We start from the raw sequence: 116,191 nt of genomic DNA, 5'->3' as shown, positions 1-116,191 counted from the left end.
TGGATAGGAAAGGGAATCTTTCATGTTGACTCCTGAGACCTTGATTTTTCCTTGTTTTTTTTTTTTTTTTTTTTTTTTAATCATGTTAGATTGGGCAGCCCAGGTGGCTCAGCGGTTTAGCTGCCTTCGGCCCAGGGCCTGATCCTGGAGTCCCAGGATCGAGTCCCACGTTGAGCTCCCTGCATGGAGCCTGCTTCTCCCTCTGCCTGTGTCTCTGCCTATCTCTCTCTCTCTTTCTCTCCGTGTCTCTTATGAATAAATAATTTTTTTAAAAAAATCATGTTAGATGTACGGGATAGTTACCAGACTTGTGCAAACAGCTCTCACAGACCGTTCCTCCAGGTTTCCCAATTGCTAGCACATGATCACATTTACCCAATCGTTTCCTCTTTCAAAATGTTTTAACCATGTGAGAGTGAATTGCCACACGATGCTCCTCTTCCCCCAAACACCAGAGTGTCTGTTCCCTAAGAACAAGGATGTATCCTTGCATGGCCATGAACAATGATCAATATCAGAAAATCAGCAGATACAGGTCTATTGTTTATGACTTATTCATACTTTGCCAGTTGTCCCAACAAAGTGTTTTATTAAAAAAAAAAAAAAAATCCTATTCCAGGATCCAACCCAGGATTAAGCATTGCATTTGGTTCTCTTGCCTCCCCTGAGCTGGAATGGCTCCCCAGTGTCTTTGTTGGTGGTAGCACTTGACATTCTGAAGAGTACAGGCCAGTTCTTTAGGAGATTCTGTGATTCATCTTTGATAGCTTCCTTGCTTTTTGCCATAACAAGATGTTCCAAATCCATCTATACATTTCCTGGTCTGGAGCCTCATTGGTTTCTTTCAATGGAAAATGGGATTTAGAGATAAGGACTGAACCCCAGTGACAGCTGGTGGTGGAGGTCAGATCGCAGCTGGGGCTGTGGGCGGGCAGGCAGGTGGGCAGCACCCTGGGCCCAAGGCTGGCTGTCCAGCCGTCCCCCCACCCCCGACCGGGGACCCCAAATCTGGGGGGATAGTGGTTTCAGGCTGGCTTTCATGAACCAGTTTTTCTGACTCAGAGAATCAGGAGGACATGTGGCCCTCGTCCATTGGAGTGGCTTTGGGTGTAATTCCTGAATTGTTTACCTACTCATTTTTTATGACATCCTTTCTTATCTTCTGGTTTGGAAGACTCACTTGATTTTTATTATCTAACATTATTGACTTACTGTAGTCATTAGAAATGCAAACACAGAAGCCTGGGCACCAGGAGGCCGTCAAGGAAGTGTCCGACTACTGGATGAACAAAAGGGAGCTGAGCAAAACTGAACTCTGGTTATAATCAAACAATAAACACACAATGTCACTGAGGACCTGCTTTGTCCTGGTCATGCAGCCTGCAGCCTGTCTGCTTATCCCCGGAAGCAGTTGTCCTTGGCACGGTCCTTCCCTCTATGGTCAGGAGGCTCATGACTCACAGAGAATAACTACTTTACTATCCGCAATCCTCCCTCTTGTTCCTGTGAATTCCCTAAGAGAGCAAACTCCTTAAGTGCTATGCAAACCCTTGTCTTGGATTCCTCAGAAGCTGCTGTCCCCAGGGTCACGGAGATCAGGACGTCTGGAGTAAAAGGCCTCCCCTCCGGGTTCTAGGGAACCTGCACATTTGGTTTCTCAGTTTTCCAAATGAAAGGGTAGCAGGAAGCGTTCTAGGCTGAGAAAAGGGCCTCAAGACAGAATTGCTAGTATCAGAGGGAAGATCACCAGAGGATGGGGAGACTCTGGTCCTGACAACCATCTAAGTGCGGTTTCATGGAGTCTCAGCTGGCCGGGGAAGCAATGGGAAGCAATTCTCTCATCTGCACCTGCAGCTCAGGCTTCCGGAGGCAGCTCCCTCTCTGTGCCTCAGCAGGCCCGGAGAAGGCCCAGGCACCGAGGCTGGAACTCAGGCCGGCTCTGCTGCAAGCTCCACTCGCTTATCTGGCTCAGAGCTTGGTCGCCTCTCCCCAGTCCATACTGGGTCCACACTGGGCTGCTGGGAGGATGAGAAGACCCACAGTGGGGGCGGCTCCTCTTTTTGTTTTGGCAATGCTTGGCCTCCAAGCTCCTCCCCTGGTGTGGAGAACAAGAAGCAGAAGTGGAAATAGTTGGGGTGGGAGGGAGGGGGAGAGATATTTTCATTGAGCTGGCTGTGTGCACCGCGCCCCCCAGGCTTGGCTTAGTTCTATCTACTACTACTGGTGGTGGCATAGAGCGGTCTCCGCATAGATGGCAGGGTTCCCCGTCCCCTCCATCACTGAGGCGCCCTCAGAAGGGACAGCTTAGTCTTCTCTGACCCCACAGCAGCCCACGTCCTCATTGCTAGAGCCCACTATTTGGCCTGGAGGCCACCTGGACAGCCCATGGGTTCCACCCTTTCTCTGACCTCTGGCCGTCTTCTTATAGAAACTCAGGAGGGGCACCTGGGTGTCTCAGGGCTTGAGCCTCTGCCTTTGGCTCTGACAGGTCATGATCCTGGGGTCCTGGGATCGAGATCTGCATGGGGCTCCCTGCAGGGAGCCTGCTTCTCCCTCTGCCTGTGTCTCTGCCTCTCTCTCTCTCTCTCTCTTTCTGTGTCTCATGAATAAATAAATAAAATCTTTTTAAAGATTTTTATTTATTTATTCATGAGAGAGAGAGAGAGAGAGAGAAAGAGAGAGAGAGAAACAGGTTCCATGCAGGGAGCCTGATGTGGGACTCGATCCCTGGACTCCAGGGTCACACCCTGGGCTGAAGACGGCTAAACTGCTGAGCCACCCGGGCTGCCCTAAAAAATTAATCTTTTTTTTTAATTGTATTTATTTATGATAGTCACAGAGAGAGAGAGAGAGAGAGGCAGAGACACAGGCAGAGGGAGAAGCAGGCTCCATGCACCGGGAGCCCCACGTGGGATTCGATCCCGGGTCTCCAGGATTGCACCCTGGGCCAAAGGCAGGCGCCAAACCGCTGCGCCACCCAGGGATCCCAAAAAATTAGTCTTTATGCCAAAGTGGTCCACCTTGGGGCAGCTTGCCCTAGGCCCCTACATAACTAATGTGAAATTCCCATTTTGCAGGAAGTTTTGGACGTGCAACATCAGAACAGTCCCAGAGATCTTTAGTTCAATCTCTTCCCAAGCACTTTTCCTGGACAAGGCTGAGGACTTCTTTGATCACACCTACTCCTGACATCTGAGCGGGAAAACAAGTGTCTTATATTGTTTTGTGCCAGTCCCAGGCCAGGTGAGCTTCCCTCAGACATCTCCCCCTTCCAAACCAGTGTTACAAGTAGACGGGCCCTGGTGGTTCTTACTATGATTACAAGGTGCCCTTTAGGAACAACCTTCAGGAAATTTTGAAAAATAGAGGTTGAGGACTTAACAGTACCTGGAAATTATACCACACACCTGGTGGCACACAGCGAGGTCGCAGGGAGAGAGAGCATGGGTGCGAGCCGTCCTGGGGTTCTTCTTTGATTAGAGTGGAGAGTGGGGACCTGGGGCTTGGGGGGCTTAGGCCTTATTAGTATTTAAAACATAACAGCAGGAATTTAAAGTGTGGGAAGAGAACAGGCAAGCAGCCCAAATGGTCAGTTATTGGAATCGATCGCCATCCTCAGCGCAGGGGAGACAGCTGGCTCTTTATCAAGGGGTGTCGCTGGCAATGTGTTATTTGAGATAGCTTCCTTAGAAGTGGATGCCTCTTTGAAGTGGATGCCTTGGCAAATAGAGCTTAAATAAAGCACTTGGATTACAAAAAAGAGAGAGGGAAAAAAAGCCTGCCGGGGCTTACACTACATATGTTATCTTCTATTTGTTTTGTTTTGTTTTGATTCAGCTCATTTGCCACACATTTACTAAATGCCAACTACGCAATAGCAATTGCACCAGGAGAAGCACATGCAAACGCGTTGGTCCTGGGATCGAGTCCTGAATGGGGCTCCCCGCATGGAGCCTGCTTCTCCCTCTGCCTGTGTCTCTGCCTCTCTCTGCGTGTCTCTCATGAGTGGAATAAAATAAAATCCTAAAAAAAAACAAAAAACAAAACAAAAAACAAGAAAACAACCCAAGAACCAATTGTTTCTGGACGCTTTGGAGGCTCTATCTGACGCAAGAGTTTCATCTAGTATGTGGATGATGACATAGGGCGAGACACTGACCGTCAGACACAGCAGAGCTCCATGAACAACGCGTCCATGAGGATGAGCCCTATTTGGTTTCTCCTGCCTGCAGTGGTTTCTGAACTTGTCTGCTGGGGTACGTTCTGGGGAATGAACAGAGCTGATATGGAACATTCCCCTTCTGCGCTTAAACTGGTGAGCCACTGAATGTCACCGGCACTTGCAGGGCTCGTTGGGAGCTTCGAGAACATCTAGCCAACTAGCTCATGGAACAGATGATGACCCCAAGGCTTAACAAGGCCCTGGGCCACACTGCATAGTGGGGCAGGTGCCTTGATCCTGGCTGCTTCCGAGCTGAGGGACCTCGGGCAAGTTACTGAGTGCTTCACTTTATCTGTAAAATGGGGATTGTAACTGCCAACTTTATTGGATTGTTATGAGGAATAAGATAATATTCTCAATTGCTTAGAACTGTTTGTGCCTTTGTGAACTGTTATTATAACTATTAATGTGTGATTGCTCAAGGTTTTACAGCTAAATAGAGGCTGGGCATATCAAGAGAGACAGGGAAGGCATGAAACACATTCCACGTTGCTGCCAGGAGGATCCTGCTTGCGTGGAACCCACCAACGCCCAGTTATGGGCGTTGAAAAACAGCTGTCCAGCCCCGAGAAGGGAGAGGAATGCCCCAGGATTAAAGTCCTTGCATTCCCAAAGTTACCCAACATCCTTCTCATTCTCTGATTCAGCAAACTGTTGCCTTTATTGGTGGCAGCTGTGCAATTAGGTGACAAAGGTCTCCATGGTAAAGCATCCGGGTACCACATGAAATTAAACACACATTTTCTGTGCCAGCCAAGACCTTGCAAAAATATAAAAACAAAACAAATTTTCCAGCAGATGTAGAGAACAGATCCAATTAGCTTCTTGTTTCTGAACAGCCAGCTGTCCAGAAATAGGGTGAGTGTTCCAAAGCAGACAAACCAACCACCACCCCCAACAACAAATAGCCAAGAAGCAGTAAGAGCAACGAGAAACCCAGGTGGCGCAAGAAGTCAGATGAGGACGTGGATCTCGACAGGTAAAAATCAGCTCCCAGCCTGCAAGGCAGACAGGCAACTTGCACAGTGAGTCAATGTGCGATTCTATTCATGATTCTATGCCACAGGCATAATAGAAACGATGTAATCACTTTGCTTCTTTTCAGAGACCTGTGTGCTTAGATGTAAAACTCTACTGACAGGCAGTTACATAAGGGATGATGGGAAAGGATCCAGGTGGAAGACCTGAAAAAAACTCTTGTTTTGGTCTGATTTGGGTAATGCCCTCTCTCTTGGCTTGCTTTCTCAGGAGCTGGGCACCTTCACAGCCTTGCCCTACGTCGCAGACTGTTACTTGCACCTTAGGTGACTTCGCTATGCCATTGCCTTCCTTAGCATTTCTTTACTCTCCTCCTAAACAGCTCCCCGGAATTTGTTTCCCAAAGCTCTACTTTACTTCCACCTTGTAGGGAGAAATTTGAAACATCCAAGAGACACTGTCCTAGAGAAAAGACCAGAGAAGTGGAAGGACAACGGGTATATTCCATAATGACGCCCGTTATACAGGAATTCAGGCCTCCTTCAGAACAACACAAAGAACACCTTGCTAAATGCCTCGAGTGCTGTGGTCAGCAGACCTGCTTGGCTACTTGGCACAAGCCATCAGAGGAAATCAGTGCCACTCTCAACCTTCTGGGGCTTCCAAAGTCCCCTCCGTGCTTAGAGACAACAGGCCAACCCTGGGGCCCAGGTCTCTCTATTCAGCATCCAGACTGAGCCTTCGGAACGCTGTCCAGCTCCTCCCCGGCCTCCTCCTCGGCCTTCCCATCAAGCTCAGAATAGACGGAAACTCCTCTCCGAGGCTTGCAAGGCCCACATGCTCTGCTTTTCCCGGGGAAGGGCAGATACAAGCAGAAAGATAAGATGCTTAATTCCCCTGGTGAGAATAAGGGTAGTGATTTCTCTCCTCCTCCCCTTTTCTTAGAGCAGTTGCTTTAGAAAACTTGTAAGTTCTTCCTCTGTCCATTTGAAGTGTGTGTGTCTCTTGTGTGTGTGTGTGTGTGTGTGTGTGTGTGTGTGTGTCTCTTTAAAGCTAAAGAACCCTCTTGCCAGACCCAGGAATGTCTTTCTCAAAGACTCCCTGGAAGCATCTCTTTGAGACATGTGGCACCCCCGTCGTCGCCCAGTTTCTGCAGGAGGCCAGGAGCCTCATTTATTTTGCTTTGTTTAAAGCCACTTAGCAAACTCACAAGGTTCCCCCCAACCACCAAGGGAAGTCAGGAGGAACTCCGTGTGACAAATGTGCTGTCTGGCCCTCTTACTAGAGGACTAGCCATAATTTATCTTGTGAACCTGTTTGTAAGGACCTGTACCCGCTTGGCTGGATCAAAAGGCAAGGTTTCTTTCTGTCTTTGTGATCTCTTAGTAGATGGCCTACGAGGCCCACTGAATTCTGACTTAAGGTTATTCCACAGCTTAAGTGTTTTCTTTCTCATCCACCTTTGTGGAGAGGGCTTGAGGTCGGGAGATTTGTGGGGTTTTGTTTTTAATTCATGAGAGAGGCAGAGACACAGGCAGAGGGAGAAGCAGGCTCCCTGCAGGGAGCCCGATGCAGGACTCCATCCTAGGACCCCAGGATCATGACCTGAGCCAAAGGCAGACACTCAACCACTGAACTACCCAGGTGCCCCTGGAGATTTGATTTTCATTTTGTTTTTCCAACATCGCTGCCCCTCCACCCTATGCCCTCCGTTGGCTCAGCTCCAGCCACACAGGCTTTTGTCTTTGTCTGAAAAAGTGCCAAACATCTCCTGCCCCTGGCCCTGTGCTCCTGTTCCTGTGGGTCAGCCTGGTGTCTGCCCACACCTGTCCAGTGGCTTGCCTCCTTCCTTCACCGGCTCACTCCCCAGACATCCTGGCCCTGACCATGGCTCTCAAGCCCCTCATTTCCCTTCCCAGAACCAATCACTGTCTGTTTAATTGATTCTCATCCGTCTCTGCCCTGGCAGGTAGCCTCCGTGAGGCCAGGACTCCATCTGTGTGTCTGCAGCACCGATAGGGCCTGGTGTTGGGGAAGTATCATCAAAACTCAATCTCCTGCTGACCCAGAAAACCTCTCCACCAAGTTGCCTTCTACACAGCAATGATTACCGCTGCAGGTGGCTTCCAGGACGATTTGGCCATTCATTCTCAGCTCTTCCTGTCTAGGTGCTGATGGCCCTCAGGGCTGGATCTGGGCAGGGTAGAGTTTTCCTCTTAAACCGTGTCCTCAGCCTTCTTGCTGCTGCCTTTTATGCGTCCACAGCCAGCATTATTCTGTGCGCCTCACTGGCCGTGTTGGGTGCACTGCCCGGGGAACCTTTCTGTACTCCTGCTGGTCAGCAACCCCCCTCCGCCCCGAGCCTGCAGTGACCCTGTATGTCTTCCATCATGCAGTCACCCAGGAGCCCAGAATACAGTCATCTATCAATAAGTGTGAAATGAACAAATTCACCAGGAAAAACTTTTATCTCGTGTCATGTTTCTTTTCGATAGCACTTGTCACCATGACACTGGTCTACGGTGATACAACCACCTTTCCACTGGCTGAATTTCTCCACAAGGAGAGGACATGGGAAGGGTAGATGCTTTCCCATGTGCTGAGAAGGGTAGGCTACGATCTTAGAAAATGAGGTAGGATTCTTCTCTGATATTAGAGTCTTAAGAGAACAGGAAATACTGTTGTTGCATCCAGAGATTGAAGCGATGTCGTCAAGGAAATCCATCAGGGTCCGCCTGGCCTTTCTAGCCGCCTCCACAAACACCGACGCAGCCCAGAGGGCTCTTCACAGGCTGCCCGATCCGGATTCAGTGTTCCAAGACAAGCACACCTCTGACCATGACCACCCGAGAGATAGGACATTCTGTATGGAAGAGAGGCTATCTAGCATAATATTCGCTTGCCTAGGGCACCCTTAATCATCGACTCCCTCATCAGACAACAAAGACTCATGAATTAAAAATCTATTTTTTTTAACCAAATGACATTATTTTTGCCTTTCTGTCTCTGTGAGAAACTTCTAAGAAATGAATATGGCAGTTGAGCCTGTTATAAAGGCAAATACTATAGCTTTGTGAACCAGGGCATTCTAGCTGAGAAAGAAAGAAAAGAAAAGGAAAGAAAGAAAGAGAGAAAGATAGGAAGAGAGGAAGAAAGGAAGGAAGGAAGGAAGGAAGGAAGGAAGGAAGGAAGGAAGGAAGGAAGGAAGGAAGGAAGAAAGGAAGAAAGGAAGAAGAAAGAAAAGGGAAGGGAAGGGAAGGATGCAAAGGAGTGTAGAATAATGTCATGTTAAGACACAGACAAGAGGAGCCCCTGGCCTGGACCCCACATTTTAGAAGCCCTCATGTCATATACATACAAGCACAGACTTGTCAAAGAGCAGGGTACCCTTATGTCACTTGAAGCTGGTGCTCAATGTTGGGACATCATGACCCCAAACTGTCAACATATGCTTTTACGACTTAACATTCATTGCTCAGGCCCCAGACAAAGGCTTTTTCACATCCTTTGCCCTAAATTTTCAAAGTCAAAGGCAACAGTGTCCTGGTGCCATGAAGGGTTCCTGGGTTCTTCAGAGATAAGCACATTTTGGGTAAACAATTAAAAGGGATGGTAGTTCCATGATCCTAGTAGAGACAAGCAAAATAGCAGATGAGCCAGAAGAGAAAACTGGGGAAAGAGACAGCTAAGAAGAGTCACGGGATCCCACTCATTCCTGGGGGTCCAGAAAGCATGCATGCCCACGCAGGAGCAGTCAGAGCAGGAGAGAATTTTCCACACCACAAAGATCCTTCAGCGAAGGGCAGGAGCCTGACTGGCTCAAGGGACTGAAACACATCTGACTAGACACTGGCTGAACAATAAGCCACTCGGACCCAAGAATTCAGACTTAAAAATAAAATCACACTGGCTGTGAGCATGATCTGGTTGCAAAGCAACAAGTGACAAGTCAGAGGCTGCAGGGGTGGCAAGTTTATTATTCTACCCTTCTAGGTTCTTTGGCTGGTTTAATAATTAAATTGACAAGAGACAGATTAACAGGAGGAGAGAGGTTAAATAACATGCCTCCCTCCTGTATACATAGGAAAGACCCAGGAAAACAGTAGCTCCCCTAAATGGCCAAAACCATCACTTTAAATACTGTCAAGTTCTTTCTAGCTGGCCTAAGAATCAAGATGACGTCAGACAGATTCACAGAAGAAAATCCGATTTAATAGCATCTGTGCAGGGAACCCACACAGACATAGAAATTCCAAAAACAGTCAGGTGCATCGAGGTCTCTATGTCATCCTGAACTAAGGATGGAGGCAGTAAGGGCCTGGGACTCCAAAAGGGAAGGAATACACTTCACAGGAAGATGAAAACCAGGAAAAGTTTGCTGGGCCGCTGGGAAACAATGGGACAGAGAGGACTTGGCTCCAGCAGGCCCTGCTAGCTTCCTTCGTGCCTCCCTATTCATATCCAAAAGAGGTTATCCACGGTGACAGCTCTGTTCCTGGAGCAGGTCCTCTGCCTAAGTTCTTTTTAGGCAGTTGGAAGGAGGAGAGTAAAAAGCTTTTCCTGAATCTGATTGCCTTTTGTTTGGTTTTTGTTTTGTTTTTTTGCCTTTTTTTTTTTTTTCAAGTAGGCTACATGTTGACCATGGAGCCCAAGGCAGGGCTTGAACTCACAACGCTGAGATCAAGACTTGAGCTGACATCAAGAGTTGGACATGCAACTGGTGGAGCCACATAGGTCTCCATTTTTTATTGTTTTTAATTCAGAATAGTCTTCATGCCCAAGTAGCCTGTCTTGGGATCCCTGGCCCTACGCTAGCTAAAGAGGAAGGGCATTGCTGTGCTCCGTTGTGGGAGGTGATCAGGAAAAGCACCAGAACAAGGATGAGATTGTCCTGCAGATTTAAGTCCATGCCATCTTCCTTGACAAGAGTATCTAGAGCATTCAGTATCCTCCTCTTCCTGGTACAGGGAGGGAGACACCCCTGCAAATGGAGATTTCCCTTATAACGGGAATGTGTCTTACAAAAGGGAAACTTATACTTGGTCTTCAGAGCTTCTTTCTCTAGCGCTTGCAGTTTCTTAAAAATAACCAGCTTAAAATAATCAATGGGGCCAGCCCGGGGGGCTCAGCGGTTTAGCGCCGCCTTCAACCCAAGGCATGATCCTGGAGACTCCGGATCGAGTCCCATGTCGGGCTCCCTGCATGGAGCCTGCTTCTCCCTCTGCCTGTGTCTCTGCCTCTCTCTCTTTCTCTCTTTCTCTCTGTGTCTCTCATGAACAAATGAAAATCTTAAAAAATAATAATAATCAATGTGCCAAAGAGGCATATTTTGGGGTGGTATATTTTGCTCCCCTTTAATGGAATAAGTTTTTTTGTTTGTTTGTTTTGACTGTAATGAAAATGTTTTAAAATCAGATCACTGGGACACCTGGGGGCTCAGTGGTTGAGCGTCTGCCTTTGGCCCAGGTTGTGATTCTGGGGTCCCAGGATCAAGTCCCACATCGGGCTCCCTGCAGGGAGCTTGCTTCTCCCTCTGCCTATGTCTCTTCCTCTCCCTGTCTCTCTCTGTGTCTCATGAATAAATAAATAAAATATTTTTTAAAATAGAATAAAATCAGATCACTAAGGGGGGCCTGACTGGCTCAATCAGTGGAGTGTGTGACTTGATCTTGGGGTTGTGAGTTCGAGCCCCACATTGGGTGTATTTTTAAAAATAAAAATAAAATAAAATATTTTTAAAAATTTTTAAAAAGGGGATGCCTGGGTGGCTCAGCAGTTAAGCATCTGCCTTCAGCTTCAGGGTGTGATCCTGGAGTCCCAGGATCGAGTCCCACATTAGGCTCCCTGCATGGAGCCTGCTTCTCCCTCTGTCTGTGTCTCTGCCTCTCTCTCTCTCTCTCTCTCTCTCTCTGTGTCTCTCATGAATAAATAAATACAATATTTTTTAAAAATTAAAAAATAAAACTAAAAAATAAAATTAGATGATTGTGATGGTTGCACCATTCTGTAAATAGGCTCAAATCCATTGAATTGTACACTTAAATGGATGAACTAAACAGTATAATATAAATTATATCTCAATCAGGCTGTTTTTAAAAAAGTTAGGGGTGGGCCTGGTACAGAAAGTAGAGAAGGCAGGACCTATAACAGGGTATTGAATGCTGCTACCCACCATCCCTAACAAGCTGACCTCTTTCCATTTAATCCAGTATTCCCCTAAATCACCCAGAGTCTCTTCCAGTGGAGGGGATCCAACGGCTGGCAGTTTTCAACAATTGCAATCCTGAAATGATTCCAAGGTACACTCACTCTATAATTTTTTTAAAAGATTTTATTTATGTGACACAGAAAGAGAGGGGTGGGGCACAAGCAAGGGGAGGGCAAAGGGAAAGGGAACCTGCTGCAGGGCTCGATCCCAGGACCTGGGGATCATGACCTAAGCCAAAGGCAGACACTTCACAGACTGAGCCACCCAGGTACCCCAAGATATACTCACTCTAGAAACACACTGTTGTGTGTCAGTGGAAAAGGGTGCATGTCTAGGAGACATGCCTCCAGCTTAGCTGATTCTAACCTTCCATGGTCTTTGAACTATTTTACAATTCTGTAAATTGTAACTGAGTTGATAGCCAGCAGAGCCTGTCCTGTCTGTCCTCACTGGAAAAACCAGTTTTGCCCCTGCGTGCAATTCATTGTTAGCCGATTTTACTCTATATTAATCTGTGCCTCTTCACTTTCTCTTTTGAATCAATGATTACATCTGCCCAGTTCTCTCATGAGTAGAATAAAACCTTTAACACATATTCAAGTTTCATATCCATATGACAGTCGCAACCTTACCTTTGACCAAAAAGTATCTTTTAACAACTTTATCTGCATAGAAGGTCTCATGCAGCCTGCTGGCTAAAGTATAAAGACAAAATCAAAAGCTTTAAAAAGAAGAGGAAAGGGACACCTGGGTGGCTCAATGGTTGAGCCTTCAGCTCAGGTCGTGATCCCAGGGTCCAGGATGGAGTCCCGCATCGGGCTCCCCTTATGGAGTGTGCCTCTCCTTCTGCTAATGTCTCTACCTCTCTCTGTGTCTCTCATGAATAAATAAATAAAATAAAAGTAAAAACAAAAAGGAGAGGAAAGTCGAGCTTACTGAACATGAAACAATGGTGATGGTTGGAAACGCATTTGGAAAGTCTGTTTCCAGTACACAGGCCAGTGCTGCAGCAGCATTGGCTGGAAGCTATAAACCAGGAAGCTAGAACTCTGGATTATCCACCCCCCACCCCCTCTGTGGGCTTTCCATACTCCAAGTTCAACCCACCCTGGAGGTGGTGAGTGGCACAGACTGTGTTCTGCAGCCCAGCTCACACCCAGGAGCCCACCTAGATCTCCATGCACTGTGGTAGTCAGAACACTGAGAACCTTTCCCCAAAGCGGGGGGCGAGATGAAAGAGACACTCCTTGCAGGTGAACCCGTGCTGAGGGTAAGAAAATGCACCTCCCCTCCCCACCGCCTACCGCCACCCCATGTGCGTCATTTGCCTAGCATTGCAAACAGGCACCGGGGTGTAGGGTAATTGTTCATGGCAGGCGCACAGGGGAACTCAGGTTGGTTATGGGTCAGTTAAGGCAGAGGGTTATGACCTGGGTCTACTCAGAAAATATTTATAGAGTCATTGTATGAGAGCTTATAGGTTAGGTGTGTTCAGAGAGAGAGAGATAAAGAGAGAGGAATTAAATCGGTACTGAGAGGGACTTTTCTCCTTGCTCCCAGCCCATCCCCTGAAATAGTGCCACCAGTTCAGTGTATGGTACGGGGCAAAGGAAGGCCGTGAGGCGTCTATAGTACTCTCAGCCACTCAGAAGTATGTCTTACCTTTTTCATCCTGCCTGGGGATGGTGGCTTAAGCATTTATTGGTGCGTGCCCTGGGTGAAGGCCAAGGAACGTTGGGTACAGAATGGGAGGCTGTGCATTCCTCTGAATATACCCTGCCATGGGCGAGCAACAAACCCAGGTCCCCTGAGCTTCAGAGCTTATTCCTCCAAGCCGCATCTCCCACCATTTCACCTGCTGGAAAACACCTGTGTATGTAGTTCAATATCCTGGAAGCAACACTTTAAATATTAATAACCCACCGTACTTTATGAAGAGCTGCTTCTCTGAATTTTCGAAGTTTTCTACAACTGCTACTATTCCTCGGAGTTATACATTTCCCCTAAGAATGATGCCTTGTGTACTTCCTATCAAAGCAGAGTTAATGATTTCTCAGAGGTGCTGCTGGGCAGCAGGTAGGAAGGCAACGTGTAGGTGGGCTGCTTGGGGTCTCCAAGTTGATGGTTCACTCTGTGATCTAGGGCAAGCTGCTTGCTGAAAAAGGCAATTTCCCCAGCCATAAAATAGGGTTGATAACAGCATCCAGCGCCTCGAGTAGCTGCGAGGGCCTGGGTGCAGGTGGACTGCTCACAGAGCTGGCTCAGAGTAGCTGCGCAGTACTGTCATGGTCCTGACTCCAGAAGAGAAGCAGGGAAGGTTGAGCCAAATGACTGTAAATCAGTGGTTCTCTGCTTGGCCGCATGTTGGAAATCACCTGGGGAACTCAAAAGATTCTCCTGCTGGAAAAATAGCCACTCCCAGAGATCCTGTCTTCATTGGCTTCAATGCAGTCTGGGCACCAGGATACAGGAAAGCTTCCTACATGATTCTAATGCGCACCCAGGACTGAGCGCCACCACTCTGAACGCTTTGGAAATGGGATGTTCTCGGAGCTCTAGTTTATGGTTGCATGGTGTTCTTTTAGGAAAGATTGCTAAAGGGGCACCCAGGTGGCTCAGTTAGTTCAGTGTCTGCCTTTGGCTCAGGTCACCATCCCAGTGTCCTCGGATTGAGCCCCATGTCAGGCTCCCTGCCCAGCGAGGAGAGTCTGCTTCTCTTCCCTCTGTCCCTGCCCCTTCTTGTGCTCTCTCTGTCTCTGTCTGTCAAATAAATAAATATAATCTTAAAAAAAAAAAAAAAAAGAGGAAACATTGCTAGAGGATCTCAAAGCTAAACAGATTCCTCGTAATTTTCTTATAAAGGTCAGGTTGCGCATGGAGATCAGCACGAGGCTCTTCCAGCCTGTGCACTTGCCCGGGGTCCCCAAGGGTTTGGAACCTGATAAAAGTGAGGTTCCATATAACGTGTGCATGTTTCTCATAAAGTTCTATATGCAGAAGTTGGCTTCAAAGACAAAGAAAAGGAAAGAAAACTTGTTTGAACAAAAGGAATTTCCTTCCTTCAAGCCACGCCAGCCTATAAGCCTTCAGAAAGCAGGGAAGGGAGCTCCTCCTTTCCCTGGCAGATCCTGATAGACTCAGTGTTTACCAGAGTGGCTCCTTGTTAAGACAAGTGGTGAGCACTCCCCGGCCAAGGTATCTCAGCACTTAAACTACCTGTGGCCCATATCCAAGCTCCAGGATATGCAGAACTCTCCTGCAGCGCCTGACCCACCACCATGAAGATCCGCCTGTGTAGACTCAGTCATCTGGACCAAACTACACAATGGTTCCTGCTTTCGGCTGTGTTGACCTTCTTTGTCTTCATCCTGCCCTCCTTTATTAAGGAGCCCAATACCAAACCTTTCAGGTAAGGTTCTGACCCTTTCCAAATTCCTCATAATTTATTAGAAGAACTTTAAAAAGACTCTAGCCCAGGGAAGCCTGGGGAACTCCAAGACACCGCTGTGTGTCCACCTGGGGTGCCAGGAGTCAGGCACATTGTCAACAACCACCGGCAAGGATGATCCAAGGGGACACCTAAGGGACAGCAGGTGGCAGGGGTGGGAAAACCAAGGTGTCCAAATGCCTGGCGGCTTGTCAAGGGGAAATGCAGGCAGGAGTTTGCAAACTGTGGGTCTGGGTCCCTGGAAGGCACAGAAAGAAGATGGACCCCCCCAGTCCCATCCCACCCCTGGGGGACTGTAAGTAATGGTAACAACTTTAGGGATAGTTCGCACGTGTGCCATTGGATGTGTCCAAAAGCAAAAGATTTACCCCGTGGATTCCATTCATTTCAGAATCACACTCTCCCTGAGGAGTTTGTCAGAAAATGGGAGGCCTCTCACTCAGCTTAATTCCCCCAAGCTCATCCCTCAAAAGGACCTCATAGACCAGTTTTCTTATAAAATCAACACATCTCTAGGAGTGGAGAGTCCCTTCCTTTCCAGACTCAGTTTTTGTTTTGTTTTTTTTTGTTTGTTTGTTTTTGAATGATTTTATATTCCACTGCTCTTAAAATTGGAAGGTAATACATGCTCTCAGAAAGTGTAGAAAAACACAAGAAGTGAGGGTCTTCTTCATCACACCCCCATGTCCACCCACTCTCGAAGGGTGACCACGCTTGATTCTTTGGTGTACAGAGAATTATCACCTAATTGTAGCCAACACTTCTCTTCTAAATGCCTTATGTGTTAACTAATCCTGATGCTTGTGAGTATACAGAGAGACACCGAGAGCTGAAGTGAATTGGCCAAAGTCATCCTGCTAGGAAGTCACGGGGACAGGATTTTTTTTTTTTTTTTAATTCATGAGACATACAAAGAGGCAGAGACTCAGGCACAGGGAGAAAAGCAGGCTCCATGCAGGGAGCCCGATGTGGGACTCGATCCCAGGACCCCGGGGTCACGCCCTGAGCCGAAGGTAGAAGCCCAACCGCTGAGCCACCCAGGTGTCCTGGGGCCAGATTCTGGTCCTAGTATTTTGCTTCCCTAGCCTGTGCTTTTTACCTTAGGCTACACAAGCCCTTACCACAGATGGATAAATGGAAGGGTAGGTCAATAGGTGGACACATAGGTGGATAGGCAGGTATCACACTCTACACCTTGTTCCACAGGCTGGCTTTTTAAATCAACAGTGTACCTTGGACACCCTTCCATGTTGATGTGTACAAACCTACTCCCATCTTACTCGTGGCGCTGGGTACGGATATGAGTTTACTCATCCAGTCTCTGTGGGTTGACCGTTGGGTTGCCACTGGTTCTTCACACACCTTTGTACATTTACATAGGTATGTCTGTAGGTAGGTTTCTAGAAGTGGAATTGCCAAGGCAATGGGTACACTCACATCAAATGTCAACAGATGCCACCAGATCATCCTCTGAGAAGGCTACCGCAACCCGTGTGCGTGTTCACTCCCTCACCCCCACCCCGGGGCCACACCAGAAATCATTAATGTTTTTAAAGTTTAAGCATCTGAGAGGTTCAAATGTGTCTCTCTTTTGAATCTGCATTTCTCAGGCCTCTGTGAATTCAAGGATCCTCTTAGGCTTATTGACCATATTGACTGTATTTTTTCTAACTGAACCAGCCAGGTGCTCCGATCATTCATATTTTTCTGGGAATGAATGACCTGTGTATATCACTTGCTCCCCTAAAAAATTAAATTATTTATCTTTTTCTCTCCTTTTTTTAAGATTTTATGTATTTATTTGAGAGAGAGAGAGAGAGAGAGAACAGGAGGAGGGGCAGAGGGAGAGGGAGAAGCAGGCTCTCCACTGAGCAGAGAGCCTGACCGGGGCTCCATCCCAAGACCTTGGGATCATGACCTGAGCCGAAGTCAGACCCTTCACCGACTGAGTCACCCAGGAGCTACTGTTTTTTTTTTTCTTAATTGCAGGAGTTTTTTGTACCTGAGGGATATTAACATTTTTCTTTTTTTTTTTAAGATTTTATTTATTTATTCATGAGAGACACAGAGAGAGGCAGAGACACAGGCAGAGGGAGAAGCAGGCTCCATGCAGGGAGCCCGATGCAGGACTCGATCTCAGGACTCCAGGATCATGCCCTGGGCTGAAGGTGGTGCTAAACTGCTGAGCCACCCGGGCTGCCCTATTAACGCTTTTCTATCACACATGTGACAATACTTCAAATGTTCTCTTTGGGCTGATATTTGTTTTTATTGCCTTGTTTATGCTGTCTTGTGTCACACAAGTAATTTTTATGTAGATGAAGTCTTCTTTTCCTTTATGGCCACTGGACTTTGTGCAACTTGGGGGAAAGCCTGTCCCACCTCAAAATTATATAAATTTCGGGGCACCTGGGTGGCTCAGTCGGTGAAGCGTTTGCCTTTGGCTCATGTTATGATCCTGGGGTCCTGGGATGGAGAGCTCCTAGTTGGGCTCCCTGCTCAGTGGGAACCTGCTCCTCCCTCTCCCTCTGCCGCTCCCCCTGCTTGTGCTCTCCCTCTGTCAAATAAATTAACAAAATCTTTTTTTTATAGTTTTTTTTAAGATTTATTTATTTATTCAGAGAGAGAGAGAAAGAAAGGCAGAGACACAGGCAGAGGGAGAAGCAGGCTCCATGCGAAGCCCCACGTGGGACTCGATCCCGGGTCTCCAGGATCACACCCCAGGCTGCAGGAGGCACCAAACTGCTGCGCCACCGGGGCTGCCCAACAAAATCTTTTTAAAAATTCTATAAATCACTTTCTATACTGTCTACTATTATTTTTGTGCTTTTGTTCTTCAAGCTTACATAGTTCTCCCACCTGCAGTTTATTTTTGTGTCCGGCATAAATCTGGGTTTGGGTACGCTGGAACTCTTTTGATCACAAGTGACAAAACCCAACTCAATCTAGCTTAAATAGGAGACCAGGGAGGGTGGGAAGGTCAGAGTATGACAGCATCCCTGGAGAGACACGGGCGGGGTGGGAGAGGGCTGCGGGAGAGTCACTCACAGTGACCTGGGTGCCTCGTCTCCTTCCCCAGCTGATGTCATATGTCCCGGGGTTAAGGAGAGAGGTAAGTAGACTGGTGCCTGTTTGTGATCTAGAGATTTCTGAAGGCGGAAGGTGGTTGGAATTGTCCATGGCGTTATGTATCCGGGAAAAAACCAGAGCCCACCTGCCCTGACCCCAGGGCCTTCAAAGTCAAGGAGGCTGTGGAGGGTAGCTCGGCATTCCTGTGGTGCCATGGAGGGACCAGAGCCACCCACTTACCTACTGGGGCCAAGTAATGGGACATCCACTCCAGAGAAGTGTTTGGGACACTGAATACTGTTGGCGCACTCATGCGGGGATCCCCAGTGCCAAGAAAATTGCTGCCCCAGGGAAACCACATTTACTGACCCTCCTGAGAGTACCTGTCAGGAGACAAACACACTGGCCTTCAGGGGGAGCAGGGGCGCTGCGTCCCCCTACTCCTCCCAGACAGGTGGTCACTTAAGTAATAATACCCAAGAGTGGGACACTTGGGGGGCTCAGTGGTTGAGCACCTGCCTTTGGCTCAGGGCCTGATTCCAGGGCCCTGGGATCGAGTCCCACATTGGGATCCCAGCAGGGAGCCTGCCTCTCCCTCTGCTTGTGTCTCTGCCTCTCTCTCTGTATCTCTCGTGAATAAATAAATAAAATCTTTAAAAAAATATCCGAGAGCTAGGTCTTCAAAGGGAAGGGAAAGTCTTCTCTGTGGCTGACCCAGATTCTTGCCGCCCCTGCCTCCGGCCTCCTCCACACCACCACCACCCCCTTCTTGCCCTATCTCCCAAGCCTTGGGGCTTGGCTCTGACCCAGCTGGGGGTGTAGGGGGGAAGAGCTCTGAACCAACAGGACAACTAGAGCTCTAAAAAATGGGTGAGACTGAATTTGGGGGTTGAGGGTTGTTTTGTTTTGTTAATCTTTCCTATAATTCTTTTTTTAGACTGAGTTTCAATCATGAAAGGTGATTATACTATAAAGTTATAGAACTGCCCAAGGCATTAGAGGTGAGAGAGAAGGTCACACGCTGAGACTTCTCAGTAAACTGTCTCGGTAACTAAGCTGCAAACCGAGTAACAGAGAGTAAGCACCCTAAAAGCAGAGGTCCCTGGAGGGAAGGACGTGGGTCCTTTGAAAGCTTCAATGGGAAGATGGGTCTCGAGGCAGGTAGGACTCCGATAAAGGTGTGGAAAGAATAGTACAAGCAAGGAGGCCACCCCGCCTAAGTGTCCCCTTGGCTGAGCCGTGGACAAACACGCCTTGTAGAGACGAGGGGCTCGCTCCAGGGAGCAGAGGAAGGGCATTTCAGGAGGGTGGGGCCGAGGGTGGATGCAAGAGGTTTTGAAGCAGGGAGGTGACTTCTCAAAAGTGGGATTGTGCAATGGTTCAGTCTGTCCAAAGGGAACAGGACAGATTGGATGGAGGGATGAGTTACCACTTTTGGCCTGACCTATGGTGGCAACCAAGGGATGCACCTGACAAGTGGATTATCCTGCTGCAGAGGGAGGGACTGTGGCCAACCCGGTGCCCTCACAGGTGGCTTTAGCCTTTGAAATGTAAGATGAAGAGGACCTGGGGCGGGAGGGAAGGGAGAAGTGGAAAATCAGGAGACATTTTGATGAAGGAGAGAGATGCGGAGGAGAGAGCAGGGTGCAGTGAGAGACTGTGGGGGGCGCGGCGGGGGCCCACCTCTCCCTGCAGGCTGGGTGGGCAAAGGGTGACAGGTCAGAGATCAAAGGGGTTTGTAAAACGCCAACTCCACGTAGTATCGGTGGTTTCTGAAGGTCATTGGTACCGAGGTGTTTGCATGTTTTATGACACAGGATTATCGTTTCAGAGCTGGAGATTTCCCAAAACGCTAACCTACGCTCAGGAGCTTTCTGTGCGCTACTTCTGATCTTCATAGCTGTTGCCCAACTTCAGTATTTTTATTCTTTTACAAAAATGAGGGATATGAGGTTCTGAATGTTAAGCTTAGGGGTGCCTGGCTGGCTCAGCAGGTGGAGCGTGCGACTCTTGATCCCGGGGTTCGAGCCCCACGTAGGGTGTGGACAGTACTTTAAAAAAAAAATACCATCTGGGCAGCCCGGGTGGCTCACCGCCTTCAGCCCAGGGTGTGATCCTCAAGACCCGGGATCGAGTCCCACATCGGGCTTCCTGTATGGAGCCTGCTTCTCCCTCTGCCTGTGTCTCTGCCTCTCTCTCTCTCTGTGTCTCTCATGAATAAATAAATAAAATCTTAAAAAAAAAAAATCTTAGGGACGCCTGGGTGGCTCAGCGGTTGAGTGTCTGCCTTTGGCTCAGGGCGTGATCCTACGGTCCAAGATCGAGTCCCATATCAGGCTCCTTGTGGGGCACCTGCTTCTCCCTCTGGCCTGTGTCTCTGCCTCTCTCTCTCTCTCTCTCTCTCTCTCTGTGACTCTCATGAATAAATATATAAAATCTTTTTTAAAAAATCTTTTAAAAAAATGCTAAGCCTAAATCCACCCAGCCAGGAAGTAACAAACCAAGATTTGAACACAGAGGATTTAGGCTCCGAAATCCATGATTCTCGACTTCCTGTTGACTCTCAAGTCTAATGGAGCAGAGAGATGTACACAAAACCAGAGAGGGTGTGTGACAACCACAGTTAAGTCAAATGTGACAGGCCCTATGGGAGCAAAGTTACAAGAGTCATTTCCACCCTGGGGTGGGGGTGGGAGGGATGAGGAGAAGGCTGTGGGGATGGTGGCATCTGCAGAGAGCCAGAAGGCCGTGTGACATTTCAGCATGCAGGATCAGGATCGTTGCACACTAAAGAAGCAGCGGGAGCGGTGCAAGCTTGGGAACCGGCGGGACGTGTACAGGCATGAGAGGCTGATTACTAGTGTAACACAAGCTGATAGGGGGGCTCCACATGCCAGGCACTGGTCTCCAAAACCCTTGAGCATCATATCACAAAAACCTTGACCACATATCAAGGCTTTGGGAGTAGATACTATTATTAACAACAGCCTCTTTTCCAGATAAGAGAGGTTAGGCAACTTATCCAAGGTCAGCCTTGTCATTTAAGTTCAAACCCAGGCCAAGCTAGCTCCAGAGTCCACCCTCCCAGCCATGACCTGCACTGGCATCACAGCACCCCTCCCTCCCTGGCACCCACACCCCCACCTTCCTCTATCACACCTATCATAACACGTTGTCACGAACACAGTTTATTTCCTGCCAGACTATGAATTTCGCATGGGAAAGGCCTGTCTTATTTGTCTCTCTTTCCTCAGTAATTTGAACAGGTCCTGGACATCAGGCAGGCATAACAGCGTTTTTTAAATGCTTGTTGAAAGAATAAATGCAAGACCCTCGGTAACGTACCAACAGTTTAAACTTTATTCTAGGGCTGTGGAAAAACCTCAGCGTAAGGGAGGAACGTGATGACATTCGTGCATTGAGCAGGCTCCTCTGCTACAGATTATAGGATAGGCGGTGGGGGGAAGGTGGTCTCAGCGGGGGCTGGGTTAGAGGCTGTTGCAATGGTTTGGGGTAGAGCCAGGAGCCCTGGGCGGGGAAGCTCTGGTGACAGGACGTTAGAAAGAAAGGACTGAAAATAAGTTGGATCGCCTGGATTTGGCAACAAATAGGATGGATTGTATGATTTCAAACCAAGGTTATTGGACTACTTCTCATATCTTCTTCATTTGGTGCCGGTCTCTGAGGTGCTCCCGGATATGGAAATACAATCTAAGACCGTGCCTCCACTGGCTTGGCTTTCGTGGTCTGGAATGAATTTGCCTTGGAAGATTCTATGCCTTGGGTCGGCTTCAGAGCTGACCAATAAGAGTCAGCTGTAAAATCAAGGCTATGGATTTTCTTTTTTTATCTTACTTGATTTTAGTCTAAGAATATAACTTTATTTTCTATCACCCCTTGATTTCTGATCCTGGATCCCCCCACCATTCACCGAGCTGCAGGGAAACTTAATCTCGGGGCAGCCCTGGTGGCGCAGCGGTTTAGTGCCTCCTGAAGCCCGGGGTGTGATCCTGGGGACCCCGGATCGAGTCCCACGTCAGGCTCCCTGCATGGAACCTGCTTCTCCCTCTGCCTGTGTCTCTGCCTCTCTCTCTCAATCTGTGTGTCTCTCATGAATAAATAAATAAAAATCTTAAAAAAAAAAAAAAAAGAAACTTAATCTCAGCCATTCTTGCTCCTCTGCACCCTTCCTAGGATGGTGTCAAGGGCTCCCCGATACGTGATGCGGTGTCAGGGCCTGGGTGGGGGCAGCTGATTCTTAGCCATCGTGGTGCCATCGAGACATCCTTCGTCGTCTCTGCCTCTTGGCTCTTTCATGTGCACCTGCTTAGGTGTGAGAACTTTCAGCCGCTGTCTTCCTGGGATCAGCATGCTGTCATTTCCCTTCGGGGTCATATTAGACTCTAGGAACACTACAAGGCAGTAGGGTGCAGGAGCCCTCCAACCTCAGGATCCACAGACCCCTCTCTTCTCTCCCTCCTCCTTTCCCTCCCCCTCATCCACAGGAATCTTTCTAGGGAGGGGGCGATGGTGGGAGGAAACAGAGAAGTCCTTCCCCGAGACATCTATTTCACCAAATCTCCTCCCCCCCCCCTTAGGGCTCAGGCATGGGGGGGAAAAGCAGAGGTCTTGCAGGACATCCTTTACTTCCAGCTCTTATTGGCCACATGTGTCCACGGAGGCAATGAACATGGGGCTCTTCACAGCTGCGGAGGGTGAGAAGTGGACGCCAATGGGAAAGGGGGGAAACAAATAACATTCCGAAACAGCACACACATTTGTAAGTGTAACAGGCGTAGGAAGGGGGTCTGGATGTGCGTGCCCTGAAGGCGCCACCGGCAGATTCTTTGGGAGGATATAATCCACGGACTGATATCTTTTTCTGCTTAAATCCGTTTTCTGCTTTTATAAAAGGACGAATACTTCAGAAAAATTTGTTTGTGAAGAAAGATTCGGGAACAAAAGACCCATTTAGGCACCACCTCCATAGTGAAGTGCCCCCCCTCCAGCAGAACCGTGTCCCTAGGGTGTATCCACACACTCTCTCCCACACGTATGACTAATAGCATCGGACCTAACACTTTATAGCATCTATTTATGTTCATGTCTGTTCCCCTGTTCGCTCTGGAGCTTCTTAAGATGAGTGACAATAGCTCTCTTATCCTTAACAGAGAGTTCTCAATGCCTGGCATCTAATCACCACTCAGTAATATCTGTGGACTAAATGTTGCATTAGATTTTCAAATTTTCTTTTCTTTTTTTTTTAAGATTTTATTTATTTATTCATGAGACACAGAGAGAGAGAGAGACAGAGGCAGAGAGACAGAGGCAGAGACACAGGCAGAGGGAGAAGCAGGCTCCATGCAGGGAACCTGATGCGGGACTCGATCCTGGGACTCCGGGATCACGACCTGAGCTGAAGGCAGACGCTCAACCACTGAGCCACCCGGACATCCCAGATTTTCAAACTTTCATAGAATTTTCGACAAGATGTCTCATTTAGTTTTCATGTTTTTCCCATTATTATTAGTTTTTTATTAAGCTGATATGCAAGTGTTTCAGGCAAATAGTATTGCAAAGTTTACATCAACATAGAGAGAGCCCCGTGACTTGTCCCTACTCCAGAATCTTGATTCCCAAGGCAACTGCGTCAACTCTTTCTGCTCTTTCTTTTGGTAATTACCTCCCTATTTCAGAGTTGCATGCCTACCTGCCTCTTCTTGACTTCTTGATTAAGTGGTTTAGTGCTACAAATGAAATAGGCCACTTACCCGTGGCCTTGACACCTGTTGCCCTTTTAGGCTTTCATCTCTGAACACGTGAACCCAAAGGGGAGCGGATGGGGACTCTGACGGTCACTCTGTGTCGTACACATTAGCACTTGACCCAGTTCGACTAGAATACATTTGTACAACATGGCATTTTTCAGGGTGCCTGGGTGGCTCAGTTGGTTAAACATCTGTCTTCAGCTCAGGCCATGATCCCATGATCCTGGGATCAAGCCCCACGTCAGGCTCCCCACTCAGCAGGGAGTCTACTTCTCCCTCCCCCCTGCTCATGCATCTCTCTCTCTCTCTATCTCTATCTCAAATAAATAAATAAAGTCTTAAATAAGTAAATCTTACAAAAACGGCATTTTTCCAAATACCTTTTATACTCTAGCTTGTGAAGTCCTCACAACAGTATTATGAGACTGATATTAAGATTCCCATTGAGGGACGCCTGGGTGGCTCAGCGGTTGAGCATCTGCCTTTGGCTCAGGGTGTGATCTCAGGGTCCTGAGATCCAGTCCCATATCGGGCTCCTTGTGGGGAGCCTGCTTCTCCCTCTGCCTGTGTCTCTGCCTCTCTTTATGTGTGAAAGAAAGAAAGAAAGAAAGAAAGAAAGAAAGAAAGAAGAAAGAAAGAAAAAGAAAGAAAGAAAGAAAGAAAGAAAGAAGAAAGAAAGAAAAAGAAGAAAGAAAGAAAGAAAGAAAGAAAGAAAGAAAGAAAGAAAGAAAGAAAGAAAGAAAGGAAGGAAGGAAGGAAGAAAGAAAAAGATTCACATTGAATGGGGCGGCCTGGGTGGATCTGTCGGTTAAGCACCTGCCTTCGGCTGGGGTCATGATCTTGGGGTCCCTGCATCGAGCCCCGCTCAGTGGGCTCCCTGCTCAGTGGGGAGCCTGCTTCTCCCTCTCCTCCTGGGTTCATGCTTTCTGTTATTAATCTCTATCTCTCTCTCAAATAAATAACTAAAATTTAAAAAGAGAGAGAGGGAGAGAGATTCCCATTTAATGGATGAGAACAGGGGCTTTCCGTGTTCTGTGACTTGCCCAAGGTCGCGCAGCTGGCTAGTTAGGGCTGAGCTGGAACTCAGGCAGTTACTTTACGCCCCCGTGTGCTCCGCCGCCCATTTGCCAAGTGCCAAGAAGTTAGGCTTTGGCCAGACTCAAGTTGAACCCTTGAGGACAGCCAGAGCCCAAGAGGTTAGGTCCTGGGTGGGTGACAGCTATGACGCTGTGGGCCACCTCGCTCCAAGAGCACTGCTCTGTGCCATCAGAAGCAGAAGCGGTAAAAGCCAGACCCTGAAGTTATTAAATGCCATCAGGGTTGTGGGGTTTGGCAGTTTCTCGGGGAGCCTTCCTGCACCAACGGAGGACAGGGTAGCTGCCCACTCGACTGCTTTGCTCTTCTCCTTTCTCTCTTGGGCAGAGAGATGGGGAGGGGGAAGAACCTTTCCCCCAAGGTCTCTATCTCAAAAGTGCCGGCCTAAAAGCGTCACCTGAACTTGGGCTAACCCCTGAAATAAACCTTACTTGCAGATCTGATTATCTCCAAAAGAGATAAGCCGGGTTCCAGTTACAGGTCATAAAAACTGACTTTGCTTTAAACAACCTTGATTCTTTCCCAGCCACCAGGCCACATGGTCTTATCTTGCATCTGGGATTCTTGACCTATATACACCTGCCATTGTTCAGTTTAGAACATTTTCTCACCTGGTTACCGAGGTCTTCCCTACTCTCCTTCACTCTCAAGACTTGTGCCCGTAGGTCTCAGGAGAGCTTTTGTGTCTGTACTTGTGTATTATAGGGAGGGAGAGCATCCAGCTTCCCTGGGGCCTGGGTGGCTCAGTCAGTTAAGCATCTGCCTTTGGCTTGGGTCCTGGGATGGAACCCCGCATCGGGCTCCTCGCTCAGTAGGAGCCTGCTTCTCCCTCTCCCCCTGCCTGCCGCTCCCCCTGCTTGTCAAATAAATTAAATAAATAAATAAATAAAATCTTAAAAAATAAAATAAACCAGTTTCCCATCTCCTGGGCCACAGTTAGGTGAAGGGGAATCTCAGCATGCTCTGGGTCTCTCTGTTGGGGGGACAGCTCTGGAAATAGGATCCAGCTACTCAAGCATTAGGAGCAGTGGCTTAGATGTGTTTCCTCTTCTGTTCCCATTTTATATTGTCCTTCATTAGGATTTAATTGGCCAGAAACTAAACAAGTAAGAGAATTGGCTTTAATTTGAAGAAAGAACACTTGGAACAACAACAGAATACAGATTTCTGTATTTTTTTTTTCCAGCCTACAAAGATAATTAAAGCAAAGCAAGGCAAAGGACAGCTTTTAGTGATTGAAGCAACTTTATGGACATGTCTAAAGTTTCAGGGCAAAGCTCTAAAATGTAAATTATGCAAAAAGTTTCAGGATTTCCTGGGGAAAATAAACTGCAAATTTTAGGGAGGGAGCACAACAGAATGACTGGTTTCCATTTCAGATGAGACCAGAGCCCCTAAAGAGCTATGCAGACCCCAAGGGAGTTTCAGCAGCTCCAGGCTGGTCTAACCACCATGTGGGGTGCTAGAGGTGAGACCCTCCCCGTCATGGAGGGTCTTCAGCAGGGGGTGATGACAGGCAGTGCTGGGGAGCCTAAGGTTTGTTTCCCTTTCAAGGAGAGGTACAATAGAAACTGAGGTGGGGGAACCAGATGTGGAACCCTGAAGAGGCAAGTGATCAGCAAAAATGGTGGGGACTGGGGGAAGGTGGTCCATGTCATGAAGACGTAAGTAGAGGCATGTGTGTGACCAGCCACTTGTCACAGGGCAGGCACACCTAGCCTGAAGCCTCCTCCACTGTCTGTTCCGTTGAACGGCAGAGCCCAGAATTATTTAGGAAATCAAAAGACTTTTTGTTTTTCTTCGGTTTTTACTGAAGAATAATTGATTAAAAAAAATATTGGATATCAGTTTCAGGTGTACAACATAATGATTCAATATGTACATACATTATGAGATGCTCACAATAAGGCCAGTTACCATTTGTCACCATACAAAGCTGTTACAGTATTATTATTTTTTAATATTTATTTGTTTGTTTGTTTATTTATTTATTTATTTATTTATTATTTTTACAATATTATTGACTATAGGAGCACCTGGATGGCTCAGTGGTTGAGCATCTGCCTTCAGCCCAGGGTGTGACCCTGGGGTCCTGGGATCGAGTCCCGCATTGGGCTCCCCACAGGGAGCCTGCTTCTCCCTCTGCCTGTGTCTCTGCCTCTCTATCTGTGTGTCTCATGAATAAATAAAATCTTAAAAAAACCCTACCCGAACAATATTGTTGACTGTATTCCCTAGGCTTGCACTTTACACCCTTGAGTCTTATTTGTTACTGGAAGACTGTGCTTCTTAATCCCTTTTGCCTATTTCATCCATCCCCACCACCACCTCCCCTCTGGCAACCGCCACTCTACTCTCTGTATCTAGGAGTCTCTTTCTGTTGCGTTTCGTTTGTTCATTTGTTTTGTTTTTGAGATTCCACATTTACGTGGCATTATATGATATTTGTCTTTGTCTGGCTTATACCCTCTGTGTCCATCTATGTTGCTGCAAATGGCAAGACCTCATTGTTTTTTATGGCTGAGCAATATTCCATATATACATATCCATATATATGTATCTCTCTCTCTCTCTCTCTCTCTCTCTCTCTCTCTCTCTCCAGTCATCTGTCGATGGACACTGGGCTGCTTCCATGTGTTGGCTATCGTAAATAATGCTGCAGTGAGCACAGGAGTGTACATGTCTTTTCAGATTAGTGTTTTCACTTTCTTTGGATAAATATCTAGAAGTGGAATTGCTAGATCATCACAGAGGTTTCTTGAGCTTTTTCCTTGATAAAATAATCTTCTATTCCTACTAGTTTTACTAGTGGCCTTTGATTTTGGGTGTTATCGCTAAATTTCAGTTTGGATGACCTCTCCCACGTGCAAGCCACCTTCAACCCCACCATGTTCTTTCTAGTAGATACAGTTGACCGTGAACAACATGAATTATACCGGGTATGTATGGATTTGTTTTACAGTACTGTACGTGTATCTTCCCTTCCTTAGGATTCTCTGAGTGACATTTTCCTTTCTCTAGATGACTTTATTGTAAGAATATGTGTGTAATACACGTAACATGCAAAATATGTGTTGATTGACTTGCTATTGGTAAGGATTCCGGTCAACAGCAGGCTATTCGTAGTTGAGTTCTGGGGGAGTCAAAAGTTACAGGCAGATTTTTGACTGTGTGTGGGTCAATGACCCTCACCCCCAAACTGTTTAGGCTCAGCTGTGCTATATTCATGGGAAAATACTGCTCTCTTACCAACAGTCATTTCATGGCTTCAAGTATAAATACACTTTGACCCCTCTGCCATGTCTTTGCTTCCAGGTCCCCCTTGGTGTTGTGTAGTTCAGAATTTAGAGGGGAGAAGATGACAGATAATTATTCTTTGGTATCCATTTCATTTATTGAATAGAGCCATGTGATCCCTGCTAAAAATAAATTTATTTTTTGAAGTGCAACATTTTATATTTTTACTTCCCAAATAGATCAGAATTTAATACTGAATTGTTTTTTGCTTGGATGTGATCCGTGAATGATTTGCCATCCCTCTGAACCCTTAATAGAGAACAGGTTTCTGTCTTCACCCCAGCCGTGGCCTTGCCCATGGTGTTCAATTTCAGGATCACCTAGGGTCTGGACAAGATGAATGCAGGGCACACAGCATGTGGATGGAAGGAATTTGAGCATTCAGTAAATACCATGCATGAGCATAAGGAAATGCCTACGTAAACACCCACATTCCTAGCAATCATAGTTGTGTTTAATTATAGGGAATTGAAATGCAACTTAATTACATAATTTTGTCAGTACCTGGGTCATTGCTGCAACTCCTTGTAGCACATAAAGGAGTCATCAGTAACCTGCAAGGTACCTTGTATCTCCTGCCTCTGGAAAGGACGGCAGAGAGGAGCTCCTGGTACTCCCTCCTCGGGGCTGGCATGGCCACGAGGCAGAGGGCCAGCTGTCCAGGCTGTACATTTGCTGTGTCTGGTGTAGAAGACCACCCTGCTGCACCCTCTAACCAGCCACAGCCACACAAAGGTGCTGCAGTTTGGAAGGAAAGCTTCTGGAGGCCTCTTGTAGTCTGGGGGTAGGAAATGCAGGTGGAAGTGAGTTCCAAGGTTCACAGCTGAGTGACAAGAGCCGTTTGTTATCAGAGTTGACACTTAGGCCTTTGCTGGGCCTCAAGCATGGAGCCTCAGCACATCGGTGACATTGAAAGGGAGAAGAGTAAGTCTCACAGTAACCAAACCTTTCTACTAGATAAACGCGGCCCAAATCCAGCAAGAACATGTTCTGGACTAACTCAGGTTTTTCACTCTACATGGATGATACTCTTTCAGAATGGATATTTTAGGGGTATCTACCCAGCTTGTGAGCCAACAACTCCCTCTTTCTCTTCAGATTGTCCTCCTACCGTGCACAGGGTGGACCCTAGGACCCATATCACCTACCATGTGGCCAGGGACAGAGAAGGGACACAAGTGGGCTAGAATCTCTCCCATAAAAATTAAAAATTGGCAACAAAGAGAGTCAGCAGTTGCTGGAGTAGGTGTTACAGGGTGGCCATCCTCACCGCCACGTGGGCTGAGGAACAGAAAGCAGAAAGCAGGCTAGAGGAACAGAGGTAGGCTGTGTCCTTTCCAAGCCTAAGAGAGAGACTCCAGGTTCCAGACCCTTCTAGAGGCTCAACTACATCTTGCTCTTGGGCTCTTCAAGACATTTTCTATCCTTTTGATAAATCTCCCCATCTTTTTTTTTTTTTTTTCTTTAGTTACAAATGGAAAACAGGAGCACCTGGGTGGCTTAGTGGTTGAGCATCTGCCTTTGGCTCAGGTCTTGATCCCCCACATCGGGGGTCCCCGAAGGGAGCCTGCTTCTCCTTCTGCCTGTGTCTCTGCCTCTCTCTCTGTATCTCTCATGAATAAATAAATAAAATCTTAAAAGAAAAAGAAAAAGAAAACAAAAAAAGAAATAAAGGTTTAAAGTCTTGATGGCAAAAAAATAAATAAATAAATAAATAAAGTCTTGATGGCTATTAGTTTTTCCAGGTTGTCCCTGGAAAAGGGACAGCCTTGTCTCAGGGCCTTTCTCTCCTTTCTGGTCTGGGATATCTCTCATTCAAATTACTTCCTTGAGCTGCATAACAAAGGCAGAGGCATTGGCTACATGAAGCCTGTTAAAAGTGTGAGTGTTCCAAGGTGGAAGGACCCCACTGCTGACCTTTCCCTACCAGCCTCTAGAGAAGTTAGGTCCTCTCTCTCTTTGTTTTTTAAAGATTTTATTTATTTATTCATGAGACACAGAGCAAGAGAGAGGCAGAGACACAGCAGAGGGAGAAGCAGGCTCCATGCAGGGAGCCCGATGTGGGACTCATCCTGGGACTCCAGGATCACACCCTGGGCCGAAGGCAGGCGCTAAACCGCTGAGCCACCCAGGGATCCCTCTCTCTCACTTTCAAGGTCATAACAGAGACTGTCCTTCTTGAAGGACCTGGATAAGTGTGCTCCCCTGGGGCCTTGGGAGCAGGAAATAGGGAATCCACCAAGAAGGGCTGGCCACAGTGCAGGACGGAGGCCCTGAAAGAGGAAGGATTAAGGGAGGTAGTCTGCCTAGGACATGTACTACCCTGGGCCAGCCCTGTATTTTTCTGGTAATGAAAGTCTCCTCTGTCTTACACTTTTATTTATTTATTTTTAAGGGTCATTTATAGAGTTGAGGACTTCTTTTTTTTTTTTTTTTTTTTAAGATTTTATTTATTTATTCATGAGAGACACAAAAAGAGAGAGGCAGAGACACAGGCAGAGGGAGAAGCAGGCTCCCTGAACCCCTGGATCACGCCCTGGACCGAAGGCAAACACTCAGCTGCCAAGCCCCCCAGGCGCCCCTGTCTTCCACTTTTCATAACAGTGACTACAGTGTACTCTGCAGGCTCAAGGTCTGTGCCTTATTCAAATCTGTATCCCTGGAACCTATAAACCTACATGGCACATAAACATCCAGCCAACATCTGTTGGATGAGATGTTCTTCCCCAAGGACATATTTCAGATTCTATTCCTCGTTTGTTTAAATCCATTTCTTGGCGGGCTCGGAAAGCCTTTCGAAAGCACCGACGTGGGATCCCTGGGTGGCGCAGCGGTTTGGCGCCTGCCTTTGGCCCAGGGCGCGATCCTGGAGACCCGGGATCGGATCCCATGTCGGGCTCCCGGTGCATGGAGCCTGCTTCTCCCTCTGCCTGTGTCTCTGCCTCTCTCTCTCTCACTGTGTGCCTATCATGAATAAATAAAAAAAAAAAAAAAAAAAAAGAAAGCACCGACGTGATGCAGCATTGTGGGAGGCTTCGTGGGAAGGGCTGCTTAGATGCATTTTTGCCCTCTCCAAGTCTACGATTCAGGGAGGAACTCGACATTACTGCTAAATGAATGTAATCCCCAAACACGCCCAATTCGATGACACGTAGGGTTTTAGTATTCACGTTGTCCCAGGAACCAGAGCTTGGGTCAGGATACCTCCCATGGCTTCTTTCTCCTCACCCATTTCCCGGCACGTCTCCGGGTGACAACCTGACATTTGTCTGTGATTGTTCCCCTTTGGATCCTGGGCTCCACGGGGGGAGGAATGTGTCTGGCTGCACTCCTCACCAGGCCCCAGTGCTCAGTAAATACTTGCTGCATAAAAGAACACATTAGTGGCTGCAGAGTTGAGAGGCAGGTAGAAGTCAAAGCCGCAACCGGAGAAGTAGGAGACAAGACTCAGGAGACCCCCCCACCCAACTTACACAGAACAGACCAAGAATGACTGGGAACAGAGCTCCACGGCAGGGGTGAGAAGTGGGGAACTCATCTGGTTGAGCACGAATTTTGTGCCAGATGCTAAACACATGTTGTCAGGCTCACAGCCGACTTCTCTCAGGAGCAAAAGGCAGCAGCCCATTTTACAGATAAGCAAACCCAGGGTCGGGACGCCTGGGTGACTCAGCAGTTGAACGTCTGCCTTGGGCCCAGGGCGTGATCCTGGAGTCCCAGGATCAAATCCCACATCAGGCTCCCTGCATGGAGCCTGCATCTCCCTCTGCCTGTGGCTCTGCCTCTCTCTCTCTCTCTCTCTTTCTCTCTCTCTCTCTCTCTCTGTGTCTCACGAATAAATAAATAAAATCTTTAAAATAAAAAAAAAAAAAAAGGAGGGAAGGAAGTAAGAAAAGCCAGGGTCACGTGGGTTGTGATTTCTCCCAGTCACATCAGCTAGTAACTGGAAGTGCCAGAGATTCTCACTCAGGTCTCTCTGGCTGCACATTTCATGTTCTCTCTCCTCTCTCTGTGGTCTCAGTAAGTCTGTGGTATGTGGCTTGGAAGAAGAGTGGTAGAAGCAGACAAAACAGAGCTGCTTGGGTCAAGAGTGATCAAGGTGAGCCAGGGAGGCCTAGTGCGCCAGGTAAAGAAGCAGGAGTTAAGCACACCTGGAAATCCATGAGGGTGAAGGCTAGGTCCCCAGAGAGGGTGACTCTTTTTCCCAAGGCGCCCAGGAATCCCCCCAAAACCTGTGTAGCACAGAGACCCATCCCCACCTCCCACAAAGTCCAGTTAGAGAAACCTGCAGAGCGGAGGACCCACACTTTCCTCAGCAGAACACCTGGTGCTAATTTGCATAAATTAAGGAGCTTTTGGCAGGCTCCCACAAGAGGAAGAAATAAAAGGAAAGTAAATCTAATCCTTGGAGCCAAAAACCCCGAGTGCCAGAAGCCAGACCAGGCACCCTACATTGATCTTCTCAGACCACTAGAAACAAAGCACGGCCAGGATGGAATTCAACTACACTCACCCACCCCCTTGCTTTGGCACCAGCCCCCCATCTCCCACCTGAAATTCCTCAGTAGCTCCTCCTGGACAAGAGGACAAATGATAAAGTCCAAACTCCTCAATCTGACCTACAAAGCAGATAATAATCGGGTTCTGCCTATCGGTTTGGGACCATCCCCTGCCCAGACAGAGCCCCTTCCCCCAGGCCCACTGAGCCCACACGCTCCCCAGGGCGAGACCTGGTCTGTATCGTCATCACACAACTGTGTGTGTGAACCAGAGTTCCTGTTGCCCATGCTGCGAGACCAATCTCGCATCCGGGATGTCTAGCATCTAATAGGAGATACGGGCTCTTGAATACTTGCTGAGGATGTATATTTTTCCTAACGATGCTAGCAAGCAAGTTTGCTTTTAGGTAAGGTTTGAAATATATATTTCAGGTAGATCTTTCCACCAAGGTAGGCAGGTAGTTATTTTTCGTAATTTTTTTAAAGATTTTATTTATTTATTTATTTATTTATTTATTTATTTATTTATTTGAGAGAGAAAGAGCACAGAGGGAGAGGGAGAAGCAGACTCCCCACCAAGCAGAGAGCCCAACTTCAGGCTTGATCCCGAGGACTCTGAGATCACAACCCGAACCAAAGGCAGATGCCTAACTGACTGAGCCACCCGGACACCTCAGGCATCTAAAGTCTTGACATGCATGAGATGCATGTATCTTTCCTCGCTCACGAGGTTACCTACCCTTCATTAAGGGAAGGAAGGAAGGAAGGAAGGAAGGAAGGAAGGTCGGTCAACAGTATCCTACAGATATTAGATGACAGGGCCAGAGTCAGAGAGTCATTGCTGGAGCAAGTGCAGAGACAGCCCTATGCAGGGAGAACGTGGTGGCTTTGCTCTTGACACCTGGTTGTGGAAGGAGGGTTGGGGTGAAAGCAGGGTACCACCTCCATGATACTACCACGGTCTCTCTATGGGTCAAAAGGAAGTGTCCAGACCCACTGCCAATGGGTGCAGCTTAATTTGGGGTATGGACAGTGACACTCCTTCCCTTCATGTCTTACGGAAACTGGTCTGAAGTCTACCCAAGGCACAAGAATAAATACTAATTATTCCAACCTGTTGATCCGATCCTCAGCCTTAACCCAAATTTATGTCTATCCCTAGGCATCAGCACATACGCAATGAGGAGAGGTCCCCAGAGTCACTCCATGAGGTGACAGGGCAGGCCCCCACAGCGGGAGACAGGACAATGGCCCCGGCGGTGGCATCAGCGCAAGAGAAGAGCGTGTGGGCCCCCCAGGCCCTGGCCACAGCCTACGCTGCCCAGGAGGACACCAGAGCAGAGGCCCTCGAGGCCACCTCAGCTCAGCCCACCCCCATGAGGGGTCAGGAGAGGAAGGACACCATGCCGGACACGCTGCCCCCGAGGGCTCAGGACAAGGGGGTGGCGTCTGACAGGACAGGGCTCCCATCAGTGATGAGTCAGGACACTAGGACAATCAAAGGAAGGCGGGACCAGAAGGAGGAGCCGACAGCCACCAGGAAGGTGACCCCAGGGCCTCAGAGCAAGGCGCGGACCACCCGGCGAACACCTGTGCCAGAAAGCCAGGCCAAGGCGCTGACCACGACAGGAGCAGGGCCGATGGGGAGGACGAGGAAAGGAGCCACCACAGCGGCTGCCCCGCACAGGGACACAGCCCGGGCCACGCCACCCTCCACCTCTTCCCAGGGCCACACCACCCGGAGAAGCCCGAGTCTGCGGGCTGCCAACTTCAAGTCTGAGCCCCGGTGGGATTTCGAGGAACAGTACAGCTTTGACACGGAGGCCCTGCAGCCGGTGAGTCTGGCCACCGCCTCCCCGCTCCGCAGCCCCTGAGGACAGCCCACCCCGCTGCCCCCACCTTCCAGGCTCCGCCCTACCCTACCCTGCTTGCACCCCAACCTTCTCTCCTTAAGTGGTCAAAGCAGGAGGAAGAGGCAGGTCCCAGATCCTGGCCTGGGCAGCGGGGGAAGGTGTGAGGGTGACGTGCGCTGCCCTGGAGCCCCCAGAAGGCCCGGAAGGTCATGGGGCAGGGGGAGAGACACCTGCGCTGGGGCTGGACGTCCAAACATCCATCCTCTGGCAGGGGGTGGGGGGCACGGCTTGAAAGATGGCAAGGAGGGACAGGGCCACCAGCCAGGACCCCCTGCCCTGATGCACAAGCCCGATTCCTGGGAATGCCTTATCTTCCCTGCACGCACCATGCCCCCACCTTCCCTCCCTGCCCCCCCTAAGAAAAGCAGCCTGGGCCCACGGCCGGGAGAACATGTTCGGTCACACATGGAACATGTACGGTCATACACAGAACCCCGCGCAGGCTCTCCCGCTGGCTTCCTCCCCCACGCACCTGCCAAGGGGCATCCCCAGGGCACCAGGAACCCTGTTCTCTGGGACCCTCGGGGCTCCGGTGGCCAGGACAAGGGCGAGGGAAGGTCAGCAGACCCTCGGGATAGGACGGAAGAGGCCCCCGAGGTGTTCCCCCCGCCTGATCCACCCTCCCGCACGCAGACCTGCCCGGACTCAGTGAAGGTCAAGGCCTCCAAGTCACCCTGGCTCCAGAATCTCTTCCTGGCCAACCTCACCCTCTTCCTGGACTCCAGCCGCTTCAGCCAGAGAGAGTGGGACCGTCTAGAACACTTCGCACCGCCCTTCGGCTTCATGGAGCTCAATCAGTCCCGTGAGTCCTCCCGGGAGCGTGGGCAGCTGGCCTCTGTCCCTGGCCCGCCTCTTCCCTGGGGGCCACCGGCGCGGCGCAGTGGGGGGGACATGAGGGCCACCCCCCCCCGCCCGGGCTCTAAGCGGAGCCCCCCTTGTTCCAGTGGTGCAGAAGGTGGTGACCCGCTTCCCTCCGGTGCCCCAGCAGCAGCTGCTCCGGGCCAGCCTCCCCGCCGGGAGCTCCCAGTGCGTCACCTGCGCCGTGGTGGGGAACGGGGGCATCCTGAACGACTCGCGCGTGGGCCAGGAGATAGACGGCCACGATCACGTGTTCCGGTGAGCCCCCGCCCAGCTCCCCTGGGACTGCCGCCCGCGGAGACCTCCTCTCCTGAGAGATCTCTCAGGGTCAGCTCTGCCCGTGTCTGGACCGTGGAGTTCCCGGGCGCTCCAGGGAGGCTCCCTTTACACCTGCTGCCTCCCCGCCCCCCCCCCCCCCCCCCCCCCGCCTCTCCCTCCTGCACTCATGGGTTCTGGACGGTTCTGTGCGGTTCTGTCTTCCCGAGCAGGTTGAGCGGAGCTGTCACTAAGGGCTACGAGCAGGATGTGGGCACCCGGACGTCCTTCTACGGCTTCACCGCCTTCTCCATAACGCAGTCACTGCTCGCCTTGGGCGGTCGGGGCTTCCCGCACGTCCCTCTGGGGAAGGTGAGTGCCCGGCCACCCGCGATTCTCAAGGAGGGACATCGGGCTGAGAGAGGGAGCCTGGTGGCCCGCGACTGCAGTCTGGTCCTGCGAGGGGCCGGAGCTGGGAGGACGGCCGGACGGGCCTGTGGAGAGCGAGTGAGCAGGCTGGGGTCAGAGCCAGAGCAGCACCCCCACCCCCCACCCCTCCACCCCAGAGCCCCTGGTCCCGAAGGCGGCACTGCCCAGCCACCTGCTGTCCTTGCTCCTCAGGATGTCCGCTACCTGCATTTCCTGGAAGGCACCCGAGACTACGAGTGGCTGGAAGCGCTGCTTCTGAATCAGACCCTGGTGAAAAGTAGCCTTTCCTGGTTCAGGTACCCACCGCCCCCTCCCTTACCCCAGGCCCAGCCGTGTGTTGAGCGGCTGCGAAGGGCTGGCCAGGTGGGCACAGCCGTAGGTATCGCCTGGGGATGGGGCTCCAGTCATGCCCACGGCCCCGACTTGGCCCACGGTGGAGGGCGTGAGAGACCTGAGCCTGAACGACCCAATGCCGCCCACAGGCGCAGGCCCCAGGAGGCTTTCCGGGATACCTTGCAGTTGGACAGGTACCTGTTGCTACACCCAGACTTTATGCGATACATGAAGAACAGGTGAGAGCAGGGCAGCAGAACACGTGTGGGAGGGACCGGGCCCCTCTCATCCCTGCAGCCTCCTGACGGCTGGGGGCTGGGGATTTCTCAGGTTTTTGAGGTCAAAGACCCTGAACAATATCCACTGGAGAATATACCGTCCCACCACTGGGGCCCTCCTGCTGCTCACGGCCCTTCATCTCTGTGACCAGGTAAGGCTCTGCTGCAGGAGGAGCACGAGCTCCTGGAGAGACAGCTGTGGGGTATCCCTGGACCTGTCCAGGACAGGACGACAGCCGGGGGGAGCAGGAGAGGAGTGTGAGTGTGGACATACACACGTATACAAGTGCACGTCAGGGAGCCTGCACCCAGACCCCTAGGGGTGGAGCCAGAATAAACCCCCCCACCTCCCAACACACACAGCCCATGAGAACAAGCCTCGGAGGGAGTAACCTCAGTTCTTGTTTCTCCTCCACCCTTTACGTAGGTGAGCGCCTATGGCTTCATCACCGAGGGCCACGAGCGCTTCTCTGATCACTACTATGATAAGTCCTGGAAACGAACGATCTTTTATACCAACCATGACTTCCCGTTAGAGAGAACACTCTGGAAGCGGCTGCACGATGAAGGTATAATCCGGCTGTACCAGCGTCCCATAATTTCCAAACCAAAGATGTGACTGGAGCCTGGGCCACAGTAGTCCCTTCGGCCATTCCATGGCAGGAGCCACCGTGGGAGTCTTGAGACTCTACCACCATTTTCCCAGGGTTCAGACCAGGCCCCAGGCCCCCCCAGACTCACCAGGGGACACTGGCACCAAGGAGGAGGTGCTTTCAAGATGGCAGATGTCTGATTGAGGCCTTGGAGAAGCTTGGAACGTTGCTGTGGGTTCCCTTCACAGGAAGGAGGACTCTAGTCTTGAGACCAGAGAATTTGAACCAAAGGGAGTGATGACCAGCCAATACCACAAATCTCAGCTGAATATCACCCTTCACTGTCCAAAAGCTACTTGACACTAGGGGGGAAAGCCTGAACCTTTGGAGACATGTAGATTTGGTTTTGAATTCCAAATCTTGTCCTTAGCAGCTGTGAAATCTTGAGAGCATTACTTAATTTCACTACAGATTGTCTAGAGGACCCATCCTTCCAGGGCCTATCTGATTCTAGAAGGATCTCCACCTTTCCGTGTCTTCCAGCTCTTTGACAACTCTCTGAGTTGTAGAAAACTGATGGTAATAAAAATAATTCTTGCCCATGGAGATGCAAATAAATCTTGTACAGTAAAGATGCAAGTAATGATTCCCTTGTGGGCAGTGACCCGTTTTGTACGAACAAGCAAATTCATTTTGACATTCCTGATGGCCTGTATACATGTCCGTACCTTGGGTTCTCCCTTGAACCAGTTTTTACATCTTACTGGTTCCTTCATTAATTAATAAGTTAAATAAAATCCTTGACATGGGTTCATTTTATATTTGTATGAAAGACACCATTTTATCCTTGAAAAAACCATCTGCTGTCATGTCCTGAGGCCATTGTTTAATAATCTGTAGTGTGACTTTTAGGGTACCCACTCTGCAAGGATTTCAAACATTACTGTATGTAAAAACCCTGATGCAACAAGGACCCAGTTTCTGCCCCTTTCATTCTCTATCCTCCCACCAGCCTGTGTTTCCTCAAACCCCACATTGAGAATCTGGGCCACGCGAAAGGCTTCGTAGCTCCTTTTACCACCAGGATTTGGACCCTGAAATCGGGAAGAACTCTAAAGCTCCTAAACTGAATAAAGACCCTGGATGAAGGAGGGTGTGGAAGACAAAAGCTAATTTCATACGAATAGGACAGGATTTGCTTTGCTCAGAAGGGCTGCAGTCCCAGCTCTCGGCAGCAGGTGGTGGCATATTGTCTCTCCCCCACCCACCCCTTTTCTGGACAGCTCAGCTTGTCTTTTTCAGGTTTTCCCAGCTGTTCTTATATATTTATTACTCCGTGTGAACTTTAGTATCCATTTAGGATCTAGAAAAAATGTTTGGGTATTTTAATTGGAATTGCATTCGATTTATAAATTTACTTGGGGAGAATGGACGGATATATTACATTGAGTCCTCTTCTCCAAGAACAAGAGACGGTTCTCATACAGATTTCAAACAAACCTTGTTGAATGCACTGCTCAGTATTTTATCTTCCTGTTGCTGTTGTAAGTGGCTTTTCTCTACATTATATCCTCTCCCTGATAATTGTGAAGGGTGTACTATTCTATCATATCATCTGCACATAGATTATTTACTAATTGTTTATGCCTCTGATTATCTCTTTTCTAAATCTTTTGACTGGTGAGTCTGGAGTGAACTAACACAATAGTTTACTCTACTTTGGATCCAGATAAATGAGGTTCAGCCTTTTTGTTTGGGTAGCCTGAATTTTAATTTGAGAAGGTAGATTTCGGAGGTCCTCTGCTGATAGTATATCATAGAATATGCTATATGGTGTTGATAGAGTAAGGTGGCAAAGATGTGGGAAACAAAGGCAAAAGAAAGATTAAGTTTCCTTTTTACTTACAGCCCATTGACAAGTCCTTAAACAGGTAGAGTGACCTTCCTCTAGGAACTCAGCTGCCTTGACATTAATACTTTGTGAAGAGCAAAAGGCAATCCTAGCCTGACCCCCAGGATCTTGCAAGCCTACTTTAACATATAAAAATGCCTTTGGGGGATCCCTGGGTGGCGCAGCGGTTTAGCGCCTGCCTTTGGCCCAGGGCGCGATCCTGGAGACCCGGGATCGAATCCCACGTCAGGCTCCCGGTGCATGGAGCCTGCTTCTCCCTCTGCCTGTGTCTCTGCCTCTCTCTCTCTCTCTCTCTCTCTCATGAATAAATAAATTAAAAATCTTTAAAAAAAAAAAAAATGCCTTTGGAAACTTCCTTTATCTCTACCCTCCAAGATCCATGTTGACGATCATGCCCCAAGCATATGACCCACTGATACCATCAGAAGAGTCTCATGACTGAGTTTTTACTAAACAGTAATAAATGACCCTTCCCTAAAAATAGCCCCCTCGGGATCCTGGAAACCCTGTTGTCAAAATACCTGGGAGGTTTATGCTGTCCCTACCCACCACCCCCCCAAACTTGGAAGTATATCATGGGCCCCTCCTCATGACCCCAGTGCAACTCTTTCTGCCCATAGATCCTGTCCCTGTGCTTTAATAAACCCCCCTTTTGCACCAAAGATGTCTCAAGAATTTTCTTGGCCTTGAACCCTCTTCCCTACATCAGCAGGATATAAAATTAACATAGAAATCAACAGCCTCTTGACCAAGAAAAAAAAAAATCCCCTTTCTAGGAATTTACCCTGAAGAAATATCTCCAACAATACAAAAATAAATATGCACAAGGTCGTTCCCAGCAGGTTGTTCAAAATTGCAAAATATTGGGAACTGCTGAGATATTTAAACATAAGAGATGGAAACATGAGGAATGGTACATCCACACAGTGGAGGACTGGGCAGCTGAAATAAAGTGAGGAAGATCTCTGCAAACTGACATGGTGTGGTTTCTAGGGTATATTGTTAAGTTTTTTCAAAAAGTAAAGACAAGGGGTGCCTGGGTGGCTCAGTCAAGCACCTGACTTTTGGTTTTGGCTCAGCTCATGATCTCAGGATCTCAGATCTGGGCTCTGTACTCAGAGTGGAGTCTGCTTGTCCCTCTCCCTCTGCTCCTCCCCTGTTTCTTGACTCTCTAAAATAAGTAAATAAGATCTTTTTAAAAAGCGGGGGTCGGGGGATGCCTGGGTGGCTCAGCGGTTGAGTGTCTGCCTTCGGCTCAGGGCATGATCCTGGAGTCCCAGGATTGAGTCCCAGGATCGAGTCCCACACTGGGCTCCCTGCATGGAGCCTGCTTCTCCCTCTGCCTGTGTCTCTGCCTCTCCCTCTCTCTCTCTCTGTGTCTCATGAATAAATAAATAAAATCCTAAAAACAAAGTAAAGACAAAAGAATATTTACAGCATTATACCTTTTACATAGGAAATAAGAAATAAAATAGGCACATACCTGCTTATTTTTGCAAAAAAGAAACCTGAGGAAAATATACCAGAAACCAGTGAGATTAGTTACCTAAGTGGGCTGTCGGGTAGGAACATTTTTCCTTTACCCTTCAACGGTTCTTCCATTGACATGACATTGACATGACACCAAAAATAGGAGAAAATCTAATTTAATTTCATAAGTATGGGAACCTCACATACATGAGAGGTTCAAAGACAAAAAGGTATATGCATATGATGTAAGAAAGACATTAGAGTTCAAAGCCAACAGCCAAGAAAGAATTCTTGAGATGTCTTAGGTACAAAAAGGTGGTTTTATTAAAGCATGGGGTCAGGACCCGTGGGCAGAAAGAGCTGCACTGGGGTCATGAGGAGTGGCTCATGATATCCTTTCAAATTGGGAGAGGGTTAGGGAGAGCTTAAGTCTCTAACGCGTTTTGGAAGCAAGGTTTCCAAGACCTTGAGGGGACTAGCTGCTGTTGGGGAAAGGTAATTTATTACTGTCTAATAAAACCTTAGACATATCAGTGGGGGGCACCTGGGTGGCTCAGTTGGTTAAGCCACCATCGTGATCCCAAGGTCCTGGAATTGAGCCCCATTGTGGGGCTCTCTGCTCAGCGGAGAGCCTGCTTCTCCTTATCCCTCTGCTGCTCCCCACTGCTTATGCTCTTGCCCATTTAAGAAAAAAAAAAAAAAAGATGTATATCAACAGGTCATATGCTTGGGGAATGATTACTAACATATAACTAGAGTTTAGAGATAAAGGAAGTTTCTCAAGGAACTTTTGTATGCTAAAGTAGAATCACAGGATCCTCAAGATCAGACTAGGATTGCCTTTGCCCTTAGCAAAGTATGAACATGGAGGCAGCTGAGTTCCTAGAGAAATGTCACTCTGCCTGTTTCAGGGACTTGTCAATGGGCTGTAGATAGAAAGGACATTTAATAATTTCTCTTCTGCTTTTGTTTCCCACATCAGTTTATATGCCCTTGATATCATTTTGGAGTGGTGTTTTTGAGGTCCGGAGTTGACGGCCAAGGAAGAATTCTTAGGATGTCTTTGGTGCAAAAAAAAAAAAAAAAAAAAAAAAGGTGATTTTATTAAAGCACAGGAACAGGGGCACCCAGGTGCCTCAGTAGGTTAAGCATCTGCCTTTGACTCAGGATGTGATCCCAGGGTCCTAGAATTGAGTCCTGCATTGGGGTCCCTGCTCAGCTTCTCCCTCTGCCCTTCCCCTTGCTCATGGTCTCTGTCTGTCTCTCAAATAAATGAATCATTTTTTAAAAATAAGAAATAAAAAATAAAGTACAAGGACAGGACTCTTGGGCAGAAAGAACTGCTGCCCCAGGGTGGTGAGGGGTGGCGGGTTATATACTTGGGAGCTGGGGGAGGTAAGGAAAAAGGGAGGCTTCCAAAGAGACTTTCGTATGTTCAAAAAGACACACAGGATCCTGGAGGCCTGGCTATTTTCAAGCTCAGGTTGTTTTTTTCCCTCTAGCAAAGCATCAACATTAAGACAATCGGGAGTTTCCTGGAGATGTTATCCTCTGCCTGCCTCAAGTATGTGTGGATGGCCTACAGGTTATAAGGACGCTTAATTTTTTTTCTTTTGCCTTTGATTCCCACATCACTGTCCTGAGCAAAGGAATGGAATGGAAGCTCCGGCTTCAAAGGGAAGGAAAGCAATTCGTAAGGCGATGAGAAAAGTAGATCTTTCATAACTAGATGTTTGCCCTGCCATAGAGATGGGTCCCTCCAAATTTATATCTGGCAGTAGCTCTTATTCTGGGAAAGAACTGCAATGTAGATTCACCGAGGTAGTTAAGGGAAGACTTTCGATTGAGCCCACAGGTCTTAATTGCCTTCAGTTAGTTCTAAGGAGTCCACAACCAAAGTGGCACATTTTGGAGAGGCTTGTTCTTTTTTTTTTTTTTTTTTTTTTTTTTATTGGAGTTCAATTTGCCAACATATAGCATAATACCCAGTGCTCATCCCATCAAGTGCCCCCCTCAGTGCCCATCACCCAGTCACCCCCACCCCCTGCCCACCTCCCTTTCCACCACCCCTTGTTCTCTCATGTTCTGTCTCCCTTTCTGATGTTTCCCACTCATTTTTTCTCCTTTCCCCTTTATTCCCTTTCACTATTTTTTATATTCCCCAAACGAATGAGACCATATGTTTGTCCTTCTCTGGTTGACTTACTTCACTCAGCATAATACCCTCCAGTTCCATCCACTTCGAAGCAAATGGTGGGTATTTGTCGTTTCTAATGGCTGAGGAATATTCCATTGTATACATAGACCACATCTTCTTTATCTATTCATCTGTCGATGGACACCGAGGCTCCTTCCACAGTTTGGCTATTGTGGACATTGCTGCTAGAAACATCGGGGTGCAGGTGTCCCGTTTCACTGCATCTGTATCTTTGGGGTAAATCCCCAACAGTGCAATTGCTGGGTGGTAAGGCAGGTCTATTTTTAACTCTTTGAGGAAGGAGAGGCTTGTTCTGAGCCCCTTGAGGGTAGAAAGGATGAGAGGGTGTGGGGAGGGAGTGACACTTTTCCAATTGTACCTTTGCATAGCTTTGCCTTTTGTACCATTTAAAAAAAAATCCAACTGGGTAAATTTGAAGATCTAATTGGCTTTATTTAACAACCATGAATTAATGAATTGAGAAGCATCTCATCTAACAAATAGAAAGGAGCTCCCAGGAGCTGTACAAAATAAAAGGCTTTCTTATATGGTCTCATTCATTTGGGGAATATAAATAATAGTGAAAGGGAATAGAAGGGAAAGGAGAAGAAATGGGTAGGAAATATCAGAAAGGGAGACAGAACATGAAGACTCCTAACTCTGGGAAACGAACTAGGGGTGGTGGAAAGGGAGGAGGGCGGGGGGTGGGGGTGAATGGGTGACGGGCACTGAGGGGGGCACTTGACAGGATGAGCACTGGGTGTTATTCTGTATGTTGGCAAATTGAACACCAATAAAAAATAAATTTATTATTAAAAAAAAATAAAAGGCTTTCATAGGCTGAAGATGGTTGGGCGAGGGGCGGTTTCTAACAAGAGTACATTGTTTCAGGAAAAGTCACCTTCCTTTGGGGGAAGGGTGGGGGGTCTAGCCTGCAGATCACCTCCCGAGGGCTGATCAGGTAATTCCAGATTGACTGGTCGAAGGTCATCTTCAAGCGAGAGGCTAAAATTGCAATTACTTTAGATATTAAGTCTTGGTTTGCTGACTTGTGGGTTTAGCACAACTGACTGTGTTTTGAGCCTGTTGTCTCTTTTTTCCTTTAACAGAAACTTAATCCTCACAAAATATTTAAATCAGCAAGGATGGGTGAAAAATCCCACCATGGAATACAAAGATAAACAATTAGAAAAAAAATGGATAATGGGGTAAACTCTTAAAAAAAGAAAATGGAACCTAATTGTATTAAAATGTTATTTATAGGGATCCCTGGGTGGCGCAGCGGTTTGGCGCCTGCCTTTGGCCCAGGGCGCGATCCTGGAGACCCGGGATCGAATCCCACGTCGGGCTCCCGGTGCATGGAGCCTGCTTCTCCCTCTGCCTGTGTCTCTGCCTCTCTCTCTCTCTCTGAGTGACTATCATAAATAAAAAAAAAAAAAAAAAAAAAATGTTATTTATAATCACACAGCTACAGAGGTGGCGGGGGTGGGAGGGGGGAGCGGCACAGACATAGGACTGTAGTTCAACCATATGTCCTCAGAAGAAAGCAAAAAAACTTGCAAATTAATGCTAAATTCTGGTTGGTGAGTTTGTTTTTCACGGCGCTGTGGTTTAGTAATTCTGAAACCCCTTTCAGTGTATTATGGGATTAAGGAAATAAGTAAACATATTAAGGATGATAGAAACCAATTTTCTCATTATCAGAAAAGAAAGTTCTATATCCAAGATGCAAGGCAACAGCACTTATGTCAGTGCTACGGGTCCGTTGATCTATGCCACCCCAGCAGACCTCTTCTATTCCAGAATAGAAGACTACCCAACAGTTTTGAAGGATTCTCATATCTTGGGGGCGCTTGGGTGGCTCAGTCAGTTAAGCACCCAGCTCTTGATTTTGGCTCAGGTCATGATCTCAGGGTCGTGAGATGGAGGCCCATGTTGGGCTCTGCGCTGAGCGTGGTGGAGCCTGCTTGGGATTCTCTCTCCCTCTTCCTCGGCCCCTCACCCCACCCCCCACACATGTGCTTGTGCTCTCTCTCTCAAAGAAAGAAAGAAGGAATTCTTGAGACATCTTCAATGCAAAAAAAAAAAAAAGGTGTTTTTATTAAAGCACGGGGACAGGACCCATGGGCAGAGAGAGCTGCATGGGGGTCGTGAGGAGTGACTGATGATATACTTCTTAGTCAGTGGGGTTAGGAATAGCATAAGACTCTAAGGAATTTGGTACAAGGCTTTAGGACCTTGAGGGGTTAGCTGCTGTTAAGATAAGGTTCATGAGGGGCACCTGAGTGGCTCAGTGGTTGGACATCTGCCTTTGGCTCAGGGCTTGATCCCGGGGTCCTGGGATCGAGTCCTGCATCGGACTCCCTGTAAGGAGCCTGCTTCTCCTTCTGCCTGTGTCTCTGCCTCTCTCTCTGTCTCTCATGAATAAATAAAAACTTAAAAAAGAGAGAGAGATAAGGTTCATGATCCTTCAAATATGTATCAGTAGGTCATAGTTTGGAGAATGATTGCTAACATATATCTTGGCAGCTGGGAGGGAGTAAAGATAAAGGAAGTTTCCTTTAAAATATATATATAGGGGCAGCCCTGGTGGTGCAGCGGTTTAGCACCGCCTGCAGCCCGGGGTGTGATCCTGGAGACTCCTGGAGACTCCGAATCGAGTCCCGTGTCGGGCTCCCTGCATGGAGCCTGCTTCTCCCTCTGCCTGTGTCTCTGCCTCTCTCTCTCTGTGTGACTATCATAAATAAATAAAAAAAATTTTTAAAAAGCTTTTTTTAAAAAAAAAGGAAGTTTCTTTCTTTCCTTTTTTTTTTTTTTTTGAGATAAAGGAAGTTTCGATGAGATTTTCACCGTTTTTGTTTGTTTGTTTAAGTAAGCTCCACACCCAGCATGGGGCTCAAACTCATGACCCTGAAATCAAGAGTCACATGCTCTACTGACTAAGCCAGCCAGGGGCCCCTCAAAGGGGTTTTTAAAGAAGAACTACAGGATCCTAGAAGTGGGGCTGAGGTGGGGTAATGTCCCGCTAAGGTTGCCTTTTGCCTCCAGCACTGCATTAACAGGTGAGCTCCTGTTGGAAGGTCACTCGGCCAGTCTGAAGTCCTTGTCAATGGGCGGCAAATTGTAAGATGATTTTACTTTCCTACATTTCTTCTCCCTTTGTTTCCTACATCACAAGTATGAGACTATCCAGCACAGTATGTGAGTATATGTACAGATAATTATGAACGTGAGAGTTAATGTAAAAACATTTATATATTCTGTTACAGCTCAAAGTGGGGCTGAGGATTGTTACCACCATTCCCTTCTATATATGGGAAATATTCATTTTCATCCTTTGTTCTTTAAAAATGAAAGGAAAGTTATAAGTATGGAAAGGGGCAAGAATGTAGTGAACAATGAACCTCAAATGTTGCACTGTAATTGGAGGTGGCAGTACGCACTTGTGATATGAGATACAGAGTTATATGCGAGGGGATACGTATATGTGCCAACACACACACTCATTTACTAGCTCTGTCTGCTGTGAGGGCCTAGAAGCGATGACACTCTAGTACCAGTGACCGCATGTAGTGACCAGGTCTTGGATTCCTGAACACTATTTTCTACAAGTAGGAACCAGGGCCTTTTGGAAAAAATGGCTGGTTCCACAGCTGGATAAAGAAGAGACCTGGAACTTCATACTATTCCAGAAAGAAAGGAAGAGCTTAAACTGTGGGGAACATATCACAAGGCCACTGAGGTTTGAAGGAGCTCCCGACTGGCTACGCACAGGACAATCTGAGACTGGAAACAAATAATGATAAGGGATTGTTTTTTTGGTTTTTTTTTTAAGTAAGCTCTATGTCCAACTCAAGCTTGAACTCACAACCCTGACATCGAAAGTCTCAGGCTGCACTGACTGAGCCAGCCAGGCACCCCAAAACAAATAATGATAACAATGAATTTCGACACATTCAATAAAACAGGAATCAATGGTCTATGCTGATATAGATAAACAAATAATGGGGGAGAAAGAAATGCTTTCTCTTACAGTAGAATGCTCCCCGAAGGGGGGCTGGCTGAGCTGAGCAGGTTCAGCTGTGAAGAGTGCATAGCCTTCACCACCCAGAGTCAGCCTTTGGAAGGGGCGTCTTCGCTGGTGACTTCGGGCCTCCCGGTGTGGCTATGAGATGGCAGGGCATTCTGAAATGTTTTGGTCATTGCAACGATCGTGATTGAGAAATGAAAAAATGCTTGAAGAATGAGTACGGGGAATAGAGGACCAAGAGCAGAGAGCATGGCAATGCAAGGCAGAAAAGACTTCTTAATCTTGCAGAGGAATCTGAAAAATAATTATGGGCATACTTCATTTAAAAAAAACAAAACAATACTACCCAATAATTGTACATAGGATGAAGAATTTAGAAAATCACCACTGGGGGGCACTTGGGTGGCTCAGTGGGTGAAGCATCTGCCTTCAGCTCAGGTCATGACCCCAGGGTCCTGGGATGGAGTCCCCAGTTGGGCTCCCTGCTCAGTGGGGATCCTGTTTCTCCCTCTCTTTCCTGCTTGTGCTCTGTCTTTTTCTGTCAAATAAATAAATAAAATCTTAAAAAAAAAAAAAAAAGAAAGAAAATCACCACTGGACAAACATCATATTTATAGGCTTAAGCAAGAATCATTAATGAATGCTACAACTAATAGATGAAAGTTTGATGAGGAATAAGATATCTACATAGCCTCAAACTCTTTTCCATAAAATACTTACAAATTACAAAGGGAAGGGGCACTTGACTGACTCAGCTGTACAAGCATGGAATTCTTGATCTTAGGGTCATGAGTTTGAGCCCCATGTTGGGTGTAGAGATTACCTAAAGAAACAGAACTTAAAAAAAACTACAGGGGCACCTGGGTGGTGCAGTTGATTGAGCGTCCAACTCTTGGTTTTGGCTCAGGTCATGATATCAGGGTCATGGGATCAAGTCCCATGGCAGGCTCCACACTCATCAGGGAGTCTGCTTGAGATTCTCTCTCTTCCCTCTGCCCCTCCCACTCGTGTTCTCATTCTCTCTAGGATAAATAAATAAATCTCTTTTTTTTTAAGTTACAAAAGGGAAAACTAGCAGGTTTATAAAAGAAACCTGGTAAATGTCACTTTAACCAGGTGATCAAAGGTAATATCCTTTGTAATGGTACAAACCAATACCACGTGCTTCTGATGAGAACACAACATCACTTCTCTGGTAGTCTTGCTAGCACTTCCCTGATATTCAACCAAATCCTAAAGAAACACCAAAAACATTTCAAATCAAAGAATATTCTATAAAATAATCAACCTATCATCTTAGAAAATGTCAGATTAAAAAGAAAGAAAAAGAAAAAGAAAATGCCAGAGTCATGAAGGGCAAAACGGGAAACTGTCCAAGAATAAAGAGCCTAAGAGACTAACAAAAATGACAACTAAATGCTACCTGTTATCTTGGAATAGACCCTGAACCAGATTCTGATTTTATTTTTTAATTTAATTTAATTTGCTATCAAAGACTATTGACACAACTGGCAAAATATGAACAAGGCCTATAGATTAGACGACAGTATTACGTCAATGCTAATTACCTGGTTTTTAAAATAATTGTACAGTAGTTATAGAAGAGACTATTCTTGTCTGTCCTTGGCAAACATACTGTACTTTTTTTGTTTGTTTGTTTGTTTGTTTGTTTGTTTTAAGATTTTTAAAAATGTGTTTTATTTGAGAAGGGGAGCAGAGGGAGAGGGAGAAGCAGACTCCTCACTGAGCAGAGAGCCGGACATGGGACTTGATCTCAGGACCATGAGATCATGACCTGAGCCAAAGGCAAACATTTAACTAACTGAGCTACCCAAGCACCCCCAGACTGAAGTATTTAGAAATAAAGTGGGGGCACCCAGGTGGCTCAGCGGCTGAGCGTCTGTCTCTGGCTCAGGGCGTGATCCTGGGGTCCCAGGATCGAGTCCCACATCAGGCTCCCCACATGGAGCCTGCTTCTCCCTCTGCCTGTGTCTCTGCCTCTCTTCTCTCCTTGTCTCTCATGAATAAATAAATAAAATCTTAAAAAAAAAAAAAAAACTAAATGGAGGGGCTCCTGGGTGGCTCAGTCGGTTAGGCGTCTGCCTTTGGCTCAGGTCATGATCCCAGAGTCCTGGGATCGAGTCCCATGTCGGGCTCCACACTCAGTGGGGAACCTGCTTCTCCCTCAACCTCTGTCCCTATCCCCACCCCTGCTTGTGCTCTCTCGTTATCTCTCTCTCTCTCTTAATTAAAAAAACTAAATGGGACCTTCTAGAATTTTTTTTTAAATGACCATTAGAGAAAATAATTCCATGGATGAGTGAAATAGAAGATTATACACAGTTCAAGAGAAGAATTAGGGGCACCAGTCAGTACAGCACTCGACTCTTAAGCTCCAAGTCATGGGTTCAAGCCCCATGTTGGATGTAGAGCTTACTTAAAAAATTATAATAACATATTTTTTAAAAAGAGAAGAATGAATAAACTGAGAGATAAAGCTAAAGATATTTTCCAGAAGAGATAAACAGAAATACAGAAATGATGAGAGAACAGAAGGCTAGCAGAGGACAAAGCCCACACTGACACCCCACAAACGACCCCCTCCCACAGGTGGGATATGAGAGATGTTCCTCAGGCATCCTGGCTGCCCTAAAGCTAAGGGAAAGGAAAATCATATAGTTAACTTATAGATATTAGATCCTATAGACAGGAGTCTCCCTCAGTTTACAAAATTCTTCGTGATTTGCAAGAAAAAAGCATTCTTATCAAAAACTTAACTTCCAGAAGGAAACTCCCACCTGTCTTAATATTAATGCTTTACTAGAGGGAAAATCACCTTAACCTGACAAAGGCAAGGCCTGCAGTATCTTGTAGGTCCTCTTCAGCACACAAAAATTCTTTTGAAAACCTCCCTTTTCCTTAACCTCCCCCAACTGCCAGGGATATAATCAGTGACTCCTCACAATCCTGGGACAGCAGCTCTTCCTGCCCACGGGGCCTGTCCCCGGGCTTTAATAAAACCCCCGTTTCGCACCAAAGACGTCTCAAAAATTCTTTCTTGGTCGTCAGCTCCGGACCTCACCCTGCTAAACCTCACCTATGTTCCAAAACTACGTCAAGAAACATGAAAATATTAAGTTAAGAGAGGTTGAGAAGATGAGAGGCACCTGGGGGGCTCAGTGGTTGAGTGTTTGCCTTCAGCTCAGGGCATGATCCCTGGGTCTGGGGATCGAGTCCTGCATCGGGGAGCCTGCTTCTCCCTCTGCCTATGTCTCTGCCTCTCTCTGTGTGTCTCATGAATAAATAAAATCTTTAAAATACATATATATAGAAGATGAAAAAGATCTAATATAAGCCTAACCAGAATCCTCTACAGCCAAAAAAAAAGAAAGAAAGAAAGAAAGAAAGAAAGAAAGAAAGAAAGAAAGAAAGAAAGAAAAATAAATAAAGAGAATGGGATTGAGATAATATCAGAAGAGATAAAGGCTGGCAATTTTCGACATGTGATTGAGACATGAATCTTTTTTATTTGTTCATTAGTTTTTTAAGTATGCTCTCTGTCCAACGTGGGGCTTAAACCGACGATGCTGAGATTCAGCGTCTCACGCTCCACTGATGGGGGCCAACCTGGTGCCCCCAGGTATGAATCCACAGTACAGGAAGCACAACGTACACTATGCAGGATACATAAATAAGCAATCCGCACAGGACACACTGTGATGAACAGCACAACACCACAGGCAAAGATCTTCAATGCAGCCAGAGAGAAAAATGCAGAACACTTACAAAGGATCTATAATTAGATCAGTAGCCAGCTTTTCTCAACAGCCATAATGGAAGCCAGGAGGCTGTAGAATTGTATCTTCAAAGTGCTAAGAATGTCAACCTCCACGTCTGTAAATGTAGCAAGAACAGCGTGGACCAATGGCCTTTTCAGCTGTCTAGAAACTGACTTTACTACCAACAGAAATGCACTATAGGGACATTTAAAGAATGTATTTCTAGAGGAAAGAAAAGGATCCTACCAGTCTGAAATGAGAAGAAAAGTGTGGAAAAAAAAAAAAAAAAACCTGATGAATAGAACATAATAGAAAAAAATATATATATTGATCGCTTCTCCCCACTTCCCCCCAGCCCCACCCTCCTCCTGACACCCAACTCCTAAAATCCTTGGAATTCCCTGGGTGACAGGAATGGCTTTTGTTCTCATTAGGTGACTCTAGCTCCAGGATGGGGGCTGGGGAGACCATGCCAAGATTAGAAGCTTGGAACTTAAAAGTATCCTCCAGAGAGGGGAGGAGGGCTGTAAATGGCTTAATGGATGATCATGCCTATGTGATGAAGCCCCGAGTAGTATGGGGTTCGGAGAGTCTCCAAGTGGACCAAGATATCCATGTACTGGGAGGGTGACTCATCCCAACTCCATAGGGACAGAAGCCCCTGTGCTGTGAACCCTCCCAGCCACCACCTGTTATGTCTTCACCTGGCTGTTTATCTGTATTCCTTTATCAGACCCTGTCATTAATTGATACATGTGTTTGCCTGAGTTCCATGAGCTGCCTGAGCAAATAAATCATATCCAAGGAGAGAGTTGTGGGAACCTCGGATTTACAGCCCGTCAGAAGCACAGTGACAACCTGTACTTGCAGTTGGCATCTAAAGTCGGGTGGGGAACGGTCTCGTGGGACTGGGCCCTTAACCTGAGCAACCTGACGTCATCTCCAGGTCAACAGTGCCAGGATGGCATTAAATGGAGTTAAATAGGGCAGCCCAGGTGGCTCAGCGGTTTAGCGCGGCCTTCGGCCCAGGGCGTGATCCTGGAGACCCAGGATGAGTCCCACATCCGGCTCCCTGCATGGAGCCTGCTTCTCCCTCTGCCTGTGTCTCTGCCTCTCTGTCTCTCTCATGAATAAAGAAAATCTTTAAATATAAATAAATTGAGTTAAATTGTAGGACACCAAGGTGTGTCACAGAATTGTTGGGTACGAGGAAAACTCCCATGCATTCAGTGACTGCAAGTGTCAGAAGGGAAGTGCTTTGTGAAAAATTAAAGAAATAGGGGTAGACTGGGTTCTTCTGATATAATAAATATAAAGGAAAACTTAAACAGCTTCTTGAATACACTAAACCCTACAGTAAAATCCACTGAATTGTACTCCCTAAAAGATGCAGTGAAATGTTATCTGTCTTACCAGGAAGTAAAGAGAACCTTTAAAAACACTTGAATCCATAAGACCCACTCTGATAAAGATGAAAGGATGGGATGGCTCCACCCCCATCAAAGGCCACCCCACATAAATAAAAGATTATCCTGGGGTTGCCTGGCTGGCTCAGCTGGTGGAGCATGAGGCTCTTGATCTCAGCTCAGGTCTTGATCTCAGGGTCGTGTGCTCAGGCCCCACGTTGGGCTCTGTGCTGGGTGTGGACCTACTTAAATCAAAAAATAAAATAAAATAAAATAAAATAAAATAAAATAAAATAAAATAAAAAAATAAAATAAAAGACTGTCCCACTTTTCAGGTAGGAAGGGGAAAAAATAAGCAAAAGCCATGATCATTTACCTTTCATCAGCTACAGTCCTTCATATGACCTGTGCGTCCAAGGACCACACAAGCCTGCAGGAAGGGTGAACAAGGCACATGCTGCTGAGAAAGGCAACAGACTCGATCCTGAGAAAAAGGTGAAGTCTCTTTATCTAGCGTTTCTGATGCAGTCGTTGAGCAAGCTTCTGATGGACCGTCATTTAAAATAGAAGTCGGCCTAGCGTGAATAACAGACTATTGTAGGGGACCCACCCAAATCCTCTGTCAGGAGCCAGTGTGGCCTCGCCCAGGCTGTTGGCTGACGCCTGTGCCCTTCTCTGGAGGATTGCCTGTGGCAGATGGGACCCTCTACTCTGACAAGCTTGACCCCACCCGGTGTGCCCCTTTTCTGGAGACCAGTGCCTCATTGAAGGAGTACAAAGCCTGCCCCGTTGCTTAGCTCGTGACAGTTTTCTTTTAAGATTTTATTTATTTATTCGTGAGACACAGAGAGAGGCAGAGATACAGGCAAAGAGAGAAGCAGGCTCCCTGCAGGGAGCCCGATGTAGGACTGGATCCCAGGACCCCGGGATCATGACCTGAGCCAAAGTCAAATGCTCAACCACTGAGCCACCCAGGGGCCCTTAGGTCAGGACACTTCTGTGGTGTGATTTATTGGGTCCCCACGTTTAGACTTTACCTGAGACCTCATCTGGATTGTCCCTTTCCTCTCCCCCTTCCAGGTATTTCCTAAAGAGCCTCTGCTGATAAGCCACGTGCCCCCCAAATCCTTGCCTCAGGCTCTGCTTCTGGGAAGCCAACCTGAGACAGCGCCTTTTTTGGGCACTCTTGAACCCACACAGCTGACTCCAATTCTGGGGAGAGGTCTAACACCTTTAAGCAGAGTTTACTTTGTTATATCTGGTCTCATGACAGTATCCAGTTGCTCTTTCTCACTATAATGGGGAACATTGTTCCTCCTTTCTCCTTTACCTCTGGCTCATGTTACTATGTCAACAGATTTAGAGGATTTAAAGAGTAAAGTTATAACTCTCACACTGCACATAAGTCTAACGCTGTCCACCTCTGTCCCACCCAGTTGCTACACAGATCAAGAGAGATTAAGAAGCAAGAGGGGGGTTTGTGTTAATAATGGAAGGCGTGAAGTTTACTTAGGAGAGGATGGTGGCTACTGGGCTTCTCCCCATGGCGGTCCTAACGCATCCTGTTGACCTGTGTATAAAGGAAAGGTTCAAGTCAAACACTTGTTTCCCAGAAAGAGGAAAGTATACCTTACCACACTTGAGGATTTATACTTGTCCACAAAATTGTTTGCAAATCAGTTTATACTAAAACATGGCATTCTCGGGGCACCTGCATGGCTCAGTCGGCTAAGTGTCTGCCTTCAGCTCAGGTCATGATCCCAGGGTCCTGGGATGGAGCCCCACATCAGGCTCCCTGCTCGGTGGGGAGTGTGCTTCTCCCTTGGCCCCTCCCCCACACTTGTGCTCTCTTTCTTTCTTCTCTGAAAGTAATAAGCTATTTATTTATTTATTTATTTATTTATTTATTTATTTAATCTATTATTTATTTATTTATTTATTTTATTTATTTTTTTTTTTTTATTTATGATAGTCACAGAGAGAGAGAGAGAGAGAGGCAGAGACATAGGCAGGGGGAGAAGCAGGCTTCATGCAGGGAGCCCGATGTGGGACTCGATCCCAGGACTCCAGGATCACGTCCTGGCCAAAGGCAGACGCTCATCCCCTGAGCCACTCAGGCGTTCCTGTCTAGTGAATTTTTAAATGTAAAAATCATGTGTTTTGCTTTGCTTTTGTTTTTAATCCCAGAACTAGATCATTTTTTAGAAAAGATTTTATTTATTTATTTGAGAGAGAGATGAGCAGGGCAGGCTGGGGGGAAGGGACAGAGGGAGAGGGAGAAGCAGACTCCCTGCTGAGCCAGGAGCCCACCGCAGGGCTCAATCCCAGGACCTGAGATCATGACCTGAGTCAAAGGCAGACGCTTAACCGACTGACTTACCCAAGCAGCTCCCAGAACTTTTAAAAAATGTTCTAATAACATCTCCTGAAAAGGACTCGTTTGACTCTCTGAGAGTTAGAGCTCCCATCAGCCCCTCCCTCGCTCCACTCAGTGGGTGGCCGTGGTGGTTCAACTTGACCTTCCTTCCTCTCTTGGTTGTGCAACCCTTCTTCTAAATTAGCCACTCTCCTTTGGCTTGCTTAGAGCTTTGTATTTTCTCAGCGACCAGGCCAGGCAGCTAGGATCTGAGAAGTGAGGTAAGAATAACACTTTCCACATTTGTGGGCAAGATGTGAATGCACAGCACACCGCAGGCCCTCTCTGGAAGCCCGGGCAGGAAGTGTACTCAGCTCAGGGGGCTCGGGCGGCTCTACCCCAACGGCAGAGCCTAAGCACAAGCCGCCACCCGGGAAGCTGCCCTCCAAGCCTTCCAAAACTGCAAGGCTTAAAGGCTCAAGATTTCACGGACCAGCAGCTGGGCGGGGGGCAGCTCTCCTCTGCTCTGGCCTGGGGTCACCACGCAGCTGCGGACACCCGGGGGCTGGGGTCCGTGAAGGCCTCACTCCAGCCTGGGAGGTCCTGCCGGCCCTGGCTCCCGGCCGGGCGTCTCCATCCTCTTCCGTGCAGCCCCTCATCCTTGAGGAGGCTAGAGCGAGCTCCTGGACGTGGTGGCAGAGGCCCGAGGAGCACAGGAACAAGCTACAAGGTCACCTGAAGCCGGTCGTCAGAAGGCACACGATGTCATGTTGGCCACATTCTCTTAGCCAAAGAGAGTCCCCAGGCCGGTCCAGAGTCGAGGCGTGGGGAAATAGGCTTGCCCTCTTGTTGGGAGGAGCGTGTCATTCTAGGATGGCAGGACCCGTGGCAGCCCTCTCTGCCAGCCCCACGCCTGGTGACACAGGGTCTGCATGCCTAGCACTGCTTGCACCCCGTCCAGACCTGGCGTTCGGGCGGACCCGGAGCCTCACCGAGAAGGGCCCGGTCCTCCTCGCGGTCTGGCCTCCATCCCCGACAGTCCGCACGGGGCCACCACAGCCCACATCTTTACGGTGCTCCCTCCGGGTCTCGAACGGCTGCAGGCACGCGAAGTCCGCGCTGCAATCTTTACCGTACTGTTGCCGTTCCTGTGTCACAAATGAGGGCACTGAGGCATAAGGAAAGAGTCTAGGGAACTTGTCCCAGGCCACACTGCAGAACTGAGATTGCGGCTTTGCCATCCACCCTCTGGAGCATTCTGCTCCATCACCTTCCGGAGGTCTGCCTCCAAGCATCTGGAAGTGTCCTCTTCCTCTGAATTCCTCCCCCATCCTTGTCTCATCCACAGAATTCAGGGGGGTCGTGGCTGGAGCACACATCCCTGCCCCTCTCTCCCTGGCTAGCACTCTAAGGTCACAGGGCAGCCAGGGAGGCCAGCAGGAGAGGCTTGGCAAGGACATCTGAGCCTCAGGGTTTGCTGGGGAGACCGGCAGGTAAGCATTGGGTCGGTTTCGGGGCTGAGGGGCACATTGTCACTAGGGAGGGACCAGCAGCCCAGAAAACTTGCCCCATCGATCCTGAGCTCTGGGAGAAAGTGCAGCCCACAGGGTCCTCCAAGGGGACTCAGAGGAGATAGGAGGATAGGGCAGGCATGCACAGTCTCTAGGTCCTGTCTTTGCACTTCCCTCACCACACACCTATGTATACACACACACACACACACACACACAATTTCTATGTACTCTCACGTATTGAGCTCAGCTGTCAGAGGACACGCTCACAACAAATAAGCTAAGTCCAGCTAGGTGGTCATGTTGCTGGGCAACTGAGACCATGTCCAAACTTTGCCCCTGGAATGCTCTTTTTCTTTTCTTTTTTTAAGACTTTATTTATTTATTCATGACAGACACAGAAAGAGAGGCAGAGGGAGAAGCAGGCTCCCCATGGGGTGCTCTATGTGGGACTCCATCCCAGGACCCTAGGATCACGACCTGAGTCAAAGGCAGATGCTCAACCACTGAGCCACCCAGGTGACCCTGGAACGTCCTTTATGGACAACAACACTGTGTCCACTGCTACCAGGTATTTGCCAACATTCCAGTGGACTTTTATATAAATCACATCAGCAGCCAGATGAGTGAAAGGTGAATTTGGGAGACAAGCTGGGAGATAGGGAAGTGAATCAGAACACAATTAAAACCCCAATGGTTATTGGCCACCTATAGCAGAGGTGGAGAAATGAGTGCAGATTTGCAAAATATTTAGCATCAAGATGGCACATGGGTTTAACTGGGATTCCAAACTAATAAATAAAAAAAGTCACTGTGGGGGATCCCTGGGTGGCTCAGCGGTTGAGTGTCTGCCTTTGGCTCAGGGCATGATTCTGGAGTCTCGGGATCGAGTCCCACATCAGGCTCCCTGCATGGTCTCTCTGCCTGTGTCTCTCTGCCTCTCTGTGTGTCTCACGAATAAATAAATGATTTTTTTTAAAAAAGTCACTGTATACAGTTTTAAGCATTATAGACAGAAAAATAATCATTATGATCTATTTTGAAGTAATTAATTAAAATGAATACAATATCATGCAGCACAATTAAGAGTAATGATAAAATTAGGGGCACCTGGGTGGCTCAGTTGGTACAGCATCCAACTCTTGATCCCAAAGTCATGAGTTCAAGCTCCATGTTGGATGTGGAGGCTACTTAAAAAAACAAAAATCAATGTTTGAAAAAAAAAGGATTAATGATCAAACCATTTTCAGTTCTGTAATTTTGACATTTTTATTTCCTATTGTTACTAAGACCAATTATAATTGCACAAAATTTTATCAGTTGCACTGTGTGATACAAGTGGGCAAATTAGCTATTGTCAGAACTAATTTCTCATTTCTTATAAAGTAACATTTATTTTTTTCAAGAAATTGACATTTTCAAGAAGTTGAAAAAACCCCTCATATTAATAAGCCTATTGAAAAAAATATAAAAAAAGAAATCTTTTAACTCTTGAAAAGCATTAGGCTCTAATTGTTTGAGTCACAAATGCTAATCCATATTGACTGATCCAGAATATCCCAGCTGATATTCAAAATTTGGTCATCAAATGTCTTTTCTTTTTTGCAAGCTCAGTTCTATTTAGCTTCAATTCAGTGCATAAATTTGTCTTTTTATAAATTCTTGAAATACAACTAGGATAATTTTCATCATGGCTTTTTTTTCTCATAAAACAGTTAATCATCTAAAAGTGGTTTTGATTGAAATGACAAAACCAGCCTCTGATACATAATTAGAATATCTAATAAATTTTGATTAGAAACTTGCTTGAAATTCATGCCATTCCAGAGACTGAAAAATAAAAATTGATTTTAGTAAAAATGTTTTTTACAAAGATGCTTACACAAGATTGTTTCAGAACATAGAGTACTTGAAGCTTGAAGTGTTCCTGGTTTTATAAAGCCATAATCCATTCATCTTAAGTGAAAAGTATGTATATATACTTTTCAAGATTTTAATTCAACTTAATGATGACCTTATGTTTCTAAAAAAAACTACATTTCACATGATAAGCAAGAGAAAAAATAACTTATTTTAGAAAATTTCAAACATATACAAAAGTAGAAGAGAATAATGAACTCCTGCTGTGCAGCTCATTTGAATAAAATTAATGTAACTATTAATATAATTATCAACTCATAGCCAATCTTCTTCCATCTGTAGCCCCCATACCCTCCTCACTTATAGGTCAGATATGATTATTTTAAGCAAATCCCATGTACCATATTGTTCATCTGTAAATACTCTAATATGTTTTACTCACGGGTAAGAACTCTTTAAAATAACCACAATACTATTATCACATCTAAAAAAGTGGACAATTCCTTAGATTCACCAAATAACTAGTTTGTATTTTAAATTTCCTTGATTCAACAGTAAAATTTTAAGATAACAAGTCAACGATGAAGCCAACATTATGTTAAAAAACATTGCAACAGGGGCACCTGGGTGGCACAGTCGGTAAACATCTAGGTCAGGTCATGATCTTGGGGCGGTGAGATAGAGCACCTTGTAGCGCCCCGTGCTCAGTGTGGTGTCTGCTTGAGATTCTCTCTCCCTTTCCCTTTGCCCCTCCCACTCGAGCTCTCTCTCTCTCTAAAGTAAGTAAATAACTCTAAAAAGAAATCACTGCAAGATTAAAGATACATACAGACTTGGTTTTTTTTTTAAGATTTTATTTATTTATTTATTTATTTATTTATTTATTTATTTATTTATAGAGACACAGAGAGAGAGAGAGAGGCAGAGACACAGGCAGAGGGAGAAGTAGGCTCCATGCAGGGAGCCCGACATCGGACTCCCGGGTCTCCAGGATCTCGCCCCGGGGTGCAGGCGGCACTAAACTGCTGCACCACTGGGGCTCCCCGATACATATAGACTTAAAGTGAGGGATGGAAAAACATTTGACATGAAATGGAAATGAAAAAAAAGAAGTCAAGCTAGCAATAGTTACATCAGACAAAATAGACTTTAAACAAAGACTGTGTTGGGGCACCTGGGCGGCTCAGTAGGTTAAGCATCCAACTCTTGGTTTCGACTCAAGTCATGATCTCAGGGTCCTGGGACTGAGGTCCGTGTTGGGCTCTGCACTCAGTGTGGAATCTGCTAGAAACTCTCTCTCTCCCTCTTCCTCTGCTTCTCCCCCTGCCCCAGTGCACTCTCTCTCTCTCTCTCTCTCTCTCTCTCTCTCAAGTGGATAAATCAATCTTTTTTAAAAAATTAAAAGCAGGGATCCCTGGGTGGCTCAGTGGTTTAGCGCCTGCCTTTGGCTTAGGGCGTGACCCCCGAGTCCCAGGATTGAGACCCGGGCTCCCTGCATGGAGCCTGCTTCCTCTTCTGCCTGTGTCTCTGCCTCTCTCTGTATGTCTCTCCTTAATAAATAAATAAAAATCTAAAAAAAAAATTAAAAGCAAATAAAACAAAGACTGTAACAAGAGACAAAGAAGGACCTTATATAACAATAAAGGGGGGATCCCTGGGTGGCTCAGCGGTTTAGCGCTTGGCTTTGGCCCAGGGCTCGATCCTGGAGTCCCGGGATCGAGTCCCACGTCGGGCTCCCAGCATGGAGCCTGCTTCTCCCTCCTCCTGTGTCTCTGCCTTTCTCTCTCTCTCTCTCTCTCTCTATGTCTATCATAAATAAATAAATAAATCTTAAAAAAAAAAACAATAAAGGGATCAACCCAACTAGAGGATATAATGATTGCAAAAACCATTGTAAGCGAGGGACTTCACGGGTACCTGGCTGACTAAGTCCATAGAGCATGTAACTCTTGATCTTGAGGCCATAAGTTTGACCCAGAGGTTACTTAAAAAAAAAAAAAAAAAAAAAAAAAAAAAAAGATGGACTTCAGCATGACAATATGAGGGACTCCACAGACCCAGTCTCCAGTGAAATGTAAAAAGTATAAAAAGACAACCATTTACAGGATCTGGAAGAGGTCCTAAGGGTATATGCAAATGAAGAAACATCTAGTCAAGAAGATGCACTACAATTTTAGAAGACTGTATGATATTTCAGCCCAAACTATTCCCTTTCTCCCTATCTCCACTCCAGATTTGTGCAGCCGAGAAACTCAGAAACCTCTCTCCTCAGTTCCCTGTTGGAGGGTTTCTGAGGTAAGGAGCAGGACGTTAGCATCCGTCATCCTGTACCAGCAACCTGTTGCTGAGGCTAAGTTCTGGGCGAGTGTGGCCAAGAGGTGGCGACTCCCTTCATCTGTTCAGCCCCTGTTCATGGAATGGAGATTCCATGCTGATGTCACGTTGAATGTGGTCGTCCCTGCCCTGGCTCATAAGGTGATGGTTTCACACCAGGAGAGGCAAGGTGCCTCCCATCCTTCACATGCTCAACTCCTAAATCTACCTGGTGCAGCAGGTAACCACAGAGGCATCACTCAGAGAGAAGCACACCGTTGTCCCCACCCTAGCTCCAGAGCCCTGGCTCAGAGATTTGGCAGGGGGACAGAAGCAGGCTATAAGATGCATAGGTAGGTCCGTGGGGTGACTGGGTGGCTGCCTTAGGCTCATGTCATGATCTCAGGGTCCTGGGATCGGGCTCTCTTTCTGCTTGTACTCAATCTCTCCCCACCATTCAAATACATACATACATACATACATACATACATACATAATTTAAATAAAACATGTAGGTCCTAATCTCTTCTCGAAGGAATTTACTTTATTTGCAAAGGGGGTAGAGAAGTTCAAGCCTAACGGTGCTCTCAAAAACAGTGGAGGTTGTGATGAAAGGGAATTGGGAAAAGATGGGTAGATTTGATGAAGACAGAGGTTCAAGTGTAAGCCAGCTAGTTTGCAGGGGAGAACCAGAGAAAAAGACAGCTGGTTGGAGCCCTCCTGAGTAGGAACACTAAGTTCAGGAGTTACTCCTTCAAATGAGCCAAGTGGGAGTCTACAGAGCAATTTCTGCCCCAGGGCATTATTGTAAACCACAGACCAATCAGATGGCAATTAATGGAGCTTAACATCTGGATAGGGTCAGGGAAAGAGGTGTAGACAGCCCAGCCAACCCAGGTGACATACTCCAAACCACACTTCCCTACAGGGCAACATCAAAGGTTTAACATTTGGGGGCTGGGTGGAATGAAAGTGACGGGGGAGTGGAGGGAGTTGGGGCTGGGGGGAGCTTCCCTAAAATAAGTCAGTCAGTCATTAAACAAACAAATCACAAGCCTGACATGGGGAGTGGGGGTCCAGTACCCAGAGTTGCTACAATATATTATCTAAAATGTTCAATTTCCAACAAAAACATATGAGACAAGCAGAGAAGCAGGAAAGCAGGACTCTGCTCTCATACCGGAAGAAGGGGGCAGCAGGAACTCCCTGGTGACAGTGGCCAGATGTTGGATTTAACAGACAAAGACCTAAAAGTAACCATGAAGACACTGTCAAATTCCAATTCAGAGGCCAAGGTAGCAGGATTAGAATGGAAGATGTCTGCTCCATCAGGGATGATGAAGGCCCCTGGTGGCGTCAAAGGGGACAGTTTTAGGGGTGCAGTAGGTAACCACGGAGGCATCATGGACTCAGAGCAGGAGGGTGGCTGGAGCCAACCAAAGACCGGGAAATGGCAGGTGTAGAGAGTGCGGATGAAGCCAAAGGTGTAGTGGCCTCCGTCTACTCTGGAAGGAGACACTCCCAGCTGCTCTCAGCCAGGCCAGGGCCAGGGCAGCAGGAGGAGGGGACACTGAACAGGCAGATCTCAGAGTGTGAATCCAGGTTGGGGTTTTGCTGGCCAGAAAGCCAGGAACACAGGGGAACCTGGGTTATGATGAGAGAGAAGCTCATAGGTCATAATCTTTCCTGCCTGGACAAAGAAAGCTTCGGGGCTGACGTGCTGGGAGGCACGGAGGGGCAGAGAGGTGGAGGCTGTGTGAGGTCGTTGATGAGGAATGAGAACAGCAGGCGGGCAGATGGGAGGCCTTGGTCTAAGCGGGGCATTAAAGGCATAGGGGGTGGACTGGAGTCATTAACACAGGCGGTGGGAAGCCAACTCCCACCAGGAGGAGCAATCCCACATGCGCACCTCGTAAGGCTGGAGTCCAGACAGGTGGAGGCTGGAGGGTGGTGGGAGCCGAGTATGTAGGTTTAAAAATGAAAAGTTGGAGAAACAATAGTTGGCATTGAATGCCACTTTTTATTTATTTATTTTTAAGATTTCATTTATTTATTCATGAGAGACACAGAGAGGCAGAGACATAGGCAGAGGGAGAAGCAGGCTCCCTGCGAGGAGCCCACTGCGGGACTCGATCTCAGGACCCCAGGATCACGACCTGAGCCAAAGTCAGACACTCAACCACTGAGCCACCCAGGTGTCCCTTGAATGGCACTTTAGGTCAGATGGACCTAACAGATACATACAGAACATTCCATCCAAAGCCAGTGGAATCCACATTCTTTTCAAGTACACATTGAACATTCTCCAGGATAGATTACACATTAGGCCACAACACAAGTCTCAGTAAATTCGAAAAGATTGAAAAAAAGAAGAAATGAATAGTGATTCCCGTTTTCTCCATGGAGAGAGGCATTTAGTAGAGAGCAAGCAAGGGTGGGTGTGGGATTCACAGGCTCAGAGAGGGTCCAATGTTTTATTAGCCACTGAAGAAAGGGGAGAAGGTGCTATCAAGGGCTACGTAATATCTACAGGGATTTCGATGACTAAAACCACAAAGATTGGGACGCCTGAGTGGCTCAGTCGTTGGGCACCTGCCTTTGGTTCAGGGCATGATCCTGGGGGTCTGGGATTGAGTCATGCTTCCGGCTCCCTGCAGGGAGCCTGCTCCTCCCTCTGTCTGTGTCTCCTATGAATAAATAAATAAAATATTAAACAAACAAAACACAAAGATTGAAATGAAAGACTTGAAACCATGGATTCTGTGCAGTGCCCGTCAAGAGGGTAGAGGCAAGGTGCAGCTCGCTCTGCCGTGGGTCTTGGAGTGAAGGGAAGAACCAACCCTTTGCCCGGGGCCCTCCTGTGACCCCCAGTTGGTCCCGAGGGTGGGTAGAGGTAGGAGACTGGAGCGGGAATGACCCACTCCTGCCCACAGGCGCAGGCCCCAGCTTCTCAGGATCCCTTGCAGTGGCCGGTACCTGTTGCTGCACCCAGACTTGCTGGCACACCTGAAGAACAGGTGAAGGCAGGACGTTCCTGGAAGGGACGAGTCCCTGTCTCATCCTTGAAGCTCCTGACCGCTGGGCGCTGGGCTGCTTCACAGGCTTTGGAGTCTAAGACCCTGCCGGGGGCCTCCTGAAAATAGGCCGTCCCACCTGGGGCTCACTTCGGCGGAGGGCTCTGCTTCAAGGGCCCGGGGCCGAGCTGCCCCTTCCAGGGGTGCCCTTCCTGGTGATGCCAGAGGCCCTGCGGGGCGGTTCAGGTGGCCTCCCCGCCGCTGAGAGCCCCAGGCTGGCCTGGGTTTGTAAACGGATCGCAAGGCGATTGGGGGCCCTGGCGGCCCAGCACGGCCACCAAAGGAGGAGAGCAACGGTCTCAGCTCCCCACACCCGTCCCAACCCGGCGGCGGCCCTACCTCCCCCGCGCCCTGCCCCCCCCCCCACCTCCACCTCCACCTCCACCCAGGGTGGCTCCTCCACCCGCCCCGCCCCGCCTCAGCCCGCCTGGAGAACCCGCCCCTCGTCTCCCCCGAACTTCTGCAAGGACCCGAGGTGCCAGGGCCAGGCCGGCAGGTCCTGGGGGTCCTTCCGAGGGGACCGACCCCGCCGTCGCCCCCCCGCCCACCATCCCCGCAGGTGGCGCAGTCCCCCGGCGCCCCGCCCCCTCCCGGGCACCCCGGACCGCGCGCCTGCCCTCGGCCGCCGCGGGGCGCCCGACCCAAGCCCCCGCCCCCCGTGCCCGCCGCCCGGCGCCCGGAGCAGAGGGACCCGCCCCCGCGGCCCCCGAGGGTGCGGCGAGCCCGGGCAGGAGGGGAGCGGCCGGACGGGGAGGCGCCGCGGGGGCCGGCGGGGCAGGGCGGCCGCTCCCGAGTCGGGCCCTGCGCACCGGGGCCTCTCCCCTCCGCCCGGGACGGCGGGGCCGGGGCCGCATGGGGCGCCCGCGCGGCCCGCTCCTGTGGCTGCTGCCGCTGCTCGCGGCTGCCTGCTCGGGGATCCTCGTCGCCCTGTACTGCTCGGCAGCGAGGCCGTACCCGGGGCCCCGGGCCGGAGCCAGGTAGGGGCTGCGGCGCGGTCGGCGGAGAGGGCGCCCCGGGGACGCGCCGGGCACGCGCGGGGCGCCCAGCCCGGGCCCTCGGCCCGCCCGTCGCGCCGGCCTCCCTGGGGCGGCTCGCGGCGGGGACCCGGGGCCGCGGCCCTTTGTCCCGGGAGCTGCCGCCGGGGGCGTCCGGCCGGCCTCCGCCGGGGTCCGGGAGGGGCCGCGCCCTGGGCGCACGGGCGGGCGCCTCGCTGCCCCGACCCTCCGGGCCCGGCTGCGTCGTCTGCGTCGGATCAGACAGCCCCGCCCGGTGGGGACCCCTCGCTCTCTGACGTCACAGTTCTCTGACTCTACTTTTGGGGAAGGGGGCGCCCAAGGCTCCCGGTTCCAATTTTGCGGGGATTCTCAGCCCGGCCGCGTCTGCGCCCTCCCCGCGCCCGGCGCCCTGCTCCGGCCCACGCGCCGTGGGCTCTGCGGTCGAGTTTGGTGAGCGCCGTCGGGCCGCGATCCGGCGGAGCGAAGGGCTCCCCGCGCCCCGGGAACCGGAGCAGCCCCCCGCCTCCATCCCGCTCCCCTCCTGGAGCCCCCTCCTGGCCCCGCCCCCTCCCGCTCGCCCGGCGCACCTTCCCTGGTTTGCGCCCGGCCCGGATGAACCTACGAGCCTGAGCCTGCGTTGCCGGCCTTGGTGCCCGCGACGGAAGCAGCCTCACCGGGGTCTGGTCTAGCGCCAGAGAGGCGGACCGAGCGGTGCGACTGGGGCGGCGGCAGCCACCGCCCCCCCCGCCCCCAAGGCTCGCCCACCCCCCTTTGGACCGGGCTTTGCCTCCAGAGCGCTTCCCCCCCCCCCCGCCCCCCGCGCTCCTCCCCAAACCTTGCCCCGGGCGTCGTGGGGTGAAAGCAGAGTTAGTTATCAGTTCTCAGGGAACATTGTCGAAAGACATCTAAAGTTGCAAAACAATAGGACACACAGGCAACTCATTTTGAGCCCAGTCCCTCTAGAACAAAGGGTGCTCCGGCCGCTGCTACCTGGAGTTACATCATCTCCTCATACTCAAAAATTGCCTAAGGCAGGGGCTTAGAGGTTGCGGGTGTTAAGAAAGAGAATCCTTTGTGAGTTTTATGTCGAGGTGTTTTGAAACATATTTAAACATCCTTTGAAAGTACCTAATAAGCTTTAAATACGGGGTTGTTGAACATCCATTATGCTCAACAATGTGTTTAAAGTTCTTTCATCTTTGAAAAAGCGAGTACAGCCCAAGAACGAGTAGAGCCCAAGAACTTGTCCGTTTTCTTGTCCCACTGCTGTTTGCAAGGTGGCTAAACCCCCCCGGGGCAAGCCCGGTGGACCCTGCTGTTGGACATAGGTATTTGGTGCCTGGAGAGGCTGAGTGGGAGGTGGGATAGTCTAGGGAAGGGGGTGCAGGCTGTGTGACCTCCCCACAGGGGGCGGAAACCGGATGGCCTGGCCACCTGGAGAGTCCTAGAAGGGGTGGGGGCAGCATTGGGACCCCCTCTTACCTCACCTGAAGGCTCTCACTGCAGGTTAGAGAGTGGAAATGCAGCCCAGGATTTAACTCGAGGCATATATCTATACATATATATAAAGGTGGGGGAGGGGGGCAGGAGAGACAGATTAGTGAGGATAGATAATATGGGCTACCAGTTACCTGCCAATGTCCGTTGTCAACTTATTTTGTGAAAGATATTACATCTGAGGGTCACCTGGGTGGCTCAGTCGGTTAAGCGGCTGCCTTTGGCTAGGGTCATGATCTCAGCCCCTTGTCACATCAGGCTCCCTGCTCGTGGGGAGTCTCCTCCCTCTGTAATCTCACTCTCTCTAAAATAAATTTAAAAAAATTTTTTTTAAGATTTATCTATTCATTCATGAGAGACATAATGAGGCAGAGGGAGAAGCAGGCAGGCTCCCTGCAGGACTCCATCCTGGGACTCCAGGATCACCCCCTGAACCCAAGGCAGACGCTCAACCACTGAGCCACCCAGGCATCCCAAATAAAATCTTAAAAAAAAAAAAAAGAAAAAGAAAAAGAAAGGACATCTGAGAGCCCAGAATTCCTAAGAATACAATCCAAATGGAGTAGATTTTGTTTTATGAGAAATGCATTGCAGTGGTACTTCCTTACCTGCAGTTTGGCTTTCCCAGGTTTCAGTTACCTACCCCCTGCCCCGCCCCATACCCCCCCACCCCATGAAGCCAGGTCTGGCCAAGACTCCTCTCCATCTCATCACCATCTCATTTTGTCGTCTCCCACTGTCACAAGCAGGGGGATATTTACAGAGTAAGACATTCACAGAGACCACACTCTCATTACATTATTATGATTGTCCTGTTTTTTTTTTTAATTTTTTATTTATTTATGATAGTCACACACACAGAGAGAGAGAGAGGCAGAGACACAGGCAGAGGGAGAAGCAGGCTCCATGCACCGGGAGCCCGACGTGGGATTCGATCCCGGGTCTCCAGGATCGCGCCCTGGGCCAAAGGCAGGCGCCAAACCACTGCGCCACCCAGGGATCCCTGATTGTCCTGTTTTATTATTAATTATTGCTGTTAATCTCTTCCAGTGCCTAATTTATAAATCAAACTTTGTCATACGTGTGTCTATAGAGGAAAAAACAGAGCGTGTACAGGGTGCGGTACTATTCACAGTTTCAGGCATCCACTGGGGGCCTTGGAGCTTACCCCAAGGATAGGAAAGAACTACCGTACAGTCCTTCTTTCTCCAAAGGCTGGTAAAATTTTTGGGAGGGCCACAGGTGGGCCGGCCCCCTTCCCCGCCCCATCCAGGCTCTCTAGGCAGGTGTGTTTAGAAGCCCTTGGATTCCTAAGAAGGAGGGCTGGGAGAAATCACTGACCACTGAGGGCTGCTCTGAAGATGAGCAGACCTCCCTGAGGCTGGGTTGTTCGGGGCAGCAAAACAGAATGGGGTGGGGGTTCTCCAGCCCCTCCTCTGCAGCTCTGTCCCCCGGGTCTCCAAGCTGCCCAGGCCTGCAGCTATAGCATCTGCTTCTCAAGCCTGGCTCACACTAGAATCATCTGGGGAGGAGGCCTAGACCAGTCAGATCAGAACTGCAGGGGCGGGGCCCTGAGCAGGGGTGTTTTTCAACAGCTCCCAGGCGGTTCTCACGGCTGGAGGCTGAGTACTGGGGTCCCAGTTCCTCTTCAAAGGGGGTCTTGTGCAGAGGAGAACTACAGGATGGGGGGGACCTGCCATCAGAGGGGGAAAGGATCATCCCTGCTCTTTCCCGTCTGTCCCTCGAGGGCCCTATGGGAACCTGAAGTGAGGCAGGTCGCAAGCTCTCTGGTGGCCCAGCTGGTTCCGCATGTCAGAAGCAAGCAACAAGAGGCCTTTGTTTCCTTGCAAATGGCCAGCCCCAACGGTTCCCAAAGCCTGCCCACCTGCTTCCTTGTGGCTGTCAGGGAGAAGGCAGGAGTCTGGGGAAAACCTGACACTCTTTAGAATAAGCAAAGGCCTCCGTTCCTTCTATTTTGTTCGCTCTCATCCCTGATGCAGGGCTTGCCTGGGAGGTGGGAGTAGGGGTGGAGCAGTATCATCGGCTCCTCCCGACTGACCCTCCAGAAGGGACACTGTCCTAGAGTCCTTTCCCTGCTTCCTTTAGATAAGGAGAGCTAGCATTTAGAGGACACTTTTTTAAAAGATTGATTGATGAGAGACAGAGAGAGAGGCAGAGACACAGGCAGAGGGAGAAGCAGGCTCCCCATAAGGAGCCCGATATGGGACTTGATCCTGAATCCTGGGATCAGGCCCTGAGCCAAAGGCAGCCGCTCAACCGCTGAGCCACCCAGGCGTCCCAGGAGGATGCTTTTTGTATGAGATAATAGTCTCTGAACCCTCCCAACAATTGGATATGTGATGTGATTAACAATAATTATTAATCACTTGATTATATCCACTGTCCAGATGTAGACACCAAGGCTCTGAGAAGTCACTTCCCTAAATCCCAGGGTACAAACCTAGGGTGTGAGGCTTCAGACTCACTTATGTAGGAGGAGGCTGCTGGTGAGGAGCCAGGAGCGAGTGGCAGGACAGCCTACCCCACGGAGAAAGGGGACCTCGCCCTGTGGGACCTACCGCCTGCCTCTGGGGCCTTGGCAGGGAGCTCCCTCAGATGGTGGCCGGGGCCTGGCAAGCTTTCCTAGCGTATGTTTTCATGCTTGAACCAGATTTCACCGTTCTGTAAACTCCACATTTCTGCCGCTTGCCATGGGATTTCTTGATTTCTGGGTTTTTAGAGCTGAGCAGAACATAATAATGTGATGATATTTTTTTTTCCTATAGAGACAGACATGGGTAAAACTCAGAGCCCCCCCCCCCCAAAAAAAAATCAGAGCCCAGTAAGATCAAAGGAATGACATCTTTGACCCTGACAGGCTTTGTCAGCCCCTGGAGCTGAGTCGGAAGTCTCTGGGGGACAGCTCAGACCCCTGCTTTACTTCTACTTCTCCCCCAGGAACACCACATCGTCTCGGGGATTCTTTGGACACAAGGCATCAAATGCTGGAATGAGAAAGGTACAACGGTCAACTATTCTGGCAGTTTCAAGCATCTTCAAGTTAGCGGGGAGGAGGGGAGAAAGATGAACATGTTCTCATGTTCTCATTCTCATGAGACTGCTGGTGGGAACTCTCTGGAACCCCTAAACATGAAATGGTGAGCTGAGCAGCCAGCCAGACCTGGCCACCAGGGTTCCTTGTACCCCAGTAGCAGAGAAGAGGTGTAGCCAGGAGAAAAGTTCTTGGGAAGTCTTGTAAGTTATCCTTAAAAGGCCTGTGAATTTGACATTCTATTCAAAATGTCTTTTTATTTTTTTAAGATTTTATTTTTAAGTATTACACCCGCCATAGGGCTTGAACTCATGACCCCAAGGTCAAGAGTCACATATTCTACAGACTGAAACCCTCAAAATGCCTTCTTACTATAAAAGTCACACATTTAAACTACTCTCCATGGAGTAAACAAGCAAACTGGAAAACCCCATGCTTGCCCAGGGGGTTGAGAACCTTCTAGGCCCTGCTCCATAACAAACAGTGCTGCCTCAAGCACGCCACACGTAAGTCACATGGCAACCCTGTCGTGTAGCTTTTATAGATGACCGCAGCGAGGTACAGAGAGGTCAGGTACCTGGTGCAGGGCCACTCTGCGACAAGAGGTGGCATTGGCATTTGAGCCTCTGGTTGGACCCCAGAGTGTGGCTCTCTCTGAACCACAGAGGAACGCTCTGTGTGCTGCCACTGAGCAGGATCGTGATTGGTGTTCTGGATTGATTCGGGTTTAAGAGTTGTGTTCAGTGCCCAAGAGACCAACCCAGGACTTGTTGGCTGAGGCCTTGGGGGAAAAGATTTCACTGCATGTAAAATGTAGTGACAGCTGAGCTGTTCAGAGACACAGCGAGTAGCCCTGGGCAGGTGAGGAGGGTTGTCTTGAGAACAGAGGCAGGGAGGACAGTGGGCCTGCAGGCCAAAGAGAAGCCTCAAGCATCTCGTGGGTGCTTATAAGTCATCTTCAAGTTTCCTAAAGCCCTGTGTGCACCTTGAGCTGCTTGATGCAAACTGACATATCCCCACTGGGTTAAAAAAAAAAAAAAAGAAAAGATTTGAGGTGGCTTTTGGATACACATAACAAGGCAAAAATATAAAATAGAATCAAATGAAAAAATAACAAAAGGAGAAATAAAGGTAGGAGAGTAAGGTAAGTACATGAAAAGTGTGCCACAAGATGTAAGGGATAGGCCATAGATCTGGCTCTGAGCTTCCTAGTGGCCACAGTGATGAAGGAAATTTGCCATTGTGTCCAAGAGATAACAGCAGGCCAACTGCCCAAGTGAAGCACAACCTTTCCCGATACAAAGACTGGAAGAGTTTTTTCCTGGCACCTCTTAAAGGCGGCCCTGGAAAACACCCCAAAGATGAACTGAATAGCAGTGAAATTGGTAATCAGCTCTGCTACAATGCTTGCTTTGAAAATGTGAATTTGTTCCAAGGAGATTGGTATCTTAGGAAACAATTTGAGCATAACACAAACTTTGTGTTTGCTTTCGAGTGACTGTCATTGAGAACAATAGGGGTTTTTTAAAATAATATTTTTTAAAGATTTTTTTGAGAGAGAGAGAGTGAGAGAGAGCATGAGCAGGGGAGGGGCAGAGGGAGAAGTAGACTCCCTGCTGAGAGGTGGGACTTGATCCCAGGACCCCGAGATCATGACCTGAGCCAAAGGCAGAAGCTTAGCCGACTGAGCCACCCAGGCGCCCTGAGAACACTAAGGTTAAATGCAGAAAACCACACTCCACCGAAGGGGGCCACAGAGGAGTACACAAAACGCACACGCATGCGCCCTTCAGATGCGCACTTCACTGTGTTATAACCCTCTTTCCACTACTTCACAATAACTCACGAGCTGCCACCCTTCTGATGCCACGCGCGAACATCGAGTCTTTTCCAAGGTCAAGGGCCATGTGTGTGTGTAGACCTTCACCGTGGGCTGCATGAAACCGTGCTTCCATCTCTGTGAGGCCCCTCTTTTGTTTTGGGCATCACTGACAAAGCTTTTTGAGTGTTGTGCTGCTCATCCCATTTTCCCAAAAGCCCCGTGGTTTTGCAGAGTGTGATGATCCATAGGGAATGTCATAGCAGAGATGACCGTGTGGCTCTCTCCTGCGTTGTCCTTTGATCAAACCAGAGAGCCCCGGGCAGTGGGAAGGGTAGCCCCAGCCAGCCCCAGCCCAAGGCTGTGCGGGAGTCTGACATTGGGGTTGCAGGCCGATGGGGTTGGAGCCTGTTCAAGCACCTTCCCCTCTTGAGGCCCCTGCATGCACAGGCCCTGTGTTGATTCCTAGGGCTTCTGAAGCAAATTACCACAAACCGGGGTGTTGAAAATACAAGAAACCAATTTTATCCCAGTTCTGGACTCCAGAAATCCAAAATCAGGGGATTGGCTGGGCCACCTTCCAGAGCTTTCTAGGGAAGAATCCTTCCTTGCCTCTCCCAGTTTCTGGAAGCTCCTTGGCTTATGGCCACTCCACTCCAGTCTCTGTGTCTGTCCTTACATGGCTTTATAAGGACACCAGCCACTGGGTTAGGGTCCACCCGAAACCAGTATGACGTCATCTTAATGAATTACATCTGCAAAGACCCTATTCCCAAATGAGATCACATCCTGAGGTTCTGGGCAGACAGAGGTGGTGGGGGACACTCTTCAACCCAGAACAGGTACCACCGAGGAGAAAATGATCGAAATCTTCCCAGCAGCCCGTCCCCCACAAATCTTATGGAGAGGACTGCCAGAGCTAGGGTTTGGATCCAGGCTGATGGATTCTAAAGACCAGGCTGGAATTCCCCACCAAAGGCCAGGCGGGTCTTACCCATTTTGTGGAAAAAAGCCCCCAAATTTCCCTAAGTGCGAAGTGAAGGAGTGAGAGGCCAGAGCCATCAGGCCCTGCATAGCTGGCATCCCGGAGAGAAAGGCCTGGGCGCGGTACGTCCAAAAAGCTCTGCCCCCACCACACTGCTGTGCCACAGGCCAGCTCAGCTGGCAGGTCTGGGAGATCCCAAGTCTGGAGGGAAGGGAAGCTCCCCCCCAGCCACAGCCCCCATAGTGGAGCTCAGTACTCTTATCTTCTGCCCCACAGAACCCGCACTGCCGACGCCCACTTGACCTGGCCATCCAGAGGCACCCCCACTTCCGTGCCCTGTTCGATCTCTCCACTCCAGTGCTGCTATCGGGGAGCCTCTTCACTCAGGAGCTCTGGGACAGCCTGAGCCAGCACAAAGCCCCCTACGGCTGGCAGGGCCTGTCCCACCAAGGTAACCTGCAGCAGCTGCTTCTTGCCCAGGCCTCTGGCCCCAAGAGAATCCCTTCCTGTTGCTCTTAGCCTTGATGTAGGCCCTGCCCTCACAGCATCTTTTGGGGACACCCACCACGCCCAGGCCCATTTCCTTCCAGGAAGGTCTCAGGGCTCGACCCCCTGGGCTGTGTGACTCCCGCCACACCTACCGGCCCCTGCAAGCACCGTGGGGTCAGGGAGACGGGCTTGGGTGCACCCGGCGGCCACTCAGCTGGGGCTGCTGTCCAGAGGTGGCCGACAACAGGAGCTGTGGGGCCTCAGACAGCCCGCCCATGGTCCCCGCTGTGGGACTCCCAACCCTCACGTGCCTCGGATTAGTTTCTTGTGGAACATAGAGGACTCGGTATTCGAATTCTTGGGGTGACTGAGGGTAGAGCCAGACCTCTCCCCCTGCCCTCCAGGCCTCGGAGGGGGGTGTCAGGCCCGTGGCAGGTGGCATGCCAGAAACAGCCTTGGGACAGCTCCGGCCCACACGACAGCCTTCCCCATGGCTCCCCGCCTTGTCTGGCACCCACAGCCATTAACTCCACCCTGAGCCTCCTGAACGGCTCCGAGAGCTCCCAGCTGTTCGCCGCCTCCAGGAAGCCGCTTTCAAGCTGCATTCGGTGCGCGGTGGTGGGGAACGGGGGCATTCTGAACGGTTCCCGCCAGGGTCTGAACATCGACGCCCATGACTACGTGTTCAGGTATGGGCGCAGGGCGGGGTGGGGGGCGGGGGGAGAGCCAGGCCCCCAGCTGCCCTGGGGAGCGGGCCGCAGGGTGACGGGCACCTGCCTGGGCCGCGGCCCGTGTGCAGACAGACCCTGAAGACGGAGCGAGGGGGCCGCGTGCCTGCCAGGAGGGGGCCCCCGGGCCGGATGTCCCCTGAGGTCCGGAGATGTGGGGATGGGCTGGATGGGGACAGGTGGGCGGAACCCCGGGGATGGGCTACACACGCAGCAGGGCTTCTATCTGGACCAGACTCAACGGCGCGGTGATCAAAGGCTTCGAGAAGGATGTGGGCAACAAGACCTCCTTTTACGGTTTCACTGTGAACACGATGAAAAACTCTCTCATCTCCTACTGGAACTTTGGCTTCACCTCCGTGCCGCAAGGACCGGTGAGGCTCCTGATGGGCGTGGCACTGTCACGGGCGGTCAGGGCCACCGTTCCCAGAGGCCCCGTCCGCGGGCGGACCGTGGCCCCCGCCCAGGAGATGGAGAGGCTGGGCTGGGATCCTGGGTGCATGTAAGGAGGGGCGCCCCGGAGTTCCGGGCGGCACAGGACCCCTCTGGAGTAGAGCGTGGGTGGCTGGTGCTCACTGAGCCCGTGGGGTGCCGGGCCCTTTACAGGATGCCACGTCTGCCCCGTTTTAGGAGGAGACTAAGCAAGGCAGCGGCAGGGCCAGGGGCCAGGGCTCAAAGGACTCCCACCCCAGAGCTCACGCTGCACCGGGTGGGGGGAAGGGTGTTTACTGGGTGCCTCCTCCTCTTCCCAGCGGTGGACGTGGTCAGCACAGCTACCCATTTCCAGACGGCAACGTGTCTGTGCAAGGCCACCCCGCAGCTAAGATCATCAAAGTCCAGCCCCCTCTGACCACACCAGCCCTAGGGCTGCCTCCCCCTTCCCTGAGCTGCCTTCCTGACGTGTGCCTTCCTGATCCCACAGCAGCCCGTGAGGGAGGCTGAGGTTCAGAGGCGCAGAGCGGTGCCCAGCTCTCCGGGGAGCAGGACCCAGAATTTGAGGCCGCCTCCTGCCTCCGGCTTCTTTCAGCCACACCCAGTTACCAGAATACTGCTCCTCCCTTCGGGAGCTGTCTGGGTGCCACATGAAGAGGGGAGATCTCGGGATGAGGGCTCTGTGGTGCTTGATAGGACCGGGTTGAGTTTCTAGAAGCTTCCTCCTCTGAGCAGGAAATTCAGGAGTGTCCCAGCCACAGCAGGACCATCCTAGCTCAGGTAGAACCACGCAGTAGGGTTGGTTTCTGGCCACACTACCTGTATGAGTCATCCGTGCGTTAACAAAGGACCCCAGACTTAGCTTCAAACAACAAACATTTCTCATCTTACAGTTTCAGTGGGTCAGGAATTCGGGAACAGTTTAGCAGGGTGGTTTTGGCTCAGGATCTGGGGTGTTTGCCGGGATCAACTGGGACTCTGGGCACTTGAAGGCCTGACGGAGGCCTGAGTCCAGGTGGCCCCTCTCTGGCCACTGGAGTGTCTGCAGGTCCTGGCAGCTCACTTCACCCAGCAGGGTGGGGGGGGGGGAGTCCCAGGGGGGCAAGGACGCCGCACTGCCTTTTATGGCCTGGTCCCCAAGGTCTCGCACCATCACTTCCACTTCTTTCTATTCATTAGTCGCTCGAGGGGATGGCAAGTAAGCTTCGCCTCCTGAAGAGTACCAAGAGATTCGTGACCACGTATTGAGACCCCCATGGGCTGAGGGTGGGGATTATAGGCAGAAATTCTCCCATTGGGGTGGGTGGCAGGACTGGGTGGAGGGCTGGGCAGGAGCCGGACGTGGTCGTGTTGGGGGAGTGGGGGGACACTGGCTCAGTGTCTCTCTTGCCCCCACAGGACCTGCGCTACATCTTCATCCCCTCGGACATCCGCGATTATGTGATGCTGAGATCGGCCATTCTGGGCGTGCCTGTCCCCGAGGGCCCTGATAAAGGCGACAGGTGAGCAGCCAGGCAGGTGTGGGGTGTGGTAGTGCTGGGCCCACTGTCGGGCAAGGAAAGTGGGTGAGGACAGCAAGAAAATGCCCCACAAAGAGAGTGCTGGGGAATTATGCTCTTTTTCTTTTCCTGCCCCTAGAAAAGCCCAGGTAAGCGTCCTGGTCCCCAGGAACCCGCCCGATGAGGTGGGCTGTGGCCTCGCAGGGCCACTTTTCTGAATGAAGCAGGCAGCCTGGCTCCTCGGCTTCGGGCTGCTGTCCCTCTAAGCAGCGCAGTCCCCCAGCCGGCAGCACGGCCCGGGCTGTCCACTCCCGGCTGTGGGGGCCTGCGGAGCGCACTGTGTCTGGAAGCTAAATGGGGGGCCGGTATCCATGCGGCTCATCCCGGCAGGCACCCTCCTGGGACTGTGCCCACAAAGTGGGAGAGCAGGTGACAGGTGCCCAGTGTCCTACAAGGAGAGAGAACAAAGGACACTCTTTTCTCCCCCACCCTCCTGGGCAGCAGGCCGGTGTCCAGCTCTTTTGAACCATGTCCTGGCCTCGGCCAAACCTCCTCCCCGTGGCACAGAGACAATTTCTTGTCCCAAAGTCGAGTCCTTTAGAAATCCATGCCACCTCTGCAGCCACGAAGACCAACCGTCCTGTCTCAGTGCTCCCGGGACCTGCCACCCCCCCACCCCGCCCCGAGGGCAGATTCTGAGGGCCTGAGGGGTTAAGCCCTCAGAGGCCAGGCCGGGGACTCTGGCCCGGCTGCACCCCACCCCCGCCTTGTGACTAGCCAACAATCGCCATGATGATGCTGCAGCTGGTCATGAGGGTGGGCTTTGTGACCCGGGCGGGACTGGGCTCTTGGGGGGGGCCGGCTCAGAGACATCGATCGGGTGGTCGTAAGCCTCCCCAACACCAATGAGCTCCCCCTCCCATACCCCCAATCCGTCCCCCACCCAGTCCCCCTCCCAGTCCCGGTCCAATAACATCCTCCCTTCCAACCAGCAGCCCTACTCCAGCTCTGGTGGCTCGGCCCCATCTCCGTCCGCCACCCGAGGGTCCTCCCGGCCCCCCTCTCATGCTCCCACCCCGACTGCCTCGCAGCCCTCTTCCCGGGCTTCGTCCCTGGCCCCCAGCCCCCACGTCCAACATGTACCCCGGGGGGCTTCCCAAACCCCTACTCCGCCCACCTCCAAATCTCCTTCCCAATCTGCCTTGAAATCCCTCTCGAGAAACTCCTCCCAGACTCCTCCGGTGCCCCTCGCCAGGTCCCCTTCCCACAGCCCCGCCACCTCGGCCTCCTACATCGGGCCCGTTCGGGGCATCCCCTCCTACATCGCGCCCTATGTGCCCCGCTTCCTGAAGGAGCCCCCCTTCTTCCAGCCCCCGACCGCACCCCTGCCCCAGAACCAGTGCTTCCCCTGCCCCTTCCCCTGCCCGGCCCGGGAGCCGCCTGTCCCCGACTCCCTCTACTTCCCCCTGCTCCCCCCGCCTCCCCACCACCCCCGGGTCAACTGCTCCTACCCCACCCCGCCCGCCCTCTTCACGCCCCCCTCCTCGCTCACCTACACCCCGCCCACCGAGGTCCTGGTGGGCGGGAAGCCGCACGTGGTGCCCACCGTGCTGCCCGCCACCTTCTACACGCCCTTCTCCCGCTACTACGCCCAGCCCCGGCCCTACCGCCCGCACCGCCGCAGGCCCAGCGCCTTCCCCCTCACTTCGCTCCCCAACCTGCCCTACGACACCCCGGGCCGCTCTGTCCACTTCTTTCGTGGGTCCTAGGCCTCAGACCTATTTCGGACCAGAAGCCTCTGCCAGGAAATTCAAGCTACTACATCCGGACTTCATCAGCTACCTGAGGGAGAGGTAGGTGTGCAAGGGGGGGGTTGGGTGCACGAAAGCTCCCCTCCATCACCCCTGCATACCAACCCCCCCCACCGCTGCGGGCCCCTTATGGTCCTACGCTGTAACCTGTGGCGAGAGCGAGTCTGTGTAGAGGCCCGGACACAGGCCGCCCAAGGCGACCTCATCTCACCCCTCCTTTTCTCCCTCAGTCCCTCACCCCTACATGTGTGGCGGGGGCGGGGGGAGGGCAGTGTCCTTTGCCCCTCCCTGGGGACATCCTGGTGGTCACCAGGTAAGTACCAGCAGCAAGCAGAGACAGGGATGCTGTTGAGCATCATACAAGGACCCAGAACGCCCCCACAACAAAGAACGAGCGGGCCCCGAACGTCAACCGTGCCATGGCTGAGAGGCCCTGCTGCGGCCCCGAGGCTGGCATCCCCAGAGAGCAGGTGAAGGGTGGCGAGCCGATCTGGGGAGGCAAACGGGTGTCCGGCACTCACAGCCCCATTCAAGAGAGGTAGAAAGGCTGGCAGGGGCGAGGCGGTGTGTCTGGCGAAGCTTACATGTGAATCCCGGGCCAAGGTCAGGCCTTGGCCACCCGTACAGCGGCCTCACTTTTGGATTTTGAGAGTGTGTGGGCACACTTCTCTCACCAGCGACTCCCGGTCGCAGGGAGGGTCCCTGCCCCTTATGTCCCTCGTAAGGGATTCCTGCTTGGCTAGAGATTGGGGATAGAGAGAAATATGGTCTCAGGCTAAATACATGGGCCACCTGTCCCCTACCCAGGCTGGTTACTGAGCCAGGGGTGAAGACAGGGGTTGCAGAAAGGAAAGGGGAGCCAGGCTGGGTTCAGGCGTCTAGAGGGGGAAGAGGGAAGGATCGTTCCTCTGGTTCTTCTGCACGGGCCTGCTCCTCTTTCTCACCCCACTCTGTTACTCAGACTTTTGCATTTGCTTCATTTAGTTTCTTTCTTCCTGAAGGGGGAATGGCCTACACTAGAAGAGCCAGGAAGTTCTAAAGGTTTCCCAGCCAATCTGAATTGGTAGCCAGACGGTGTAAGGGCACAACCATCGAGTGAGACCTACACCTCTTTCTTGAGTTTTGATGCCACTTTTCGTCTCCAGGTTTTTGAAATCAAAGTTGATTAACACAAATTTTGGAGACCTATATATGCCTAGTACTGGGGCTCTCATGCTGCTGACGGCTTTGCACACCTGTGACCAGGTAAGAGGCCTTCCCTCTCAGGGGCCCACAGCAGCAGAGGACTGGTGTGGGTGGAACCTAACCTGATCTGGGACAACCCCTACAAGGGGCCTGGGTCACGCTTGGACCTGGGACTCGGCCTCTACCCTGTGGGGGAGTGCCACTCCTGAACTGCGTCCACACGGGCTTTCCAGGGGCCTTCCCAGGACAGGTGTGGGGCCAGTCTTGCTTGCCTCCAGCAGCCACCTGCCTGGGCACCTCTGTCCTTCACCCCTAGGGTATTTAAGGTGCATGTTATTAAATTGTTCTTGTGAAAGGGAATCTCAGCATAAGTGGTCAAGGACATCCTTTTAGGAGTAAATTCTGGAACTGAGCTGGGCAACAGGTTTAGCCTTCCACATACAACCTTTGAAATCACTGCATAAGAATGTTCCCGGTATGGTGCTGCCCACATGATCCCAGCAGGTTAAGAAGCAGTTTTTTTCTTTTTTTTTTTCTTTTTAAGATTTTACTTATGTATTCATGAGAGACACAGAGAGAGAGGCAGAGACATAGGCAGAGGGAGAAGCAGGCTCCCTGCAGGGAGCCTGATGTGGGATTCGATCCCAGGACCCTGGGATCATGCCCTGAGCTGAAGGCAGATGCTCAGAGCCACCCAGGTGGCCCAAAGCAGCCGTCTCTTGACCGTGCTCCTGGTAGAATGAGCCACAAGTAGCCATAGGCTTTTGCCTCCAATTCAAGCTTAATAATGGAGAGCATGGCTTTGATCAGGAATTGGAGAGCTGAGTTTAAAACCCAGCCTGGCCATCACTAGCTCGTGACTGAGGACCTGCTCGGTTACCTCTCTGAGCATTTCCCCATTTTACAAATGGGGATAACACCACAGATTATGTTGAGGCTGAGAGGATGTATTCAAGAGCCCAGTGCCTGCCATTAGGGTGAGCTCCATCTACTGCTTATCTGTATCTTTGACACAGCATCTAAAGAAGGCCGGGGGACCGTGCCGTCCCCGGTTCTTGTCACTTCACACATCTGTTCTCACATAGCTCAGTAAATGCCAATTCTTGACTATCCTTGTCCAGGTTAGTGCCTATGGATTCATCACAAGCAACTACTGGAAATTTTCTGACCACTATTTCGAGCGAGTTAAGAAGCCACTGATATTCTATGTCAACCACGACCTGTCCCTGGAAGCCTCCCTGTGGAGGGACCTGCACAAGGCCGGCATCCTTCAACTGTACCAGCGCTGACCCTGAAGTACCCACATCCTCTGTTCAATCAGAGCCACGGCCCCTCATGTGGCCAAAGCTGCATCTGGTCTTTTTAGCCTCCGAAAAGGGCTCCAGCCCTCCTCCACCCACTTCTTCTCTAGAGAACATTAGGAGATGGATTTGTGACCGTCATTGCAGCCTGTTCATTGTGAGACACCCCATCTTATTCTTGGGTTTCTCTGAGAAAACTCCCCGCTGGGTTGGAGACAGACCTCCCAACCTTGGTGAAGACAAAAGACTGCTCTGCTGGACGTTTCAAAACTGAAGGTAACACAAGATGACACTGTGACCCTCGCCAGCAAAGGCCAGACATTCTTCAAAGGGAAGTATCTCAAAGCCAGCAATTGGTACTGAAGCTTAGGACATTGGTAGAGTGACTGAAGGCATCTCCACTGACCAGGGTCAAGCAGCAGTATAGGCAAACACACTCCCCAGCCAGACCCTCCCATGAGCATGGCAAGCTCACAGCACCTCCAGAGCGATTTCACTCTAAAACATGCCTGAACCACCTGAGGACATGACCACCTTCCTTCTGCCCCATGATAGTGGGAGTGCAAAAGGCAGATTGTAATTTGAACTAGGTACTCGCATAAATGATGGGATGACCATTGTGTCTTTTTTGCGTGTTGGGGGCGCCGGGGGTAGTAGGCAGGGGAGGTATACCACGGAGTGTTTAGCATGCACATCACTCAGAAAATTCAAGCCCCATGGGCAAGCCCTGGTATTTTGACAGAGGTCAACTGCACAGAAGGCTGCCTAAGTCCCACTGGAGATGTATTACCACCTTACCACCGAAAGGATGACATCACGGCTCCGGTAAATCTGGATTTAGTGGATAAGCAGTTTCATTTTAGACAGAGCACATGGGCTTCTATTGGAAGGGTAAGGCTCAACTAACCCAAGTTATCACCACATAGCCCTTAAGCCCTGGGATTTACTGGCCTGATGACTAGTAGCCTGACAGTCTGACCTAGTACACTGTGCAAGCCTCAGGGGTTGGGTGGAGGGGGTCTCTACTGGGCTGGCTGGCAAGGGCCTTCCCAAGGGGACACGAATCACCACTAGCCAATCCACCAAAGCCCACGACATGGCCTCTGGCTCTGGGGTTTTGAAAGGCAGATCCTATCAGCATATTTAACAAGAGGGATGAATTTTGTCACCAGAATCAAAATTCTACTTTAGAAATTCAGGTGTGATACGGAGACCTGGGCTTTCACGACTACACAGCTACTTGAAAGCACCGATTCCTGCAGCTGGTGAGCAGTTTAGACGGAGAGGAGCAGGGGGCAGGTCAGGTACTGCAGGAGGCCAAGGCCTCTCCCTTTAGCTTGGCAACATCAAACTGTCCCTTGGTCTCAATGACAGCAGTGTCCCAAGTAGGTTTCTTTGCCTAGTACTGGTCCAAAAAGAACACTGTGGGAAACACGGTACTGCGTGTCTGTCCACTTGGCCATCTGACAGTGACCTTTACTAGTAAAGAAATCCAATCACCTTGATAAGCCGGCATAGCTCAAGTTAGGTGTCTGACCCTCTTATGTCCAGAACATTTTACTGAGAAATGCTGAAGTTGTTGGTGGATGGCGCCCCGTTAAGAGGGGCAGAAAATCAATTTATTGGAGAACTTACAAGATAAAACCTCTGATCCTATCCCATGTTAACTTTAATTATTATTAACAGTATTCTGTGAAACCCGGGGCAGCTTGGTGGCTCAGTTAAGCATCTGACTTTTTAAGACTTTAAGAAGGTGCACACAAGCAGGGGGAATGGGAGTAGATTCCCCACTGAGCGCAGAGCCTGAAGTACCTGACTTGATTCGATTTCAGCTCCTGATCTCAGGATTGTGGCACTGGGCATGGAGTCCGCTTGAGATTCTCCCTCTCCCTTTAAAAATATTCTGGGAAACATTCATTCATACAAGAATGTGTTAGCTGAGTCACAGAATAAAATCCCATTATGAACATCTCAACATGAAATCCATGTTACAAAGTCCATTTTTAAAAATGTTTATTTGTGCTTCAAAACTTAAGCCTGAGTGACAAACATTAACTTCACAGGAAATCCACTCGGAGAAACCTCCTCCTGGGCTGAGCACCTGCTTCCTCGCAGGCTCCCAAACAGAGCACGTACATGTTCATAGCATTCAGTTTACAATCACGGTCTTCTTGCCCACACGCAAGTTACCCCCAGATCAGCTCAACTGTGGCATTCAGGATGGTCTCAAGTAGCCTTTGGCTCCTTTTTGAAGAGAAAGCCCAAAGACTTCTTATTCTCCTTTTGGGGGATTATTTTCTAGGCATTAACAGCAACAGAGGCCGTGCTGCTCCAGCTGGCATCACTCACTGGGGGAGAACGTGTAAGACCAAAGAGAGTCACTTGATGGATCAGTAATGAGGGGACTCCAACCTGAAAGCCAAATGTAAAGAAAAGGCAATGGTAGCAGCGCACATTCTAACAAAACATTAGATCAGGCCCATGCTGTTGAAGGGACCCTCAGGCAGTCTCAATGCAGGGTGGTCTGCTGCCCAGAGGACTTGAAACTGCAGCCCACTCTCAGGAGCTAATGCTCAAAGGGAACGGGGTCTGGCATGAGGCCAGCATAGAACCACCATTAAGCATTAGGGACATTCTTATTCAACCCCTTTCTGGAGGTAAAACTTTTTCAAGTCAAACCTGAAGGTCTCTGAGTCTCACGAAACAGTCAAATCTACTCTGCACAATGATAATGCCGGAAGTCAACTTCCCCACTTGCTAAACACATCCTTTGTTTCACTTACCGGCTGTAAACTGCCAGGGCCAGTTCTCAGGCTCACTAAATCCCACCCCAAATCTGGCTTCCTTGGTGACTGAACAATTATGTGACCTTAAATATAAAAAAGCCCACACACACCTCCCAATTTCAACAGAAAAGAGCAATCTGCCCACTTCAAGCCTGGCATTTAAATGGGAACAAAGCCAGACACCCTCCCAGCCCAGCAGCACGGGGCTACTCTCCTGCTCACATGCTGGCCGACCCAGCCCTCGGCGACCCAACGAGCAGCACCATGCCAGTCATGCTGCCCAGACAGGATCCGAGCCAACCCTAGGAGAGCTCCCTGGGGTTGTAAACAAAGCACCTGGAAACCAAATAGCTCCTGCTGTGCCATGGCAGCCCTTCTTTCCTCATTGTCACGATATGGTGCAGAGATAAGGTCATAGCCCTGCCATAGCTGGCAGACTTCCGACATTCCCGTCTGTCTCAAAGAGCGCATTCATTTCCTTGAAATATGGGACAAACACTCTTTCATTCCACAGTAAGAACATGACCCAGAACTGGGCTCCCTGCCCATTTCTGTCACCTCTTATAACTGTCCCCTCAGGACCATTCATCAAGGGGCCTAGAGCATGACAGGGCAGCCATACCATCGGCTTGCAAGTTGTAGAGGGATGATGTGCTCGACTGGGGCCTTAGCAGGGTAGACCGGATTCCCTCTGGAATCCACTCAATTTAATCCCTGATAAAGCCTGAACTTTTAAGAGCACAGACCTAAACCCTGAAGCCTCAGAATACACGGTTTCCCTTCAGTCGAGATTTTCAGACAGGGATAACTAAACCATCATAGGCTTGTGGGGCTAGAGGGACACGAAGAATGGAAACATAAAGACTATAAGCAACAGGGGAAGGCTTCTTTCACTTACCTCAGGCAAAGTAGTTCAGTTGTCTCACACACTGCAGACATCTGGCAAAAAAAAAACACAAACCCGTGTTAAAATCTCCCTGCCACTCAGCACAATCCTAAACCCAGGGCAGGAGCAGCAAAATAAACATCCCACCCAAGTCTATTTGGAAGGTCTCTACTTACATACAGAAGTCAGTCTCCTCTTTGGGCCCAGGGCAGTAGACCCCCAGTAGACTCCTACTGGCATCTGCAGAAGCAGGTCCTACAGAAGCAGGATCCTTTTCCAGCCTCAGAAACCAAGGCTGAGACTGCTGCATCTGGCAAGGGGAAATTGCAAAAGAAAAATCCATTCAAGATATATACAGACAATTCTCAAGTAGGTCACTTTCAAATCACAAGCCTCTACTTTCTATAAGGCGAACTTGGGAAACTGAGCTTCAGACATCCATAATCCACAGGAAGGCCTTTGCCTTCAGACAGGGATAACTTTACATCATCATGGACTCAGCTCCCACCAACCTGCCAGCCCAAAGGGCTGATGCTTCTAGAACACACACACACAGGGACACCTGGGTGGCTCAGCGGCTGAGCATCTGCCTTTGACCCAGGGTGTGATCCTGGAGTCCTGGGATCGAGTCCCACATCGGGCTCCCTGCATGGAGCCTGCTTCTTCCTCTGCCTATGTCTCTGCCTCTCTATCTGTGTCTCTCATGAATAAATAAAATCTTAAAAAAAAAAAAAAAACCATACACACACAGACTACTTTTTCCTTACAAAATTCTGCTTTATTTGCCTCATGAGAATTCTCAATCTTGCTTCAAAGGTAAAAACTAGTGAGACCTAGTTGCCTAGATGTACCCAGCAACCCAGACCAGACTCATGGACACTGCCTGCCCTTTTAAAGACTGCCTACCTCGGCACAAAATGCCTAACAGTGGAGTACATATGGAGTGTATATGCCAGTTGTCAGTAAAATGTGTGGTTACTCCTGTCAGGGATCCTGTGAAGGCCAGCTGTACAAAAGGAACCTACTGCCAAGAGGCACCATCACACAAGGTCATTTCTCCTTCACTCACCTCTGCATATGAAATGATCCACCGAGCAAGATCAGTTTTTTTTAAGCAGAGGATTATAGATCTGTCTCAAGAGCTACTTAAAAATAGCCAGCAGTGCTATAATCTTGCTATAATAAAAACCTCTGAGCTAAAAGTAGATCAGATCATCTAATTGTTCCTATACAATTGCTCTTGGGATGGCCACACAATCCTTGGGCCTCACTGCGGGGTCATTCTCATCTGTGGTTGGAGGTGTACTTGTAACACTTTGTAGGTGGTTTGGATGTAATAGCCAAGTCCAGAAATAGTAACCCTATTTCACAAAGCAATAAAGCTCTGGTTGTTATCTGGTAACAGGCTAAGACTAGAGCCCAGATCTCTCGTTAGTTTGTTTATTTTTTAGATTTTTTCATGAGAGACACAGAGAGGGGAGGGGGGCAGAGACACAGGCAGAGGGAGAAGCAGGCTCCATGCAGGGAGCCCAATGTGGGACTCGATCCCAGGTCTCAGGATCACGCCCTGAGCCGAGGGCAGATACTAAACCACTGAGCCACCGGGCTGCCCTCTCAAGTTAGTTTAATATAAAGTTTCAATCTCAGCTCTGCTGATATTCTGGATAGATAGTTCTTTGTGGTGGAGGCTCTCTTGTATATTGTAGGATACTTCGCAGCACCCGTTAGATTCCAGTTGAGAATTGGTCAAATCGTCCCCCGACACACACTGGACTATCTTAATTATATCTCAATGAAACTGAAAAAAAAAAAAATAGCACTTCCACAGATTCTGCCATATTTTTACGGTTCTTAAAAAAAAAAAAAGCAAAAACAGGGCAGCCCTGGTGGCCCAGCAGTTTAACGCCATCTTCCGCCCTGGGTGTCATCCTGGAGATCTGGGATTGAGTCCCACGTTGGGCTCCCTGCATGGAGCCTGCTTCTCCCTCTGCCTGGGTCTCTGCCTCTCTCTGTCCCTCATGAATAAATAAGTAAAATCTTAGAAAAACACACACACACAAAAAAAACAAACAGCTGCATAACTCTGTTTACTCAGTACAGTAACAAAGGAGAAAATACCGACCCTACTTCAGATTGTTTTAACAAACACTGGGAGGCTGCTTGGCAAGGAGGCTAGCAGAGTTCCACATCCCTTCCCTTATCTGGGCAGTTAACAATCCTAGGAGGCTCACATCACTGAAATCTCAGTCAGTCACTAAAGGGACACTAATCTATGCATCTCTGCCACGAGAGCTTAAAAAAAAAAAAGGTTCCCAGTTATACATGGAATTTTCTTTTTTAGAGATTTTATTCATTTATTCATGAGAGACAACAGAGAAGGCAGACACATAGGCAGAGGGAGAAGTAGCCTGATGTGGGACCCTAAGGATCACATCCTGACCGGAAGGCAGACGGTCAACCACCCAGGTGACCCTATACAGAATTTTTATCACAAAAATCCTTACACTCAACATCTTAAGACAATGGTTTTCTTTTCTTTTCTTTTTTTTAAGATTTTACTTATTTATAAGAAAGACAAAGAGGCAGAAGGAGAAGCAGACTCCCTGCAGGGAGCCAGATGTGGGACTCCATCCCAGGACCCCAGGATCACACCCTATGCCAAAGGCAGATGCTCAACAGCTGAGCCACCTGGGCGTCCCAAAATGGTTCTCACAGGATTTTTTTTTTCCTTTTCTACAATCAACACCTTTAATCTCTAAGGGAAATGGAACAAAGTATATTCTAAGAGAAATGAGGTCAAGATGTTATTCTCAAGATTGGTTATTTAAGAAGCTGGGGCCTCGGGACGCCTGGGTGGCTCAGTAGTTGCGTGTGTGCCTTTGGCTCAGGGCGTGATCCCGAAATCCAGGGATCGAGTCTCGCATCCTGCTCTCTGCAGGCAGCAAGCTTCTCCTCCCTCTGCCTCTCTGTGAAAAAATGAATACAAACCTTAAAAAAAAAAAAAAAAAAAAAGCTGAGCCTCAACGCATCAAAACTCTTCACAAAAGAGCCCTTTAAGACAAAGATAACTTTAAATCATCCACAAATACTTCCAAACCCCACCGAAGCCCATTTCCTAAGCCTCCCCGCCAACCTCGTGCGCGGCAACCGGTTTGAATCCAAACAGTGACACCTAGCGGCGCCGAGTCACACTGGCAAGGCCCTGCTCGCTTCCAGGACCCGGGTCCGTTTTCTTCTCACCCTAACCCGATGCGTGCGTCCACGTGTTCCTAAGAACCGAACTTAAAATCGGTAAAGTGGGATCCCTGGGTGGCTCAGCGGTTTGGCGCCTGCCTTTGGCCCAGGGCGCGATCCTGGAGTCCCGCGTCGGGCTCCCGGCACGGAGCCTGCTTCTCCCTCTGCCTGTGTCTCTGCCTCTCTATCATTAATTAATTAATTAATTAAATCTTTAAAAAAAAATAAAATTAGTAAAGTAAAGCGTGCGGCGGCCGGGTGTGGCAGGCCTGCCCACCATCTCGACTTTCTCACTTCTGGTCACCACCCGGGCCCTGCCAGCACCCATCCTTACCCATTTCACAGGGCTCCCCATTCGCTACTTTTAAGCTTCAACCTGCAGGTCTGCGACGCAAAGAAAACCCTGTACGGGAAGAGAGAGGGGAAAAAAAATGAACATGGAAGGTAGGGCGCAGAGCATTATGGCTTTCCAAAATCTACAAGCCCCTTTACTACTATCTGTAGGACTGAATACGAACCACTGACCAGGGCCGACCTCGGGGCACTCCAGGACCCTCACGTTAACACTTGATGTGGATTAAGAACTACCACCGGCAGCCTCCCGTGGGCGGGCCCGGGAGACCCGCAGGGCACACACGGGGCTGCACAGGCTGGAGGACCCCCCCCCAGGAGGGGCCCTCTGACTCCAAGGGGGGCCTGAGCTCTCTCCCTTCGATCGTCAACACTCGCGCCGCTCAGAAAGCGTTTTCCGATCCAGCATCTCAACTAACCCAACCACCCTACGAGGAAGACCGGCTTTACCGTCATCATCCCGCCCCCGAGGAAAGGGAGGCCGAGCGAACTAGCGCCGGGCCAAGGACGATCCCGTCTGCCCGCCTCGACAACCTTACCACAGCCAGAGGCTCCAGACTCCCTGTCCCGGTCGGGCCAGCAAGGAGCCGCCATGACTGCCGGCCACGCGGCCTGCCTCGACAAGAAGGCGGGGCTGCGCCTGCGCACAACTCTTCCCAGCGGTCTCGCGAGAGTTATCGCGATGTTGAGAGGGGCCTCATGGGAAGTGTAGTCCAAACAACCTCCGCCGGAGCCGGGGGAGGTGGGGGTGCGGCAGCAGCATCCTCAGCGCGATTCTGGAGCCACGGAGACGGTTGCTTCAGTTACAAGCATTTATCTACTGAGTGCACAGATTTTCCCTGGCGTAGAGTAGGGTGGCGCAGAAGGTTCGAGAGGGGTCTCCCTAGGGGAACGGGTGAGGACACCAGGGCCCGGCCGGACTGCACCTGGGGCGGAAAAGGGGTCATCTGGGTGCTGGGTTGCGCTAGAGAAGAGGCGGCAGGTTCCCGGGGCCGATTGGGCCTAGGGCTCCGCCGCCCTGCGGGTTGGGGTGAAGGCGGGAGGCCCGGGCGGCAGGGGGCGCCGGCGAGCGGGGCTCGGAGCGGCCCAGAGCCCTGGCGGTGGGTGATGCAGCAGAGCCAGAGCCATTCACTAGTCCGAGCCAGAATTTACACCTATTGGAAATTAGTTCATTTTTTTAAATACTGTTTTTATTTATTTATTTTTAAAGATTTTCTTTATTTATTCATGAGAGATACAGAAAGAGAGAGAGACACACACACAGGGAGAGGGAGAAGCAGGTTCCCTGCAGGGACTCGATCCCGGAACTCGATGTGGGACTCGATGTGGGACTCGATCTCGGGACCCCAGGATCACACCCTGGGCCAAAGGCAGGCGCTAAACCGCTGAGCCACCCGGGCATCCCTTAAAATTTTTATTTATTTATTCATGAGAGACAGAGAGGAAGAGGCAGAGGGAGAAGCAGGCTCCTACGGGGCTGGGAGCCGGATGAGGGACTCGATCTCAGGACCCTGGGACGACGACCCAAAGGCAGATGCTCAACCAGAGCCACCCAGGTGCCCCCAGAAATTAGTTTAAACTTATAAGACAGAAAGGCCTTTTCAGCATTAGCCTCCCCCCGTTGTCATCAACCCGCTAGTGACTATGCAGTGGCATTTAGTCTGGGTTATGTTATTCTGTGTATGGCCATAGGTCGCAGGTGCTTATTATCAAGTTGCCACACTTGTTTATGTTTGCCTCCCTTGATTTGATTGTAAGCTCTTCTAGGCGGGAAGCATCTCTCGCTCGCTTGCTCTTCTAAAGACGTATTTATTTTAGAGAGAGAGTGTGCACAGCAGAAGGAGGGAATCTCAAGCAGGCTCCCCACTGATCACAGAGCCCGCCCCAGGGCTGGGTCGCACGACCCTGAGATCATGACCTGAGGGGAAACCAAAAGTCCAAGGCTTAACGGACTGAGCCACCCAGGCGCTCCATGAGACATCTCTTTTACTTTTTTTTTTTTTTCTTTTTAATTGCCTCCCAGAGTCTGGTTGTTATTCCTCTGCCTCTGCCCACGTACACAACAGATAATCATTGACTCACTTGGCAGTAACATCTGTCTTATGAAACTGGCCCTTGCATTTCTGTCTTGCCCTTGAATACAGTTTTGTAGAATAGGGAAAGGAGGAATGGGCTCTCTCCCTGAAAACTAAGTTCCTTTCATTTTCAGACTCGGAGAGGGAGTTTTGAATGTGGAAGTTCCCCAGAGCTGCTTGGATGGAGGCAAGGGACCCGCTGCAGGCCGAATAACAGCGAGAGTGGATACCGGGTAGCACTTACCATGCGCCGTCCACTCCTGGAGTACTGAACGCACACCAATTTGTTTAATGTGCACCGCTGCCCTCTGAAGGGCTCTATCACTACCCGCATTTCGCAGATGAGGTGAGGTGAGTGAGAGATGAGGTGACTTTCCCAAATTCACACAACTAGTGATTGCTGGGGTCAAGGTTTGAGGCCAGCCTGCAGAGTCCATACTCTCACCACTAAGATGTACTGAACTTCGTATATCTATACATCAGTCTTACTATAGGGCTTTTGGGCATGGGGGAGAGGAGCAAAGAAGGGTTTTGTGTGTTTGCAGGGGTGGTTGGGATGAAATTACTCAGGGGAATGATGGGCACCTGTTCCGTGGTTTTGAGCCACTTTATGGCAAGCAGAGTGAGGAGGAGAGGCTGCAGGGGCTGATGGCTGCAAGACTGGGGGGCTCTGGGCTCTAGCAGGGCTGTCTTGAGTCCCAGACCGGTTGCCAGCTAGTGCGTGTGAGGAGCATGGAGCATTCTTCTGGGCTTGAGAGGAGCCACAATGCCACGGTCTACAGTGGAGCTTTCACACCTGACAGGACACCTAGTAGAAGAGCAGCAGGTTCACCGCAGGTGGCATGTCTCGGGTGGCTGGGCAGGCGCCGAGAGGCCGGAGCAAAACGCAGTGAGATTAAAATCTAATAAAAAGATTTAAATAAAATCTAATAAAAAGATTTTATTTATTTATTTTTTTAAGATGTTATTTATTTATTCATGATAGTCACACAGAGAGAGAGAGAGGCAGAGACACAGGCAGAAGGAGAAGCAGGCTCCATGCACCGGGAGCCCGATGTGGGATTCGATCCCGGGTCTCCAGGATCACGCCCTGGGCCAAAGGCAGGCACCAAACCGCTGTGCCACCCAGGGATCCCAGACATAGGCAGAGGGAGAAGCAGGCTCCATGCACCGGGAGCCCGACGTGGGATTCGATCCCAGGTCTCCAGGATCGCGCCCTGGGCCAAAGGCAGGCGCTAAACCACTGTGCCACCCAGGGATCCCTTTTATTTATTTATTCATGAGAGACACACACACACAGAGAGAGAGAGGCAGAGACACAGGCAGAGAGAGAAGCAGTCTCCATCCAGGGAGCCCAATGTGGGACTCGATCCCAGGACCCCAGGATCACGCCCTGAGCCAAAGACAGATGCTCAACCACTGAGCCACCCAGGTGCCTCAAGATTATTATTTTTTAATTAATTTATTTATTTGAAAAATAGAGCACACAAGCAGGAAGAGTGGCAGGCAGAGGGCACACTGCCTGGGCAGTCCAGAAATAGGGGAGGATGGGGCACCTGGTGGCTCCATTGGTTAAGCATCTGCCTTCAACTTGGGTCATGATCTTAGGGTTCTAGGTTCAAGCCCCATGTCGGGCTCCTCGATCAGCAGGAAGTCTTCTTCTCCCTGTGCCCCTCTGCTCCTGCTCTCTCTCTCTCTGTCAAATAAATAATCTTTAATGGGACACCTGGGTGGCTCAGTGGTTGAGCATCTGCCTTGGATTCAGGTCGTGATCCTGGGGTCCTGGGATCAAGTCCTGTGGGAGCCTACTTCTCCCTCTGCCTGTATCTCTGCCTCTCTCTCTGTGTCTCTCATGAATAAATAAATAAAATATTTTAAAATAAATAAATAATATTAAAAAAATTTTTTTTAATTTATTGTAGTCACACAGAGAGAGAGAGAGAGGCAGAAACATAGGCAGAGGGAGAAGCAGGCCCCATGCACCGGGAGCCCGATGTGGGACTCGATCCCAGGTCTCCAGGATTGCGCCCTGGGCCAAAGGCAGGCGGTAAACCGCTGCGCCACCCAGGGATCCCTAAAATAAATAAATAATCTTTAAAAAAAAATCAGGGCCACCTGGGTGGCTCAGTGGGTTAAACATCTGCCTTTGGCTGAGGTCATGATCCCAGGGTCCTGGGATTGAGCCCCATGTTGGACTTCCTGCTCAGCGGGGAGCCTGCTGCTCCCTCTCCCTCTGATGCTCCCCCTGCTGATCTCTCTGTGTGTCAAATAAATAAAATCTTAAAAAAAAAAGAAAAAAATCAGTGGAAAGACAACAGAGAACGCATCAGATTTCTGAAGGAGCAGGCGGGAGTTCAGAGCTGTGGAGATCAAAGCATCAATGTTGTGATTTCTAATTCTTCTTCTTCTTCTTCTTCTTTTTTTTTTTTTTTTTAAGTAGGCTCCACACCCAACGCAGGGCTTGAACTCAAGACTCTGAGATTAAGAGTCAGTCCTCCCTAAGCCAGCCAGGCGCCCCGAGGTCTGGGACACTTGAGTTTTTATGTGCAGTGGAATTGTTACGTAGCCGTCATCCTAGGCTAGCATGGATCTGTATTCACTGACACGGAGTCCCCCAATCTAGTGGTCAGTGACAGAAGTAGATCCCAGGCTGAGCAAGGCCACAGTCCTCGGTGCGGTCAGGGGGCCTTGGCTCTGAGCACGGAGGTGAAATCTAGTCCATTGGCCTGCTGTGCTCAGGTGGCTAACTCACTGGGTTCCATCCGGATAGGATTTTGGATACGGTACCCGAAAGCCACATTAATAGGAAACCAAGTCTTTGGAATATGGAGGTTAATTTCTTAACCTGGAGAGGAAGCTCTACCATTGTTGATAGGAACAGGAAGGTGGGTAGGAATATCCCAAGCAGTCAGCTGCTTCTGTCGGGCACAGTTGACCGGTGATTCACAGGCGGTTCATCTGTATGGCAGCGCTGCTCATTGCCAGCTCACAGCTGTTCTTCCTCCATCTCACAACAGAACTGGAGCTCGGTGCTTCAGTGGAGGCAAGCTCCTCCCCGGCCCTAAGGGCGAATCTTGAAGAGTCGGCACCAGACCCTTATGATAAATCTATTCCTTCTGCCAGGAATTCAGAAAAGGGTTTGTGATGCAATTAAGCAAAGTTTGGGAAAGTTTTTCTTGTTTTTAAAAACAGCAGCCTCGGGATCCCTGGGTGGCGCAGCGGTTTGGCGCCTGCCTTTGGCCCAGGGCGCGATCCTGGAGACCCGGGATCGAATCCCACATCAGGCTCCCGGTGCATGGAGCCTGCTTCTCCCTCTGCCTATGTCTCTGCCTCTCTCTCTCTGTCTCTCTGTGACTATCATAAATAAATAAAAATTAAAAAAAAAAAAAAAAAAAAAAAAAAAAAAAAAAAAAAAAACAGCAGCCTCTCTTCTGGCTTTGGGAGGCTCTGAAGACTTGATGCTTGAGGCCCTGGCAGCCATCTTGCATCCATGAGGCTTGCCTCAAAGCCAGAGCCTAAGGTCTGACGATGGCAGAGTGGAAACAAAGGACAAAGAGTCCTCATGGTGAACTGCCAAATTACCAGTCCTAGAGCCCCCTACCTTCAGACCTTTTGTTTCAACTCAAAGACACACATTTTTATATTTTAATATTTCTGAATGCAAGGGGCATCTCACAAGCAATGGCATGTTAGTTTCAGTGAAACACAGGATGATTTTTTAAAAAAAGACATTTATTTTAGGGTTGCCTGGCTGGCTCAGTTGGATGAGCATCTGCCTTTGGCTCGGGTCTTGATCTTGGTCCTGGGATCAAGCCCTGTGTTGGGCTTCCTGCTCAGCAGGGATTCTGCTGCTCCCTCTGCCCTTCCCCACCTGTGCTCACACATGCTCACTCTCTGTCTCTCTGTCTCTGTCTGTCTCTCTCTCAACTAACTAAATAAAATCTTTTTAAAAAAACCCTCAAATGTTTATTTTAGAGAGGGCAGGAGGGGCAGAAGTGGAGGAGAGAGAGAATTGTGAGCTGAGCGCAGACTCCAACACAGGGCCCCATCTCACAACCCTGAGATCATGACCTGAGCCAAAACCAAGAGTCGAATGTTTAACCAACTGTGCCACCCAGGCGCCCCAGAATGTGAGATTTAGAAATCTCCTTCCTGTTTGAGCCACCCTAAGTTGGGTGTTCTGTTAAGAGTCACAATCATCCTAAATGATATGATCAACATGTCCCAAATCCCGCTTCATTATAATTCTCTGAAAGAACGGGTCACAGCAAAATAAAAGGGATGACATGTGCATGTCACCTTTTTGAAAACACAAAAGCTACTGTCTATTAAATGTTTGCTCTGGGCCAGGCTCTGCTCTAAGCACCTTCTTTTTAAAAAACTGATTTATGGAGGACTGACTGTCATACAAAAGGCTATACAGGCTAAATTAACGTCTCAGACTCGATGAGTCTGACTGAGCACATTGCACGTACTGTCCCTTCATTCTCACATCTGCCCTCTTATGATCACCCCTCTTTTGCAATCTTCTAAAGAAGCCAAAGTGCAGAAAGGGGAAAGTAATCAGTGTGAAAGAGCGCTGAGATCTGACCTCAGCCAGTCCAGCCTCAAAGCCTCCAAACCTCACTGCTGTGCTGAGTTTCCAGAAGAACGCACCATGACAGTGTGACACATTTTGCTTCGCTCCAGTGACTTGACTTCCTCCAGCCAGAAAGCCCAGCATAAAAGCACAGGCGGGTTTTTGTTTTTTTTTTTTTCCTCCTGGGATTTCTCAGGACCGTGAAAGAGTGCCACAAAGGGTGTTCAGCAGAAACCTGGGATCCTGGAACACAGCCTTAACCTCCTGGAGGAGGAGAAATGTCACAGGGAGAACCCCTTTCCCTAAAGAGGCAACCTTGGCATCACGGTGGGTTCTTCCCTGCGTTTGCCAAGAGCACATACTTCACTTGCCTGCCCTGCAGAGCTGTTGCCTCTCGTAAAAATTATTGCTTAATAGGTTCTTAAAAAAATAAGTGAATGCGAAGAACATGTAATATCCTGTTGACCTCTTCTGCTCTTTTCGGGACACGTCTCTCCATTCCCAGGAACCCTGCCTTCTCACAAGTGTTGCCCAGCCTTTGCTCATATTGTTTGTTCCCTTTGCTTTGAAATTTCCTTCCCCGCATCCTCTACTCTGCTGAGCAAATTCCAACTCCTGTGTCAATACCTCCTCCGCAAAGTCTCACCTGAGAAGCTGCAACAGTCCCGAGCTCTCTGCTCGGTGTCCTGCCACAGGCTGCTGTGGCACCTGCTCTGAACCCAGGCAGCCTTGGAGCCCAGTCCCAGGCCTGCTGATTCTAGCTGAGTAATCCTGCGTGAACAACTTCCCCTCCATCTCAGCCTCTTTTCTTATCTGGACTTCTAGAACAGTGACGCCAAGCCACCTCTGTGGGTCTGGCGCGAGGGAGCCCTTCATAAACAGAACTCTTGTTATTTGAGCATGCTTCTTAGGCTACTCACCGCCTTATGGTTGTTTGTTTTCACATCTGTCGTTTTCACTAGACTGTAAGCAAGACAAGGATCAGGTTTTCATTCTCGTGGTTCTTTTTTTTTTTTTTTTTAACTCTTTAAGTCATCTTTATTGAGGTATAATTTACATATAACAAAGTGCATCCATTTAAAATAGTCCAGCCAGTGATACACCCATAAAACCACAACCCCAGTCTCAATTTAGAACATCTCCATCCCCCTGGAGGGTACCTACCTGCTATTTCACAGTGTCCATATCCAGCCCTGGCCCCGGGCAACCACTGATCTGCTTTCTGCCACTCCCGATTAGTTATTGCCTGTTCTAGAATCTCCTATAAATGGATTCATACTGTAGGTGCTCTTTAGCATCTGGCTTCTCTCATTGCCCTGTGTTATGGCTCACATAGTAGCTCATTGCCTTTTTATTGCTGAATCGTATTCCATTGTATGAATACACCGCCTCCTTTTTTTTTTTTTTTTTTTTAATCCATTTACCTCTTGATGGCTATTTGCGTTGTTTCCAGTTTGGATCTATTATTGATAATAACACTGCTGTGAACATCTCTGTACAAATCTTTGTGTGGACCTACATGTTCACTCCTCTTGGATTACATCCTAAGAAACTGCCAAACAGGTTTCCCAGCAACGTATGACAGGGTTACAAGTTGCTCCACACCTTCACCAACGTCTATTATGGTCCATCTTTTATCCATTCTGGTGAGTGTGCAGTAGTATCTCATTGTGGTTTTAATTTGCATTTCCTTGATGGCTTAGGATGTTGTGTATCTTTTTATGTGTTTATTGGCCATATGTCTAGTTTCTTGCGAAGTGTCTATTAAAACCCTCCCCCACTTTTCCGTTGGGCTGTCGTCTTCTTATTGAGTTGTAAAAGTTCTTTATATATTTTGGATACAGGCCCTTGTTCGGATTTTTGCTTGGCTAGTATTCTCTTCCAGTCTTTCCAAGAATTTTGATCAAGTCCAATTTATCTGTTTTTTTCTTTTATGGTTAGCACTTTTTGTGTTTCCTCAAAAGGGCTTTTCTTTCTCCATTGGATCATCTTCGTTGTGTCTGTTTTGGAGATGCCATTGATGTGTGTGTATATCTTTAGGAACAGCACACTGTTCTGAGCTCTGATCTTGTCTCCTCACCTGAACAAGACCACTGCAGTCCTCTGGGTTTCCCCTCCCTGTGCTCAGGCAGGGACCTGTGGGAGGTAGATGCTGAGGTGGTCACGGGATCACCATCTTGGATGTTCCTTGTAGTCAAGTGTCTGTTGCTTCTTCAGTTTTGTCCAGTTTTCTGGGCGCTTCATTTCTGCCACCCACAATGCCTGGCATACAGGAGCTCCATACACGCTTGCTGAGTGGGCGAGTCACCGTTGTCAGCACCTCCAAACACTGTCCACTGTAGCCTGTCTTGAATCTGGAAGGGCCCCCCCGAGGTCAAGAAGTCCATCCCCTTCATTTTACCAGGGTAGTCAGTGGTCCTTCCCATCCTCTGCACCAGCCCACTTAGGTTCAACACTGCCTATTACATGGGGAGACTGAGGTCCAGAGAAGTAAAAGTCGTGGCAGGCAGCGGCTGAGCTTGCACAACTGGCCTCCTCGGCCAGGATCTTTCTGTCGTCCTCATTGGCACATCGGGCGCCGTCCCTTTGATTGCTGTCTGACTCCAACACCTACCACAGGGTGTGTACATCACAGGCTCCCGATACATGCTTCTTAAATAAATGACCAAGGAATAAATTAAATAATTTCTTTCAATGCTTCGTTCACCTGGGTTCTGCAAATTGTCTTAAACCTGTGCGTGCTTGTGCAATCTCGGGGACACAGGGGGCCAGCCCTGGCCCTTCCTATCCAGGTTCGGAGGTCATATAGCCTATCAGTAAATCTTTTTTTGTTTTGTTTTGCTTTAATTTTCTCAGCCACCCTCCAGGCTTAATCCCCACTAGGGGGCATATGTATCCCACAGAGAGGGTCCAGCACCCTTAGGTACCAGTTTATGGCTAAAGTCAGCAGGTCTTGAAGCCACCTCCTTAAAGCCCTGCACCGTCCCCCTGTAAAAACAAACAACAAAGCCTTCCTCCTCTGGCTCCTCCTTCTCTGGCTGGGCTGCTGGCTGCCACCCTCCCTTACCCCCAGGGCTCTGCCCCTGGTTGGAGGAAACAGCAGAGCAACAGCAGCAATGAGTGACAACCTTGATATCTGTCATCCCTGCCAGTGGCCACTGCTTCCTCCCTGAGGAGCATGACAGATCCTGGAAAGGTGGCTCTGGTCACTGCCCTCGGGGCCCAGAGTCTGGTCCAGCCTGGAATGATGAGTTTCTGCAGACTGAGCAGCGGCAGTATCACCAGGGAGGGTTGCCAGCTCTCATGCCCTGTGCCCTGGTGGACAGGTCACACTCCCAGGATGTCCTCGAGGCCCAATACCTTCACAGGCTTTTACATCACCTTGCCGGGGAACACGTCCTGGCTTCACTACTCACTGTGGGTGACCTTGAGCAAGCACTTTCCTTATTGGGTAAATGAGACTGACAACAGTTCCTGCCCCATAAATGAGACAATGCATATAAATAAAGCACTTGGCACAGCGCCTAGCACGTAAGAAGCGTTTGAGACACATTAGCCATTATTAATAATAATATTAGTGTCATTATATTACTGTAAACCTTGGCCATTTCCCTCCTTTTGAGGCTCACAAAGAAGCATTACTTCCCTCTGGCTCAAGGTCTTGGGCTTCTTCCCGACTGAGGTTCTATAAAGGTCCCCGGGCACCCCTGGGACCAGCTCCTGTGCCATGATGCCCACCTCAGATCAAGTACCACGCCTGCCTGGTCTTGGACCAAGGCCTGTGCCCAGGACCATCCTGCCCGCATCTGCACAGCCACACAGTTCGGGATGGGCGGGGTGCTCCCCGTGGTGGCATTTGCACCCTGGGGTGACACAGGGCAGTGGCAGCTGCTGCAGCTGCTCCGTCTGCCTCCCTTTCTCCCCCACCCCCACCCCCGCCACCTCATTAGCTCTCTGGTCATGTTCCCATCTCCAGGAGAGACTGGCAGCAGCCACAGAAGTAGCAGACAACAGCACCTCCCTGCTCCCTCCTGCCGCCCTCGGCCACCCTGCAGCTCAGAACCGCCTTTTCCCTGTCACTCAGGCTCCAGCCAGTAAAGAGATTAGCATTCAGACAGAGGACCATAAAGGCACCAGGGCCATGGCCTCCTGTCTTCTCTAGGAGCTGAGATTCATTTGGGGACGCAGAGCCAGTTGGAGGGAAGATGTCCAGGTCAGGACTCCCACTGGAGGTGGGGACAGGGTTCCAGGCACCCAGAAGCAACCGTGGTGCTCCATCGTCCAGCCTTCCCGGGTGCTGGGTCCTACCAGGTGCCCCTGTGCTGGGCTCTGGTTTGTTCCAGAACTGCCCATCACCCTGCTGTTGTGTATGTGGAAAGACAGGGCAGGAAGGGCCATGGGGTGAGGAGGTAAAGGACTAGCTGTTCTGAACCTACGGTTGTTGCAAAGTGACCAGTTGTTCAGTGGCTGACAGCTCACAAACACTGTCCCCCCACCCTGGGCTCAGATATACTGCGTGCTTACTAAGTGCGCAAAGCACTTTATACCCATTATCTAATTTAACCCTTACAACTCTGAGACAGGTTTACATTCAGTAACCCACCCGAGGCCACAGAACTGGAAAGTGATGGTGGAGTCAAGATTCAAATCCAGAGCTTGGAGCTGGACTCCCCGAGCTTAAATTCTACATTATCTCATGCACTCTGAGGCCAGAGGCGCCCCGGCTCTCTCCGCCCTCTCTCTCTGGTTGCCCTTAATCCCTTCCCTCCTATTATGGTCAAGTCTGCCAAGCCCCCCGGGCTTTCCTTCCTGCCCCCATTCCCAAGCAGCAGCTGTTTTCCAAGGAAATGGGGGGTGGGTGGATTCAGCCTCTTGGGGACACTGGGTCCCCCCCACGACGGGAGATAGTGGGCCGAGGAGGGAGCGCCTGGGCCCTGGCAGCCTTCTGTAGAGGAGCTCTCTGCTGAGGGCGGCAACTTCCTGCAGCAGGAGAGGAGCTGCAAACGTGCCCGTGGTGCAGAGAGAGCCCAGGGGTGGGAGAGTCCCGGGGAATAAGAGGCGAGCGTGGGCTGGGTGTGTGGGGAAGGTGTAAACACAATCTGCTCCCACCGAAGCCAGCCTGCTCCCTGGGGGAGAGGGCCCCTCCCGCCCAGCCCACATGGCACCCCAGCTGCCAGGGCCCGGGCAACCGCCAAGGCCAGCCGACACAGTCCCCCCATCGCCAGCAGCCCTTCCCTTCCCCTTCTCTCCTTCCCTCTGGGACCGAGGCCCAGAGGAGCCACCCTCTCCTGAGCAGGTCCCTAGAACAGTGCAGCGAAGGGGTGTCGCCTCGTGGAGGTGTGTCTGGGCCGTGGGCCAGCCCCTGTCCAGCCAGGTGACCTTGGCCTGACAATTCCTCAGACTAGTGCAAGGAGGCAGGCAACGTGGAAATGGTAGAGAGCAGAGCCGAGGCTGAAGTGACAGGAGCATGGCAAACAGATTAGAGGATGAATACACAGGTGGGCTCGGGGACGCAGATGGGGGCCCCAGGAACGGTGCCCCTGGCCCTCAGCCCGACAGCCCTGTCACCAAGGAAGGCCAACACCTCGCAGGAGAAAGACAGGCTGACAGGAGCTGAGACAGGTGGTCACGAACTCCTGGCCCATGTCGAGTGGGCGGTGGGGCTCTGTCGCCATTCCAGCGCACAGCTCCTTCCCCTGGTTTGACCCTTCCCCTGCCTCCACCCTGCCCTACTTCTAGAGGCTTCCAGGGCAAGATCAGCAGCCCCTCCCCCATGGCTTCAGCGTGGTCCCCTCTGTCTGTGGCATCTCACCCTTTCCTTCCTTCCCTCAGATGTGGAGTCAGGGCGGCAGACAGGCTGCTGTCGAGAGAACTCCCCATCTCCTGCCTCTTGATGGCCTGGGGGGTGTGCAGCTAGGCAGGGACCTCCCTGCCCACCCTGGGGGCTGGATGGTGATGGTGGGGGGACGATGCACGTGCAGGCAGGGGTTTGGTGGGGAGGCGCTTTGCATGATGAATGGCTTCCAGACAGTGGGGAGCAGCTGCCTGCAGGTCTGCGCCTGGATCTCAGGGAGCAGAAGCGGAAATCTGCTTTGATCTCTGCTCTGGGTCGAGCAGGACTGTGAGGGAGAAATGGCAGAGCCGCCGTGGTACTGAGCAGTCAGCAGATTGACAAGAACAAGTGTCAGGCTTCTTCCCTTCCCACATGCGACTGCCCCTTTGGAACACACGCACGCATGCACACAGGCACGCAGACACGCTCAGAGGACAGGTTGAGAGATGCTTCCTTCCAGCCGCAGGCAGACATGTCACAGATCCCAGCTGGCATTTCTTATTGAGAACTGCAGCAGAGTGGCTGGTGACGGGGTGAGCTCTGGGGACCGGGGAGAGGCAAGTGCCCTGGAAACTAGAGCGCCACCATGGCAAACTGATACCACACAGCCTTGGACCACAGGCTTTGGGGCTGCCGGGCCCGTGGAACCCCTGCTCTCACATAGCAGCTGCAAGCTGCAAACTTCCAGGTGATTTCAGAGAGGCCTGTGCCCTGGTGGGTAAGAGTGTGGGCTCTGCAGCCTCCAAAGGAGGCTGGGAGGGCGGGGGGTGGGTGGGGGTGGGGGGCAGGATTAACTAGCTGGATGACACTGGACAGATTCCTTAACCTCTCTCTGTTTCCTCATTTCCAAAAGTGTGGATAATAACACGCCCAGTCTTCTTGGGTCATTGCAAGGATTATATTAGGGATGAATGAGAAGCCCTTCCATAAGAAACCTGAGTCCCTCTCTGGGCCTGCCTCAGACTATCCTCAGGATCTCAGAGGAAGGGAGCCCAAGCCAGGGCAATGAGCGTCTTTGCCCTCCAGCCTGCCCCAGCCAGGCCTTGCTTCAGGAGCCCCACCACCAGGGTCTGGGGCAAAGGGAGGCCAGGCAGGTCCAGGGACTCAAAGGGAGGAGTCTACCTTCTTGATGACTGCTTTTTCCCATTTTTCTTCTTGCTGCTGCTGCTGCTTCCACCACAGCATGCTTTGTGGGTAAGAGGCCAGCCGGGACTTGAACTGAAATAGAAAACCAGATTGGCACTTCCTCCCATCCCAAGGCAGGGGCTTGCATTGCAGAATGGATATTCCAGAGCACACCCTCTCCCTTAGAAGTCCTCTGGCACTACAGTGCCAGCATGACCACCACTTCACCACACGCCCTTCCCTTAAAACTAACAAAGCCTTGCGCCATGGCCTGGACCACAGCAGGCTTGAGGCAGGAGCTGATGAGAGGCCACCCGCCTTCTGTGTACCCTCCATGGAGCTCTGCTCCCTCATGGCCAGGCCTTGCAGAGCCTGCCTTGTCCCCAGCCCAGCCCTCTACCTTCCAAGGCTTGCAGCCCTGCCCTACCTGCCTCTGCCAGCTGATCCCAGTCCCTGGGGCCGAGCTCCGCCTGACCGGGTGAAGACTTACTTCAGAGGCTCTTCCTTTCTAAACAGAAAAGCATGGGAGTCAGAGGATTGAAGGGGACGTCCTTCCCGTCTTTCCAGACTTCTTCCCTTTGCCCCACGCCTAGGGAGGCACCCCACTACTGAGGGGTAGGAGCAGCCAGGAAATCAGCTGGAATTTGTGACTGTGGAATTGCAGAGCAGAAATGTCATGCCTACTGCTCCCCAGACCAGCCCTTCACAACAGCCACCCGAAGCAGGAGGTGTTGGATGTTAGGCTGATTTTTCCAGTTAACTGGGTCCCTGGGAGTTAACAGGCAACTGCTTCCTTCTGGCTAGACCCCACGAGGCTGGGCCAGATGGTCCAGATTCAGCTTTTTTCTCCTGACAGGGAGGGTCCAGGCCCATTTCATGTAGAGGAGACCGACTACCTGAAGTCAGTTGCCATCAGCCACAAATAGGATGGATGACCTCGAGTGAAAAACTGACGCCTCCCCTTCCCTCAGTTTCCTCCACCATTAACAAGAGATAGAAACACTTGTCTTGCCAACCCTCTGGGGCTGTTACAACTTCCAAGTGAGTTAACGTTTAAGAGACCTCAAGGGAAGAATAGAACACTGATCAAGAGCCAGGTAACAACAGGAGAATAGCTAGCCGGCATTTATTAAACAGCTGTTTCGTGCCAAGTGCTTTAGGATGATCTCAATTTGAACCTCACAAACACCCCCACACCATTCTGTTATTAATCCCAGTTTATATACAAATAGAAAGATCACATAGCTTTCCCAGAGGCTCTCGGTCAGGAAGCAGGGAGTCAGGATGTGGACTCTGGCTGTCCGCCTCCAGACCCAAACTCAACAGGGAGGACTAGTCATTCAAGGGCCTGCTCTGCGTGAGGCCCAGTGCTCATCATTTCACCTTTGTCAGCCCATTTCACCAGCAGGCCTACTTGGGTAGTATCATGACCATCTCAGCTAGCCTAGATTGTCAAGGAAGGGTGGCCCAGAAATACCTGTCTCGGGCACATGCCCAGGGCTGCCCTCCTGACATTCAGAGCTTGGAGGAATCCCAGCACCGAGGAGGAATTTGGGGCCGCATACGGAGACAGATTCCCATTCTCATTTCTCATGGCTCGCCAGTCTCCACATGGCTGAGGGGCACCCAGGCAGGTCCTACACACCTGGAGAGCCGGTGGGGTGCCCCAGCAGGCAGGCACGCTCACTGGCTCAGCCATCTGAGCGCTGTGGGGAGACTCCCTCCAGCCACAGGCCCCGGAGCCCAAGGGCATCATGTGCTTTGTCTCACTAGAGTTGAGAGAAGGCTAGTAGACCTTTTGCAGGAGAGAATGTCCCTTCACACAGGACTCCCCCACTAGGTGGGTCCGGGGGCACAAAAGAACACGCACAACGGTATGTTCTTAATAAATGCATGTTGATTTTTCCGTGGTTTGTTGGGCATAGGAGCCCCTAACATCAAAGGACACTGGTCACCCAGGGAAGGAAGAATCCAGAAGTTCCCCAAACTTCCCCCCTTGTGGAGCCACATGGCTTCGGCCTAGGGAAGAGTTAACTTTCGGCCGCTGGAGACAGCGACCTGCCCGCAGGAGCTGCCCAGCCAATGGCAGGCGGTGCCGATGACGTCATGCCGCTCCTGCGCCTCCTATTGGGGGCCGGTGGGCGAATCCCGCCGGCGGCCGGGGCAGGGGAGCGGCTGAGGCGGAGCGGGGGCCGCGGGGAGGGGGAAGGGCAGCGAGCCGGCCGCCCGGAGCTGCTCCTGCCCCATCCTCTCCGGTCCCCCCGCGCCTTCCGATGGGACCCGGGGGACCACCCCGCACTCGGGCAAAGCAGAGCAGCTGCGGTGCAGAGGACAGGCCGGGGCGCCCAGTGCCGCGGGGGAGCACAGACACCGAGGCTGCCCACCGGGCACACGGGACCGGGTGGCTGGGGCGAGGGGCCCCGGCGCGCCGGCTCGGGTGCACTCATGTACCTGCCCAGGCACGGTCGGGGCGGCCAGGGCAGCCGCTTCCTCGACGCACCCTGCCTCCCCCAGCCCAGACTCTGCCTTACCTGCCCGAGGACTGGAGGTCTCTCTCCGACCTGCTGCCCACGACTGCCCCGTCTGCTCCGCTGGGCTCCCTGTGGGCGGGAGGAAGAGGCTGGAAGAGCTGTGGGCAGCGCCCGGGCCCAGAACCCCCTCTCCTGGCCGTGTTGGGCTGGGGGACCGGGGACTCCAGCCAGTCTCGGAGCACCTGCGAGCCCCCGCCCCCGCGTGCTCTGATGGGAAACCTCTCTGGACCTCCCTGCAAATCCTCCCCGCCCTCCAGCCTCCCAGGAGGTCCAGGCAGCCCCTGCACCACCCCTCACCCCCTAGCTTCTCCTCTCTCCCCATCCCTGCCCATGGCCCCATCAGCTTCTCACGGTTGGACCCGGTTGGCGAACCGGCGGCGCCAGAGCATGGCCAAGGTGCTGAGTAGGAAGAGGGTGGTGCACATGGCTCAGCTGCCCCATCCCCTCCCGGACAGAGTCTGCAGGAGAAAGGCCAAAATGGCCCTGCCGGCTCTCACAAGCCACTGCTGCCCATCCTGAGGTTCCTGCTGCCACTGGATTAGGAGGCTCAAGCTGATTAGTGGGGTCAGCCAACCCGACCTTGTGCAGACTGATTAACCTCACTGGGCCCAAGTTGTCGCCTGCGGTGGCAGGGTAAATCAAGCTGTCCATTCTGGATACAGATGTGACTAGGACCTGGGCCTAACCCTCAAGGGGCTTCTAGTCTAGACACTTGAGCTAGCAAGTCACATTAATGACCACAGTAGAGCGACTTGGGTGATGAGAGGCACCCGCAGAGCACTTTCGGAGTTGCATGTGTCAGGGAATGCTTGGGAGAGGAGCTGGGGGCATTGGAATTTGCAGGTGTTCAAGGAAGGTTACCTCCCCGCCAACAGAAGACTCTTCCGGGGCGGCTGACACAAAAGCACAGAGCATGTTCCAGCAACTGGAAGTTGAGTGTTGGCAGAACAATGATGTCATGGAGAGCCATGGGGAGGGGAGGAAGAATATTAGATAATGAAGCCAGAAAGACAAGGGAGGCCGGGGAGTGGAGGGGCGGCTGAGCAGTTGTGTTCTCCCCTCTGGACAGTCCTCCCCAAATGTTACTGATTTCCATAGCCCCTTCCATAAAAGACTGGATTTAAGTGTGCACTCATGAAATAAGTATATGCATCTGCTCATACATTAGATCTTCCACATCTGTGCGAATACAGTCCTGCATAATAAACACACATAAGACTTGTAAAAGATGAGATAAAGCTAAATAGAAATACTAAATAGAAATAGCGAATACTTGCTTTCCCAGTGCAAAGCTTCTGAGCAGCCACTTGGAAGGGCACCGCACAGGCATCGGGTGTCCTGTCAGAGGGGTTCAGTGAGGTGGCCCAGGCAGCATGTGGAGCACACAGGGGTCTGAGCATCCAGCTTCCTCCAGCCCTCTCCAAAAACCCCAGGGGTCTGCACTAGATTTTCCTTCCCTCCAAGGAGATGGAAGCGGTGTCAAGGGGTCTCCTGCCCAGGCTCCCAGGGAGGGCCAGAGCTGGGGCTGCACCTGGGCTCTCTACTTTGAAAAACGATTTTTAAAATACATAAGCCAAAGCGGAAGAGGTGAGCCGACCTCTTCTCACACTTGCAGAGGGACACCAAGTCTTGAGAAGGGCGGGGTCGCGAGGGAGCGACAGGGAGAAGTGGACACTGGCATCAGGTTTGGGCTGGGAGTCAGAGGTGCCACCTGGCCGCCCCGGGTCTGAACAGTTGCTTGCAGCGGGGGGATCCTGTGGCTCTGAGCTCCAGCCCCCACCTCTGGCCCAGCGGTCTTCACACCTCGCTGAGCAGGGCCACCAGGCCGAGAATTTGTCTACCCCATTCCCAGAACCGCAGCCATGGTAGCTGAGATGTCTCCAGGGCCTGGGCCTCCCCAAGATTTTTGACACCTTCCCCCCAAGACTTCTTTTTGCCCTGCCAGCTGCCTGGTCTGCGGACTTTCCTCCACCAGGGTCGGGATTCTGGGCAGCGCCTGTTTTTTTGCCTGCCTGTGTCATTAATAAGGCACCCAGGGACTTTTTTCCGACGCCCTGTGCACGTACCGAGGGGGGGGGGGGGTGCGCTGGCCGGAAGGAAGGGGGGCCCAGGCCTCTGGCGCTGAAGTTCGACCGCCGGCCCCCATCCCCGCGGCGGCGGATTCCAGGACGGAATTGGAGCCGGGAGGCGACCCCGGTCCCGAAGCCCCGGAGCCTGGGGTGCGGAGCTCCGGGAGCGGCGCAGGGGAGGGGCCAGGAGCGAGCGCGAGCTCAGCCGGGACCCCGCGCCGCCGGAGGGGCTGCGTCCGCCCCCTCGGGCTGCGTCGGCCGCAGACGCCTGGGAGTGTTTCACTTTGAGTCGGTTCCCCGCCGCGTGCACGGTGCGCTCCCGCCCAGCGCCCGACCCCGCCCGCCGCGGCAGCCCGACCCCGCGCCCCCGAGCCGCGCCCGCCCGCCCGCCCGCCCGCCGGGGCGCACTCCTGCACGGCCCGCGCGGCCCCGCGCCGCGCGCCCGCCCCCTCCCCCGGGGCCCCCGCGCTCCCACCACACCTACGCCCCACCCCGCCCGGCGGTCAAGGTCCGCGGTGGCCCGCGGGCGCCGGCCGCGTCGCCCCCACCCCGCCCAGCCTGCACCTTGCCGGAGCTGGCTCACCGACGCGGGCCCGGGGGTTTGGAGCGGCTTTATTTTTTTTAACATTTTTCCAGCAGACCACATCCCCGCCCCCCGCTCGCGGTCCCCCGCCCCCCGCACATATACCCTGCACACACACACACACACACACACACACACACACCCGGCGCGCACAGACAGACACGCTCCCTCCCTCCGGCGCGCTCTACCCCTCGCTCGCCAGCCCGCCCGCCGCGCACGCAGCCGGCCCCGGCTCCCCGCGCCCCGCGCCCCGCGCCCCGCGCCCCGCCGCCGCCGAGCCAAGCAGGGCTGGGCTTGGAGCTGCTCATGGAGAAAGTGCCGGGCGAGATGGAGATTGAGCGCAGGGAGCGGAGCGAGGAGCTGTCCGAGGCGGAGAGGAAGGCGGTGCAGGCTACGTGGGCCCGGCTCTATGCCAACTGCGAGGACGTGGGGGTGGCCATCCTGGTGAGGTAGGTGTCACTCCGGCCGGCAGCCCGGGGGAGGGAGGACGGCAGCGGCTCCGGGCAGGGGCGGGTTCGGCCGGGTCCGAGCTCCGGCGCCACCTCTCCAGCTGAAATTGGGGCCGGGCCTGCCCGGGGTGCAGGCAGCGTGGGGCGCCTTGCGGTGGGCGAAGCCCTGGCTGAGCCCGTCCTGGCTCTGGGCGGTCGGGTACGAACTAAGAGCCAGACGCAGAAGGAGGGTACCTCTGTCCCCCTCCTCTGGCCGGGGCCTCAGAACTCCTGGCTCCCTCAGGCGTGCCTTCCTCCCCAGCGACCCCAACCACCCAACGCAGCCGCCACACACGTTTTACCAACCCTTCAGTTGGGGGCGCCCCATTTCAGAGGCGGGAAGACTGAGGCTGGGCCAAGCAGAGAGACAAAGAGGAGTGGACCCCTGTGCAGCTCGGCCCCTTTCTGTGTTCAAAGCCTCTGGGAAGGACAGAGCAAAGGGCCAGAGAATAGAGGTCAGAAGCAGTAGGTCACTGGGGTCCTCCTTTCCCAGCTGGCTCCTTCCTGCCCTGGGAGAGTAGGCCAGCAGGGAGTTCCCAGGTGAGGCCCAGGTGAGTGGGGAAGCAGACGGTCCCTAGGGTACAATGCCTGCTGAGCATGGTGGAGGGAAAGCAAGAAGCGTCAGGAGTCAGGGCTCCACCCTGGAACCACCACTTGAGGAGGAAAGGCCATTTGTGTTGGGCTCGGGGGTTACTCAGGTACCACATGCCCCCAAAGTGACACTTATTTACACATCTGCACCCTGGTGGACACATACCATTCCTCTGTACTCCACGTCTCCAACCCCCGCGAGTTAGTAACCGACTAGAGCCACAGATTGATGCTCTCTTCCCACACACGCGGGTCCCTGGGGCCCCAGACCTGCACTCACCCCCAACCCCCTGTCAGCGGCAGCAGCCGGATCTCAGACCACCGAGCAGGGCAGCCTGCTTATCTGGAGATGGGGTGAAGCCTCTTGCTTGTGGAAAGGAGAGTTGAAATGCATGCCTGCCTCCCAGTCCCAAGCCCCGGCTCTGGCTTCTGTCTCCCTGACTCTCTCTCCCTTCTGCCTCCCCCAAGCCTGGGACCTACCCGGCTCCGTAGCGATATGCCCTGATTCCAACTTGGAAACAGATTTTGGAGGAAAAAGAGCAAGAAGCACTCGTGAGTTTGAGGAGGATTCCTGAGGAAGGCTGCTATTTGGGCAGCCCCAAGACCCAGAAACATGGGGGTGGGGTGGGGAGGCTCCGAGGGGGTTTCAGATGCCGAAGCCATCAGACATTCTGAGACACAGACCCGCACGTGGGAGCACCCACACAAGCACACGGTAGGTAGTGGCGTTACAGATGCGCCAGACACAGCCCTGGGGGGGGGGGGTGGCTCTCAGCCATGCGTGCTGTGTGTCCGCGCCCCAGAGCCCACCAGGCCTCAGGATGCACCGGGTGAGCACATGGGTCACCAAAAGGAAAGGAGGCGGAGTCCACAGGGCCTTGGAGATTTTGTCTGGACACACTCTGCCATTTGCCAGGGAGCGTGAGGAGGTGATGTGTCCAAGATCCAGCCCTGGGGTACCACCCAACCTCCCCCAGGAGTGGGGGGTGCAGAGGAAAGACCTGAACACTATGGCCAGGGCTGTTTCTGGAGAGTCTGACATCTTGACAAGGTCTTTCCCTATATATGCCCCTGCTTGCACGGTTCCCCATTCCTGACTCTTAGGGAGGCTCAGTTTGGGCGGGTGGGGGTGGTGGCATCTACCCCTGTGCTCTGTGCTCAGTGAGAGGCCCACAATTAATCCAGAAGGCCTGAGACAGCAGTGAGGTCCAGCCGGCTGGTCAGCCCGGGCCACATTCCACCAGACCCACCTCTGTGTTGGTCGGAGCCCAGCGCTGGCCCAGCTCCTCCCTGCCAGACCCGAGCCCCACCAGCCTGCTCCCTCTGGGTCTCCTCCTGCTCTCTGCCCCCCGACCTGCCAGGTGGGGGAGAAGGTTGGTTAAAGGGGCTAGAGGGGAAGATTGATAAACCTCTCCGGTGTCCCAAAGGCCCCTCCCCAGATCCTGTGCCCCCCAACTTTTATCACTCACACCTCCCCAACTTCACACACATCCACAAGGACAGGCGCCAGTGAGAGCCTGAGACACTGAGTCCTCTGGCCCATCACTCTCAGGTCCTCCCTCCCTGCTGGGCTAAGGCCAGCTGCACCCCCACACCCTACCCCCCACCCCAGCCCCAGGAGTCCACAGCCAGGAAGGGGGTGGCAGTGCTGGTGGTGGTGGAAAAGCTGTCTTGGGGTCGGAACCAGACCCCATACCTGCACTCCAGTGGAGAGGGAACACCCATGCTCTAGGAAGACTCCCCTCCCGGTTGTAACTCTGCCACCTTCCCCCCTCACACTCAAGACAAGCCTATTTCAGGCTCTGTTGGAAGCCCAGATGCCTCTGGGAGCTGAGAAACTCCCCAAGGCTGGCTGCTGAGGCTTCTCCCCTGCAGGCAGCGCAGCACAGCACAGGCCCGGACCTGGAGGGTCGGGAGTGCTGGGGCTGGGGACAGAAGCCAGGAAGAGGGAGCAGAGCACGTGGCCCCCAGACTCCCCTGGTGCAGCAGAGGGGCTCCCTGGGACTGTCATTCCTCAGGGCCATAATGGCCCTGGGTGTCAAGGCAGGAGACTCGTTGGGCCCCAGGCCCCCATCTCCCTGGCACAGCAGTTTCTCCGAGGCAGGATTCGGAAGCCATCAAGGCAGGAGATGTCTGTCTGTCTTCCTGGCCCTGCCACCCACTTTGCTGGGCAACCCTGGGCATAGATTCCTAAAACAGAACGCGGAGATAAAAACAGTGCCAATCTCAGGAGGCTAGTGCAGGATTAATGACACAATCTAGTAAGTGCTCAGTAAGTCTTCCTTGTTAGCTCCTCATCAGTAAAATGGATATAACAATGCTTGCTTGGTTGTGGCAATTATTTTTTTTTTAAGATTTTATTTATTTATTCATGAAAGACACAGAGAGAGAAGCAGAGACACAGGCAGAGGGAGAAGCAGGCTCCACGCAGGGAGCCCGATGTGGCACTCGATCCTCGATCCCGGATCCCGGGATCATGCCCCGAGACAAAGGCAGACGCTCAACTGCTGAGCCACCCAGGCATCCCCGGTTGTGGCAATTAAGTGAAATAACAGGTGGAGATGTTTTGCACATTGGAACGCACCAGGCAAACAGCGATCATTATTTTTATTGCAATGTGAAGTGCCCAAAGTCTAAGGTAATACTCATTTAAGCCCAAATTGGGTTCTTTACATTTGTCCTTCATATCATGCGTCTCCAGAAAAATCCAACGTATTTTCAGACTCATTGCCTCATTTGTCCTCACTAGTGTATCTGTGAACTATCGAGTGGGAGGAACTCCTCTCACACTTTTGCAGACGGGAGGTTGTGAAGTGGTTTGCCCAAGGTCACCCTTGGTCTCCACATGGACTGCGTCCTCGCCACTCCCCCGCCTGCAGCAGCTTTGTCGCCTGACGGGATGGACTGGGCCAGAAGCTCTCTCTGCATCTGTTCCAGCTCTCTGGCCAAAGGGCTGATTTGGCAAATTATCAGTTTTCTCTGATCGCAAATGAGGATACTCCAGAGGTGTGAGAGAACCCAACAAAACAGGCCCAAGACATTCCGTATGTTTTCTGAAGTTCTGATCGGGTGTGTGTGAGTGTGTACCTGCACCTCCTGCAACACCCAGCTCTGCCAGGGAGAGAGAACGCAAAGGGCATTGGTGTCATCTTGCGGACCCAGGGCCCTGGGCTGAGGGGATGGGTCACAGCAGGTGTGAGACCCAGGCCCTGCCCTTGGGTTGTGGGACCCAGTCCAACAGGCAGGAAGGGAAGAAGCGGTAAAGGGTGGCGGGGAACCCCTAATGGCCTTAAAGGGACAGCCTGGGCACCGTGGGGTAGGAGGGCCAAGTCCAACGCAAGAAAGAGTGGGAAGGAAGGCTGGCCTGCCCGAGGAGTGTTTTACCAGCAGTGAGTGGGCTGGAGGAAGGTGGCTGAGTTGGGACAGTTTGTAGGAAGCCTGAGATCCCAGGTTAAGGATTTTGACTTTGTCCAGTAGATATTGGGGTGCCACTGAATGTGAGCATGAAAGTAACCTAATGAAAGTGACATTTGGGGGGAATTAGGCAATTTCAGGTAAAGTGGAGAGGGAAGGAGAGCACTAAAAAGACCTGGGGTCTGCCCCAGGACGTGCACGGGCTTCTTGGAGAAGCGAGATGTACAGATGTGAAGTAATGACGGACTCACACCAGGAGGGTAAGACCAGTCCGGAGCTGTAATTAAATCAGCCAATCAATAAGCGCAGCAGGCGGAGGAGGGAAGCAGGTAGGGAGGAGGGAACAGACAGAGCTGGCGGGAGAACTGTCCCGTGTTTCTTCCCTCCGTGACTGGGTGACCTGAGCCAAGTCACTCGGGCTTTACTTTTTGCAAAGAGAGCTCTACCTTGATCACGACCCACTGGCATTGACCGAGCACCCGGTGTTCACACTGTGCTGAGGACTCCACACGCGGTTTCCCAGTTCATCCTCATGGCAAGCTAGGAACAACCATGCCCGTTGCATGGACGAGGACACGGAGACTCAGAGAAGTGCCATCACTTATCCGAGGTCACGCTGGCCCCGGGGCCCAGAACTAGAGCTCTGGCCCTCTCTGCTGTGCCTGGAGCAGGCCTTGAGGGTGGGTGGGGCTGGGAAAGGAGGCCACAGCAAGAAAGACAGGAGCCTGGGAGACAGGGCTGACAGTCTGTGCAAGTTTGGCCCACAGATATGGCCAGGACCCGGGTCGGGGCGGCATGTCACCAGCTCGGCCAGAGGGAGGGTCTGTGTCTGGGGGCCCGCTACACACGGTGGTGAAAGAGTTACTGGTCCTGCCCCTCCTACCCCGCACCCCCACTACCCTGGCACCTTGGGGTGGACTCCCTGGTCACCCCAGCCACCTCGGGTGGGTCCCCCGTCACCTCGACCACCCAGCCGTCTTGAGGTGGGCTCCCCCTGTCACCCCAGCCACCTTGGGGTGGGCTCCCCACATCACCCCAGCCACCTCGGGGTGGGCTCCCTCCATCACCCTGGCCACCTTAGGGTGGGCTCTCCACATCACCCTGGCCTCCTTGGGGTGGGCTCCTCCCATCACCGGGCCACCTCGGTGTGGGCTCCCCCCATTACCCCAGCCACCTCAGGGTGGGCTCCCCCCGTCACCCTGGCCTTCTTGAGGTGGACTCCCCCATCACCCCAGCCACCTTGGGGTGGCTCCCCACATCACCCTGGCCACCTTGGGGCGGCTCCCCATGTCACCCTGGCCACCTCACGGTGGGGCCCAGGCAGTCCTGACTTGAGCACTCCCGCCCTCCCGCCAGGTTCTTTGTGAACTTTCCATCGGCCAAGCAGTACTTCAGCCAGTTCAAGCACATGACAGAGCCCCTGGAGATGGAGCGGAGCCCCCAGCTGCGGAAACACGCCTGCCGGGTCATGGGGGCCCTCAACACTGTCGTGGAGAACCTACACGACCCGGAGAAGGTGTCCTCCGTGCTCGCCCTTGTGGGCAAAGCCCACGCCCTCAAGCACAAGGTGGAGCCTGTGTACTTCAAGGTAGGTGGCTGTGGCCAATCCTCCGCCCACCCTGCTCTGGGAGCACCACTGGGGAACAGAGGGGACCACTGGGCAGCCCAGCCTCTCCCCCCTCAACCTCCACATGGTTGTGACAGGGAGGGGGCTGCAGGATCAGGTGGGGGCTGGGTCTCAAAGTTGCCAGGCTGTCCTGTTGTGAATGATCCCCCTGGCCAAAACCTGTCTAGAAGGGGTGCTGGGGGCCTTGGGGGCTTCGGGGGTGAGGAGGCAGGGCAACCAGGCGTTTACTTCTCCCTCCTCCCTTTGCCCCCAGATCCTCTCTGGGGTGATTCTGGAGGTGATCGCCGAGGAATTTGCCAATGACTTCCCACCTGAGACGCAGAGAGCCTGGGCCAAGCTGCGTAGCCTCATCTACAGCCATGTGACCGCTGCCTACAAAGAAGTGGGCTGGGTACAGCAGGTCCCCAACACCACCACGTGAGGAGGGGTGAGGGTGGGCCGGACAGCCTCCCCGCCGTCCTCCCCTGCCCCCCCCCCCCCCCCCCCCCCCCCCCCGGTCTCCCATCTCTCCTGGGGCACAGGAGCTGACTGCTGGGGCAGGAACTCTTCGGGAGGCTAGGTCTGGGGTCTGACGCTTAAGAAGAGGCATGATGGGAAAGGGCCGGGCCCCTACTAGATAGAGGCTGCTCCGAGCCATGAGCCCCAAACAGATTCTCCTGGGGTAGAGCCATCCCCTTCCCTAGAACACAAGAGCACTCAGAGCGGCCCAAGACCACGGCCGCCCAGGGCAGAGAGGCCCTACGAGGTTCCTGGCGGGAAGGCTAGCTCATCGGGCCCAGAGGCAGGCCAGGCTAATTCCCCACCACTTCCTCCCCGGTACCAATCACATGGGGCTGTTTGTCAGCTAATGCTGACCAGTGCTCCCTCCTGCCTCTGCCTCAGCAGGGCCGGAGCCAGGAGAATCACGAGGGTATGTGCACACACGTGCACATGCCCAAGCGCACAAGGGGCCTGCGTGGGTGTCGCTACCCCGCACACACCTTCAGGGGTGTTTACTTCCAGGTTGACCCTAGAGGCCAGGTTCCCAGTTCTGGGGTGAGGGCCACGGAGATGGGCTCGAGGAGGGTGGCCAGCCTCAGGGACTCCAGCGGACTCGGAGCTCAAGGGGAGGGCTGGCCCCCAGACATGGTGGCTGGGAACACTCCGGCCTGCCCAGGCCCCCAAGGGGCAGGCAGCTCTGGGAGCTCAATGGAGGGGCGGAGGCAGGGCTGGAGTAGGAAGGAGAAAGAGGAGCGTAGGCGGGAATGGGAAGCAGGGGTCAGCCAGCGGCTCAGGACACGCGTTGTCGAGAAACATTCCCAGCAGTTTCCCATGGAAAAGGCGCGTCTGCTCCCCGGGCTCCGAGCGGCCCACGGACCTCCTGGACCTCCTGCTCGCAGGCCTCGGGGCCCAGCTCTGGAGGAGGTCCCCCGAGGGCGGACTTGGGAGGCCGGGCCTCCTGACCTTCCTGCTGCTGGCCACACGGGCCCCAGCTTGCTCCTGCTCCCTTCCCCCACATCGGCACCACCCCAGGAGAGTAGAAATCTCGGGAACTTCTGGCTACAGCTCGGCAGTGAGGCCAGATGTGCACAGCTGGGCCCTGGCCTGCCCCAGATCCCGGGGTGGGGAGGGGGACGTGGACGGGAAGCAGATAGAAGATCTTTACCTGCCGCAGGAGGTGCTGGCAGAGCCGGGGTGGCTGCCGGAAGCTGACGGCGGGGCCAGGGAGGGTCAGTGGGGGAAGGGGCTTGCCCTCCCAGCCTCCACCCAGGCCGGAGAGGCCGGCTCAGCTGCCAGAGATGAGTTTGTTTACAGCCAGGAGACAAGACTTCCTGCTTCTAGAGAAAAGGGCTTTTTTACAGAGGCCCTAGAGGGACCGGAGAGGGAAAAGGAGAGAGAGCTGGCCAGTCCAAGTCCCCGTGAATCAGAAACACATGGACCGCGTTTCCCAACACGAAGCCCTGTCCCCTCCCATGTCTTGCCCCAGCTGGACCCTTGGGACTGACGTCTCACCAAACCCCAAACATTAAGAAACCACCAGAATCTCCGTCTGCCCGGTCCTGCTCCTCGTGGAGGGAATGGATGGGCTGCAGTGAGGATTGGCTGAAGCCCTGCCTCCATCGGTCCTGAGCATCTCAAATTTGGGTCTCTCCCCACCCCAGCCGGGAAGTCCTGAGGATTGTCCCCTCATCCTTTTGCACACTACCCCCCAGCAACCCGGCTCTGATCTCCTGAAGGCACGGGTTTGGGCCCCCAGAAGACGTGTCTCCCTGGGCCGGGGGCCTACACACCCAACCTATCGCCAGGGTCCAAATGGGTTCAGATAGTGGGAGGGAGTCACAGAGCAGAGTTCTAGAAGGCCTCCGTCCAGCTTCTCTTATCAGGGAAGCAGTGGTGGGCCAGACGCCACTGTTTATTGAACTGTCTCTGCTTACGGGTGTGTGTGCATTTTTTTGTGGGTGGGGGAGTCGGGATGTTGGCGGGGGGGGGGGGGGGATGGTGGTGAGCACAAAGGGGCTGCAGGGCTGAGAATGCCTATGGGCAGCAAGAAGGGCACCCAGGCAGGCCAACCGGGGAGGACACGGGTCTCAGGATTAATAGAAAAAGAGTTGGAAAGGTTCTTTGCAGTTTGTGAAGTAGGTTCACACAGTTGATGTTACTCCATCCTCGGAGAGGTAGGAGGCAAGGCAGATGTTATCCACATGTTGGAGAGAAAGATCTGAGGTTCAGGAGGGCCCCCTGATTGGTCTGAGGTCACGCAGCAGGTTCCTAGCAAAGAGGGAGCTAGAACTTGGGTCTGGTGGGGTGCTTTCAGCAGCAGTGTGCTGGGTCTCCCGGCAGCGAGTGTCCTACCTTGCCCTCCCCTGATCCCTCTCCCCTGACCCCCAAGCTCCTTGGCCCCACTCCGTGCCTCTTATAACCTCTTACCTCCATCTCCTCTCTCATCCACAGCCCACCGGCCACGCTGCCCTCTTCGGGGCCGTAGGACCCCCTCTCTCCTCCCCCCTCCCAGGCAGCACCTTGAGCAGAAGGCCGAGTTCTGAAGACCCTCCTTGACCCTCCATCTCTGGGTGCCAAGGAAGCTGAAGAATCCCTGACTCGTCTTCCCAGAAAGAGGCAGCCTCTGCTGTGGCCACGGTCCCCACTGGAGCCGCCGGGCGGTGGCGCTGGCTGCCTAGAGGCTGACCCCAGCTCAGCGGCCTGTGGGGCGGGGGACGCCTCCTCCTCCAAGAGCTGGGCCCACTATTCTTAGCTTTTCTACTCTCTGTCAGAGACCTAGCTGGGCAGCTGGCAGGAGTCCGGGGCAGGTCCGAGTCTGTCCAGGAATACACCAGCCCCGTTTCTCTCTGCCCGACCAGCATGCAGGTCCCATCACCTATCTAGAGCATCACGCACACTCACCTACCATATATACAGATATATTCTATATACGATCTATATATAAAATATATAAATATATATATACATACATATCTATACTGTGTATCTGCGGGGGCCCAGAGGTACATGTAAAGCCTTGGTTTTGCCCACCTGCGTGTGGGGCAGGGAGGGGTCCTGCTCATGCTTCTAAGCAGAGGACGGAGTGTTCTGGCAGAGATGGGAGTCCCACCTTAGCACAGAGAGGATCTATGCCTGTGGGCAGGGTTGGGGTGACCCAGGGGCCTGGGTGAGCAGGGTTGGGGTGACCCAGCTTGCCGGCAAAGTCCAGCCCATTCTCTGACCAACTCCCCACATTCCTGCTTTCCACTTCTAAGTAAAATGGAATTGGCTTTCCCCACCTCTATCTCCCTGCCCCCAAAAGGATGTGGCCCCTGACTCTCCAGCATGGGCAAGGGCAGACTGAGGGGCTGGCAGTGTGCGACAGGATGACAGCCCTGGGGGAGGGGCCATGGTCTAGAAACCTCGAATGCCAGCCCCATCTGCCTTTGCTGCTAGGAGCCCAGCGGGAGTGGGGCCCCACGCTGCTGTCAGTGATGACAGGCCAGATGCCTCCATCCCGTCCTGGCGCTCTGTGGGCCGAGGGCTGAGGGCCTTCCCTCCCCGCTCCCCCCGCTGCTGGCTGGCAGATGGTCCTGTCCACCCATCTGGGTCAGAGTTGCTGGGGACCCCCCCCCATGTGTGCCCCTTGGTCACGTGTGCCATCCTCAAGGATGCCTAGCTACTGTGGCTGCTGTGCCTGTGTCCCCTCCTGTCCCATCCTCGTGCAGCCATGCGTGTAACTGCCTGTCCTTTTGTAGTTTCTGATGTTTGTAACCAGATCCAGCCGTGTCATTAAACAGACTCGCTCTTCCCATGTCTGTGCCACTCGTTCTGTCTTTTCCTGCCAGCTGCCTCTCGCCTCTGCCTCCCTTCCTTCGCTCGGGGCTCAGGGCTTTTCTGGAGAGCCACCCCAGGGACCCCTCACCTGTGCCTTAGCCGTGGCTGGCTGAGGCTCCTCTGAGTCGGGGTTTATAACCGGAGCAGACACCCCGACCCGTTTTAATCAGAAGCACAGGGCTGGAGATTGGGCTTTGGAGGGCCAGGAAGGGTGTTTGTGCTTGTTTTTGAAAAGTCGTGGGACTTTTCATCTTTTGTTCTGGAAATCTCCTCTGTGGGGGAGGATAAGATGAGTGAGGGAGTATGCAGGGGGAGATGTTCAGGAAGAAGGGCTCTGCTGGTCTGATGCTCCAGGGAGAGAGCCAAGGATCGGCCCCCACCTGCCAGACCGGAGCACTGGGCCTTCCGCACCGGGAGAGCAACGTTCCTGAAGTGCCAAGGGCGCTTGAGAAAGGAAGGGTGCTCATACCGCCTGAAATTTCTAGCACCTTCCCCAAGTTCTCAGCTCCCAGACCTCCTTCCCAAGTCCTGTATCCTGCATCCCACAGCCGCAGGCCAGCCCGCCCAGCCCCCACTCACGAGGGAGGCCACAGCCAAAGCATCAACTCCCTGCTGAGGGACCAGGAGGTCACCACCCCTGGGTGGGCTGCAGGAGAAGCAGGAAGCAGCCTCCGCCCCTTGGGAGGGCTCCTGGCTGCCTGGAAAGATTCAGCTGACTGTACAGGGAAAGTCTTGTCTCCCAGACCACGAACTCCTCGAGTGCAGGCTACGGCTTCATC

General features: G+C 51.3%; 4 protein-coding genes, 4 long non-coding RNA genes and 2 other non-coding genes across 19 annotated transcripts in view; 4 read left to right on the top strand and 6 right to left on the bottom strand.

Annotated features, from left to right (window-relative positions):
• The window catches only part of LOC140607202 (uncharacterized), a 10,395-nt gene extending 2,214 nt beyond the window's left edge, over positions 1–8,181 (top strand). The window contains exons 2-4 of the long non-coding RNA XR_012009323.1: positions 3,078–3,243; positions 3,838–4,315; positions 7,170–8,181. This is a non-coding gene — a long non-coding RNA (uncharacterized lncRNA). The remainder of the gene's footprint in view (positions 1–3,077; positions 3,244–3,837; positions 4,316–7,169) is intronic.
• A 4,341-nt stretch (positions 8,182–12,522) lies between these two features.
• ST6GALNAC1 (ST6 N-acetylgalactosaminide alpha-2,6-sialyltransferase 1) lies at positions 12,523–38,062 on the top strand. Of its 5 annotated transcripts, none has more exons than XM_072781719.1 (11): positions 12,523–12,678; positions 14,643–14,817; positions 33,747–34,419; positions 35,131–35,299; positions 35,442–35,613; positions 35,844–35,982; positions 36,232–36,335; positions 36,522–36,611; positions 36,703–36,802; positions 37,078–37,219; positions 37,357–38,062. In XM_072781719.1, exons 2-11 carry the CDS (start codon positions 14,687–14,689, stop codon positions 37,539–37,541), a joined length of 1,905 nt encoding a protein of 634 aa, XP_072637820.1. In that variant the 5' UTR covers positions 12,523–12,678; positions 14,643–14,686; the 3' UTR covers positions 37,542–38,062. The 5 variants fall into 5 exon arrangements, 4 of the variants coding, with proteins under 4 accessions (XP_072637820.1, XP_072637822.1, XP_072637819.1 ...); XR_012009322.1 differs by having other exon boundaries at positions 12,527–12,678; positions 14,394–14,817; positions 36,703–36,908; positions 37,357–37,496; XM_072781718.1 differs by having other exon boundaries at positions 12,529–12,678; positions 14,394–14,817.
• Positions 38,063–60,599: 22,537 nt separating this feature from the next.
• On the bottom strand, positions 60,600–64,854 carry LOC140607200 (uncharacterized). The gene is made up of 2 exons (XR_012009321.1): positions 64,734–64,854; positions 60,600–63,210 (listed from the first exon to the last, which is right to left on the bottom strand). It is a non-coding gene; the product is annotated as an uncharacterized lncRNA (long non-coding RNA).
• ST6GALNAC2 (ST6 N-acetylgalactosaminide alpha-2,6-sialyltransferase 2) lies at positions 63,963–79,561 on the top strand. Of its 4 annotated transcripts, none has more exons than XM_072781713.1 (9): positions 63,972–64,128; positions 68,602–68,662; positions 71,776–71,950; positions 72,509–72,677; positions 72,952–73,090; positions 74,547–74,650; positions 76,303–76,500; positions 77,604–77,703; positions 78,765–79,561. In XM_072781713.1, exons 1-9 carry the CDS (start codon positions 64,004–64,006, stop codon positions 78,930–78,932), a joined length of 1,239 nt encoding a protein of 412 aa, XP_072637814.1. In that variant the 5' UTR covers positions 63,972–64,003; the 3' UTR covers positions 78,933–79,561. The 4 variants fall into 4 exon arrangements, with proteins under 4 accessions (XP_072637818.1, XP_072637814.1, XP_072637815.1 ...); XM_072781714.1 differs by having other exon boundaries at positions 63,973–64,128; positions 76,417–76,500; XM_072781717.1 differs by lacking the exons at positions 77,604–77,703; positions 78,765–79,561 and adding an exon at positions 77,460–77,597 and having other exon boundaries at positions 63,963–64,128.
• LOC140607199 (uncharacterized) lies at positions 74,012–75,539 on the bottom strand. Its single transcript, XR_012009320.1, has 2 exons — positions 74,550–75,539; positions 74,012–74,360 (listed from the first exon to the last, which is right to left on the bottom strand). It is a non-coding gene; the product is annotated as an uncharacterized lncRNA (long non-coding RNA).
• Positions 79,562–80,940: 1,379 nt separating the features above from the next.
• On the bottom strand, positions 80,941–86,895 carry LOC140607198 (uncharacterized). 2 transcript variants are annotated; one of them, XR_012009318.1, is made up of 5 exons: positions 86,741–86,895; positions 86,185–86,253; positions 82,793–82,926; positions 82,629–82,669; positions 80,941–81,356 (listed from the first exon to the last, which is right to left on the bottom strand). It is a non-coding gene; the product is annotated as an uncharacterized lncRNA (long non-coding RNA). The 2 variants fall into 2 exon arrangements; XR_012009319.1 differs by having other exon boundaries at positions 86,736–86,870.
• LOC140607639 (small nucleolar RNA R38) lies at positions 82,485–82,558 on the bottom strand. Its single transcript, XR_012009598.1, has one exon. It is a non-coding gene; the product is annotated as a small nucleolar RNA R38 (small nucleolar RNA).
• On the bottom strand, positions 83,040–83,117 carry LOC140607640 (small nucleolar RNA R38). The gene has a single exon (XR_012009599.1). It is a non-coding gene; the product is annotated as a small nucleolar RNA R38 (small nucleolar RNA).
• Positions 86,896–93,841: 6,946 nt separating the features above from the next.
• Positions 93,842–104,694, bottom strand: PRCD (photoreceptor disc component). The gene is made up of 5 exons (XM_072781712.1): positions 102,696–104,694; positions 102,345–102,413; positions 100,241–100,321; positions 99,811–99,906; positions 93,842–95,507 (listed from the first exon to the last, which is right to left on the bottom strand). Exons 1-3 carry the CDS (start codon positions 102,767–102,769, stop codon positions 100,300–100,302), a joined length of 165 nt encoding a protein of 54 aa, XP_072637813.1. The 5' UTR covers positions 102,770–104,694; the 3' UTR covers positions 93,842–95,507; positions 99,811–99,906; positions 100,241–100,299.
• Positions 104,695–105,217: 523 nt separating this feature from the next.
• Positions 105,218–115,389, top strand: CYGB (cytoglobin). 2 transcript variants are annotated; one of them, XM_072781711.1, is made up of 4 exons: positions 105,218–105,445; positions 110,846–111,077; positions 111,370–111,543; positions 114,048–115,389. In XM_072781711.1, exons 1-3 carry the CDS (start codon positions 105,303–105,305, stop codon positions 111,535–111,537), a joined length of 543 nt encoding a protein of 180 aa, XP_072637812.1. In that variant the 5' UTR covers positions 105,218–105,302; the 3' UTR covers positions 111,538–111,543; positions 114,048–115,389. The 2 variants fall into 2 exon arrangements, with proteins under 2 accessions (XP_072637812.1, XP_072637811.1); XM_072781710.1 differs by having other exon boundaries at positions 105,224–105,445; positions 111,370–111,533.
• Positions 115,390–116,191: the final 802 nt, after the last annotated feature.

This window comes from Canis lupus, chromosome 16 (assembly GCF_048164855.1).
Source record: "Canis lupus baileyi chromosome 16, mCanLup2.hap1, whole genome shotgun sequence".
NCBI lineage: Eukaryota > Metazoa > Chordata > Mammalia > Carnivora > Canidae > Canis > Canis lupus.
This window is presented reverse-complemented; position numbering and strand designations above follow the sequence as displayed.

What these genes read in the sequence shown, in the direction of transcription:
- ST6GALNAC1 (XM_072781719.1), top strand. Translation starts at nt 14,687, where the DNA reads ATGAAGATCCGCCTGTGTAGACTCAGTCATCTGGACCAAACTACACAA. An exon ending in CCCAATACCAAACCTTTCAG is followed by an intron (nt 14,818 to 33,746) that starts GTAAGGTTCTGA and finishes GTCTATCCCTAG; the next exon opens with GCATCAGCACATACGCAATG. An exon ending in ATGCGATACATGAAGAACAG is followed by an intron (nt 36,612 to 36,702) that starts GTGAGAGCAGGG and finishes GGGATTTCTCAG; the next exon opens with GTTTTTGAGGTCAAAGACCC.
- PRCD (XM_072781712.1), bottom strand. Translation starts at nt 102,769, where the DNA reads ATGTGCACCACCCTCTTCCTACTCAGCACCTTGGCCATGCTCTGGCGC. An exon ending in TTCGCCAACCGGGTCCAACC is followed by an intron (nt 102,414 to 102,695) that starts GTGAGAAGCTGA and finishes TCCCGCCCACAG; the next exon opens with GGAGCCCAGCGGAGCAGACG. An exon ending in GACCTCCAGTCCTCGGGCAG is followed by an intron (nt 100,322 to 102,344) that starts GTAAGGCAGAGT and finishes TTTTCTGTTTAG; the next exon opens with AAAGGAAGAGCCTCTGAAGT.
- ST6GALNAC2 (XM_072781713.1), top strand. Translation starts at nt 64,004, where the DNA reads ATGGGGCGCCCGCGCGGCCCGCTCCTGTGGCTGCTGCCGCTGCTCGCG. An exon ending in GCAGGGCCTGTCCCACCAAG is followed by an intron (nt 71,951 to 72,508) that starts GTAACCTGCAGC and finishes TGGCACCCACAG; the next exon opens with CCATTAACTCCACCCTGAGC. An exon ending in CCTCCGTGCCGCAAGGACCG is followed by an intron (nt 73,091 to 74,546) that starts GTGAGGCTCCTG and finishes TTGCCCCCACAG; the next exon opens with GACCTGCGCTACATCTTCAT.
- CYGB (XM_072781710.1), top strand. Translation starts at nt 105,303, where the DNA reads ATGGAGAAAGTGCCGGGCGAGATGGAGATTGAGCGCAGGGAGCGGAGC. An exon ending in GGGGTGGCCATCCTGGTGAG is followed by an intron (nt 105,446 to 110,845) that starts GTAGGTGTCACT and finishes CCCTCCCGCCAG; the next exon opens with GTTCTTTGTGAACTTTCCAT. An exon ending in TGGAGCCTGTGTACTTCAAG is followed by an intron (nt 111,078 to 111,369) that starts GTAGGTGGCTGT and finishes CTTTGCCCCCAG; the next exon opens with ATCCTCTCTGGGGTGATTCT.